Source organism: Thunnus albacares, chromosome 17 (genome assembly GCF_914725855.1).
Source record: "Thunnus albacares chromosome 17, fThuAlb1.1, whole genome shotgun sequence".
Lineage (NCBI taxonomy): Eukaryota > Metazoa > Chordata > Actinopteri > Scombriformes > Scombridae > Thunnus > Thunnus albacares.
In genome coordinates this window covers 27,085,988-27,199,097 of record NC_058122.1, presented here as the reverse complement: position 1 = coordinate 27,199,097, position 113,110 = coordinate 27,085,988, and the positions used below count along the sequence as shown (strand labels likewise).

The 113,110-nt window shown below is 39.8% G+C and overlaps 2 protein-coding genes and 2 long non-coding RNA genes across 4 annotated transcripts; 1 reads left to right on the top strand and 3 right to left on the bottom strand.

Annotated features, from left to right (window-relative positions):
• The first annotated feature begins 38,860 nt into the window (after positions 1-38,860).
• Positions 38,861-85,499, top strand: gsg1l (gsg1-like). The gene is made up of 5 exons (XM_044331112.1): positions 38,861-40,427; positions 55,504-55,551; positions 72,792-72,944; positions 78,494-78,605; positions 84,090-85,499. The coding sequence occupies exons 1-5, from the start codon at positions 40,091-40,093 to the stop codon at positions 84,469-84,471; spliced, it is 1,032 nt and encodes a 343-aa protein (XP_044187047.1). The 5' UTR covers positions 38,861-40,090; the 3' UTR covers positions 84,472-85,499.
• LOC122966790 lies at positions 63,783-66,528 on the bottom strand. Its single transcript, XR_006398465.1, has 2 exons — positions 64,688-66,528; positions 63,783-64,489 (listed from the first exon to the last, which is right to left on the bottom strand). It is a non-coding gene; the product is annotated as an uncharacterized LOC122966790 (long non-coding RNA).
• A 9,979-nt stretch (positions 85,500-95,478) lies between the features above and the next one.
• LOC122966791 lies at positions 95,479-102,731 on the bottom strand. The gene is made up of 2 exons (XR_006398466.1): positions 102,164-102,731; positions 95,479-95,863 (listed from the first exon to the last, which is right to left on the bottom strand). It is a non-coding gene; the product is annotated as an uncharacterized LOC122966791 (long non-coding RNA).
• A 6,348-nt stretch (positions 102,732-109,079) lies between these two features.
• hoatz (HOATZ cilia and flagella associated protein) lies at positions 109,080-110,491 on the bottom strand. Its single transcript, XM_044331110.1, has one exon. It carries the CDS (start codon positions 109,688-109,690, stop codon positions 109,244-109,246), a length of 447 nt encoding a protein of 148 aa, XP_044187045.1. The 5' UTR covers positions 109,691-110,491; the 3' UTR covers positions 109,080-109,243.
• Between the last annotated feature and the right edge of the window lie 2,619 nt (positions 110,492-113,110).

Below are 113,110 nucleotides of genomic sequence, written 5' to 3'. Positions count from 1 at the left end.
GTAGACAAAAAAATGATGTTTTATCTCCCAAAATCCACCGAGATGTTTGACCGACCGACCAACTTTATAGGCTATAACATAAAAATAACTAACTAAGCCACGAGCTGGTGGCGAGTTTACAAAGATTAAAACGTCAAAACATGAAATCACAATCACATCTCATTAATAACAAAAACTGATAAAGATCATTTAAAGAAAGATACCTTTAAGAGGATTTCCGGGTACTTTACGCTGTGCAGTCATTCTTCTTAGTTAGAGTTTCTTCTCTGTAGCTCTCTGGGAAACCACTGCTCATGTTTGGCCGTCTTGATATGATCTTTTATATCCGTATTTCCACTGTGCACGACTGAAACGTACTCTTGCAGTGTGTGCAGAGCTCAGCATTTTCATTGCCGGATACTTTACGAAGGAAGGAAGGAAGGAGTGAGACTGCTGGAGATCTTTAGAAAAGACTGACTTTCTCTTCAGTATGATAGCTAACCGTTAGCATACTGACAGGTTCTGTCAGAAAGAGCCACAAGCGTCATAGCAACAGCCTTGACAACAACACATTGACTGATTGACACACATACAGACAAATCAGTGTTGAAGACACCTGGTGTATTGTTTATGTTTTTATATGGGGTTAGGTATTAATTATTATCTGTAAAAGCACTGAAAACAGGTATAATATTATAATTATTATTTTAATTGTGATGAAAACTGGGACAATTTGGTAGTGAATGTTGAAAACTGGGACGTTTGTTTTACAGATATTTGTCAAGCTTGAAACCGTCACGGTCTCAACTCTGCTAGCTGATGTTTAACACGATGGTCTGTGACCTTATTGTTCATTAAAGGCTGCGAAAAAACAAATGGCGGTTTGCTAAAAAACGACTGTCAGCAGATCGCAGTGAGGTGCCGCTACGCTGAGGCGGGATCAGAGAGATACGCTATCATACATTATAGGTGGGCGTGTCGGAGGCTGACCCCCGTCATGACCCACTGACAGCTGGGAAATCCTGTGGAGAGTTTTCATCAGAGGAAACGTGTTGTTGTCTCGGATATAAAAAGTTTAAAATAACAGCTTAAATATTCTGTCAACAGCAGATGATGAATATACTTTTAGTATATTATTATTATTTGTAATTTTTATTAGTTTTTATTATTTCGTTCTTTGTCAGTCTGTCCGCCTCATTCTCCTGAACACAATTTTCAAATTTCAAATTTGGCTCAAAGGTCAAAGGTCACTGTGGCCTCACAAAACACGTTTTTGGCCATAACTCAAGAATTCATACACTAATCATGACAAAGTTTCACACAAATGTCTAACAGGATAAAAAGATGAAGTGATGACATTTTAGATTCAAAAGGTCAAAGGTCAACTTCACTGTGACATCATAACGTTCTTACTGGCCGTTATTCAACACGATAACTCAGGAACAGAAGGGAGATTGAGACCATATTTCACATTTGGTCGGATACTGAATCAGTGACACTAGTCTCAGTCCCCACCTTGACACTGTGGTGACTGTTTAGATCTTTAACATCAACATCCATATCTGAAGCGTCGTCTACTGTCATGGCTACAACTTTGCGTTATGACAGAATCAGCTTTATTGGCCGAACATGTGAACACATACGAGGAGTTTTTACATGGATGTAAAGCAGGACAAGAACAACATGGCTGAGACCAGGAGGGGAATAAATAACAAGCTGGACAACAACAAGGTGAAACGATGTAATATAGAGTAATTTAATGGTATAAGTGTATTAATATATAATACATAATGGGTATAGTATGATATATAACAGAAGATATCAATGGTGTTGTACAGTGAGCACAAAGAAGAGCCTAAAGCACCCTGTTTTACACCTGGATGAGATGATCTGATGGCTGAATGAGCTGCCACAGCTCGTACAGAGGGTGAGAGGGATTATCCAACATGGCTTTGATCTTGTCCTTCATCCTTCTCTCTCTGCTACGAGCTGCCAATCTGCCACAGCTCTTTGTAGAGAGGGTGAGAGGTGTTATCCAAGATGGCTTTGATCTTGTTCCTCTTCCCTCTTCTCCACCACTGTCTCCACACTGTCCAGGTCCAACCCGATCACCTAGCTGCTGAACTTTGACCCTTGATGCCACCACAAAACAGATCCCTGTCTACTACAGACTGATAGAAGATCTGCAGGAGCCTGTTGGACACACTGAAGGATCTGAGTCTCCTCAGGACGAACAGTCTGCTCTGTCACTTGAAGAAGAGCTCAAGTGTCGGTGAGTCCAGTCCAGTTTTTTTTTATTGATTTGGACCCCATTACATCCTCTCCCTGGATAGACAACCAGGATGGGGGGCTTCCTGCTCCTCTGGTAGACCACCACAAGCTCATTGGTTTTGCTGATATCGAGCTTCAGGTGATTATCGTTGCACCATGAGACGAAGCTCTCTGTCAGTTCTCTGTACTTCTCTGTAAAAATAATAATTCAATAATAATAATAATGAAGACATCATGTTTCTCACTGGAAATCATTCACTGGAATCATGCCAAAAAATACACTCAATACCTTTTATTAAATTCCTTCAAAGCCTTCACTCCAAACATTATGAGTCTGGACAGACATGGATGTAAACTGCAACTTAACTGGTTGGAGCAGGTGTACAACTGCAAGGAGGTATTTCTAGTTTTTTTTTTCTTGAATTATTTTTTTGACTGTTTTACATGCAAAAAATAAGTTTGTGCACATAAACATGGAGGTTTCTGTAGTTCTTTTGCAGCAGTCTGGTGCTTACTGGACTAAATTTAACCAGCGAATCTGGCGTGTCTGACTGCACATGTGAACGGATACCTGCCGCCTTCAGGTGGCTGTAAAGAGAGTCAACAGACTGAAGGAAAGGCCGTCAGTTTAGGATGCTAGCTATAAGGAAAGAACTCATTATTCACTTTATTCAGTCTGGTCAACATTAATGCTAAAATCAGAATAAAACTGATGGTGTAAAACGATGAGCAGATCATGAATAAAGCGGTTTGTGTGGTTTCAACATATAAAGTGACAGTATTATGGAACATAAGTGCGCCGAGCTTTCGACCTGCTCTGAGCAGGTGGGCGGCACCAAGACGCCCTCGTTCTTGGCACCGAGACTGCAAGTGTACTACTGGACTGAGATCGCCACACCCTGTCATCCCGCTGTGTCGCCAAGATACCAAACCGGCGGGACACGTCTGGCACGAACATGAGGCCCGGGGAGTAAACAACACGACATACTGTTGAGAGACTGGATGTTTAGTTATCTACATTACTACAAATGTTTAGAGAGCCAACGCGAAACTGGAACTTCCAGGTTTCGTTGAAAACAATAGTGCTACGCTGACCGTTCACAATATTTTTAACCATCATGTGAACAACTCTTTAATCATACAACTATCTTGAGTTGTGTAATGACATTAATGCTCTCAAGTCACCAGACCAGACAGAGAAAAACCTGGTAGAAGTAAAACTTTCCACACAAACACACAGAAAACATGTCAGCACTCACACTGTCACCCTGGCAGCTTTGGTCATTGTCGTCAGTGATCAATGATGGACAGGTGTGATCTTACAGAGAAAACCCAACAGGTGTTTTAATAAAGAGTCTCCACAGGGCGAGAGCTTTGATGAGATCACACACACACACACACACACACACACACAGATACTTTCAGAGAGCCACTTGCGGCAGGAAGCATCTGGTCTTGGCGATGACACAGGTGGCGGAGTGTGACACTGACCACCTGGCACACTTTAAGTATCCTTTTATAGATGGAATGAATGACATTATACCTGCGTGTGTGTGAGTGTGTGTGTGTGAGAGTGTGTGTGTGTGTGTGCACCCACGACTGCAGGTGAACTCAGAAACCATCTCCCTTTGTTATTGTCCCCACAAGGTCTGAGGTGTGAGCGTGTCCGTCCTTCTCAGACAGTATGAGGTGTTTCATTAACGTGGAGTCTGACAAACATCAAGATACGAGAAGTGAAAATCTCAGCAGATGATTTTGGCTCGTACGTTCTGTCTCTCTGCTGCCGTCTGTTTCCTCTCTCAGTCTACACTCGAGCACGGAGAGCTGAGTTAACGGTGCGCTCAGGTGGTCCCTCCTGTCTCGTAAAGTCAAACGTTCCCCACCTCGTTTGTACTGAGGGAGGTGAGGAACGTTGGGAATGAAATATTCACTGTGCTCAACTCAGTCAAATCTGAACACACAGACATGAAACACATATTGGTATCGTTCAGTGTGACTTAGACTTCCCGAGGATATCATTATCTCCAATAAACCTCCATAAATCCACTTAGAGATACGAGAAAACAACAGGCGTCAGAATTTGCATGAGAATCATCACATTTTTTAAGTTTTCCTCAGTATTAAAGTAACTCAGTGATCGTTGACTGTACGTCTATGGCTACGCTACAAACAGGAGCTGCTAATAGCTAATTCAACAAGGCTGAAAAGAGAACAGCGGTACTTACCTGTAGCTGACGTTACAGCAGCCCATTTGATGAGCTTTTATAGGGTCTGTTACCAAACAGACTGTAACTTTGGAAGATACTGACTCGAGTTAGCTAACTGCTTAAGCCTCATTTTAGCTTCATATGAACTTTGGCACGACTCTTAAAGAGTAGAAACCATTTCCACTTACACCACAGTATTATCACAGACTTGAAAAACACAGAAGCTATCCTTTATCAAAAACAGACATTATTCTTCATGTTGCATATTTGATCTTTGATATGATACACATACAGCGCTGCTTGAAAGTTTGTGAACCCTTCAGAATTTGCTCTATTTCTGCATAAATATGACCTAAAACATGATCAGATTTCCACTCCACTCCTAAAACTAGATAAAGAGACATCAGTTAAACAAATGAGACAAAAACTTTACACTTGTTCATTTATTTATTGAGGAAAATGATCCGATGTTACATATTTGTGCGTGGCAAAAGTCTGTGAACCCCTAAGATTATCAATTCATTTGAAGGGGAAATTAGAGTTGGGTGTTTCAATCAAAACAAAGGAGATTTCTGAGGACTTTAGAAGAAGAGTTGTTGATGCTCACCAGGCTGTTAAGGGTTACAAGACCATTTCTGAAGAGTTTGGACTCCACCAGTCAGCTGTCAGGCAGATCATATACAAACTGAAGACATCCAACACCATTGTTGCCCTCCCCAGGAGTGATCGAACAACAAAAATTACACCAAGAGCAGGCGTGTAATAGTCCAGGAGGCCACAACGGACCCCAGGGTAACATCTAGGAAATTAAAGGTCTCTCTTGCAGTGGCTACAGTCGATATTAATGAGTCCACAATCAGGAGAACATTGAACATCAATGGTGTTCATGGCAGAGTTGCAAGGAAAAAAGCCACTTCTCTCCAAACAGAACATAGCTGCTGTCTACGGTTCGCTCAAGACCGCATGGATAAGCCAGAACATGATTGGAACAATGTTCTGTGGATGGATGAGACCAAAATCGAACTTTTTGGCTTGAATGAGAAGTGTTCTGTTTGGCGATGAACAAACACTGCCTTCCAGCATAAGAACCTTCTCCCATCTGTGAAACAAGGTGGTGGTAGTATCATGGTTCGGGCTGCTTTGCTGCCTCTGAACCAGGACAGCTTGCAATCATTGTTGTACCAGCCAATTCTACAGGAAAATATCAAGGTATCTGTCTGTGAACTGAAGCTCAACAGAAAGTGGGTCATGCAGTAAGACAACGACACTAAATGACAAGTCGTTCTACCAAAGAATGGTTAAAGCAGAAGAAAGATAATGTTATGGAACGGCCGTGTCAAAGTCCTGACCTTAATCCTAAAGAAATACTGTGGAAGGACCTGACGCAGGTAGTTCATGCAAAGAAGCCCACCAACATCCCTGAGTTGAGACTGTTCTGTAAGGAGGAACGGGCTAAAATTCCTCCAAGCTGATGTGCAGGGCTGATGAACAGTTACTGGAAACATTTGGTTGAAGTTATTGCTGCAAAAGGGGGTCACACCACTTACTGAAAGCAAGGGTTCACATACTTTTGCCTCCCACAAATATGTAAGATTTGGATAATTTTCCTCAATAAATAAATGTCTCATTTGTTTAATTGGGTTCACTTTGTCTAGTTTTAGGAATTGTGTAAATATATGATCATGTTTTAGGTCATATTTATGCAGAAATACAGAAAATTCTAAAGGGTTCACAAACTTTCAAGCAGCGCTGTATGTTCCTCTTGCAGTTTATTCCCCTCAGGTGTAACAGCAGCTGAGTGTTGGCTGTGACCTTCTTTGTTCTTATGGAAATCAGACAGCCGGCGGGGTTTGATCAGGTGGTTTCTGTAACACGGCGGTGTCTGTATGTGGTTGTGGTTTTGTGTCGTGCTGTGTGTGGGAATCCCTCGTGGACGTCAGAGAGGCTGTGATTCGCGTCAGACAGGTACGACCTTTCCCTGCTGTGACCCCTCGCTGCGCCCTGCTGTCCTGCTCCCCGACAACACCGGCACCTCATCCTGCTTCCATCCTGCTGCTGCTGCTGCTTTACTCCCCGCAGACAGTTTGAGTGTTTGTTCAGGTGAGTTTGAATCATGTCTGGATGAATTATTTTAAACATCTGAGTCTGTGTGTGAGTAAAATTTGATGCAGATCTCCAGAGGATTAATCCAAATGATGCTGCTCCAGCTCCACCATGAGGTCACAGTTTCCATTTCTACAAAATAAACATGACATTAAATAAAACTGATTAAATTCCTGCCTCCTACATGATTTTAATGACCCTTAGAACAAACTTGAAGCTTTAAACCTGCTTTCAGCAGAAACAAGTAGTGATGACAACGCTTTCATATCATCAGTTTTTAAGTTGATGTGTTGAACTTGTTAGCAAACAGTTGCTTATTTCCACATCCAGCAGTTACGGAGCAACATTATCATTCATCAATAATATCAATAATTACTTGTGGGGTTCCTCAGAGTTCTATTCTGGGTCTGTTTATTGTTTCTGTCTGGTTAAAGCTACTTGACATTATGTTTTTTGTCCACTTATTTTCAGAAGAATAGTCTTTAAACTCAACTTCTGTCATATTATTCCCTTATAAAGTAGTTGTGGCTAACATGTTAGCAAACAGTTGCTAATCTCCACATCCAGCAGTTATGGAGCAACATTATCATTCATTTGGAGTCGTGTTTCTGTCCACTTAGTGAATGTAAGTCCAATATTCACTCTCTTTTAGCTCAGTTTTTGCTCTCTACCAACTCCTGAGGGAAATATCTGGCTCTTTAGCTGCTAAATGCTCCACGATGTTCACCAGCTAGTCTACAGCTAACTGTGTCTGTTTGCTGTTTGGTGCTGAGCAGGTAGTGTACAGTGGCTTTTTACAGCTTTTTCTCAGTTTTTGTATCGCGGGTGTAGTAAATATTGCAGCCTCAAGGGGACGCTAGCACAGCTGTCAGCTTTAATCTTAGCTGTGTCTCAAATCACATACTTCTGTTAGTACACTTTCATGTAGTACACTGTGTGCACTACGTTCTTACTGGCGTAGTGCGCAAATTTTGACAGGATAGTGTTGTCTCAAATCAAATACAGCCATTGTGCACTTACCGGAAATGACGATCGCAAATTAGCGTTAGCTAGCATTAGCATTCGTGCTATCAAATTATTACAGACTGCTAAATTAACCCCAAAAACATACTGATAGTTTATATCCGACAGCAGTATAGTGATGCTTAGTGCTGAAAACACATGTATAACTTACATTTGTATAATGCGGTGATGTTCACCATAGTTACAACATACCCGGCCGCCATTTCCAGTTTGAAAAGCGGTCCCTCCCCTTCTGCTACGTAGCCAAGATGGCGACCATTGAGGGCGAGAAGTGTCCATAGTTCCACACTCAAACTTTTTGATTGTTTTGAGTGCACCATCCGGGTACTCACAGTGCACTGAGTTTGCACTCAAAATGTTAAGTGTAAGTACAGAAGTATGCGATTTGAGACACAGCACTTGTTTCATCTTTTTTTTTTAGTGGTCAAATGATGTGTTCAGGCTCACAGCTCATCAGCTTACAGCACACAAATGGGAGGATACAAGAAAGCAAACATACAAATGATGAGTTCCTCGAATCGCTCTCTCTCTGTCTCTCTTCTCTGCTTGTATTTGAGTTCTGTCAACCAGCACTTTCATTTTTTTTTGAAAGCTCTTTAAGTCAAAAATACTTCTGTGATGCGGCAACTGAAGCTAAGACAGACAGAAAGAAATGCTGTCAGAAACATCACCCACATGCCCTGCTGGCTCAAAAATAATTGGTAATAAACTAAGAAACATTGCTTCATTTCACCAAATCCAAACTGTCCAAAAAGCCAGATCCATCCTTCAAAACCCTTCACACGTCCTCGACTCCTCCTTCCAATGGCTTCCCTCCTTTAATTGGCCATCAGGGACAAATGAAGTTCATTGAATTGAATTGAATCCTAAACTACGCTGTGAAATTAACCTTCTTGCGTTCATTCTCAAGTCACAGTAAGACAGCTTTTATCCACAGTTCTATGAAAGCAAATCCAAAATGTTTCCTCATATTATTTACCAGACAGTTTGGGGTCGTTATTATTCAGTCAGTGGCTTGCTAGCTCTCTTCATGTTGCATTGGGGAAGACAAGAAAGGAACAACAGCCTCATTTACTGATACAACAGGTGCATGCAGGGGGTCAGACGGTGTATTTTCAGAATGCTCTTGCTGGAGACATGACGGCGTTTTGTGCTTGTTTACACTTCAAATTTTGAAATGGAACAGATGGAATAATCAGCAGACATGATTCAGTGTGATTACTATTAATGTGCAAACAATACAAAGATATGGCAGAACCTCCACAGATGGTTATCATGTAATATTAATTAATCTGCACTTCTTGATGGGACTGATTAGAATATTGTAGCAGCCCACGGCATCAATTAACAGACGTTGAGTTCAACTGGTATGATGACTTTTATTCTTCAAGTACCGTGAAACTAAAACACATAGCAAAAAAAAAAAAAAAACCCATCAAAAACTTAGTTTCCATACATCAAAAGCATACATCACAACTACAATAGTATTTAAAAACATTACCTTTACCACGTTTAACACAGCATAACTGTAATTTATTACAATTAAAAACACACGTTATATTTATTACATTTACTTAAAACCACACTACAAACGTTACAAACCCCCCCCCTAATAACGATACCATGAATATAACACACCAAACTACACACCTCTTTCGCCAACCAAGGGTGCAAACATGTAAACCCGGCCTCGGACAACTGCACTCCATAAACAAAAACATACTACATAACATCGTCTCCCCGACCCCACAAACAGCATTACATTTTTAATTTAATTTTACTCGGTTAACTTACTTACCTTACAAATATGATCACATATCTGACACTGTCAAGATATTAAATATCCATTTATATTTATAAGATTTTGATAAATATGTTCTATTCTTTAAAAAAAATGTTACCAGACAGAAACCATTTAAAGTAAAATCCTGTAACGTCTCCTTTATATAAACCTACAGTACGTGCTTCTTGATAATTTTCATATATTTCATCAAACTGGACTTAACATTGTACATTTCATTCAACCTGCACTGTTAGATAATTTATTTATTGCACGTCACATTTAATTTTTACACTTGTCACCTTCATATATTTCATATCTTTGTCCATAGTACAGTCCACAATTCCTTTTCCCATTTCAAAACTATTATTATTCCACTCTGTAAATAGATTTTAAATTTAAAATGTTTCATTTAATTTTAGTACTACTTTGTTGATTTCATTATTACCTTGCTGTTGTTCTATTTTTATTCTTCTATGTTGTGTTTATGGGAGCAAACGCCAATAAGACACGTTGTTTGTATAGTTGCACATTTGGCTAATAAACATATTCTGATTGAATTGCTTTGTATTTCTCCTCTCAGCTCATGAATACGTGTAATACTGTGTGTTTGTTTCAACAAATCATCTGAGCTCGATGGTGCCTTGTAGAGTATTTGTATTTGTGCGAGTGACAGGAGGTTCTTATTAATCAGGAGTGTCACAGTGAGCTCTGATAAACCTCCTCACTCTTCCGGTCTTAACGGGTATTTGAACACTGTGGCAGCTGAATTCATCACTCAAGTAGGTGCTTGACTCCTTGCAAACACTGCAGATGGAGGTATTGGGAACATAGACTGTATACAAAGCCGGATGTAGCGCGGTGTGATTGGGACAGACTCTTGGGTTTTGCTCAGCCAAAACTATGAAAACAAGCCCCAGTTTGTTAAAAATGTTAAAAATCCAAAACAAAATAAAAGTTCACATAAATATCAGCTGCTGCAGCAGTAAATAAACTCTGCTGGAGAGTCAGACAGAGCTCATGAAATACAGCCTGTTGCCATTCACTTGACTCCAGCTTCAGTTGGTTCGGCTAATGATCAGAGTGGAGCTTGATTTAATTTAGAGAGAGAGATGGGGGAGGTGCGTGTGTGTGTACTGTATGCAAGCAGTGTATATATATATATATGTGTGTGTGGAGTGGAGGTCATCGGTCCATCGGACATCTCAGCCCTAATTTGATTAATTTTGTCCCTGTGGCACTGGAGGGTCTAATCTAAACAAGGTGAGATGTGAGGTGGAGGGATGTGTTGAAGGACGCCTCACATGAGCCGCCGCGTTCATGTGTGTTTCCGCTCCGAAACCAATCACTCGTCTGTACTTCGGTGTCTTGCTCGCAGCTAATTTCCTGTCCCTTCGCTGTCTGCGGCGACGTGAAGAGGGAAGGTGACGGACGGCGAAGGATGACAGCCCGCCATTGATTCGTTTTTGTGTTTACACCCACTACGGTTAATGAAACCTCGGGATTTGACAAAGATGACGTTAAATCAGGTGATCCTGATTGAACAAGATCGATGAAAATGTTTGAAACTTCCTGTGAAACCTGTGGAATATGTGTGTGTGTGTGTGTGTAGGAGTTTTAAACTCTGACTGATGACATTAAGTTTGTCAAAGGCCTGTTTAAGCGTTCAGACTTTATTTTAGAGCTCAGGTGACGATGCTGTTGTTTCGCAGACGTGGTAATAAAATCTGACACCAGAGAAACAGACGTTCAAGGGTTTAATCAGGTGAACTGAATTAAAGACTGATTGAATTTTGCAGTAAAGTGACAGGAGGAGTCTGAATTTTATTTTATTTAAAGTGATAATCTGGTTTTTGACAGAAGGTGAAATGTGCCGTTCAGCAGATGGAATCAGATTTTTTCCTCAGAGAACACAGACAAGTGATTTACAGAGCAGCGCTGCTTCAAAAGGACGTTATTCTGTCACGGCGCCCCAATATAACATGCATACACTATGTACACATATACTTATCAGTTTTAACAATATTATATTATATCAACATTAAGTTTAGGTCTGAAAATAATGGTTATTTTCATTATTTTCTCAATTAATCCATTAGTTTGATCTTTAAAATGTCAGAAAATAGTGAAAAATGTTGATCACCATTCCCCAAAGTCCAAGATGGATGTCCACAAATGTTTTCTTTTGTCCCGATAGTCAGTTTACTATCACAGGACTAAAAAAACCCAGAAAACATGAAGCTGGAACAAAACGGTTCTGGCGTTTTTAAACAGAACAAAACAAATAAACCCTCTGTCTGTTCTTGAGAATTTGTACCACGGCTCTTTCTGAGTCACTGTCCTCTAAAACACATCTGAATCACATCGGAAATATGAGAGTGAACAACACATGGAAACACCTTAGCAACCACCTCAGCAACCAAAACTATGGAACAGACAGCCTTTGTGGGCATGTGTGAACGATCAGACATTAGTTCAACGGGGAAGTAGAGGTAACTTTAAATGAACAATATGATTCATCTAGCAGCACCCATTTAATTTCTGTTGGACTTCAAAGACTTTAACTGTAAAAAACAACTGAAATTAAAAGCCACATTAAGACATGTCCTGTTTTAATAGGTGGCATCCAACTTTCTCAAGTGCTCCAAACATCTAGAGGAAGCAGAGAGAAAGAAATTCTAAAAAAAAAACTTGTTTTGGCTCTTTGGGAGGGAGGCCTTAATAGTATTGTGTAATGTCACCCATTGGTTTGCAATGGAGCTGGTTTGAAGCCTAGAGTTACAGCTTACACCCCGCTACCTCGGATCTAAGCTAATACTAGCTTACTGGAACACAGAGCGCTGAACACTCGAGCTAATGTTAGCTACTTTAGCTAAATTGTGCCAAAATTAAAAGCCAAATTAAGACATGTCCTGTTTTGATAGAGGACGTCCAACTTTCTTAAGTGCTCCAAACATCTAGATGAAACAGAAATTCTAAAAAAAAAAACAACTTGTTTTGGCTCTTTGGGAGGGAGGCCTTAAAGAGACAAGAGCTACAACAGTTTGTTTCAGAGATTGACCCATAGCCTGTATATAAAGATGGTCATAGTAATGTGTGATGTCACCCATTGGTTTGAGTTACAGCTTACACCCCGCTACCTCGGATCTAAGCTAATGCTAGCTTAATGGAACACAGAGTGCTGAACACTCTAGCTAACGTTAGCTACTTTAGCTAAATTGTGCTAACATTAAAAGCCAAATTAAGATATGTCCTGTTTTGATAGGGGACGTCCAACTTTCTCAAGTGCTCCAAACATCTAGACGAAACAGAAAGAAATTCTAAAAAAAGTCAAGTTTTGCGTTTACTTATGTGTTCTTGTGCCTTTTAATATCCTGATTTAACTGACTAAAGCTTAATTTACATTTTTCACCTGAAAGTTTTGTCTTTACTGAAGTAATAGTGCCACACAGGACGTTCAAAAAGCCATAACAACACTGTAAGCGATGCCTTTAGTGTGTTAACATTCACTCTGTGGTTCATTTCCTCACATCTTCCACAACACTGCAGCACTGAGTGTCCCTTGAACACTTCCACATAGAGCAACTCCATCTTTGTGTCTGGCTAAAGAAGTCGATCTCTCCCCGGCCGGCTCCCTAATCGATAGCCAGCCTGATATTACTGTGGGCCGCTGGGTGAGTTATTCCTCAGAGCTGCAGATGGGCTGAAGCGGCCAGCTGAGAGGAGGGGGGGGGGGCGGTGAGTCTGGGCACTGGAGCGTTGACTTGGGATTGAATCTGAAGAAAGAGCGACTCAAAGATATTATAGATACATGTGTGTGAGAATGCGAGTCTGTATGTCTGTGAGAGAAACAGCTCAGTATCTTTAAGAATTACGTCCATATTGGACCACACCTCAAGATCCGTGTCAACATTCAGCGCCAAAGAAAGAAATAGTGTGTCCTTGATGTAGCAAGGTGAAGGGGGAAGTTGTGGAGGTCAAATTTTTGAAATTAAATAACAAAATACATCATTTTTAACTACTTTGTGTTTTCTGATTTGTACCTCTCAGATTCCTCCAACTATCAAACATCTGATATAGCTTTAGCCAGCCTATGCTAACGAAGGTAGCTTACACAGTATGTCTATAAACATAGAATAAATAGCACAGCAACCCATTATATGCCTACGCAGTACGAATAAATGGAGGACCACACCTGATCACACACTCGCTTGCATTTATTGAATTCATCAGTCATCATCAATCATCATTGGCACAGCAGCCAAATGTTATCACAGACGCAGATTACAGTAGGTGTGCATTCTCCAACATATGAGACAATTACATTGCTATAGATCTGACTCCATAACAAAGAGAAACCTGTACTCACCCATTAGAAGTTCATCTTATGGGTCTCAGTAAAGTCATTAAAGAGCACCTATTATGCTCATTTCAGCTCTAAATTTTTATTTTTGAGCTCCACTAGAGTAGCTCTGCATGATTCACAGTTCAAAAAACTCCTTATTTATCTCATACTGGCCCTTTATGCAGCCCCTCAATATACACGGTTTCTCTTACACGCCATCTTAGCTCCTGTCTCTTTAAGGCCCGCCTCCCGATGAGCCCACTCTATTCTGATTGGCCAGCTTTACATATCAGAGTTGTCACGAACTGACATCAGCTCAGGCCAAAAGTAGAAAAAAACTTTGAAAACTTAGCGTTCAGAGCAGTCTGAAGCTGCTGCTTTTTGCTCACAGGGATTACTGCTACATATGTTTACCTCGTTATTTGACACATCGGCCACTTTTAACATGAACATCTGACATTGTGACATTATATAAATGTCTGAAAATAAGGAAAAGCATAATACCTCCCCTTTAAAAACACTGCTCAAGTCCAAATTCCTGGCTCTGCTGTTCTATATTGAGAGTACTACCAGTCCACCAGTTTCCTTGCCTTTTGTCTCTGGGGAACAAACCAGTAGACCTGAACCGGTTGCTGTAATATAACTCTTGAATTTGGTGTCCGGGGGGCACAGTACCGTCATAGAGTCCCCTATCTGTGGGGGTCCCCTATCTCAATGCGTCGATGTGCGAGAGGGCCCACCTACAATTGTAAAGAAGCAAAAAATCGACTCCCTACCATAGACTGTATGAAAATATGGACGTAGTTACTGTGACGCCACCCTTTCGTTGGTTTCTGAAGAGTGGTTTTGAAGCTCAAAGCGAGCCGCTCCGGCCGTCGCCATCTTGGCAGTACGTGCCTCTGCCTAACTCCCAGCCAATCAAAAATGGGCAAAGAGGCGGGCCGAATGGCTGAAACAAGCCACCTAGCGGCTGGCAGACCTGTCACTCAAAGCAGCCATGTCCTTCATTATGCAGAACTTTACGGCTTAATAAAATAAAAACGGACGAGTTATAAAAAAATTCACCCCCCGTACAGTTGTCATGAAAGAGGAAATTAGCTACAGAGACCAAAACCGTTTTTTGTACCAGGCTGTAAACATGTTTATTTCTGCTGTAAAATTGGGCATTTTAACATGGAGGTCTATGGGGATTGACTCGCTTTTGGAGCCTCAAGTGGTCATTCAAGGAACTGCAGTTTTTCGCACTTCTGCATTGGCGCCATTTTACAGCCCCGGAGGTTGCTGCTTGCTTCCTACATGGACCCCTGACAGCTTGCCGATGTTGACGCCAGTGATTCTGATGTAAAAACACTAGAAAATGATTTTTTTTTTTACATATAATTTGCATATAAGAAGAGATAACTGAACAATCAACACAAACAGGATTAGAACTGGGAAAATGTATATTTTATTTCATTGTCTCTTTTGTTTTGTGAGATTATTTGTTTAGGTGCTGATGTGTTGTAAGCAGGCAGACAGTGAAGTGCTCTTCTACCTCACAGTGTGACTGTAAAACTTTTTAAAAAACTGCATGTAGTTATCTTGCTCTCTTCAGATCTCTCTCTCTCTCTTGTTTTCCATCTTGTCGGTGTGAGATAAGCCTTCCTCCCGTCGACCTCTCTGTGTGCGGACAACGCTCTGGTGGAGGCATTAGCTCCTAAATCACTGGAGCTTTTTGTCAGACACAAATGATGTTGTTCTCTTCGTACGGAAGCAGCCAGCAGCAGGGAGGGAGGACAGACACGCTGTAAACCCAAGACACCAGATTAAGCTTGGGATCAGCTATTGATCCGTCATGCAAACACACGTTTTTTCCTTTTTCTCTCACTTTACAAACGCTCGTATTTCTCCATATCGCTCATATTTCTCTCCTTCCAGTCTGCTTTTACACTGACATGTCAGAAAATTAAAATAAACACAGACAGGTATAAAGCATGGACTGATTGTGTTTTTCCCCCATTAGCTAATGAAGCCACGTCTCGCCCAATCAGCAGCAGCGATCTTTGCTCTCTGAGGGCTGATAAGGAGGGAAGGCTGTAATTGAAATTGACCAATTGGCTGCCTGCTTGTTAAAAAAAAAAAAAAACACGCCTGGACATCTCAGACAGTCATTATGAGGCAGAGCAGAGATTCACCTGTTTACTGCTGCTCAGGTTTAAGGGCTACAGTATCCCAGCATGCATTTCAGGTAGTAAAAGGCAGGAAAAAACATCTGAATCCATCGGTTTTCATCCTCTCCACTAAAGTTCTCCTTTAAATCCTGTTTGACTGTCATGTTGTTGGTGAGCAAAATGAATAAAAAAATACTCGAGGATATAACTGGCAATATTCTTATTGTTGTAACTGTCACCAAATCTCATGAAAAGACCAAAACCAACAACGTGTTCGTCCATCTTTGTCCCTACTCTGTCTGTTGGTAGGTTTCCATCCACCCTTTTTAATGCGCTTTTTCAATTTACGCTGGAAAGTCTCGAGTTTTTAAGCTTGGATGAAGTGTAAAAGTTGATGTATCGATAAAAGTGAAATGCAATAAAGTGCGCTGGAAACACATTTAGTAAATAAATGATGACGTACGTGAAACGTGACTTTAAATGTCCCTGAAGCTTCTGTTCCGCTGGAGAGATGAACTGTCGGCTCTCTTCTTCGTCTCTGAGCAGCGTTTAATACGCGTCTGTATAACTGACAGAGCCGTGATGTCACTGTTCTCTCCGTTTCCACTGTCCATCACCAGGGTTCAGCTTTGACTGTCGATCTGTTAATTACGTTGTCTTCTTCCTCTTTTTGTGGTTTACTGCACTCGACAAGAGAATCAGCGCCACCGGTTCAATGTGCTCAACTGTTAATGTTTGCAAAACAGTAGCGGATGGAAACGCACATTAATTCATGTTTTCTTTTATCAATTTTATGAAATTTTGGTTAAAATTTGTTCTACATTTGGATGGAAACCAGACTTGAGGCTCTCAGCTCCAAGCACACTGGTTCCTACTGAAGATGTAAATATTTTGAAATAGCTCACAAATAATACAAGTAATAATTTAATTTTTAAAAAGCTAGGAAATCAAACTTGTAGGACTCTATCGCTGTGTCCCAAATCTTTACGACACACTAATTCAAAGCAGGATCCAAAAAACTTCTACAGCTGCTCGATTTAAAAAAACAAAACAAAACAGACTTTTGGACACTGATGTCCCACAATGCAATGCACAGCAGAAATGGACGAGAGGGAAAAACTGTATGTGGAGCTCAGTGGGGGGCAAGCAGTGGCCTGTGGGCCAAATCTGGCCCTCTGACAAGAAGACTGTATATGGCCTCGTAACATTAGCTGAAGTTTTCCATTTATAGATTACATCAAAACTTTAATGATTCTTCATAAATCTACAGTAGATAACAACGTAAACACAACACTTGTAACATCTTATAAACTTACAACATCAAAAACACAAAACATGTAACATAATCTGGCCGATCTGAACAGATTTGTGTCAATAACGCTTTGCTTCAACCATAAATGCAACAGATCACTGATAAGCTATCGATTACATTTCTAGTCACATGTATGTTCATGTTTTGTATCAACATAAGCTGCTGTCAGACACCATCCTGAAACAGTTTTATAAATCAATTTTGATGGCGTATGAATGAAAAGAAATAAACAAATAAAACCAACGTCCGCCACTGAATAACCAGCGCTGAAAAAACGGTTGAACCTGATTGTTGATCGTTGGTGTAGACGCCTCGTAGCTACAACCTGCTGGAGTTACATAAAAACAACAACAACAGATGAAGAAACAGCTGGAGAAGAATTAGCGAGAGACGCAGCAGCAGTTGTCTGAGGTCGCAGATGAAGTCTTTAGAGGCGGGAGGCTGTCGATGTTCCTGTGTATGTATGAGGCGTGTAACAGGTATATTAACTGCAAAAACAGTATATGATCACTCAGTCTGACACAGTGACTCTGAAGGGCTGTTTTTGTCTTTGTTTTTAATAAATACATGGAAAGAGATGCATGAAGCAAACAAGATTAAACAAAATTAAAAAGTTTGAAGAGGTAAATGAGTTGAAGCCATGAATTGTTCAGATGTGTTTTTATCATTTGATGAAGAAGCTGAGGAGAAGTCTCCAGTGAGACATAATCAATGTTTTCATACTGAGCCAAATTAATAGAAGCTCTTTACTTCCAACTCTCGCTCTGAGATTCTTGTTTTTAACTTTTCTTCCTGCTGTTATTTTACACTCTTAATACCCACAAAGACAGAATAACAAAAAATTTGAGCCTTTTCTCCTCTTTATGAAGTCCTGTTCTGGAGGAAATGGAATAATTGAATGAGGAGAGAAGCTTTCAGCTGAAGGCAGAGAGAAAAATAAATCCTGAGCCGTCTGTCTTCCTCTACCTGCCGGCTGAAGGACCGTCCTCAAACGTCAAACCCGGAGACGTGAACGCAGGCAGACAGAACGGCTGCTGTGAATAAAACATCGGCTCACCGAGCAGTCGGACCGGCACAGACACACACACACACACACACACACACACACACACACACAGACACACACACACACACACCACCCTGTTTTCCCAAGGTAGGGATTTATGGTGCATCTCCTCCTTTTCACATCCCCTTGACACTTTCATTACAAAGTAAAATATCACAGAAATTGGACATTTCCTCCTCCTGGAGATCAGGTAGTCAGCTGGTAGGAGAGAGCGAGGTGAGCTTTTCAATAACAAGGTCCACCTCAACGCCTGACTAATCCTGACATATGACAGAGGGGCCCTCAGAAAAGAAGGATGACCCGGCTTCACGCTGGGGTCCCCCGGCGGGGCGCTCGGATTCTGAATTGGACGAGACCCCCGGGGCAGTAATGGTCCCTGTGAATTTCAATCGAAGCTCAAAGGATTAGAAATGAGCTAAGACTCTCTGGAGTGAAGTTTCTCAGGCAAACTGCACAGAAACTTTCAGGGTTCAACTGATGCAGGACCTCCAACACCGAGACCACCGACACCAAACACCAAACCTTTATCATAACACAACCCAGTACAGAGACGCTGCTGGGAAAGAGGAATGAAAAGAAGTTGAAATATTGACAAAAAGTGACCAAAAAGATTAATGTTTAGAGAATAAAGTCATAGTTTTACAAGGAACAGGTTGTATGTTATGATTGGATTGAACTGCATTTACATCAGAACTTGTTCTTGTTTGATTCATAACTGAGTCCAGTCTGAACACACAGACATGATCACATATTTTTAGAGTCAGTGTATTTACACATCATGATGATCATCATCTCTGACGTCCATCGCAAATAAACATCCATAAATCTGCTTACAAATCACAGAAAAAAGATGCTTCCTAGAACATTTTTAAGTTTTCCTCAGTATCAAAGTGACTCAGTGATCGTTGTCTGTATCCATGTTACACTGCAAACAGGAAGTGCTAACAGCAGCAGACTTTTAATGGAGATAATTTGCCAAAATGTAAACAAATATCAGCAGAAAAAAAAATGGGGTTCCAGGTGTAAACTGCGGCTACATGTTTACATCACCCAAAGCATTATGGGAACTGTAGTTTCTAAACTGAGAGCATGACTAACTCTCAAATCGAAGTCAGACAAAGAACAAAGAAGAATAATCAGAGTGACAAAATCCATCAATATGATTTTTTTTTAAAGTGACACTTTCAGCATTTTGCTCAGAATCTTGCGTTTCTGGAACATTGATACTCTCCCCTGTCTGTTCATATACATGAATTTGAGTTGAGTAAATAAACAAAAAACTCAAGTTTCTCAGTTTTAAATTGGCCGAGGGGAGGGGTGACAGTAGATGGAGGGTGTTTGGGGGGGTTTCGTCTTAGGGGGCCACAGAGTTACACTTTGAAAACTTGAGTCCAGCAGATTATATGTGCATGTTTTAGTATTTATAGTTTACAGCTCTGGTGTGTTTCCAGTCTGTCTCACCTTAAGTCTGATTCATACTTGTGGCCACGAAGGTCTGCGTGACGTAAATCTCGTCATCCGTCCATGTGTGCGAGGGCTCGTGTGGACTGGACGCACTACCAGAGCGCCGACTGCACATGTGCTAGAAAGACAAACAGGACGCTTGTATCGTGTATGTATGTATGTACTATATTCCTGTTCTCATCAAGCAGTCACACACACACACCAGCTTCTTTTTAAACTTTCTCTTGTTGTTCTGCAGCATATAGGAACTCTGTGTAAAAAAAAGGGTCTGCTGTTCTTTTTTTTAAAACACATTTTTAGTTATTTTATGCCTTTATTGGACAGTGACAGTTGAGAGATGACAGGAAACAAGGGGAGAGACACAATGAATAACATGTGACAAACATCCACTGTTTGAATCAAACCACAGACTTTGCGGTTATGTGGCATCATCTTAACCAGTAGGCTACTGGGGTGTGCTGGTTGTGTCGTTTAAAGAACTGGAGAGACAATTAGATACAATCTAGTGAGTCTGGTTGGAGTAACAGAAGTAACAGTAACAGATGTGTGTTGTATAAACCTTTCTTTTTATTTTTAGTGTCCTCCCTCACCTTTATTCTCAGAATATTATAAATCTTTTCTTGTAATTTTTTGACTTTAGTTTCAAAATATTAGACTTTTATGACTTTTTTCTCAAAACAGTACAAACTCTCTTTTTTTTCTGAGCCTCTGAAGTCCCAGAGGATATGTGTTTATCTTTTTTTTTTAAAGACAGTTTAAAGACACAAAACTGTTGAGGTGACAGCTGAAGGTGAGGATGTCTGACTCCTGCTTCTACACGCCGTATCTCAGCAGAGCAATGAAGAAGGATTGAAGGGAGAGCAGATGGATGATCTATCTGCCTTCTTGTTTTGTGCTGTCTGTCTCTCGTCTGTCACTTTCCCTCTTTGCCGCTCTGCAGAGCCGCAGCCATCAATCACATCTGGCTCTACTGTAATGGCCGACTTTTCTGTGTGCACAGATTGGAAGCTGCAGCTTTACAGCTTCAGCCTCGCTGTCCGACACACACAGATGTGTGTTACATGAGCTGAGAATCATCACTGGGGTTTTTAAGTTTTTTCAAAACAATGCAGTATAATATAGCGACGGGTAAAGTCTGGAAAACATAAGCCAACAAACACAACTAAAGGTGTTCAGACAGAGAGTAAACTGAATTTTCATTTCGCGTTATTAGTGCAAATTTTTATCTGCCGAACAGTTTGTGTAGTCTGTGTTTATTCACCCCAAACAGTCAATGTACCAACTGTTCAGACATATGAACCGACCATGCGTGGTGTTTGTCAGTGTTTGTGTTACAGCTCAAACTTTGATTTATCTCAGAGCTCAACTGGAACTCCACTTCTTTCTGTTCATGTCTTCCAGTTTCACTCCTTTTTTCCTCTTTGTACGTTAATGAAGTAAATTCATAAAAACCCCAGGTAAAGTCCAAAAAGTTTCTCTCAAGTTGAAACACTTTTAACTGCACAGAGTGAATTAGAGTGTAAATATTCTCAACTTGCAACAACAGTCCAAAGACTCGCTGACGTCCTCTAGAGGCTCCACAATACGAAAGTGTTGGAACCATGGATGTAAACATAGCCCAAAAAGTAAGGAAATTTGTGTGTGGTAGATTATTTCTTTGTTGTAACAATGATTCTTGGCAATAAAGCCTGTTTATTTCCCTTTTAAATGGAGCCACATTTGTGAGGAACATGCATTTGTAGGATGAGCAGCAGAACTGAGTATGTGGGTTGCGCCCATGAAAAATTTGCCAAATCTTCTCTGCCAATGCCAAACAGCTTATTCTGCCATTGACTCTTGTTTGGTGTTTGGTGGATTGGATGATTGAAGCCAAACACAGGAGAACAGGAGCCTCAGTAGCGTGTGGAAGAACCATACACAGCCACAACAGCCTGGCACCTCCTCCTCATGCTGGTCACCAGCCTGGTCACACATTGCTGTGGGATGGCGTCCCATTCTTCAACCAGCATTTGTCGCAAGTCAGCCAACATGGTTGTGTTGGTCACTCTGGTATGAACAGCACACCCAAGCTGATGCCACAAGTGTTCAATGCATTCCTACAAATGCATCTTCCTTACAAATGTGGCACCATTTAAAAGGGACATAAACAGGCTTTCCAACGGTATAAGATTTATTGCCAAGAAGCATTGTTACAACAAAGAAATAATCTACCAAACACAAATTTCCTTATATTTTTTGTGCTATGTTTATTAAGGAGAACTGGATACCGTGTTCAAAGATGGCACCCATTAATCTCTTTGAAAGAAGCTCAATGGTGCATAAAACCAAAAAAAGTCCTCCATGTAAGGCTTCTTTGCGGTTTTAAGTTTTTGGGCCCATAGAGCATGCTCAGTAGAGTCCTTCTCAAGCATGTCCAAGACCTCTACTGGCCGAGTGATGGATCTGGAAGTCGTAATTACGTGGTTTGGCCACTATGTCAAATTGGCTTCATAGCCTGGTGCTGTTCCGGCGGTTTGATTGGAGCTCCACTTAGAGTCTTGCCAGTTGTGGAGCTAAATTGTCAAGATGGCGGCACTGGTGGAAATGTAACAGGGTCAATAAAATCAACAGGGTTCATCCTCTGGGGAGAATGAATGTGCTGATTGTTTTGATAGAGAAAAGGTTCAGCGGTCAAAGAAGAAGAAGTCACTATGAAACCACCATGCACAGAAAGTTTTCCTCACTTTTAGTGTAAGAAAATATAATCTACAAGGATGCTGCAGATATTGTGCATAATTTTACCTTTTTAAGGGAGGATAAAACCATTTTAGTAGACATTTGTGAGATTCTCTCAGAGAAATGCTTTCAGTGCAACAGCTGCTTTTAGTTTTGATGGTAGTTAGACGCTGCTGTCTCTGAGGCAGGTTGTCTTTAGACAAACTATCACCTTTATGGGATTCGAGACGTCACCATAAACAGTGGTTCACATTGTGTTTTGCAGCTTTAATCTGACTCAGCTGTAACTGCTGATGTAATTGGGAAAGTTGATGTTCTTTCAAGTTACTTTCCATCATCTCTGAGGAGTTCACACACTCTGTTTTACTATAATATAGTTTCATGCTTTACACTCCTGCGCCTCCATCCATTTATCCATCCATGCTGCTGACTGATGGATCTATCCTGTCATTCATCTCACTTGTCATTTTCCCCCTCTCCACATGATTTGCTCTATTTGCTTCCCTTAAAATCGTTGGCCTACATGAAATGCAAGTTTTAATCAGATTTTTGCTCATGCTGGAGACACTTCCTGCACCATAACAACCTGCAGATGGATTACAAGAACAAAGTGTAAGTCACTGAAAAACGTAAACACAGCTAGTTTTAGTGATCTTAACTACTGTAGGTGCAGATACTTATGGTTAAAACACACAAGTATGTAAAGTGTCTCCTACTTGAAATAAACTAAACATGTTTTGGTGACTTGTGTTGCAGCTTGCAGCTGGAAAACTGAACCATATTCTGTACGTACAGCAGCTGATCACTGCCCTGCCTGAAACAAAACAAAATCTGGGGTTTGAAATTAAATTGGATTTATGTTGAGCGCTTTGACTTTGTAAAGTACAGTAAGACCTGCTGCATAGATCTCATGCAGATCTCTGCAAACTCACTTAAAAGTTGAAACATTGCAGTTGAAATTTAAATTTAAAGTTATTGCAGCTACTTGTTCTGTGGATCTTAATTTACCACTAATGGAAAAATTAACTGAGTACATTTAGTCAAATACTGCACTTAAGTACAATTTTAAGGTACTTGTACTTTACTTGAGCATTTCCATTTGATGTTACTTTATGCTTCTGCTCCACTACATTTATTTGACAGTTTTAGTTACTTTTCAGATGAAGATTTGACACAATGGATAATATAACAAGCTTTTAAAATACAACACATTGTTAAAGATGAAACCAGTGGTTTCCAACCTTTTTGGCTTTTGATGTCTTACAAAAAGCAGTGTGTAGTCGGGGTCACGGACAAATGATGTTGTCTTGCTGATTACTGCCGATAGAAAACGCTCCTGTGTGTCGTTCTGGAGTCACATGGTCAAACCACATATCTGGTTGTTTAATTTGGATGATTTGTTGGTTCATAAATAAAATAACTTCTCTGATCTGTCTTTCCATCATGTCTTCAATACAGTTTTTCATCTTCTTTTTTTTGATTTATTTTATATATAACAGAAGAAAACAGGGGATGAAAAATGAAAATGTTGAGTTTAGTGCCATAATTTAATTATATGATGGTTATAATTAATTATCTCCCCATCTGTCATTTAAACCTGTATCAACCCAGTGATATATCGGTCCAGCCTGATCCTTCAGGGATCCTCCCTGCTCAAACACAACTTCTCCTCTTGTGCAGCTGAATAGATGAATTGAGTCGGAGCAAGTCGAGACGAGACGGGGCAGCAGGTGCTGAAGAGTCCCATTCCACCTGAGAAGCAACTCATCTGTATCCCATAAAGGCAGAAGCAGGTGTGAAATTAAATCATGACTCCAGTGATTTGAAGTACAAGCATGAGCCTGTTGTGCAGCTCTGGTCTGAAGGTAGACTACGCGGCTGGATTGATTGCCAGAGTTACACCAACACCACAGCATTTGCGTCACTGCACAAGCGTCTTATTATGTGACAGGTTAAGCTGTCAAACTCTCGGCAGTGTGCCCCGAAGCAGGAAGAAATGAATGTGGTGCAGTTGTACAAAAGCAGGTCATGTTTCAAAACAGAGAAAGTGAAACCATTCTGTTCCATTTCTAACATTTATATCCTGCTGGAGGGAACAGCGCTAACTATCGAGCCACCGGAAAAAAACAAAATGATTGAACAAAATGATTGATTGATGCCTTTTTAATTGTAATTAAGTGCAAAGGAACTGCTGATATATTACCCTCTACTGGCCGCCACCAGGTACTGCAACATCTTCATGTCCTTGCTTGTTGCTGACAATATTTATGTAATGTAGTTAAAGGATATGGTTTCCTATATTATTCCTATTGTCAACAAATCTCATGTTTGGAGCCAAACCAACTATGAACTGATCTACTAACAAGTATTGTTATTGATATATCTTATTCCTCCGTTGTTGTTCCAAAAACTATTAAAGACAAGTCAGTGAGTCACATCGCTGCACTGGGTGACATGTTCCTTCATCATGAAGAGTTTGGTCATGTTAGTTTGTTTAGAAACGGCTCCAAAGACGAATAAGTGATCACGTTTTCAGCATGGATGTATTATAAGAGCTGGGTACTGGACTAAAAATGGCGCCCATTCAGTCCTATAGGAATGGCTTGCCTGGCGCATACGCCAAAAAAAGTTTCTAGCTTCCAGGTTTGCTTCCGCGTTGTACGGCCCACTGAATATGCGCAGTAGTGTTTCCCCCGCTGGCCCCGCCCACGAGCTCCCACTCGGCCCATAGACTTTACATTGTGATGACGTCATGGATTTTTAAATCGCTTTTCTCGGCTCGAGGAAACTTTGACAAACATAAAACCTCCATGAATCAAAAGTTCATAATATAAAGAGTCATAATTGACGTTGTTTGCAGTTCGAGGTGTCCTGTCAACAGTTTTACAGGCGTCTCTTTTACAGTGGTGGTCTATGAGGGCCGCATGGGGATTTTTTGCTGCAATACCGCGAGTGGCCACTGGGAAAAATTGGCTGTAAGGCTGAGCGGCGGCGCCCTATCCAGCTCTTATCATACATCCATGGTTTTCAGTCTCAGGAGAGTAGTTCTGTGTAAGGCAGACGCCACTGAGCATGTGCAGGAACGCTGTTCTGTTTACAGCTTCACTAGCTTGTTGTGCTTCATATCACAACCTCTTTATACCACATTGTGAATTAGCAGGAAACGGAAATGGAAACCTCTCAAATCCATCTGTACATGTTTGAGCTGAAATCTGATCTGAAATATGTGAGTGAACAACGTGAACGACACATGGAAACACCTTAGCAACAGAGACTACAGACCAGACGGCCGTTTGTGGGTGTGTGCGACTGATCTGACGTCATCACGAGGAGGAAGTAGAGGTGGCTTTGTAAACGAAGTGTTCAGACCAGGTTGAAGCCCTGAGTTTTGACTTGCAGGAAGCATTTTTACATTTGTTCACTTCAAGTTTTGCAACTTTGACCATTTTTAAAATAGAAATCCAACATTATAACAGTATGTAAATGACAGAAAATCACAGAAAACGTGATATGTCCCCTTTAAAGAGCTTTTTGGGAGTAGTTGCAGTCAGATCATGTCCATGCAAATGTAACTACTGAATCCCATGTGTAGCTCTATGTATGTACGTGTGCGTGAAACTCCCATCAGCTTTAATAACGCTAATAAAAGTTACGGGGACCCAATCGAAACCATCCACGGCGTACTGTTCTGAGTTTTATATCGACAACATTTCAGTTTGCATCATCATTACTTTACATTTGTTTGTGTAACACCGGTTCAGTTTAACTTCCTCCACTCAGCCTGAACATGCCCTTTTCACAAGCCCCCAAGTTACACTGATACATATATTAATATGTTTAAATGCTGTTTCGGAGGCTTTTTCCACTTGGACAAGAATAAAAATTCTGAGAGAGACATAGTTGTAATTTGGGGGAACTTCTGGCATAAGATAATGGTTTAAGATAATGAAAACGCTGGCAACGGTCTTCAGAAACTCATTTTGGTGGAACCCTGATACGGATGGCTGCCGGAGACAGATAGACAGACAGAGAGTCCCATTAGATTAGGAGAGGGAAGCATGAAGAGGAGGTTCAGCAGAGGGTATAATGAGTTGCAGGTCAGCACACAGCCACAGGACTGCTTCTTTACCGAGGGGAAATCAGGAAAAAGTGGGGATGAGCTGGGGTGTTGGCTGCAAACACACACTGATTACAGTTATTGTGTGTCCACAGGCCAACAGACAGACAGATGGACTGATATTCATGCAAACACACACACACACACACACATACACACATCTCCTCTGCAGCTTACAGAAGTCACCGGCTGGTCACAGAGAGGATTAACAAGCCGTCTGACTGCCGTCGCTCTGTTTCTCTTTTTTTTTTAATCTCATTTTCTTTAAAAAACATTCAGGTTCACCATCTGTTTCTGTCAGTAAACACCTTTGACAACCTTCCCTCCCGTCAGCGCTGCATTAACAAACTTTAATGGCCACAAGGGGAGAGAAGAACTCCGCAAGAAGCAAACAAACACAAAGTCCTGACATAACACTGTTTTATAAAGAACTTAAAGTACGGGAGACTTTTGTCTACTTTCACATCCAGCAGTTACAGAGCAACATTATCATTCATTTAGAGTTGTGTTTATGTCCACATGATGAATTTAATTTATTTAATTTAACACAAGAGCAAACACAAATACAGAAACAAACAAACAAAACAAAAACCAGCAGTATTCACAACCTGGTGCATTTATAAAATGCTGTTTGTATGTACTAAAACTGTTATATTTGTTACTCTCATACTTATAACTCATGACCGTTCCTCTTTCAAGTATATTGCTATTGGTGACCAGTCGCTGACAAACTCCTCAAGAGTGCCTCTTAACTATAGACTGTATAAAAATATGGACGTCGTTGCCGTGACGTCACTCGTTGGTTTCTGAAGAGCGGTTTTGAAGCTCAAAGTGAGCCGCTCCGGCTGTCACCAATCTTGGCAGTGCGTGACGCTACCTAACTCCCAGCCAATCAAAAATGGGCAAAGAGGCGGGCCGAATGGCTGAAACAGTATCCTGACTAAACTTTTACATATATCAGTCTGCCATAATCCATCAAAAATAATTCATAATTTATTAGCCAGGATGCTGTTTTGAAACCATTTCAGTCTTTCTGATGACAGCTCATAATGACACTTGTTGTCCTCCTGGGTCAAAATTGACCCGAGAGGACAACAGGAGGGTGAAAGAGAAATTTAAATTATTGCTTTTAAAAAAGCTTCTTCTATATAAATAATAACTAATTTGAAGACACCAGACTTTAGCACAGACATGCTTACTAATGCTAAACCACTGGCTTCACTTTCTCCAGAACAAAGTCAGGAAAAAAAAGGTAGCACTCCATAATTATTAAAAAAAAAAAAAAAAAAAAAAATCTTTTAGATGAATTTATTCACAATCAATGGGCCGACAAATCTGCTGACGATGCAGTTCAGCATAAAGTCTTCCTCTCAGAGCAGCATGTGTGATGGCAGTGAGCTCTCTCTATATAAAGAACAATCAACCGAAAACACTTAACTCCTGAACACCAGAGATAGAGAGTCCTCTACTTCCAACAACCCCCCCCCTCCTCAAAGAAACACTCACAACCTCTAGTTCTGCTTTGATAATAATATCCAGAAACAATAAAGAGCTGAAAGTGTTGAAAACACACAAGATGAAGGTGAAAAGGTGAATGAGTGTTGCATTTCCCTTTCAGACAGAAGTTTTGGGAGGTTTCCACCACCTATCAGTGACACCTGTTCAAGGCCAACACGCCAGAACCAGGACGGCGGGCCAGGACTCGCTTCCATATATTGTTTGGCTGTAGCATAATCTGTATTTTTGGTTCTGATTGCAGTTTTGTGTTCACATTGGCTACGGTCCGTCTCTCTCTCTCTCTCTTTCTGCTTCCCAGTGGGCACCGAGTACGTACTCGCAAAACACATGACACGCATCGACACAGACGATTGGCAGAGAGTCAGAGAGAGAGAGAGAAAGAGAGAGAGAGAGAGAGAGAGAGAGATCATTTTCTTATGAAATTACATTTGAAAACCGACCAGAGTCCGAAGCTTTACAGGAAAAAAACAGGACAGGATGCTGAACGCGGAGAGAAGAGGAGATAATCTGCAGTAATATTCACCAACACACGTCACGCTCCTTCTCAACCAAATCTAATAAACACACAGACTTCACACACACACACACACACACACACACACCTTGCTACAATAAACAGAATTCACTCTTTACAGCAGCGCCGAGATCTGCGATATTCATCCAGGACAGACGTCTGTAAATCTGTTTACAAATCATAAAGAATATAACAGATTTTGGCTCGTTATCATCAGATTCTTGTTCTTTCCTCCAGGTGATTGTTGTCTGCACAGTGAAGACTGAACCTACAACCTCATCAACCTTTTCATTAGTTGTAAAGCTTGACTGACTGTTATTTATTTATTCTTACATTATAATTTGATGTTGAAGTCTGATGGAAACTGTCGAGCTGAAGTTAGGGACCGTCAGCAAAGTGCATTCAGTTGGACCAAAGTTGAGCTTTTCAGATTTTTATCAGTTGTTTTCTCATTTCATTTCATAAACGCTTCAAACCGACTTTATTTTGAACAACCTACTTGCTCACTCAGCTAATATGGCCCATTTTTTTGTCAATAGCCTCCTCGTTTTTTGTTTTTTTTAACAGACACTTCAAAACATGTTTTCATCTTCACACAACATCCAGTTTACAAAGAAAATCTTTCAATATGAATAATAAATCTGAATACAGATACAGGCCGTGTGTCCATTAACATATTTTTATGCTCATTTTGAAGTGTCGGATCAAAAAAAGCTTAATGGAAACACCAAAATATGAAAAAAACTTCCTCAATTTCACAAAAAAGTTTTTACGCTCGCTTGAGGTGGATTTTGGAAATGTCGAAAAAGAGTTTATGTGCAAAATGGGTGATGGAAACGCATCTGTCGAATAAATAATGACGTAGCGAACGTTTAACTCACATGACTGATCAGCTGTTTCTGCTCTCGGCGTCTCCAGATAGCTTGAAGCACGACCGATACCAGCTGACATGAAAGAACAACAACAACTCTCCATTTTTCTCTCGTCACGGTGATATAATTATTTGTGCTGTTCTCGGTTGGCAACCTCTCCTTCTTCTTCTGCTGTTTACTGGCGGATCATTTAAACCTACACCGCCATCTACTGGTGAAACTATGTGTTGTGTAGTTTATTCCCTTCAAACCAGTTAATGGAAACGCTCCTAATTTCGCTTAAGTTTGCTTAAAATTATCTTGCGAATGTAACGGAAACACGACTACAGATAACTTCGTCTCACATTCCTCCACCAGAAAACTGAAAGATATTTAAGATGTGACCTTAAGCGTCAGTGAGAAATGCGAGTTGAGCTTTTTACTCTAAATTTCTGCTGTCGATTGAAAACTTCAGTGATTTCGGAGAATAATAAACGGTTCCTGACGTTTCGTGGAATCTGCAGTCCAGCTGCTCCGTCACGTAATCCCACTCACAACACTATAAAGGTCCGGAGCGGCAACACTCGATTGTTAAAACGTTGGCATAGACGCTCCTCACACCGCTGTCAGCAATCCATCCTGAGGAGGATTTGCATAAATGTCATTTATGGGGCCAAAATAAACAACTTAGCTCTCGTCAGACCGCTCCCCTCCCGCGCACCCATCCACACACTTAATTGGAAAAACACAACCGGGAGGAATCTGCTGAGCGTGGAATTGATTTGCAGGTTATTTTCACTGGAAACTGCTGCTCATTATTTTTTGGAGAAGTGTGTCAGTGATGGAGTGAGAGATGGCGCCGAGCCCGACGAGGTGACCAACGACGGTGGAGAGGGATTTAGATCTTTCTGCAGCCGGTAAAAGAATTCAGAACGGCCAGAAGCAAAAGTAAAGCAGTGAAATAAAGAGAAGAGTTATTGATCGATGGGACATCTGATTGACCGCACTGATCGGAGCTGGTGGAAGTCTGTTGCTGAGTGACAGATCAACAAATTAAAGATATTTGAGGAATAAATGTGTTAACAGAAGCACAGAAACCGGAAAATTACTAATACTGAAGGTGGTTTTCAAAATCTGATCAATTAGACGTCATGTTTGCGTCAATATTCAGGGAGATTTACTGCTACAAGTGTTGTGTTTGTTTCTGTAATAGTCAGTGCTTTTACAGGTGTTTTGCATTGTTTCCAATCACAATGTGTCAAAACTAAGCAGGTGAAAAAATAAAGAAACGCATCAGACGGGACACATACTCTGCACATTTCCAGCCTCTATATTTATATTCTTGGGGCTCTACTGGAATATCTTTGCATGATTTACAGATTAAAAACTCCTTATTTATCTTCTACTGGTCTGGTTCTTGACAGAAGGTGAAATGTGCCGTTCAGCAGATGGAATCAGAGTTTTTCCTCAGAGAACGCAGACAAGTGATTTACAGAGCAGCGCTGCTTCAAAAGGACATTATTCTGTCACGGCCCCCCAATATAACATGCATACACTATGTACACATATACTTTAAAATGTCAGAAAATATTGAAAAATGTTGATCACCATTCCCCAAAGTCCAAGATGGATGTCCTCAAATGTTTTCTTTTGTCTCGATAGTCAGTTTACTATCACAGGACTAAAAAAAAACCCAGAAAACATGAAGCTGGAACAAAACGGTTTTGGCGTTTTTAAACAGAACAAAACAAATAAACCTTCTGTCTGTTCTTGAGAATTTGTACCACGGCTCTTTCTGTGTCACTGTCCTCTAAAACTGCATTGTTTTGCCTCGCTTGTAAGTCGCTTTAGATAAAAGAATCAAAAAATGATTAATCAATTATCAAAATGGTTGGCGATGCAGCTCTAACTAAGTTAAATAATACAGGCCCATTCTCAATCAGACAAAATAAAAACTAACAGGTTCTGTGCAGATTTAAAGACAAATATTTGATTTAAACAATAAAATACAATTAAAGGACACATATTCTGCATGTTTCCAGCTCTATATTTATATTCTGGGGTTTTACTGGAATATCTTTACATGATTTCCAGTTAAAATCTCCTTATTTATCTTCTACTGGCCCTTTATGCAGCCCCTCAGTTCAGCCTCTGTCTGAAACAGGCCGTTTTAGCTCCTGTCTCTTTAAGGCCCGCCTCCTGATGAGCCCACTCTGTTCTGATTGGTCAGCTTCAGGAAGCTTCCTCCAGCTCCGGAGGCTACATAAACAAACTATAGTAGCAGGTTTTCACTTGTTTTTTTCCTTCTTTACTCCAAATGTCAACTTCTCAAATCCATCCGTACATGTTGGAGCTGAATCACATCTGAAATATGCAACAAATCCTCCAAATGAAACGACCAGATACGCTGTTTGATCATGTGACTCCAGAACGACACATAGCAGCGTTTTCTAATCTGTTAAACAATGATGATGTTTTATGTGACGGTGCTGCGGTTCAGGTCTGGTTAGAGTTAGAGAAACATGTGGTGGGTTAAAGTTACTACTTCCTTAAAGTTAGGCCACCTTCGTTGTCATGGCAACAAAACTAGCCTACTGACAGTGTCAGCCGGCCCCGTCGAGAGTCTCTCATGTTACGGTGGAACCAGGAACTGAGATTCTTCTGTTTCATCAGTGACCTCTGGTAACTTTAAGCAGCTGAGTGACGATAACGCAGCATTTAATTAAAAACAAATGTCGTTATCATCGTAGTGTTTTCATTAGTGTTGATTAACTAACAATTATTTTCATTATCGGCTATTTTCTCGATTTATCAATTAGTTGTTTGGTCCATAAAATATCATAAATTGGTGAAAAATGTCGATCAGTGTTTCCTGAAGCTCACAGTGATGTCATCAAATGTCTTGTTTTATCTAAAACCTGAAAATATTCAATTTAAAATTCACATTTGATCAACTAGAATCAGAGAATTTGGACGTTTCTTCTTAAAAACGACTCAAAACAATTAATCACAAAACAGTTAAAGATTAATTCGGCAGCTTATTGATTAATCAACCTATTGTTGCGGCTCTAGTATTGATCAGTTCTATAGTAAACATGTAACATGAATTATATCCGTCAGTATCACAGATAAACCTCAGTTACTCGTACATGGATTTGATATAAAACTACAACATCCTCGTTATGCAGCTGATGTTTTTTTTATATTTGAAGTAGAAACATAACAGATAGAAATGAGATGAAATCCTCACAGTGTCGAGTCATGAAACCTGGAATCAGCCACACGGAGCTGAACCGCTGACTTTGATTAAACACAACATCCACTTTGGTTCAATTTCAGCCAAGGTCGCTCTGAGACGCTGACAGCAGTCGAATGTCAGCGCTGTGGTTAACGGCCGCCGGCGGGTTTCCTTGCCGACACCGTGTGTGTGTGTGTGTGTGTGTGTTTATGACACAGCGGGGTTTTACTCAAAGTGACAGGTAGAAATGTGAAACCGCAGTGAGAACCTCTGACGTGTCCAGCAGGGAGTCCAGATGTTGATGGCTTGCTGTCGGACGTGTTAATCTGCGGTGAAGATGTTTGTGTGATGAGCTGCTTCTTTCCCATCTGTCTGTCTGTCTGTCTCAAACGCAGGATACTACATTTTTCACAGTAATAGTTTTGGATTGAAGAGGAAAACAGCAGTTTGGATCGAGTGTTTATTGTTAGTGTGTTTGCAAGTCGGTCCCTCAAGGAATTCCTAATCTTCACATAAACTCTTTGTGTTTCTGCAACATTTCTGCCAAAAAAAAGTCATTTTTTTCCCCCCAATAAGTTCCATTTTCTGCATCTTCCAGTTCAGAGCTTCTCTTATGTTAATTTCTTCTTCTCTTCTTCTTCTGCTGCTTGTTGCTTAAACTGCAGTTAAAAAACAAGAATGTAAACAATCAATATTTCATGATATAACATGCTGCTCATTTACATACATAAAAAACCTATAAATACACTTTCAGAACGGGATTCTGCACCATTTTTTTTAGTTTTTGTGTGATCATATCTGAGTGTGTTTGATAAAGATGTGAATGTTAATGTGAGAGACCACATTGTGTGTGTGTGTGTGTGTGTGTGTGTGTGTGTGTGTGTGTGTGTGAGCGCTGTTCCACAGTGAGTCCTGTGGGCTGTTATAAGACTCTGCTGATCCTATTAGGACTCCCATTAGAGGGGAAAATGACTCCACTCTCCAGCTGAAAGTGCACACACACACACGCACGCACACACACACACACACACACACACACAGAGTCGTGTTTCCATCACTTAAGAGGACGTCACATTAACTTAAATTCATTTCCTGGAGATTTATCCTTACATTAACCATAACTACCACATGCATAACCCTAACCTTAATATAACCATAAACTAACCTTAACTTTAAACCGACTCTTCACCCTAAAATTAATGATTTACATAAAGGGGACTTGCTTTTTGTCTCCATGAGGGAGGCGAGTCCCTAAAACATGACTGTGAATACCTGAAACACACACACACACACACACACACACACAGACACACACCTTGGCTGAATAAACTCAATGCGACGCAACTTATGAAAATACAAACAAATAAAGAAAACACATCTTCACTACTTTAACAACAGAGAGGCAGAAGGATCTAATATCTTATTCACACAGGAACTAAATATCTTTTGGCTCTTTCTAGAATTTAGTTAAAATAAATAACATATAAACAAATTAAGAAACACGTTTGCCAACAAAACAGAAATTTCCAGATGAATAAAAGCTGTCGAACGAGTCGACGAGTCGTCAAAGATTCATTGTGGAAACAAGTTATTTTAACTTGTAGTGTTTTTATTCCGTCGTGCTTCAGTTTTATGCCGACAGTTTGTTTCATCTGCTGTTTGCTTGATTCTCTTTGTTTCTGCATATTTCATGTTTATGGTTTAAATGTTTTGTGCTTTTTGTTTGTTTTCTTCATGAATATGTGGAAAAAAAAGTGTGTTATGTGCAGGTTGTTTTATGACAGAATAAAACTAATGTTTCTTTATTTGTCGCCAAATTAATAATTGTGAATATATTTCTTAATCTGCTTATGTTTGGCTTCATCAGTGTTTTACCGGCTGAAAACTACCCGTCACAACCACGACACGTCTGTTTTACACTCTGGTTTTTGTGCAGATTAAACAAACAAGATACGAGGTGTTAATCAGTGAACTTCCGAGGTGCTTCTAGCAGGTTATCGTGGTGCAGATCCAGGCTCCAGACGTTTATTTACTTATCTTTTCATCTAACTTACAAATGTTGGCATAATGTTTTTATTTTCTACTGGAGTGTTTCTTTAACTGCTGCAACAAACAGAATCTGTCAGTTATTCATCAACATTATCTGTCTGAAGAGAAATAAACACAAACAACAAACTCAACTCCGTCGAAACAAAGCTTGTAAAGGCTGCTTGAAGTTTGGTCCTCCAGACATTAAAAACCCAGAGTACGTATGTGAAGATAAGTTTGGTGTGTTGTTGTTGTTGTTGTTGTTGTTGTTGTTGTTGTTGTTGTATCGCGTTACCGGCTGCTGCCGCAGTGAGCCGTGTTAACTCAGACGTCGTGATCTACTGGCTGCTGCCAGGATTTAATTCAGACGGCAAACAAAGCTGGGGCGAACCCACAGATGGTCCCATATATCCAATGGGAAATCTTGTCAGGGGCATCTATCCAACTACACAGCAAAATGTGTGAGTGTGTGTGAGTGTGTGCGTGTGTGTGTGTGTGTGTGTGTGTGTGTGTGTGTGTGTGAGAGTGTGTGTGTGTGTGTGTGAGTGTGTGTTATCAAGCCAAGAGGATTCAGTCGACACTCAGACAAAGTGATTCACAGCTTTATTTTAGGAGCTTAAAAACCAACATTATATGTCGACGTAAAAGTAGAAAACGACTCAAATACTTTTTATTCTCACTGGTTTTGTTTGAAAGCGTGAAATATTCCATCTGATCTATTAACATGTTCTAACTCTCAACGTTTACCGCTGAATAGAAGAGAACGGCTGCATTTATAAAACACCTCTCTATTGTTTGGACCAGCAAACATTCACTCATTCACACACAGCTTCATTCACTGATGGCAGAGTCGCCATGCAAAGTGCCAACCTGCTCATCAGGAGATCTAATCTAATACACACTCACACACTCACACACACTCACACACACACTCACACACACTCACACTCACACACACTCACACACACACCGATGGCACAGCTTCTGGGAGCAATCTGGGGTTCGGTATCTTGCCCAAGGACGCTTTGACATTTGGACTGGAGATCGAGCTGCTGATCTTCTGGTTACCTTCCTCCTGAGCCGCCACCGCCGCCTCGGTAAACAAGAGTTTATTTCATAATAAAAGTAGTTTTCAGGATATTTTAGAACATTGCAGGAGGCTCAGGAGTGAGAAACTGTAATATAAGATGATCCTTTTCCAACAGCTGTTTTTGGAAAAATACAAAACATTTTCACACTCGTCCTGTTGAGATGCTGTTAATCTAAGAGACCTCAGAGCATGATGGGAAACACGTGGCTGTCACCTGATCAAAGAGCTGATTGGCTGAGCAACAACATGAGGCAGAAAACATTCAGTAATTAAACATTTATCTGCATAAACTACACTTGAATGTAAAGTAAATAAACATTTGTGCAGGAGATAAACTCACTACAAGATCAACTGAATGAATAAAAATAACTTATTTGAATTTATTTATCTTGGGAATGAGATGTGAATGAGTTTGACAAGTCTGACCAGCAGCTCATTAATGGTCGGCATGGTGACCAGCAGGTAGCAGTTCACCTGGGTTAGGGTTTTAATAATAAATAAACACAGTTTTAATGATCATAAGGTGCCGGGTCATTTTAATAGGTTATAGTGTATCATACAGAACATCATTAAAAAGACAATCAGTTAGTGATTTAGTGGTTTGAATACATTGATCTAACATGTTATTAACTTGGGATCAGATCTAACAGGATGTAAATATCTCCGTGACTTCCTGTATATTCTTGGAAGGCTGCTGGAAACCGTCGCTGCCGTCTGATCCCGTCCACTCTCCAGTCGAGACGCAGTTCATCTAAAACGAGCCTGTGGATGTATAACCAGAACTGGATACAGCGTTGAAGACAAGGCCCCGTTCATTCCTATGAAAGTTGCTCAGTGGTGCATGAAGCAATAAAAAATCGATCACTAGTGACTTTCACCGGCCAAGTCGGCTACTTCCAGTTTAGCCCTCCGGCTAACTTGAATGGGAATAAAACAAGTCAATCATGTGGCTCTTCTAGACTTTTGAAATGTGATCGCACCGAATTATTCTGGTAGTGAGACAAGTCATTTCGCAGGGTTGTGACGCTCAGAAAAATGTATCCGCTGATTTACAGACGTCTCTTTCACAATGTAAGTCTATGAGAAAAAGTCTTTTTGGGCCAGTGTGCATCACATGACGCTGTAGCCGCTATGCACGCTATTTGCTTCAAAGCCTGATGCTCTTCCTGTATCCAGTGCTCTTTATACATTCATGATCTACTCCAAGATGCAAGCAAGGCATTATGGGTAGAGGGAGATGGATGTTGACCGTGGTGTATAAACCCAAAAAAAGTTTTCTAGCTTCCAGGTTTGCTTCTGTGTTGTCTGTGTTTTTTGACTTTGTATTACGCTGATAATTTAGCTACAAGCTTTTGGATACAAACACAATACTTGTAAATAGATCAACAATATGAAAAATATAGAAAATCACAGTCGAATCCTTTTAATCCAGAGGAGTAACATTTGAAACCAAAATGCAAAATCAACTTCTTTCACTGACGAACTCACAGTCAGCTGTTTGTTGTTGTGTTTTCATGTGTTTGACTTGATGTTGGATGTTATAACGAGCTGAAGCAGACCGGAGACGTTATACGTCTTAAACGTTAATATTTTGAAGTGTTTGACTGCAGATAAATCCAACAGCATTATCACACATTCATCAACGCAGCGTTTTCTGCTCTGTTTATTGACTCTCCTCAGGTGCTTTGTCACTCTGAATCAGACTGTGCTGCCATACATCACACACACACACACACACATATATGCAGCTGTATTGATCTGGAGGTGGGGGCCATAAAATCAGAGGTGATGGATCTGTGCGGGGGGGGGGGGGGGGGGGGCGTTTCGGCCTTGTCGCTGCTGATTTTCCTGCCTGGAAATGTGAGCTCTCTGCCGGCCGATCGATAAGAAGGCCGGCCGCTTTCTACATATTCATCGAGCGTGTCACACCTGGAAAAACAAACAACAGAGAGGTCTTGTCATGGAGGACGGACGGGGGGGGGGGGGAGGTTCCCTGAGAGCTGTAAACCTGGAGGACTCATCTTTAAGGAGGCTGGCATTAAAGTGAAGCTGCCTATAAAGCCAGTTTAGATAAAGTGGATATAATGTAGATATGAGGCCGGGCGGTGATGCAGCGTATCTGCTCTTTGCTTGAGTGAGAGCAGAATTTAAAGGGGACTTATTCTTCTCATTTCCAGCCTCTATATTTATATTCTGGGGCTCTACTGGAATATCTTTGCATGATTTAAAGTTTAAAAACTCCTTATCTAGTTTATCTCAGGGCACTTTTCACTACACTGTACTCTTTAATTTACACAGACCCAACGTTCCCCCCCATGAGTGAGAAAAAAAACTCCCCTTTAACGGGAAGAAACCTCAAGCAGAACCGGCTCTAGGTGGGCGACCATCTGCCTTGACCGGTTGAGTTGAGAGATAAAAGAGGGAGGGAGGAGAAGCATAATAACAACAATAATAACAACAACAACAACAACAACAATAATAATAGGAATATGACTAATAATAATGGCGGTAGCAGTGGGCAAAAATGACTAATAATAGCAGCAGCGGTGGGCGTCAAGCTGGATAGTCGGCAGCCGAAGGTCTCCCGTGAGACGAGAAAACTAGTTAGTAACAAGCATTAATGGTGCATGAATGTGTACAGATGGAGAGGAGGAGGAGGAGGAGGAGGAGGAGGAAGAGAGCTCAGTGCATCATGGGAAGTCCCCCCCTGGCAGTCTAAGCCTATAGCAGCATAACTAGAGGCTGGTCCAAGCCAAGCCTGGCTGGACGTAACTATAAGCTTTATCAAAAAGGAAAGTTTTAAGCATCGTTCTAATCAAAATGTGTCAAAACTAACCAGGTAAAAAAAAAGAAAAAAGAAACAGACGACAGACAAAAGCACATTTCCAGCTCTATATTCATATTCTGGGGCTCTACTGGAATATCTTTGCATGATTTCCAGTTAAAAACTCCTTATTTATCTTCTACTGGTCCTTTCTGCAGCCCCTCAGTTCAGCCTCTGTCTGAAACAGGCCGTTTTAGCTCCTGTCTCTTTAAGGCCCGCCTCCTGATGAGCCCACTCTGTTCTGATTGGTCAGCTTCAGGAAGCTTCCTCCTCCGGCTCCAGAGGCGACGTAAACAAACTATAGTAGCAGGATTTCACTTCTTTTAATTGTCCTTTACTCGAAATGTTCTCAAATCCATCCGCACACATTCAAGATGAAATCAGATCTGAAATATGCGAGTGAACAACATGAACAACAACTGGAAACATCTTAGGAACAAAAGCTCAGGAACAGACGGTGTTTATGAGCATGCACGTCGAGACAATGTCGGCTCATGACCATGTTTAACCTCTGACATCAGAACAGGAAATAAATAACAGAAAACCACAAAAAGCATCATATGTCCATTTAAACACAGCTTAACAAGTGTCAGCTGTCAGGTTGTGATTCTTTGTGTTTAGTGAGTTACGTTGATACTTTACCCAGAAACACTTTTGGGTTTCTAACTTTCTAACAAACCGTCTCCAGTCTGCAGCTGCACATGTTGTTAATAAATGGATTTTAGACTCTGCAGCTCTTTTCTAAAAGTTCCAAAACAGACGATTAAGGACTCTGCGTGATGAATTAAAAGGCCACTAACAAAGACAACAGACATTTAATCTGCAACAACTTTTATAATCTGTTAATCCAAAATCACTTTTAAGCAAAATGTTTTAAATTCTTTGGTCTCAACTTATCTTTTGTCTCATTTATCAGGAATCTGAACATCTTTGGACTCTTTGTCCGCCAATCAAGACATCTGAAGGCATCACATTCTGCTCCTGGAATTTAAAAAAAATATTTTCTGACATTTTATAGGGCAAAAAAAAATGAATGAAGGAAAATAATCGATAGTGAAAGTTGCAGCCCTGGTGGAGGTGTGAGCTCTCTGGGTCTTTTTTCCTTTTTTTATAACAGCAGTCCGGTCACTGTAATGACGCAAAAGAGAGAGAGAGAGAGAGAGAGAGAGAGAGAGAGAGAGAGAGAGAGACAGAGAGAGACTCGGGTCTCAGCATCTCGCCTCCTCAGTGAGCGTCCTGCTCTCTGACAGTGAACCGTCTTGTGTCGGTGAGGCTGGAAGGTTCCAGCTGAAGTAGATGGAAGATCATATTTATAATTTACGTCTCTCTCTCTCTTTTCCCGCGGAGGATCCGGACCACCTGTCACTTCTCTGCGCTCTGAGGACAAACCGGCAGAAAGAGGAGGAAAGAGGAGACGCGCGTAATTCCTCTGTGCGTCTTTTCCGCGCCATGCCTCTCCTCCTCTGATCCTGCCTCCGTCTGCCGCCTTTCTTGGATGAACTTTCTCGCCGCATGCGGTGACGCGGCCGCTCGCACTGAGATCATGAAGACGACGCGGAAATGTCGCGCGCTGCTGTCGGTGGGTCTGAACCTGGTGGCCCTGTTCTTCTCCACCACCGCCTTCATCACCACGTACTGGTGCGAGGGCACCCAGCGCGTCCCAAAGCCCAACTGCAGCAAGCAGCGGCGCCACAACTGCATCGACTACGGCGTGAACGAGACGGACCAGAACAAGGTGCACTACAGCTGGGAGACCGGGGACGACCGCTTCCTCTTCCGCCGCTTCCACACCGGCATCTGGTACTCCTGCGAGGAGAACATCCACGGGGCAGGTGGGTGCATCCATCCAGGAGTCGTTACCCTCAAAATCAAGCGAGTTCCGGTCTGATTTTATAGTTAAAGACACTTTAAAATCCTAAAAATAAAGAACAAGTCCAAAAGTGATCAATTATCACCTGATCAGATGTGGCTGTAAAATAACTGATACATGATTTACTTTGATTAATCACCTGCATTAACAAATATAAACATCTTGTTTATCAGCAGAAGTTTAGTTTGTTTGCATCCTGCAGACATCAGATGATTCAGTAAACTGTCGTTTTTACGCACGCAAATATTAAAACCTTCTGTGCGTAAATTGCCGTAATTTCAAGGTGCGTTTCAACCAAAGTGTTGTTTATATTTGTTCAGTTTATGACGTATGTTGTCAACACATTCAGGATGCCGCTTTAGGGTTTGAGAGGTTGACGTGTTGCGTTTATGGCGCACTGAACACCGTGTGTACTGAACTGAGTCCGACTCTCCTCGGAATATAAAACAGCTCCTTGGCAGAGAAACAAAAGGGGGAAATTAAACAATCAGAGATGGAAACTGATGGTTTAAAGATGGAAAGAATAGTTGGTTTGTGACAGAAAATTAATTGGAAATCATTCAATGGTTCATTTTTCAAGCAGAAATGCCTTCTGCTTTCTGCTCTCCATGACTTGTATTTTTAGTAAAGGGATTTATTTATTTATTTATTTATTTTTAGTTTTGGACCGTTGGTCTAATATAACATTTGAAGTTCACCTTGACTTCACCTTGGACTCTGGGATATTGTGAATTGTGATTTTTTGAGGATTTGTTCATCCAGAAAAGCAAATGAATGATAATAATGATAATTGTTGCAGCCCCACGTGTCACTTTTCATTAAGTTCTATTAAAGGAAAAGGCTGGTTTATATTTTTGTTTATTGTCAACAAAACCCAAACCAATAATATAGTTTGTCAATACTTTCTGACTTCTGTTTACTGTCTTTTGTTCTCTGCTCCAAGCTCTTAATGAAGACATAAGATGTAAAAAAAAAAAAAAAAACAGCTTACTAATATGTAGTTTCATTTTTTAAAGGGTTCATAATTTCCTAAAACAGCTGTTTTTTGCAAACAATCAAACAGGAGGAAACTGTGCATTTGTCAGGGACTATTTTCAGCGGCGGATTGATACAGATTTGTTAGTATTAATATTTATTGTAACTGTTTCTGTTATTTTATCTATTTGAGATGTTGAAGCTTAACATTCGTCCACTGGTGGACGGTTAAAAAAACAATCAATGCTTCTCTGAGAGAGAGAGACAGTGATGCTAAATGAGCAAGAATAGTGCATCAGACGTCAGATGTTTGTGTCTAGACGTGTTTTGGCAGCGTGTAAAAGTAAATAAACAGCTTAGTAAGACACAGAGAAATGGGGCCTGAAGGATGTGAGAAGCTGTGTGTGAGATAAATTAAAGCTGTGTGTGTTCTGTTAGGAGTTTAAAGCTGTTATAAACTTGTGCTGACATTCAGTATCCGGTGTTTCTGCTATAGATTATCAGCGCCTCTGCTAAAAATTCACACGATCATTAATATCAATGGGCTACTAGTGATTTTCACTCACATACTGTGTGAGAACGATAACACTCGTTTTGAGTCATTGACTAACGCATCAAACCCCAGAATCCTTCCTCTCCTCATTCTTCATGTGAATACTGTTATAAGAGTAGCGTAGCTGCTTCAGGGCAGTGCGTAATGTGTGTGGTTGAGTGAGTTGAGCGAGCGGCAGAAAAGTGACGGTGATGCGAGCGGAGCAGAGGAAAAGGTTCGCAGTTAGTTGTTTGTCTGGCAGTAAATGTACAGAACAGACTACAGTGTGTCAGTTAATAAATGCTGCAGCTTCTTAAGACAAAGTCTCATCTGTTGTTTCCCCAACTGCTGAAAAAGTGAAGTTAGTGACAGTAGGTTAGCCTAATCTGACCAGGCTCGCTTAAGGTGGACTGACCTTTAAGGTGGACCAGCTATTCTCATTTTAGTGTGAATCTCAGTTAACCTGATGCACCAGATGGTTTGAATGGTTTGAATCATCTGAGAAGTCGTCCATGGAAACTGGAAAAGGGCGGGCACTTTCAAAAAAATACTCGGCAGGTGATTGGATGGTCCATCTCTAGATCACCATCTATCACCGTCTTACATTGCGAGGCAGCTGGATTCGTGACGCTGATGGGACTGAACCACTGGTGGTTTGGACACAAGCGCATAACTTGAAGCCTGATAAGATGGATTCTCGTATGATCTCATGAATCCAGCTGCCTTGCAACATAAAATCTAAGCCGCTGTAAACAGAGACCAGAGAAATGTCTGGCTGCTGAGTCTCTGGTGAGTTTGGAGCTTCTATATAAAGATGGACGTAGCGAGGTGTGACGTCCCCTGTTGGTTTCTTTGGGTTAGGGTTTGAAGCCCAAAGTTGCAGCTGATGGTCGGCGCCATCTTGTCCGTTTGGAGCCAGGACCTTCCAAATAAGGACAGCGGGATGTTGCCTTTCATGCTTTAGAAACACAACCTACTAACTTGGACTCAAGCTAACGCTAGCTTACTGGGAACACTGAGAGCTGCACACTTAGGCTAACATTAGCTACTTTAGCTAAACTGTGCTAACAGGGCAGGCATCATAATAAAGTAACATTAAAGTGAGTGAAATATTGTGACAGTAGTCCGACTCAGTGTGAGTCCCGGACCAACCAACTGTCATTCACAGCTGTCACTAAGCACCCACACAGCAGACATCAAAGCTACTATAAGTCTTCAAATCTTATTAACGGAACAATAATTTCAAAAATGACCACCAGCACATTTATTAGAGGGTCTGAATTTAGAGATTGAGACCAGAATGACTCATTGAAAACAGTGATTGACTCAGTATTCCTAGAGAGAAGTTGAGGCTTTTTGAATGGGAGTCAGTTGGAGCATCTGTAGGTACTTCAGCCTCAAGTAGCGGTAGTTGCCGTTTAAGTCTAACTCACAACCAATCGCTTTTGGTGTAGACACGCTGTAACACTCTGTCTACACCTGCCGCAGAGCAGAAGCAGCTCGTCAGCAGCACAGCAGCTTCAAACCTGCATCAGAAGCATTGAGCCAGATAACTGCTGTGTTTAGATGTATTTTGGCAGAGCTCACGGGGCAATAAACAATCACTGCAGTTATGTACATAACATGGAAGACAATAAACTTATTCCTCTATTACATGGGTTTTCAAAATCTGACACTGTGGGGCCTGAGTTATGACCCTCAGAAAGAGTATGAATAGTGACGCAAATCATGACAAGTGCATGAAAGAAATATTAAACTGATATTTCTGTGAAGAGGATCATGAAAAAAAGTTGACATCCAGTGACCTCACACAGGTGTTTTCACTTGTTTCACCTGATTGGACTCTGATACCTTCTGTTCCTGATTGACTCCTTAGTTGCACCTGTTAAAAAGTAAATCACTTTACACCTTCATCATTCTTCATCATTCAAGTTCAACATCTCTGGAAATACACTTAATCACTTTCTTGCAGTGTTGTTTGATGAGAACTGATCTGACACCACTCTCATGTCTGTAAGCTACATATGAAACTAACACCAGCAGCCGGCTAACGTAGCTTAGCAACAGAGTTGTGATATCTGACTGATCATATATATTGATATTGTTGTTTATCTGTTTATCTCCCTGCTGGTGTGTGTTTATGCTGCTGCCCCCCTCAGGAGAAAATATGGTGGATTTCCTGCTTAGCTCGATGTTTTATTCATGAATCTGTTTGCCAAATGATTTGAACAAATTCAAAATTCACGACGGTGAATGTTAGAAATCCAGACATGTATTTCGAATCAATGAAGCCAATATACATACTTTAGTTGTTTATATGCTTATTTATGTAGGTTGTATATATTTCAGCTCTGTTTCGTGGGATTAAAGTTTTGATAAACAAGACTGTGAAACTGTGTCCTAAATCCCAAACTAAATACTAATTCTAAGCAGGTATGTTGTGTTGTTCACACTGGAAAAGGGACAAAAGTATGCAAATGCACAAAGGAAATGGAGGAGCTACTCACAGCTGGACAAAAATAAAAGGTAGTAGTGGGCGGTGGTGAAACAGCTCCAGGAACACCTCAGAAAACAACTAGTGAATATTTGGAAAAAAAAAAAACTTTAGCTTTAACCATTTAACTGCATTCTGAAGTCATAGTTTGATTTCCTTTGCACAGCACACGTATTGCATCATTTCCTGCAAATATTATATATATATATTATAGTATAGTACATTGATTTCTAGTATACTGACTGCAAAAAACAGTATGGGGGAGAACGGGGTAACATGAGCCACTTTTTACATATGACTGGAAATTAAGACAAGTTATCTAATTATTATGGTTTAAGAACAATGAGCCATCAAAAAAAAAATAGTTCAATGGCACAACTTACCTCAAGGTAGGGGTAAGGTTTAAACTAGTCAAAAATTAGGTATTTATTCATCAACATTGTAACACTTGTAACAGGGATCAAACATTAACAGGAACAGTGTCTCTAGTCTCTAGAATATCAGGAAATAATTTGGGGGGTAAATTGAGCCATTGACTCAACTTGCCCCAACATCACTGGCACGTTTTACCCATAGACTGTATAAAAATATGGACGTAGTTACCGTGACGTCACCCTTTCGTTGGTTTCTGAAGAGCGGTTTTGAAGCTCCAAGCGAGCCGCTTCAGCCGTCGCCATCTTGGCAGCACGTGACTCTGCCTAACTACCAGCCAATCAAAAATGGGCAAAGAGGCGGGCCGAATGGCTGAAACAAGCCACCTAGCGGCTGGCGGACCTGTCACTCAAAGCAGCCATGTCCTTCATTATGCAGAACTTTACAGCTTAATAAAATTTAAACGGGTGAGTTATAAAAAAATTCACCCCCGTACAGTTGTCATGAAAGAGGAAATTAGCTACAGAGACCAGAACCGTTGTTTGTACCAGGCTGTAAACATGTTTATTTCTGCTGTAAAGTTGGGCATTTTAACATGGGGGTCTATGGGGATTGACTCGCTTTTGGAGCCTCAAGTGGTCGTTCAAGGAACTGCAGTTTTTGGTACTTCTGCATTGGCTTCATTTTACAGCCCCGGAGGTTGCTGCTTGGTTTTACCCCACAACCTCCATTTTGACAAAACTGTTTCATACAGTGGCTCAGATCCACAATTATGCTAACTTTATGACCTTGTTTTGTAGCTTACACTGACTTAAATTAACATGTAATAATGTCCAAAACTTATCTTTTTTAATTAAGATACAAGACTGATAACTTTAGTAACATGATGAATTCACTTGGCATGTTTTACTGACCACTCTCTCCATGTGCTTGAGTCCAAGATGGATCAAGTAATGTGAACTATTCTTTCTTAATTTGTGGTCACATGATTACTCTTGCTTATGGTTACCCAGATACAGGAGGTGGCTCTATTTACCCCGTTCTCCCCTACTATGAAAAGTAGTATGTAGTATACAATTAGGATGTAGTATGTAATTGGGACACAGCCTAAAGATGACATATTCTGCACATTTCAAGCTCTATACTTATATTCTGGGGCTCTACTGGAATATCTTGCATGATGTCTAGTTATACTGGTCCTTTATGCAGCCCCTCACAGCCCACTTAAGTTATTACAAGTTATCCTGAGGGGGACACAGCAATCCTTCCAATAGTTGGTGAGAATTTACTATGAATGGAAATGTTCAACTTCATCGTGGGGCTAGAGGGACGGTGAGAGAATCACCAAAGTCAGAGGGATCATCCTCAGAGGAAGGTCAAACCAATCCATCAAGTAGTTGTTGAGATATTTCACTGGAGGATAAGTGAGAAGTTTGACCTGCTGGTGGCGCTACAGGAAATGTCAATGAATCACCAAAGTCATGACAATTCATCTTCTGGGCTCCTTGAACTTTGTGCATTGAATTTACATCCAATAGATATTTCACTCTCTATCACTAAAGTCAGTAGGATTCATCCTCTGAGGAACATGAATGTCTGAACATTTCATGGCGATCCATCCAATAGTTGCAGGTTGTCTCATATAAACTAAAATTTCCTCTCAATCTGATTGGTCCCAACCATCTTCATCTTTATGGCCCTGCAGGATAAAGAGGGTTTTGATGTCACTGAGCAGAGAGTTACATTAATTAACATTTTACAGCGTGACATTTTACCCTCCCTCTTTCATTCATCCATCCACGTTCTTCTTCTTCTTCTGTGACGCCACTCTCTCTGTTACTGTTTGCCTTTAATAGAACAAAAAAACTCCTTCAAACCACCTCTCATGTTTGCTCTAAGGACATGTGAGAGGAGCAGAGAGCGGCGGCAGCACATCCTGAGGAGATGATAGAGACACAGAGCCACCAACCATCACTAATTAACATTCATTAACTTCCAAAAATGTTCCCGGCTGATCAGAACACAACTGGATTTCAATCAGCTTTCAGGCTCAGTAAGTCTTAAACATTAGTCTTTATGTATTTAAGTCACATCTAGAGAGTTTATAAAGTGCTTTTACGCAAAGTCAAAGTCTGAAGTAATAAAATAGAGAATATATTGATGTTTTGAGCTTGAATAAACAGTTTTTTCTAGTTGCTACCTGGAAGAGCAAAACAACATTGCATGTTAAAACCAAGTGATTATTGTTGTAATGTCATTTTAACCCAAACCACAATGTTTCCCTAAACCTAACAAGGTGATTTTTGTGTTTTGGAAGTCACGACAAATGTTGTCCTACAGAAAAGGGCTAAACATTTCCATGTGTCATTCTGGACCACCAGCATATTTTGTCGTTTTAATTTAGAGGATGTTTTGGAAATCTAAACCCTTTAAAAGGAAAATTGTGGTTTATTACAATCAAACCTGGATCTTATTTTCGTTGTTGTGGCAACTGTTGGTTGAGTGCATAAAGCACAACAAACTGGACAATGGGATTCAACTCCTGCCTCATGCTTCAATTACAAGTTGAATTGAGGGCAGATACAACAAAGAAACCAAATGCCACACACCGTATACTGTATAAGACAGCATGTTGACAATGAACAGTGTTCACTGCCGACATTTTCTCCATCTGTCCACTCCTGTTTTTTATGGTTTAGACGACTGACGCTTTAGAGAAAGTGGCATCTGTTGAATTTTGAAAAAGTAACAACTGACTTGAATCATGAGACAGGATATGTCTCCCCTGTGCTTTCTGCACCTACCCAAACATCCACCACAACAACAGACGGCTGACATTTAACTGAACAACAACACACATTCAGTACATTTACTTTTTATATCCGGCATCTCTCAGGAAAGTCTGCACTAGTGTAGATCAGCTGGTCTGACTGGTGTAGGGGGGCAGATGTTTGGATTGTAGTGAGAAAGTTGCTGGTTTGATTCCCACAATTGACACTTTGATACTGTAAGTTATTAAAATGTTTGTTTTTGATAATTTGGCCTCAAATTTAAAGGATGTTCCTCCACTCTGTTTGATTCTGAGATACTTTTAAAGCTGCATTGATGATTTTATTGGAGATATTCTGAAGATTGTCACCTGTCATCATGGACAGAGGGTCGACTAACTGGCTTTAATCATCTCTGGTGTTAAATTGCCCGATGATAGGAAGCTTTTCTGCTTGCTATCCAGCAATAATTTATCAGTTTGCTTATTATGCATCCTACTAAAATATCTCTGCTGTAGTTTAAACATCACGTTCCTCCTGAGAGGGAGACAACGGGTCATAATTATTATGCAAAAGCTCTCCTAAGTCAGATTCACCAAACTCTCTTAATCGCTGGTTTCAACTTGATGAACACCACCTGTTCACGAGTAGGTGATGGAGAGTTCGTCATTAGCGAGATCGACACCCCCTAATTGTGGACGACTTTCACTCACAAAACTGTCACCTTTATTATATATTAGAGGACCTGAAGAAAATTACAGCTGTCAATGCTGTGTCATCATCATCAGAGCTGTGACAGAAATTAAGAAGGTTAGATGCCAGAAAATGTCTCGCTAGTGCTGCGTTCACATCGTAGAGGATGGATGGTAAACTGTAATACGTTTTAAGCTAGTTTGACTTAAAACTTAAGTTCCGCTGCTGCCTTAAAAATGTGAGTAAACTGAACTTAAGTTGAATAATTAGTTCAAAGTCGTCTCATGAGCTGTGAAAGTAAAACTGTAAAACTGAGATAAGTTGACTCAAGTAGTAGTCACGACAAAGGGTTACAATCAGATTTATTTCCCATTTACTGTTTGAAGGATCCATTTTTCATTTAACATAAAGAAAAGTAGTTTTTGCAGAGTTAACACAAAGTCATTATGCAAGACTGCTCTCAGTGACTTTGTTAAATTAGAAGTGTACAGGGAAAGGGACCAAATTTGGTATTAATTTCCATCATGGTTTGCATTGTTTCCATTACTATGAAAAGAAAACTACAAAAATAAGAGTCTTAAGAGAGTTTTAAGTCTCAAACAATGCATGCTGGGAAGTCAGTTTGATTGCTGATGCAGGGTAGAAATGTGAATAACTTGATTACTGAGTTGGTTGTGTGAAGGTTAACAATACTTTGCATTGACACAATTACAATATATTTGATTAAATTTGTGTTTAATTACATTGAACAATGGCTAACAAAGGCTTTTCCTTTCCTCCCATTTTCTTCAAATGCATCTTGGCTTATTCAGGAAATCATACAGCCACTTGGTCATTATTATTATTATTATTATTATTATTATTATTATTATTATTATTATTATTATGTCCTATAATATTATTCTGAGCCTGAAAAGGATGTCAGAGTCATTGTACTTGTTGTCTTTCACAAACTAGTTAGACTATAGATTTTATTTAGATCGTTTATATCTAATTATATTGCTCCCTCACATCTGTTTTGTTGTTTCAGTAATAAACATATTTTAATCTACTTGTGTTATTTCATTTTATTTATATCAGTCATCCATCCTTGAGGAGCCACCTTGTAGAAGTCTGATTGTCTGTCCAGGTCCTGACTTCACTGAACTTTTAAACCTTTGTTAATCATGAATGTACTGATAGTATATCTGTAAATCTTTTGTGTTATCTTTTGCCCCGCTGCTGTCTCCTCTGTATCGAGATAGAGAGGGCCACTTGGGCAATTAAAGGTTAAATTAAAAACAGTCATGCTGTCAGTGAGGCTTACTCGCTTCATTACATCAGTACAATCTGGCACGACTGATGAAGATGCTCGTAAGCAGCTAAGCTTGATACTGTGAGGACGTTTGAACAGCAGTAATGAGAGCAGAAGAGGCTTTAGTTTGCAGAAAGTTCACTTTTCTCCTTATAGTAACGACACTGTTTTCACCTTTCAGCAGCAAATATTTAGTCCTTATAAAAAAACCCATACAGTTTCATCCACTAGGTGTGTGTCTGCAGTAGTTGCTGCTGGTGTTTTTCCCTTTACAAAGTTTTACAAAATTCACTCAGTTAAAATCCAACTGAAATCACATTTAATCATCAAGTACATTTAATCAAGCTCTCCTTTTTATCTCAGCCGGCTGGTGGTGGGGGGGGTTGTTGTTGTCTGTGTTTGACAGCTGCTGGGGTGGCGTGTCAGTGTCTGTGTTTGATTGACAGTTGCTGGAGAGTGTGTCGGTGTCTGTGTTTGACAGCAGGTGGAGGGGCGTGTCGGTGTTTGTTTGATTGACAGCAGCTGGTGGTGTGTGTTGGTGTCTGTGTTTGATTGACAGCAGCTGGGTGTGTGTGCCGGTGTCTGTGTTTGATTGACAGCAGCTGGGGATGTGTGTCGGTGTCTGTGTTTGATTGACAGCAGCTAAGGGTGTGTGTCGGTGTCTGTGTTTGACAGCAGATGAAGGGGCGTGTTGGTGTCTGTGTTTGATTGACATTAGCTGGCAGGCTACCGGTGTTACACCGTATAAAGGCAGACAAAGTAAACAAACTGCTGTAGCTAAAAGTCATGGACAGACAGCGTGTCGCTAACAGGGACTTTGAAGATCAACAACCAAACCAGCATCTAACGGGTCCAAAGTGACATTAATAGGTATGTTTACATGCTGTTTAATGTGCTGCAGCTGAGCAGCTAATTAGCTATCTAGCCTGCTAACTGATGTGAGCGATGAATGTTTATTTAGTAGCTCGTTCAAGAAGCTAAGGTGCAGGTCAAGACATGCTCATATTTGTAAGTTAGATAAGAAAGAGACTTTAGCAGGAAAGCTAGTGTGGGTTGTTGTTCGGAGTCTGTGGCTCTTGTGTTGTGTAGCAGGATGCAATCAGGCTCAGTGTGACCGTCTGCTCTGCCAATGATAGAGCGACACGTCATCGCTTCATGCAAAGATTTGATTTGCTGTATGAAAATACAATAAATCTCCAGCTTTGTAAGTGGATAATGGTCCATTATTTCGATGAAATAATGTAAAACTAGGGGGACTGCTGCCCCCAAATTAATGCCCAATAATGGCCCAACCTTTGGGTGTTGGGAACAAAAGGAGCACCGGGTGTGACAGTTTGTTTTATTCTGTGTTGTGTGTCATGATGTTGCCACAAAAAGACCCAACGTGACAGGATTTTTTATGCCTCTGTGTTTGTCATTGAACAAAAGGAGCTTAGATTTGTCTTCAACTGTGTAAAGAGATGTTACCCTCTGTGCACGCACACACACACACGCACACACACACACTTTCTTTCTGCTGACTGAGTCCACCTTCACCGCTCAGTGACCATGAAAGGATCCAGCTTCACTTTCATTCAGACAACACAGATTACATACGGAAACAAGTTGTCGGTGCCGTCAGGTGGAACAGTGAAGTTGGTCTCTTACCCGTCACCTCTGTCCTGATGGGTAAGTTGGTTGGGACTCTTGGCCAAGTCAGGGCAAGAATTTATGACTCTGCAGGTCAGATAATTAAGTGTGGACAAAGACTCAGAGTCAGTTCTTGGGTTAGTATATTTGTTTGTATGTGATTAAATTGAGGTCAATTCCATCAATCTATCTGGGTTCCTTTTAAAGTAAAGAAGTTGTATCAAACTTTTTCCTCAAAGTTGGCTTCCTCTCACCTGTCCAGTCTGCACCTGGTAGATACAGCTGACTAATGCAGACAGAGTCACAACTGCAGAAGTAATGGTACGTTAGCCGCTGTTTCACGAAACCATTCATACTCATTACAGTTGCAATTAGCCCCGAATGACATGGGATCACTGATTAAACAGACTGCAGAGCTGCTGGCTGCACAGAGGGGGGGATAATGAAAGACTGCTGAGACAGTGAGAGTGGGGACTACGAACTGAAAATACAAGAAAAGGAATTTGGAACCACCTGAAGCCTCTTTAAAATGAATCTCTTCCATTACAATCTAATAGACTGGAAGCGTGGCGATAGGGATTTTCTGGTTAATTGACATTTTGGTGTGTGTGCAGTAGGAAGGTGTAGGAATACTGATTGTGCTGTTAGTTAGTCCTTTCGTCAGGTCACAGACAAGTCCGCTCACTCTTTAATTACATTTTAGATTCATGTCCTAATCAGACGCTGCGCTGCTCACCTTTCAGCTGTAGCAAATTTTCACTGCAGCATGAACACGTTCATGTTTCCTCATCTCTCTCTCTCTCTCTTCACTTCCCTAGAGTTTTAACCTTGGAAAAAGATGAATTATAATCAGTTTTTCTCTGAAGTGTTTAACAAAAAGCATGCTGCATTGTAATATGTTTTTGTCCTTTTATTTTTACACAGATTCACATTATTTATTTCAGTTTCAGCTGGCACCTAGCTAACAAGATGGAGGATTTGGTTGACATCCAGGGTGGAATCAGGTGAACAAGCAGGATTATCAGCTCACATGCAGTGCACAGTTCACTGTTACTGACAGGTTTGACCCCAAAAGCATGAGTTCAGTTTACTTTGTCAACAGGCAAGGTCAAAACCAAACCAAAACAAATCCAACAAGGGACAGTCAAGGAATCCAAGGTCCAGAAAGAAGGCAAGCAGGGTCAAAACAGGCAGGTCAGAAAAAAAAAAACAGGACTGAAGAATACTTTTTAAGTTGGTGAAACACACAAAACAATCTGGCAGATGTGGGACTAAGACAGACTGTCCGCACTGTTATTTGCAAGTGATCAGATCGGATTTGTGTGTCCAGACATCATCAACCTATCTGCATGGAGTTGCTGTGGTAATGACGTAGGCGTCAGTAACTACGTACACTGGTGACGCAGCTTCCCGACACAGAAGCACGAGAAACAAAGATCCATCATTCCCCCCCCCCCCCCAAAAAGTGCCAGCAGACAATTTATTCCACAGACTGTTTTGTCCTTGTGAGAGGAAACTGAACAGCAGGTTATTATTTGATTGTATTTCCTCTATGTTTCATACATGTTACAAATAATGTTCTTAAGTTCAGTTCAGTGTCATTTCACGCGTTCAAATGCCTTCATGCTGCATCTATTCTAAACTTAGTGTAAAATGAGACAGTTGAGTGTTTAACAGTTAGTTTATTCTGTTGTACTTTTGTCTGAGCCGGTGAGACAAATCGTAGTTATACAGATTTCTATGTGTCAGTCTGATAAACCTTTAGAGGACAGTGTTGCTTATTCTTAATTTATTATGGTAGCATTGTTATTTTGTTTTATCAGATGTTTGGTCCGTGCTTGTGTATTGTCATATATGGTCGTGAAGAAAAACTGTTCGTAGGTTAGTTTAACTCTTGACTTTTGTTTCTATCTGAGGGTTGTTTGCTAACCTGTAAGATTAACTATAGATGTTTTAAACTCTGTACAATAGTATTTAAAGGACTGGCTGAGTGTCAACTTTTCAGACAAAGAGAAGATAGCGAGGTGGTATCTTTGTCTCCAGAAATATAATGCATTGTACTTCTGATTGTATTATTTGATAACATTATTTCATAACCTGATGATGCTCTCTTTGTGTATTTATTGAGTGATCAAGCGATTTTCCACCACATCCTCCACACCGCTCTGATGCACTTCTGTCACTCTGGATCTGATGTCGTTGTTGTGTGTTGTGTTGCGAGTGACACAAAAGACGCTTTGAAATCCGATTTAAGCATCTGGATGGAGACGCATCTATAGAAATCTGATTGGAATCGCATTTCAAACCAACTCCAAATGTGGCTTGGATACGATTTGCAAAAATTTCATGTGGTTTTTTTGCTCTCCAGACTTTCTAAAATCAATCTGGATACAATCTGGATATGCCAAAAACAGATTTGGGCTGGCAGTCTGAACAAGGCCTTAGTGACATGGCATGAGAACAAAAACCCACATGAACATAACTGAGAGTTAGTGAGATACGTGACAAGCAGGACATAAACAACAGCTGAACGAGTGATGTTTAAATCACACGCTTCATGTACGTCATCATTTAGTCTGTTTACATAACACTTTGTCGCATTTTGCTTTCATTGATACACCAACTTTTCCACCTCAATCAAGCATAAAAACTTTGATCACCAGGATACTTATTCTGTCAGTTTTCCAGTGTAAAGCGCACTATATACTCAAAATCTCCTAATTTGTATGTAGAGTATGTGTGCGACTGATTATGTGGCTGAAGAAGGGCATAAGACAGAGCACCCAATAACAATGGACCATACATATTTTCTACTTATCATATAGAACAATATACAGGTTCATTTCAGCGTCTGACTCTTAAATTAGCCTCAGTATCCGGAGAGAGCCTCTTCATCAGTTGTTTGGGCGGGGGGTTGGTTGGGGGTGCAGTGTGAGGGCGTTTGGTGTTCAGGCTAGTTATGGATGGACCTGCTCGCTGTCTGTGACACTACCGAGGCTGAGTTATGGCTCGCGTTGTGGCTGCTGATCTGTGACCTGCAAGGTCCCACTGAGCGCTGATCAACTCTCTGCAGCCTGAAAAACTGTAATGGGAAAAAAAAAGAGGATACGGCTCTATGTAAAGCACTACATAAACATGAACTCATCGTGTATGAGGTAAATAATATGAACTCACTATGAAGCATTGTTATAGATGTTAATACAACATTCGATAATTCCACTAAACACCACTTTAGTTTTCACTGAGCCGACATAAACATCACGTAGCCGGTTAATTAAGTGATGTTGCAAAGTGATGAACTTGCTCCATTTTTGTCCAAAAACTATTAAAAACAGATCAGTGAGTCACACCGCTGTACTGGGTGACACGTTCCTTCATTATGAAGAGTCTGGTCATGTTAGTTTGTTTAGAAACGCCTCCAAAGACTAATAACAGTGATCATGTTTTCAGTCTCCAGAGAGTAGTTCTGTGTAAGGCAGAAACTACTGAGCACGTGCAGGAACACGGTATTGTTTACTCCGTTAGCTTGTTGTGCCACATATCACAAACTCTTGACTTTGTCCTGAAGTCCTTTGAGCAGTTTATGTATTATAAAGTCAAACCTGCACGTGCTCAGTAGTGTCTGCCTTACACAGAACTACTCCCCTAAGAGTAGTTCTTTCACACCTAACACACAACAAGAAAGGACATTTAGCTTTATGTGACAATAATGTAAAAAAAAAAGTGCTAGCTTGGCTACCCTCGTCAGTCACGTGATCCTCTCCTTGCAGGTCATAGTCGTCTGTCGAGAGTCTCTAACTGAAGATGGTGCTACAGTATATAATGTCAGTAAAGGTGACAATGACAAACTCGTCCTGGCAGTAGAAATTGATCTGCTACAAACAAAGTGTTGTCGGATAAGATGAGCAGCAGGATGACATTCAGGAGTCACTGTGTCTGTTTGTACTGCAGTATTATTAGCTTGTATTCTTTGTAAATCGATTTGAAGCTAACGCTCAATTTATGCTTTTCCCTCCTGGTGTCTCTCCACCTCATGCATTCATTTCCATCCTTACATCCTTTTCTCCTTCTCACTAATCACCTCATCCTCTGCACCTTTCTATCTTATTTTTTCCTCTCCCTCTCTCCTTCTTTTTCTCATTCCCTCTCTCCGCTTCATTCCCAGCTCATTTCACCTTGTATTCCTCACCTTTCCCCACCTCTTTTCCTCTTCACATCCCTCTCTTCCTCCTCCCCTTCACCTCCCCTTTCTCTCTCTCTGTCTCTCTCTCTCTCTCTCAGGTGAGAAGTGTCGGAGCTTCATTGATCTGGCCCCGGCGTCGGAGAGAGGTGAGTAATGACGGTCATTAGGCATCGCCACCACTCCCTGCCGCTCCCCACCTGTTCGTCAGGCCGAGGGGGAACCAGGGAAAAAAAGGACAATATATATATTACAGTACTTTTCAGGACTCTTTTAGTGCTTGTTTGGAGTTCTCAGAAGGTTTAGCCACATTTACCTGCAGAGAAGAGGAATGTTATTTCTAATGTTTTTGCTTCACATCCAAAATTTATTTTTAAATGCAGCCCTCAAAGGTCTCTTAACAAATGATATAGGTGGATCTGGAAGCTCTGTGATGTAGTGACTACTCGGTTAATGAACTGCTGAAGCTCATACATTATCCAGTCTGGCTGGACTGGAACTGGTCAGTCATGAAAGCTCCTAGAACTTCTCTCTATTTTGTTTCTACTATTCTGTTTACTCCTCCTGGCAATATGTTCAACATTATACAACATTTAATTCAGTAAAAAGTTTTTGAAGAGGGAAAAAGAAGCTCTCAGAGCTAACAAGCATGCTTGTAAACTGGTTAACTGGTCACTGACAGAACAAAAACTTCACACAGTTTTAGGGGTGCAAATTGTAAAATTACTTTAATTGATAGTTGGCCACTTGAAGAATCAATAATCGATTAATAACTGCTAATTGAATAAATATGGTGGAGGTTTTTCTATAATAAAACTGTTTTTTAACTACTGACGTCACCTATGTTTGCCGTAAAATCTGAGTAGGGGAGGATGTTGCACAACTCTACACATTTGGGTTTTGGCTTAATAATTTTTTAAAATATTTGGAGATTAATCATGTTTTATACAAGCAACATACACACCTCTGCTACAAATAAACACTTGAAGTTTGTTTCTAGGACCTGATGTTCTTGTACAATCGCACCGAAAGTGGCAGAAATGAAACTGTGAGAGACAGACGGTTAGTTGTAACACTCGCTAGAAGAGTCTGTTTGAACCAAGCGGCAACAACCACGGCTTGAAACTGAAGCCAATGTGGAAGTCCCTGAAGATGCAATACCACTGATGGTCACTGGATGCTGGCTCCAACAAACTTTTCAACAGGTCATTATGGTCCATCTTTATATACAGTCTATGGTTTGAACACAATTAATTCAATACAATTCTATCTATATAGTGGATACTGTTTGTGGATCCATCTAAGATAGATGATATCCACACATCTATCCATCGCTCATCTAACCATCCATGTATCATGGATGGAAAGACTGATACATAGATGGATAGATATGTGTGGATATCATCTATCTATCTATCTATCTATCTATCTATCTATCTATCTATCTCCATCCATGATAAATGGATGGATAGATAGGTATGTGTGGATATCCATCTTGTCTTTCCATCTGTATCATGGATGGATGGATTGGTATCCACACCAGTCTATTTATCTATCATCCATCTATTTTTCTACCATCGATGAATATTCAAATGGATGGACCGATGGATGGAGTATAAAATATATACTGACAAGAAACTGTGCGTCAAACATTGACACAAACAGCATAGGTCAGCAACAACATATACATTGTTAATCTGAAAACTTTGAACTGTTTCAAAGTTCATGTCAATATACAGTATGTAATAAAAAAAAAGGCTTTAATCTGCCGATCATATTGGCTGACAAACCCTGAAAGAAACACGTCGACACAGTAGCACAAGACAAAAATGAACAAATTAATGATTGTGAAGGCTCAGAATAGTTTGAACTCCCTGAAATGAGCCGAGCTGCTCATTCTCATTCCTTCCCTTTCCTCTCAGTCAAATACTGGCTGCTACACCAGCGAGACAAACCAAAACCAAGGCTTCATTAGATTACCAAAGTAGTCTACGGACTAAAGACACACGTGAAAAGCATGAATTAAAAACACATTCACAAGTCTGACAGCATTTTTTGGGAACCAAAGGAGAAAAAAACCGTCAAACCTGAAAAACTAAAAAGGCCGAAATGACCAAACATGACAAACACTAAGAATGTGTTTATAAGGGTTATAAGGATTGGAACTACATGCATAAAAGTCTCGGGAGCACCCTGGATTAATTTAATGTCACTTATGGAACAAAAAAAAGGCATTAATCAGCTGACCAATATATTTATCTAGCAATATAACAACACAGTTCCATCAGTCTTCTTTTAAACACTTTTAATAAACTCCTTTAAGGAGCAGGAAGTGCTTATTTGGTTTTAGCTGGAGTAAAAAGCTCCCAGAGATTAATTTTACTCTCTGTGTAAACTGATTTGTTCATTCATTTAGTATCGTATCAGTCTTTTTTGAGATGCAAAGCACTCTTAGTCATTCACTGACACTTAACCACTCTGCCCCCAGTCACGACTCACAGGCACGGCACTTTGGGTAAGACCGATTTAATCTATACGAGAACGCTTTGCATCTATGACACAGTGTGTCCTTGTTTTTATCAAAGCGGTTTTTGTCACAGTTGTGACAAATATAATGTTCATACCCTCAGTGCACAATTCATATGCCCACCCCTCATAGAAGACACAATTCACCCACTTCCCCCCTGGGACGGAGGAGGCAAAATCTTCACTGCACAAGGCAATCCTCAGAGGACTGATTTGTTTCATTTTCCTTTTCCTTTGAACTCAAGATCTTTCTTTTGGCCTTCAGCGCTGGTTTTCTGCCTTTCCTCTCTTCTTCCTCTTTTTCTATATTGCCTGTTTGACTGGAGTGTCTGTGAGGATGGCGCTTACACCCCTCTTCTTTACCATGGCAACACTCTTCTGTTGTCCAGCCTTTGGAAAGGCCCGACGTCAACAGGGCTGAATACAGGAGTGGGCTCAGAGGGGCCTGGAGTGGGCTCAGAGGGGCCTGGAGTGGGCTCAGAGGGGCCTGGAGTAGACACTGAGGTGGTTCCAGCCTGTAAGGGTGCAGCAAAGTCATTTTCACTGAAGATTTCAGAGCTCTAGGGCCAGACGCCTGTGTATCTAACTCATGATGTGATATATTTTCAAGGGTTCCCACATGAGGCAAGGCTTTGCCAACAGTGCCAGGTAGGTCTTCATCTTGTGGTCAAGGTGCGTGTTAACTCTACCCTTGAAAGACTGGAACACTCGTGGGTACATTGAGGCGGGAAGGTCAGCAGCACGATACCAACAGACACGTGAGAAGCATCGTTATTCAACAAAAGGAGGACTTTGGACCCCTGCGATGGCTTCATTTGTTGGGCAAAATGGCGTAGGACAACTAAAACTCTTCCTCCTGCATCCATCCTTAACCACTGGCTGCACCAACAGATCCGGTGGGTCCATCACAGATAAAGTGTGCATGGAAAGGGGGAATAGAAGTCTCCTGTGCATTGACCGCGACAGCAGCAGTCACCAGGCTACCTCCCTCGACGGATGTCGTGGCCCCAATCTGCCGCAGCCCTTTGGGAGCAATTATCTTTTCTGGAACTTGCATGGTTGTAACCCCCATTTCATCCATGTCCCAGACATCTTGAGCCTGAAAAACCATGCTTGTCATATGCACTGCCCAGATTATTAAAAAAGTGCCTGTTGAAGCTTGAGGCCTTGACCAAACTGGTTGTTTGTGGCTTCCTGATGGACAATGTGTGGTTAAACTTAAGGAAAGACGTCATTCGGTCCTTTCCTGCCGTCTCAGATGTCTTCCAGGAGGGTTAGGGTTAGGGTTAGATAGGAATTGTATATTTATGTGTTTCAGAAATCGACAAACATTGTCGGATGCAATTCTTTAGCCGATGAGGATGTTTCATATGCTGTTAGACAATAAAAGCACTTAATCTGAAGCATCCCGGGGCCTTCATTGTGATTATATTGACAGAGGAGGGAGAACAAGGAAAGTGACACGTATTAATTGATTTGTACAAGCTCAGTCTTTATGTGGGTCTTGATTTATGGGACACCTGTACGCTGTCAAACATGAGGATGAGGCTTTACGTTCATGTCCGAATGTTGCAGCAGATTTTAAACCAAACGTGGAAATAAAATCACATTTTTGTTTCCATCAACCACATCCTGAAGAGGAGATAAAAAAGATTCACCTTATCAGAGGAACACAGGTTTCCTTTGCTGCTACCACCTGATATATTTATGTTACTGTACCTTCATGAATTAATTGATTTACTATTTTTCATTTTCTGCGGCCGCTATTTGTCTTTTTTTTGTTGCTGTCATCTCTGTTTTTGTTCTTATTTTTCTCTTTAGCACTTTTTCCACCTCAGTCAAGCACAGAAACAGAAACTCTTGTATATTTAGGCTTTTTTCTTTTTTTTGGTATGATGTGCAAAATAGAACAGAAGAATATATTTCTGTGTATCTGGATCCTGGATAATGAGAGAATATCTGGGGTAACGCATAAATATTCCTCTTAACGGAGGATAAGAGCAGGTTATTTCTAACAGCACGTGGTGTTTATATCCTGCCGCTAATGAAAGGAATATCTGAGCGTCCAGAAGAAAGGGAATATTTTGGTGCATGTGGGCGTAGCCTCTAATTCGCCGTTTCATGCCGAGCAGGTAGTTAATAATGAAAGTTCTCTGACGGTTTCATCTGTTAATGCCATCTGGAAGAAGAACAGGAGTGTTGCACGGAGCAGTGGTGGATGATATGATGTATTGAGCGGGGCGACCTTGCTCCTCACACAAGGATACAATATGTTAATCTGTCGTCCTTTGAGCCCTACATGCTCGCTGCTGGGTTTTATAACACAGCTGCTCCACAGTCAGCTCCAAGTTTGTTGTTAATGAAAACTGAAACAAACAAACAAGAAAAAAATCTTTATTGTTTACAAGAAAACATTCAGAGCAGCTTGGATTTAGAATTACAGAGCAACCAACAATTCATTCTAATGTTTTTTTTTTAGGAATTATTAACTGTAAGCCTCAATGTAAGTACAGATTAAAGGTATTTTGTTGTTTTTTTTACCCAGAAAAACATAAGTTCTCACATTTTTCAGCCCTGAGTACATCAAGCTCCCACAACATCCGAGTCTGTATGTAGCCTGCCAGGTGAAACTCAGGGAAAAATACAAGGAAAGTTTATTTGTATTCAAAGTGCTTTACCTAGAGAATAAAAGGCATCAAGACAGAATATAAAAGCAACACAAGGCAAAGTAAAAAGACATTTAAATACAATTAAAAGTGCTAAATTTGGAAATAAAAAGAAGCTAAAATAGTATAAGACACATAAAACAGAAGTGCTGTTTAAGATATTAATCCTACAGGGGACATATTCTCCTTTTTGTGATTTTCTGTTCTGTTATGATGTTGGATATCTATACTTAACACGGTCAAAGTTCCAAAAGTTGAGGTGAACTTGTGTAGAAATGCTCTCTGGGCTTCAACCTGCTCTGAACGCTTTGTTTGTGAAGGTTTTTGTCGATCTCGCCAACTGTTGTGGAGAAATTCAGAGCGATGGTCAACACCTCGGAGAAGAAAGCGTACAGGAGCCTTGATGTCTTATGCTGAGAATATTTATTGAAACACTCGGCCAAGTGGAGAACAGAAACAGTAAACATCAAGGTGTCTCTTCCTGTTCTCCCTCCCTGAAGGTCTGACTTTTAGTCTTTAACCTCAACAAGTCATCCAATGATATGTAAAATGAGTCTAATTGGTTCACTGGTTTCTAAACAAGGAACTGCACTTTACCTGTGTTAATTCAGGTCACGTTGCATGAAGCTTCAACATCATCAGCACATTCTGGTTTGAATGTCTGATTATGCCAATGAATCTACACATTCACCTATCTGTGCTGTCTAGGGCAGTGATTCCCTACCAGGGGTACTTGTACTAGTACTGGGGGCACTTCTGCTGTAGCCAGGGGGCCATTCGGCCCGCCTCTTTGCCCATTTTTGATTAGCTGGGAGTTAGGCAGCGTCACGTACTGCCAAGATGGCGACAGCTGGAGCGTCTCACTTTGAGCTTCAGAACCGCTCTTCAGAAACCAACGGGTGACGTCACAGTGACTACGTCCATATTTTTATACAGTCTATGCAAGCAGAGGAGATGAAATAGCTAAAACTGATGGATAAATGGTTGGAACGTTCAGCCTTCGCTGCTCCATGTGGTTGTAGTTCGAATGCAAATTTGACCAAACCAAACTAAACATCAACAGTTCTCTTGTATGGAAATATTGTGAATGAATTCAAATGAACACATTTGGAACATAAATGGTGGTGTTGATGAAGGTTCATCGGACTGGGCTGTTGGGGTCTTACAAAGAAGATTGGGAACCAGTGGTCTAGGGAGTCTCGGGCCATCTCCCTGACCTTGGTTACCGGGACAACGCAGGTTCGCTCTTTATCAGAGTGGCTCCAGTTTTCCGCAAACATCACAGAAAAGTAGTCTCAAGGAAAAGAGAACTTGAAAAACTTGCCATTTTTGACATTTTCTTAAAGTGAATGATTAATTGATTAATCTCAATCTTAATTGATAGGCTCATTGGTAATGAAACCAAAATCATTAGTTGTAGCCGTAATTTAATTCAATAAAGTCACTTAAGTGGGTGAAAATAATTCAGTGTTTCATCCTCGTTTCAGAGCTCAATCATTAAAACAATAATCTCGTTAATGAGAATCCCTGTGGGTCTAAATTCTTATTAAATCTGGATTCTTGATACGGAAACCCTGAAAAATGGTGTCAAAAATGTATCACAGGCAGAAACTCTTGACATTACGCACCATTGACACACTTATGAACACACACACACACAGTAATTAAAGATATAATTATCTCTATTTCAGATGAGGCTCGGTCTGATGAGCTGCTTCCTGTTATCAGTCCTGCAGGCTGAGTTTTATTTACTGTCTTCAGTTTAATGAAGTCTCAGAAAGCTCTGATACATATTCAATAAGACAGAAACGGGGGAAAATTGTTTTGGTCAATATGTCAATATTTTTATATTTTCCCTTACAGACATTTTATCCCCCTTGGAATTTGTTTCCGTCGACTGGTTGGAAATTAAAGCTGCAGCTAACGAGAAACTAGAGAGTGAAGTCAGACTGATGCTGCACCTCCATTAAAAATCTGATCTGTCAGTCAAAGATTCAATATTAACCATCAAGACAAGGGTGTCGTTTGCACCGAGGATGTCCCTCTCGCTTTTAAAACTTCAAGTTGACTTTCTTACTGAACTCTCTCTGGACATCGTCCTCTTAATCCAGATGACAGAAGAGAGGAGTTGATAACAATGTAAATATGTTAATCTGAGTCTTCTTCAATTATTAGTTAGTAAAGCTCAAGCAGCAACCTCCGGGGCTGTAAAATGAAGCCAATGTGGAAGTGCCAAAAACTGCAGTTCCTTGAATGGCCACTTGAGGCTCCAAAAGCGAGTCAATCCCCATAGACCCCCATGTTAAAATGCCCGACTTTACAGCAGAAATAAACATGTTTACAGCCTGGTACAAACAACGGTTTTGGTCTCTGTAGCTAATTTCTCCTTTCATGACAACTGTACGGAGGGTTTTTTATAACTCGCCCGTTTAAGTTTTATTAAGCCGTAAAGTTATGCATAATGAAGGACATGGCTGCTTTGAGTGACAGGTCCACCAGCCGCTAGGTGGCTTGTTTCAGCCATTCGGCCCGCCTCTTTGCCCATTTTTGATTGGCTGGGAGTTAGGCAGAGTCACGTGCTGCCAAGATGGCGACGGCCGGAGCGGCTCGCTTTGAGCTTCAAAACCGCTCTTCAGAAACCAACGAAAGGGTGACGTCACGGTAACTACGTCCATATTTTTATACAGTCTATGGTAAAGCTTTATTTATTCAGGAAGTCTCATTGAGATCAAGAACTCTTTTGCAAGAGAGACCTGAGAAAAGGTTACATAAAGATCACACTCACTGACATTAAATAATCAAAATCATAAATATGAAATTATGAAAACAGCTGATAAAACTTTAAAGTTCCTCAGAGGTGTACGAGATGAACCCAGGAATATAAAGAAGTTGAATTATTTCAGAAACATTATATTTTAGTCTAACAGTCTATCTGTGTGGACACAAGAGCACACAGACACAGTGACCTCTGACCTCAAGGCATGAAAGACGTCAGGAAAAGACATGGAACAGAACTGAAAACCCCAGCGTCCTCCCGCCGTCCACGAAGGGAAAATGGACAGTTTTTGGAATTAAAGACCTTGTTTTTCTTTTCAGACACAGACTGACCCAAACTGGTCTTCTACTAGCTCACCCTCTCTAGAGTCATAAACTGTGGGGGATACGTCACATTCCTTTGAGTTGATTGATTTAAAACTCACAATAAGTGTCTGATGCCACTAAAATGTATCTTCTTGTTTCAGAACATGTAATTATTTTGGTATTATGGAAATTCAAACCTATTTAGTGACCTTTTCAGTAACAACTTTTACAACAATGATATAAGAACGCGCCAGTACCACATGAGTGTATTTGATATTAACCAGTATAAGGCTAATATTTAGTCATGGTTTGCTAGTATCGTGCAGACCTTAGATGGGTTCCACTGTCACATAGTTTTAGCTACAGATTAGAAAATGCAGTTATGTTTTTTATTATTCTTTATTTAGTTATATTATGTAATATCTAAGTGTTTTCACACTGGTTTCATGATTTTTCAGCACTGACAGCTGAAATGAGCATGTAACGTCCGTCCTTCCATCCATTTTCCGCCGCTTATCCAGGACCGGGTCGCAGTAGCTTCAGACTGAGTAAGGACACCCAGACATACTTCCTGGAGGATCCCAGGGTGGTCCCAGGCCAGGAGAGATATGTATTCCCTCCAGCATGTTCTGGGTCTGCGCCGGGGGTCTCCTACCAGTTGGTCGTGACTGGAACACCTCCAGAGCGTCCAGGACGATCCTAACCAGGTGCCCAAACCACCTCAGCTGGCTCCTTTTGATCTGTCTCAGCCTTGCCAGTCATCATGTCCCGTTCGTTGCATTTCAGACGTTGGCCTCAGAAAAGAAACTCTCACCTTAGGAGAAAGACCGAGCACCATCAGCCATTGCACGCTGTTTGCCGCATGAATAATCCAGTATTTTTGTAATCTCCTATTTCTTTTTTACATGTAGTTAAATTTTTTTTGACTCTTGAAGATTGTTTGGTAAGTTAGAGCTCCAGCATCCAAACTCTGTCAGTCTGCCACTGAACACAACAAGACAGGAACACACACTGTGTTGCCTCAGCCGAGTCTCAGACTGGATTCACCCTCCTGGGAAGCAGTGAACCAAAGCGCTTCACTGAACCTGCTGCAGCGCTTCTCATCTGGCGATCACCCCGGCGACCCGAGGATCACAGAGTCCCGGCTTCGCCTCGCTCTGCGCTCCCCGGGAAGTTCGCCTCATCATCAGCCTTTCATCACCACGGAAACCGTAGGAAAACCATCTGCCTCGCTGCTGTCTCAGAGTTGATGCAAAGAGTGATCCAGAATTAAATTCTTATTGGCTTTACTGCACTTTTGACTTGTTTTTGATAACATTCACTCATTAATTCATTCATTCTGTTGGCAATAACTTACATTAATTAACCCATTCGTTCATCCATTCATTCGTTCATCCATTCTAGTTGTTTATATGTATATATGCTTAGTGGCTCTTCATCTCTGTCCCTTGGTAGTTCAGTAAACATCTTTATTTATCACCAAATCATTGTATTTGTATATTCCTTTGAAACAGAGATGGAGATCCCTGAGCTCAGAGTTTCAGACATTCATTTGATCTCATTAATTTTCCTCCTGATTAATTAATTAATTAATTACTGGAGGCGGTGCCCCTTTTAATTACGAGTGCCTGATATTAATTTCCAAGTGTAGTAATTCCCCTACAGAGGACACACACACAGCAACAAGCTTGATGAGCAGCTTCGAGTGACTTGATATTCTGTGTTTGCCCTGAGTTTCGTCTCTCAGGCGACATCCAGTCTGTCCGTCCTGCCGTGTTAGGAGAGTTTATTGGGGAACTTGGGGCGATATGTAGCCTGAGAGCGAGACTGCAGGCAACACTCAAGGCTGAACAAATTACAAATTACCTTCACTGCATGTTTTTGGTGTAACCTAAAATATATTTTTATTTACAAATAATATTTTCCTAAAACACACTAGAATTAAACATCTATGAAATAAAGGCAGTAAAGGACAGCACTTTATGTGGTAAAGATGCAATTATAACATCATGTCTTGTTATATGCTATATTTAGTTGTTTTTTTCTTGGTTGTGTCCAAATTCAAACAGCACAGACTGTTGCACATCATCCTCTCTCTCAAGTTTTTCAAATTTCCTTTATTGGCATTGTAATAATTCATTTCCAAAGTAGGTTAAACAAGGTTAAAAATATAATAACTGATATTATAAAACAGATTGTAAGAAAATACCTGGAGAAGCCCCTTGACCTTTTAGCACTTTGTTGATTTTTACACTTCTTTCTTGTTGTTTATGACATTTCTTATGAACTTGTTTACTTCCAGTTGTTACAAAAAAAGACCTTCTGTCTAGCGTTCTTTCTCATTGCACTTGTACTTGGTCAGCTACCTGAGAATTTGCACGACGGCTCTTTTGAGTCACTGTCCTCTAACTCTTGATAGCCTTGCCTCTCTTGTAAGTCACTTCGGATAAAAGCGTCTGACGCTAGACGACCTGAGACGGTTCTATGATGACAGAGTTGGTGAAGTGATGGTTAAAAATACTAATAATAACATATCCAATTAAATTTGGGTTTAATCACCATGAACGACAGACTTTAGCTGATGTGAGGCGTCCTTATTTGGTACCATTTCAAGTACTTCCGTATTATGAAGCGCTAAGTCGGATACATCGGCGCCATCAGAAAAGTTTCCCAGTCGTAAAGTCAAAATTGGCGTGACTGCTATTTACAAGTTCGAATCGCGTAATTACGACAATATGACATGAATGTGGCATTAGATTCAGTGGTGCTTTTAGCCAAATGATAACTTTAGCAATCTAATGCTAACATGACAATGCTAACATGAAGATGCTAAGCAGATATAATGTTTTACTATGTTCATTACCTTAGTTTTCGTGTGTTAGCATGCTAACATTTGCTAATTGGCACTAAACACAAAGTATAACTGAGGCTGATGGGAATGTAGTTAAATTTTGACCTGATGGTGGCGCTACATGAAAAGTTGAGGGATCACCACGGTCAGTAGGATTCATCCTTTGGGAAACACGAATGTCAGAACCAAATTTCATGACAATCCATCCGATAGTTGTTGAGATATTTCAGTGTGGAGCAAAGCAGTGGACCGACACGCTGCTCGTGTGGCTTTAAAGAAAACATCACGTCGAGGAAACGCTGTTCAGTTTACGTCCTGTTTGTTATCCTGAAGGTTTCAGCTGCTGAGACTCTGCAGGTTTGCAGTTTCTCCTTCAGACGGCCTGATAGGAGCAGCTGTCACATTAATTTTGCACCTTATCGTAAAGTGGTTAGTGATGCTTTTATCGCTGATGCCTCCAGAGGTTTCTGCTCATCCTCTCACTCCTCTCGTCTCAGCTTCATTTCTCTTTACTGGCTTTCCTCTGCCCTCTAACTCATTTTCTTTTATCATAAAAACAGGTTTTTATTTCAGATTTTTCTCTCGGACTCAGAGTTGGTGCATTATACTCAATCTGCCTGTTTCAGATTCATCACTGCTCCTCTGACTATCTATCTGTGTCTGATTTCCTAAAGCGGTCTGCTCTGACGCTGCATTCACTGTCCCATGGGAAACACTGTAGATACGAGCTTCTGTGTCATTTCATGTCGTTTTCTGATTGGTTTGTTTTATTGACGTTGATGTTGACGTGCAGCAGCAGTCACGCTCTGAGAATTTGGTCTTAAATTTCTCTCTCTGTCAGCAGTTTGCCTCGGACGAGTCTCACAGTGAGATCTAGGATTGACAACTAAAGATTTCACCACGTTTCTCTCACGACTGCCAAACTTTCATCTCAAACAGCCCAAAACTGCAGAGTGTAAAGGGCCTTTAGCTGCAGAAGAAGAGTTATATCTCTGCCATTGCTTTTAATTAAACTTTAGGATGCACCGTAATTCTTTCTTTCTCCTTTTTAAAATTCTGCCTTTTAACTCTGTTATTACTCTCAATGGGCCTCATAGAGGAAGCACTTGTACGAACAGATTCATTCTTAAGATGCATTTGTGGCTTTCATCAATCTTGTAATACTCAGTTTTTTCTTAGGAACGAAAAAGAATTACAATCAGTCCAGAGCTGTCGTACGTATCATGAATAGATCATTTCTGCCTTTCTTCAATGGGAGAAACACTTGTTTGACTAACAGTTATAACGTCCTAATCTGAGTTAATTTAGAGTTTAAATATGATGCTGGAATTAACAAAAATGGTGATACTGTTTACTACAGTATCACCATCATGGCTGCCAATTTAAGGAAAGTTTTTTTTAGATTTTATGACTTTTATTGGCATATTTTGGTAGTAGTTGCTGCCTCCGTTTCTCCCTGCAGGTCTCTGTCCTGTATCATCGTCTGTTGCAGCTGACAGTTTAATATCACCTGTAGACTATAATAATAATAATATTCTCTCATCTGATATAATCTAATGTCACGTTCCTTGACCGCCTCGCTTTAGAAAGATGTTTTTTTTTTTAGCATCTAACTTCATGTCAAAGCGTTCCCTCTTTATTTCTGTCACAGTAGAGCTGCTCTCGTGGCACGTCGTTGGCAGCTGGATTCATATTTTCTAATTGTTTCGTATCTTCTGCTTCTGACACTCCTGAATTTGTTGTTTTTTTCCCTGCTGATTTATGAAAGCAGGACTTGAAGCTGCATGGTGCTTTTTAGTCTTTGGGAAACTTTTTTTTGTGAATGAAACTCGCCCCACAAGTGGAGCTGAACGTGCTAATAATCATAATCTCATGGATCTCATCATCCTCATGAACAGGTGGGATTCATCAGGCTGAAACGAGCGAGTTCAGGCTGTTAAGAGAGTTTGTCGAATCCGACTTGGAACACTCGTAAGAGCAAACCTCACAGAGAAAAGTAAAAAAAAGTAGAGTTTTAGGATAAAGATATGCCCAGTGTCCCCTGTGAAACACTTTGAATATAGAAATAAGGTTGTCTTGCCTAGAGAGAAGTGTCACACAAAATTATGGATCAATTTTGGCTGTTCAGGGATCCTGTAGCTCCCCTTTCGACTAAGTGATGTTGAAATTGAAAACTCAGCCTGGAGGTCGCGCTTGTACCTCATCTACATCCCTGACAGAGCAGAGTAAGCAGAGCAGAGCAGATAATCCTGTTTAATTCTGTGTCATGAGCCTCATCCATTCAAGAGGAGCTTCTGCCTTTTAGAAATTATAAATGTGGAGAGCTGTGGAGGGAAGGGGGAAAAAAAAAAAAAAAAAAGCAAGTTCTGGTAGTGAGAGTGGATCCCCGAGGGCGGCTACAGGATGACAACTCCTCTCTGCTTTAAAAATGTTCACATTTCCAGAGAACGAAGCAGTACAGTAACGTGTTCATCATCCCTGCATCATGTCTTATTTTTCCTTCCTCTCGCAGTATGACCAGAGGGCGTCTGTAAAGAGACAATCAATGTGTGCCAAACAAGCAGGTGGAGAAATCAAACACATCCTCCCTCCCCTTGTCCCGTGGGCCGATCCCAAAACAAATATCTCTCCTCTTGTTTTTGAGCTGCGAGTGTCATGTCCCGCTTGTCGTGGCGAGATGCATCATCATTCTGCAAAGATTCATTAGCAGTTTCCGGGTTATCGAACAACTAAGGGATGAATGAAGACAAAACGAACGGAAGGACAATGTCTCCGCCCTCAGTTTGTGCCTGGAGGACAAAAAAAAAAAGGGCAGACATCTAATATTTGCATCCTTCTCTGCACATGACAGGACCCAGAATGAATGTCGACACTGATGCTTTATGAGGGAAGAAATGTTTTTTTCAAGGAGAAAAATAAAAATCGTGTGTCAAAAAAAAGTTTAATTTTATTATGTTGATGCTCTGGGTGTTATTATCTGCAGAGACTAACTCAAAGCTGTGTAACGGTGGAATTATTCACCAAAGACACATGTAAACGTCTCATAGGAGGGTGTTACGGGTGATTGTAGGTCACAGAAGCTTGTAGAGGAACCAAAGCACACACCTCTCATTCGATAACAAGCAGGTTGATTGATTCATTTCTTGTCCAGATGGGAGTCAGAACTTAAGATGAAAACGAATGTAAACATACTACATACAAGTATGAAAGAAACAGCCAAGAGACTGCAAACATCTCAGAGCGTCTCCCGAGCACAACGACCTTGATACATGATATTTACAGTCCTGGACGCACCGGGATTAAAAACAGCAACATTTCACAGATAATTCCTTCATCATGATCAGTGGATCGGCTCACGTGGGAGTAAATCTGTGCAGATTTTTCACCTTGAGTTCAATTTTGGTTACCTTTGACTCCATTGACCAGTAGAAAGCCATCTTGACGGTGCTGACCTTTGAAGGGACGGAGAGCCGGAGAGTCCAAAATTGAGAAAACGATCATTCACTTTGATTTAACTTATCGAGTAAAAACTGTCCTAGAATGATACAAATTTTCAAATGGATAGTACGAATACAGTTCATCTTTTGAATAAACTCTGTAAATGTATTGTCCCGTTAGTGACTGAGCTAAGCTAACAAGTTTGCTAACTGACCGTTGACAAGCTTGTTACCTTGGAGAGCTTCAATTTCTATCTTCAATAACTTTATTAGAAATGCCAGAGGGAAGTAAACAGAACAGTAGAGAGAAAATAGAGAGAAGCACCGGCAGCCATTGTGAGTGACTAGTGCTAGCCCGGCTAGAGAGTTAGCAGTTAGCTCACCAGCTAAAGCAACTAGCCTAGCAAGTCACTATGTCACCGAGCTTCCAGATGCACATATTTTGTGTGGATGTAACTTTGTGGTTTGACCGCTGCTTTGGGAAGGAGGTTGAGGTTGGATGGTTTGAATGTACTGTAGCATCTTAGTTTAACACTCACGTCTCATCTCCATCCAACAATCAAATACGACCAAGTAGTTTTAGCCAGTTCTGTATGAACATCCATGTAAATTTATGAGGAGCATATGTACAAGTAGTTTTTTTTAGTAATGAAAACAGCAAATTTCCTTCAAAAATGGCAATTTGATGTAAAATATATGGGTATAAGATAGAAGCTTTTGATGTAGTTGACCTGTGTCCACAAATATATTTTTATTTAAATTTTGTAACCACATCTCTGGTTCTCAGAGGACAAATCCCACTGACTTTGGGTGAAATTGCCTTTCAGCTATTTGATAGATTGCCATGAAATTTGGTTCAGACGTTTATGTTCCCTATAGATGTAAAGGTAAAACTCTTTTCTAATTTTACTCAGTTTTCTTTGGTTCTTGTACAGCTGCTGGTGATAAGACAACATTAGACACTGATGTGAGTTGTATTTAGTTAAATGACAAAAGGACTATAAAAGTATTCATCACAATTTATATTAAACTAAGATACTTGATATTATTTTAGTGCAGAAACTCAGGTGTCGTATCAACACACTAAAGACTGACTCCATATTCACTTTGTATTACCTGTAAGTGTTTCCTCTGACGCACGTGCAATAATTTGACAAAAATATGAGTGTTTGGTGCAAACTCTCATCCCTCAGCGTGAACCTGCTCGCCACAGACAGATTTCACCTTGTAGTTCTTCAGCAGGTCTCAGTGGTGTTTCTCCCTGAGCGCCGCGTGGAAAACCTTCAGATGTCTGACAAGTTGAAACCCTGACCTCCGGAGTCCAGGAGCTATCTCAACACAATTTTGTGTTTCTTTTTTGTGGGTTTTTATATCGGTGTGCAAGTGTGAGAAAGCGACATGGTGTTGAAGGGGAAAATATAGTCAGAATAAGAAGAGAGCTATATCCCATAAGTCACTGCTGCATTCAGTTTGATGTATTTTCTTTTCTGGCATGATTCCCAGACTCTGTGTGTCGTCTGAATGACAACACCTGCTCCAAACTCTTACTTAAGATTTTCATTTGAGAACATGGTTATTTTAAAGGTGCTATATGTAAGAATTGGCCGCCTGTCAAATTCATACTCCACACTCCCAAGCAAATTAGGGGCAGCATATCACCAGAGAGCTGGGTTGTCCACTCCCATATCGTAAGAAATGAGGAAATACACATTCCCTCCCTTAGATTTTTGGTCCCTCCCCCTCCTCCTTCACTGTCTCCCCAGACACATCACCACCACCACCATCACTCACTGAACATAGCGTAAAGTCTGCTGTTTACAGTCGTCAAGATATCAAAATGCTACAGAGACATTAGAACCAGCAGTAAATTCACGGTTTAAACCCTTTTGCCAAGAAACCTTTCCGAGAGGTCCTGTAAAAGCAGTTAATGTTCAATCAATTAACCAAACTTTATTTGTATAGCAGCTTTCATAAAGGTAAATTAGCACAAATCAAAGTGATTCACAGATGACTGACAAGCCAATAATATGACAGAAGAAATGTAGAAAGTAAACAGTCAAACAATTTAAGACTCATGCATGAGAAATAAAAATAATAATGATCGGATCTCAGCAGGTGTGAATGCAATCTGTACAGTGTGACCACATTCATAAGAAAAACATCATCCCTGTAAGTTGAAAGGTCACTTAGCTCCGCCTCTTCCTGCCAGCTAAAGCGAACTCTGTAAAAACTACAAGTCGTATAAGCAGCTAGAAGTCTTCCCTCGCAAAATGTGATTTAATAAATGAATGACGTTGGTTCGTGGCAGCAGTTTAATTGACCTGGGATGCAACATGTTTGTTGACAAGTCCAGCTCCACATATTGAGATCTGATCATAATGCGGGCACTGCTAAGAAAACAAAAATGCATTTTAATATCAGGTGTAAATGCGAAGACCCAGAGATGTCATTATCCAGATAATATATCCAGATACAGATCACATGTTAATACCAGGTGTAAAAATTGGACATAAAGCTAAAAAATGAATAAAATAAATCAGGACAGAGCTGTTAACGTTAGCTTAAACTCTATTAGCGTTAGCTTAAACTCTGTTAGCATCCAGGACTGGTCTTGTGTCTGTTATTGTACTGAACTGTGTGATTGCAGTTAGGTCTTTTTATTCTCCACATATTAATGTAGTTAGCTAATGATTGCTTCACAGCAGCCTCAAGCAAGTTTCATTATTTAAGATTTGAGACTCTAGTTATGTATATTTATTATATCAGTGTCTCTGTGTGTGTGTGCTGCTGGTGTATGTTTGTGTATAACTAAGTTGTGTGTCCTGTAGGTGTGCTGTGGTTGTCGGTGGTGTCGGAGGTGCTTTACATCCTGCTGCTGGTGGTCGGCTTCAGTCTGATGTGTTTGGAGCTTTTTCACTCCAGCAACGTCATCGACGGACTCAAACTGAACGCCTTCGCCGCCGTCTTCACTGTTCTGTCCGGTAAGATGGACGCCAGATAACACACACACACACAAATCCACACACGCAACGTTTGTACAGCAGAGTAATTACTATTTTAAATATGACTTTTCTTCTAGCAACACCAGTAGGTCAATATTTCTACTTGTCCAAACTTTCAGTTATGCAGTTATGCAACTTAATGATCACATTCCTATATTGGCCTGAGCTGTATTTTGAGCTTAATGGAATATTTGGACATTTTCAGATATTTCCTTGTTTGCCAAGAGTGAGATGAGATCAATATCAATCTCATGTCTGTCCATTAAAAACAGAACTAGAGCCAGAGCCCAATAGTTTAGCAAATACCTGCCCGTAAAACCACGTTTCCTTTCATTTTTACAACGTGTTTTTGCACGAATGAAACAAACCAGATACATCTTGTTAATGAGCTTTCGAGGCTGGCTGTTTTCCCTTGTTTCCAGTCTTATCACCTCCTGGTAGTGACATATGTAATGCACAGACTCGAGGAAGACTCGTCAATGTTATTCCTGTTAGGCCTGTTAATATACTAACAGACGTTTAGATCATAACTGTCTGTACCAGATTTCATGGCAAATACATCTAATAGTTGTCAAGATATTTTACTTTGGACCAAAGTGTTGCATCGACAGATCAGTGCAACTAACACACTCAACGTTGGCGGTGAAACGGTTAGCATGGGTGGTCTGCTACCACGCTATACTATGTCTGACAACGCAGAACTGTGATAGGACGTCCTAAAGAGGAAAATAACATTCTGATTTAGGTAAAAACATGATTTTACATTTTTTTATCTGGGATCACCTGCAGGACAGATTATTTAGATTCTGGTCAGTTTCTCACATTTTTAACTACGATCGCGAGTATAGTCAGACAGATGGATCATACTTTTAGATAACACTGGGCTAATTTGAAGATTTGAGATGTAGCTACTTGATGCGTCTATTCTTTTTTTACTTTATTTTATTTGATTCATTTATGTGTCCTGTCCTGTCAGTAACACTTTACTTATAATCCCCCGATTGTATTTAGCATTTATAAGCAGTACATAAACATTATGGCTGCAACTGATTATTATTTTCATTATCTATTATTCTGTTGAGCATTTTCTCAGTTAATCAATCTGTTGTTTGGTTCATAAAATGCCATAAAATGATGGAAAATATCGATCACTGTTTCTCAAAGCCTGAGGTGACATCTTTAAATGTCTTGTTTTGTTCACAACCCAAAGATATTCAGTTTATTCACAGCAGAAAACCATAAAATATCCACATTTAAGAAGCTGGAATCAGAGAATTTGGACATTTTTTCTTAAAAAAAAAGACAAAACAATTAATTGATTATCAAAATAGGGTGGTGATTAATTTAATAGTTGGCAACTAATCGATTAATCGACCAATTGTTGCGGCTCTAAACAAGGTCTCCTCCTGGATGCTGGTATATAAACTGATAATGAATGCCAACATAGTAAAACACAGTTGGAATAATATAAAGTATGTCGTCATAGGAGACATTATACTCGCTGACAAAACTTAAAAATGTCTTTTTATCTGCTTATAACTGAATTATAATGTGTTATAAATAAGGGAGGTTAAAGTAAAGTTTCACCAAGGGTTAACAAGGGTTAATAATAACAATAATAACAATAATAACGATTTGAAGCATTAACTCTGCAGCAGGATCCGCTCTACAACAACACTGACAGACATCATATTCCTCTAACACACTTTCACAGTGAGAAACGTTCTGAGAATTACGAGGGGAGCGGAGAGAGCGAGACTGATGCAGATTTGCGAGAGGTCGTCCGGGGTCGGAGGTTATCCTCTGGCAGCCGCCGCTCTGTTAGGCGCCAGGGATTTTTCTCCCAACTCATGTTAAACCTCTTACACAAGAAGTTGGCTCTGCGTCCACCACGCTTGCACACTGCTCGCTGCCTCCTCAAGCTTCTCTGAGGAAACCAGACATTCTTTCTACAGCACATTTTATATTCTTTTAAAGGCTTTTTTTTACCACAAACCTTCTTTTTTTTTTTTTTTTTTACCCATCACGCCACGAGTGATAGATGTGATCTGAATTACATTTCTGAATGACATGAGAAGCTGATGGATATCCTTCAGCCGATCGACGTTTTGAAAATCGATACCAGTCCAGCCTTTATTAGTGAGACGAGATCCTAGAAGACAACAGAGCAACTTCCAACTGTTTATGTGTGTTTCTGCTTGTTCCAGCACTTCCTTACAATATTAAACACTGATCAACTGATAACAACCACCAAAAATTTGTTTTTGGTGTTCACTAGCAGTCAGCATTAACCTCACTAACAATGCCGAGGTCCTGACATCACTTCCTGTCTATCCTCTGTTTCACTAGTAGGCTCTTTTATACAGAAACGCCACATTATAGCCATAAAGGATCCGTTATTAAGTCGCCTTTGCTTTTTTACACTGAACCAAACAATGTTAAGCATATCAGTGTATCAGCGTATCAGAGGCGTGACGTGTAACATCAGCTCGCTGATCCGGCTCTGTGACGACCTCCGTAACCTGCTTATTGGCGGAGCAACTCTGCCCCCCCAACTCCATGTCCGTACCTTTTATACAGAGCAGCGAGGCGGGATAAAGGCGTAGCTTTCCCACCTTGAACAAGCTTGTGTTTCTTTCATCTTTCTCTCTGAAAAAATTACGTGTTTTCCTGACGTTTACTTTGCATATTCTAAGATAAGTCAGCTCCTCTACAGCAGCCGCTATCAGAAATCTAAACCTTTGTTAAAGCAAAGTTAAGCAACAGAAAAAAACTACAGCTCCCATTAAAAGAACTACAAGTGCAGCAGCAGCGCGGGTACTTACAGTTCGTCACCGTAACTAAGTTTCATCCACACTCATAAAACTCCCCGATGCTTTCTTCTATTTCTTATATAAAAGCATTTTCGTTGACTTTTTTATGATGTTTGTTTGTATAAGTGCTCCGAGTCGGATTCAACATCATTCCTCCTGTTCATACTGACCATTAGAAGATCCCTTGATAATGCACTTACAATGGAGGTGATGGGAGACAAAATCCACAGTCCTCCTTGTGTGCAAAAATGTATTTAAAAGTTTATCTGACGCTAATATGACACCGTCCGAGGAAACACAAAGAGGGAATCTGATGCTAAAAAGACTGTAAATGTGTCAGATATCCACTTGATATGACTAACTCAGACTGCTGAAGCTGAATATAAGCTTCACACAGACTTTTAAATGCATTTTTCCCCCAGCCAGTATGCAGAGGAAGCAAGAAAAACATGTTTCACTGATTTGGGCTCCTGAATGTTGTTTTAAGACACTTGAAAATCTGTAAACCTGTCCTTTAATATCATTACCATAAAATTTACTTATAATGCCAGAAGTGATTATATCAAACTGTGTGATGGTTTAGATATAAACACTCCCAGCAGGTAACCTCAGAACCATACAGTAAAGCAGATCAATGACGTGCTGCGCCTACTGGCATGTGGACATGTGCACGTGCACACACACACACACACACACACACACATTTCCTAGAAATCTGTGTCGTCATGGACTCAAGGTCGAGGAGAAGTGATGCTCTCTTTATGGTGAACTGTAAATCTGCAGCAGCCAAGTTTTATTTACTGATGCTGCGCACACACACACACACACACACACACACACACACACACACACACACACAAAGAAACACGTGGCTCTAACCCATCACACACTTCCACGTGACACACACACACACACACACACACACACACACACACACAAAGAGAAAACAAACAGCCGTGTCTGCTGCTGGCCGTGTGGTTATGATGTATAACCTCTGCATTAATGTCACTGACTCATTTGCATTGTGGTTGTTTGATTTACTGTATATTTGTGAGTGATTATATCCCTATCTGTAATTGATTGGATGTCTCATAACTGGCACTTTAAATCAATTGATACTGTATAATGACTGATGATGATGATGATGTGTTCTGATTAAATCACTGATAAGCTGTAATGCAGATGTGAAGTGATTTACAACAGTTGTGTTAATGATAATTACCATGGCAGATTATCTGGTGCTGAGGGTTAGTGTTGTTATGTAATAAGTATAAAGTATACTGAGAGCTTTACTGTTACTGTTGTTAAATCTGTTACGTTTGCTCCGACGGTGACGCTTCAGGAACACGATCCTCCGGTGAACAGCTGCGTGATCTGCAAGTTTCATGGCAATCAGAACAATTAGATTTTGATATTTCTTGTGTAAAAGGAGAAATTTTAGCCTGATGGTTTTGCTAAAAGAAAGGCCAGAGTGCAGACTCATAGAGAGGGATAGTCAATATAACTTTATTTGTATTTAAATATCACACACATCTCAATAGTTTTTAACCAGCTGAGGCTCTAATAATGAGACAAGACTCAGATAAGTTGAGTTGCATCACATACTTAGCAACATCCTTACAAGCATTCATGTATAGAAATACATTTAAAGAGGACGTATTCTGCTTATTTTGATTTTTCTGTCATTTATATATTGTTATAATGTCAAATGTTAAACATAGTCAAAGGTTCAAAACTGGAGGTGAACGTATGTAAAAATGCTTCCTGTAAGTGAAAAGCCAGAGCTTCAACCTGCTCTGAAGGCTTCGTTTGATGCCCACAAACAGCCGTCACTTCTGTATCTTTTGTTGCTAAGGTGGTTGCTAAGGTGTTTCCGTGTGTTGCTCACTCTCATATTTCGGACCTGATTCAGCTCCAACATGTACGGATGGATTTGAGAAGTTGACATTTGGAGTAAAGAAGTGAAATCCTGCCACTATAGTTACTTCCTGAAGCTTCCTGAAGCCGACCAATCAGAACAGAGTGGGCTCATCAGGAGGCGGGCCTTAAAGAGACAGGAGCTAAAACGGCCTGTTTCAGACAGAGGCTGAACTGAGGGGCTGCATAAAGGTCCAGTAGAAGATAAATAAGGAGTTTTTAACTGGAAATCATGCAAAGATATTCCAGTAGAGCCCCAGAATATAAATATAGAGGCTGGAAATGTGCAGAATATGTGTCCTTTAAGGTTTGTTTAGGCACAAAAATCAATTGGTTCGGTTTAGGGAAACATCATCATCATCATCACACACACACACGCACACACACAATGACACCAATAAAACAGGTAAGAAAAATCAGTAATGTTGCACAGTATTTCACATTATAAGCCATGCTAACAGCTCTGTGAGGCTGTACGTTTACACAGTGGTGCTTTGAGCTACATGCTAATGCAAATATGGTTGATAACATGCAGATTTAGCTGCTTAACATGTTCAACAATTAAATTTAGCATCTTAGCATGCTAACATTAGATAATTAGCATTAAACACAAAGTACAGTCCACAACTTACTCAGTTTACTGTCATAGAGGAAACCAAAAAATATTCACATATGAGAAGCTGGAACCAGAGAATATAAGTATTTTTTCTTAAAAACACCACTTGTTGTTTGTAATGACGCTGTGTTGTGTGTGTGTATGTGTGTGTGTGTGTGTGTGTGTGTGTGTGTGTGTCGCAGGTCTTCTGGGGATGGTGGCCCACATGATGTACACTCAGGTGTTCCAGATCACGGTCAGTCTGGGTCCTGAAGACTGGAGGCCTCACAGCTGGGACTACGGCTGGTCCTTCTGGTCAGTCAACACACACACAAACACACACAAACACACACACACACATATATCCACAAATATGCCTCTAATTTTCATCAAACATGTATGTTAAAACGCTTATTTTTAAATGACAAACTGCATCATTATGACGAATGGTGTCTGACACATGAATGACATGCGGACAAACAGACAGTTGAACAAACAGACGGACTGAGACCGATACACAAACCACAAACCTTCTCTCCAGGCTGAAGCTGGAGGCGTTCAGGTATGCAGGGAGCTTCGGGGCTCTTGTTTCCGGGATAATTAGCCAGACACGACTCGCCTTGACCTTCCCTGCTGTCTGCTCGGAGGTAAAGCCGCTCTGCAGCTGTTGTCTCAGTTCACGCCGCTCATTTGTGGATCAGCGGAAGGGAACGGCAAGGACGTGAAGAGAGCAGCGTCCAAACAGACGTTTCTGTGCATGTGTGAACTTAATTTATAATTCATACAAACACACACACTGCACTCCCGCCTGACGCCTGTAACAGGGATTAGAAAACCTCTAAAAAAATAGCAACAACGGAGAAAACAATCTCATCACACGGTCCATGTAGTAGATGTTCTGGAGCTTTTGATCATATCACATGACCTTCATCAGCAGATGGAGTTTGCCCTGCTGTCATGGAAGATGATAGATGTCAAGATTTCCATATTTTTCTGAGAACTTTAAGGATTTCTCTAAGGTCTAGAAGGAACTGTGAACTACAATAATAATATTGTTTATTTATTTATTAAATCCAGCATCACCAAGTGATTTATAAAAAGTACAAAACAAGAAAACTGAAAGATCACCTTAATATTAGATCTTAAATAAGATCATAAGAAAACTAAAATAAAACATGACAAAGGAAAAAGTGAAATAACAACACCTGGTCCTGCTAATAGGAGATTTTGTTAGACATTCAAGTGAAAGCCTCTCATTTTCTACCACGAGGGAGTCGTTCAGGATCATTAAAGTGAAATAAACTCAGCAGGAATGATTAACCTCTGTTGGAGCCAAAGGCCAAAAAGCTCCTTCAGGATGAATAACAAGTGTGAGCGTGCTCTATTCTGAGGATGATGGTGGTGGTGGTGGTTGTTGCACTCTTACAGTTCAAATCTCTCCTGAAACCAATAACCTCAGCTTCAATTGCCTGACACGTAAAAACACGGTCACTGAAAATATTTCTTAAAATATTCATCACACACAGCTGGGATTTCTTTCCTCACATAGTTAATCCGTGATTAATTTGCTGCCTTGATATATTTTCCATATAATGTGGTCCATATATGGCCTTTAGAAGAGGAGCTGCCAGTATATTTGATTCAAAGAACAAACTTTTCATTGTCAGTTGTCATTTCTAGGCAAAAAAAAAGTTTTAAAAAAAAGTCACTTAAATGTTTCCATTGTGTCTGGATGGACCTAGCTAAGCCCCGCCTCCCCTAGTTACTGTTGCTAAAGAGTTATGAAGTGGGAGGAGCTATTTCGATCGCCACTGGTTCCAAAAATAAAAATCCTGTTCATTTTTCCCATAAATAACGTTACTTTACTCACAGTTTGAGCTCTTCCAACCTTGTTAGAAAATCTCCAGTTATTTAGGAAAAAGTCAAAGATACAAGACAGTGGACATAAAAATTTAGGGGTAGAAGTTAACTCCAATTCCCAGTGTGCATTTCAGCAAAGAACAGCCAATAATCAAGCTTAAAATTCAGTCACTTGCACAGCTAACGGCGTGTCGAAGCAAAATATACTAAAGTGTTTAAAGAATCATTTCAGTTGTAATTTCTGGGTCATTTTTGAGTGAATTCAGCAACTATGGCGACATGTTTTGTTTACAACTTCAGCGACGAAGCATTTTGAATTCATTGCGCTCTGATTCGTGCCCATGGCTTCTTCTCCATAGCAACAGCTGCAGAGGCTCATGGGTAGTATTCTTAGTCATTCGCCAAAATCACGGACAAAACGTGATTTCACAGAAACAAAGTTGAAATAATTGAAACTGGAAGTCAGAATGTAAACCTACAGAATCGTTATATTATCCAGAAGAGTCCTGAGTTTCTATGTTCAGTCACATTGAGGATATTGTTTAAAGAAATATTTGAAATGTGAATACAGAATGAGGAAAAAGCCCCAAGGAAGAGCGCCGGGCTGTGAAGCCAACTTGACATAGTGGCCAAACTGTGTAATTACAATTTACCCAAAAAGCATTTTTCCCGCTTACAATCATTGAAAAAGGAGCAGCTGTAACACAATGAATAAATCTTCCTGAGCAAAGTGACTCCTTTTATTATCAAAATTTAATCCATTTGGTCCAATAATGTTTGGAAAGTCTAAAAGAGCCACATGAGCAACCTTCATAGGAATGAACGGGCACCATCTTTGAACACTTTGAACAATCCAGTAAAAATCAGGACAGAGCTGCTAACGTTACACTAATGCAGTAGCATCTTGGCTCAGACACAGTACATGTTCCAGTCCTGGATTGGGCTTCTTTCCAAAGTAATCCCACAACATTTAGTTAGCTAATGATATGCTAAATCTTGGCTTTGGCAGTAATGCTATAGTACTCTTGTAGGTAGTAAGCTAGTTAGCCAGCCATGCTAACGTCAGCAGCTTGCAAAATAGCAGATAAAGACTGAAAACATAATAGTAACACTAACATGCTGTGTAAGTTTTCTGATATTCTGTCTTTTCATGCAAAACAGATAAAAAATGTTAATAGTGCAGAAAAGACAGTTTGAGACAACCACTGACAAATGAGTCCGTTTAATAATGAAAAGGTTATCAATCAAACTGCATCATATTCATTATATGTGAAAATAAAGTATTTGGTGAGAGTGTCACTGACTGATATTTGTCTGTTTAATATATGTTAGTGATTTGTTTTGTGTTGGTTTCTGAACTTCCTCTGTAAAACAAAAACTGTTAAATTATGAACAGAAAAAAGAAAACGTAACTGATTGCTGCGACTGACATTAATCCAAACAATGTCAAACTGTTCCATTCTGATTCCTGGTTTTTGAGATATAGAGTGATGGATTGCATCGGTCAGTTTTTTTCTATCTCTCTTCATTGTTTTCTTGCTCAGCATATTTAAAAGCATCTTCTTGGTGTACAGTGTTTGGCTCAGCATAGAGCGACTGTTAGCTTCATTATTAATAACCTGGTATCAGATCAATTCCCCCCAGAGCTCGGCCACTCCCTCAATTAGCAGCACATCAGTTATTTGGCCACTAACATTAACTGGAGCCTTGAGCTCATCAGAGTATTCACTGAATCACTGCAGATGTTTCTCTGAGTGGTTTTAATCCCCAAGGAAACTTCTCCATCTGGCTAATCACACCTCCATCTTGATAACCGCCCCGTGTTTCTGCCCCACTAAGCAGCACGTTACTATCATGGCCATGAAAATCTGTCCCAAGATCGATCACCCCCTGACCTTTCAACCATCAGGCCAAAACATCCCCTTCATTAACACTTTGATAGCCCGATAGTCAGAATTTCCATTTTGTTTCATTTCACGTTAGCCATTTTCTGGTTGGGAGGGGAGTTAAACCAATCAGTAGGGATGTGTTTGTATTGCCACTGTCATATCTAGTGGACATGGTAACTGTAGGAGTAGTTAACTTGTTTTTCACAACAATTGAAGGAATATACTGATTAAAAAAAGTTGATACTGTACATAGACTTTACCTAAATCCTGCCAACAAAGATCTGATTGGTTGACTGTTTGTCCATCCAGGGGGGAAAAGCTGTCAATGACAGAAAAAGGGAAGAATGGAAATTTACATTTTCTAAATAAAAAGCACCACTAAGACTGATGGAATGTCACTAGTTTTGTAGGTATTATGATGGCACCAGAGGTAAAGATAAGAGTCCACCAAAGTTATTACAATGGACTATTTTCATGACAGACATTTTGACTTGTACAAACAGAAAAAGTGCAGGTGTAAATAATAATAATAGTAACATTAATGATGCCTCCATTCCATGAATTGTCCTAGTAAGCCATGTCAGTGAGTGAGGATGCATAATACCAGAGCATAGCAACTGGCTCACCTAAATGGGATGCAGCCATCATTAATGTCATCAAATCCAACTATGCTCCATCCATTCATCCATCCAATGCCAACATGGCAACATACTCCCAATAACAATGCTAAGATGCTAATGCTAAGCAAGTATAGTGTTCACCATCTTCATTTAGCGTGCGTGAACATTAGCAAAGCAGAGGCTGAATATGAAATATCGATAGTTTTGCAGGTATTTGGTCATGAACCAGAGTATTTGACAAATCAAAATGACCTCATGAAGATTATTATAATTCATCCTGAGGGGAGCATAAATGTATGTACCAAATTTCAGAGCAATCCATTTAGTTATCGAGACATTTTACTCAAAGCCACAAATGTGAACATCATGGTGGCACTAGAAGAAAAGTCGAGGGTCCTACTACTAAAGTCAGTAGGATACATCTGCTGGGGAACATGAATGTCTGCACAAAATTTCATCACCATCCATCAAACAGTTGTTGAAATATCCCTCGAGTCACACGGCTAATATATGAGTAGAGAAATTAATTTCTTCTCAACAACATATCTGTGCAGTGGTGGAAGAAATACTCAAATCCTCTACTTAAGTAAAAGTATTAATACCACAATTTAAAAATACTCCATCACAAATAAAAGTCCTGCTTTTAAAATCCTACTTAAGTAAAAGTACATAAGTATTACAAGCTAAATTTACTTACAGTAAAAGTACTCATTATGTAGAAAACCAGGCAGTGTCTAACATATTAAATACATTTAACAAAGTTAAGACTGATGAGTCAATACATCAGCAGCATTTTATAGTTGTTGCTCCTCGAGGTGGAGCGAGTTTGGGCTGCTTTGTGAGGGTCACTAGATGAATCTGGGAGGTTTTAAGATGACAGATTATAAATTTGGATTAATTATTCAGAATCTATGCATATATTATTTACACATTATTTATTATTACTTGCACATTGCATATACTGTTTCCACAATGAACATTTGCACATTCCTGGTCAATATTTTGTACGTTTCATTCCATTCTTTTCCATTTTTTAGAGTATATTTTACATATTTTATTGTACATTTCTTTTTTATATTATACTGTTATGCACCACAACACCAAGGCAAATTCCTTGTATGTACAAATCTACTTGGCAATGGAAATCACAGAATTACAAACAGCTCATCTGAAACATGACAAAGAGACAAATACACATTGATTGTAAGTTTGGGAACCACTGGTTTAATTTTTAATAATGCAGTGTAATTTATAAGCTTATGATTATGTTACTTTATGTAAAATTTTAATCTGAAACTAAATCTGTCAAATAAATGAAGTGGAGTAAAAAGTACAATATATCCTTATGAAATGTATTGGAGTAGTAGCATCAAATGAAAATAAAGTACCTTAAAATTGTACTTAGTTAAATTCTGTCTGTCTCCAACCAGCATGGCGTGGGGTTCCTTCACCTGTTGCATGGCCGCCTCCGTCACCACCCTCAACTCCTACACCAAGACGGTGATCGAGTTCCGCCACAAGCGGAAGCTGTTCGAGCAGGGTCTGCGCGAGGAGCAGAACTACCTGGACCAGGAAGCTTTCCACTACTTCCGGGACCGCTCCCTGCAGTCCATCTCCAGCACCGTGGAGGTCTACCCCGGCCACGGCGGCATGAGTGGAACCAGAGCTGGGCTTGTTGTTGGGGGGCCAGGTCCCGGTCCTGGACCGGGTCCAGGTCCGGGTCCCGGTGCAGGACGAGGCCAAATGAGAGCCACGTCAGCCTCCATAGACCTTGGAGAGAACACAGACTCGCTGGGGGAGGAGCAGTGTTGAGAAGGGTTATGAGGGATAAGATAATGAGGCGGACTGCTCCTTTAAGTCTGGACCTGGCAACAGGTTTTGCCGTCAAACACGAAAGCACAGCAGCCCTTATTTTCTGTTAGAAGATTATTAACAGAACTGAGACTTGAGGACGACATGTAGAGGAAGCATCAGTGAAATGAATAAAAGTAGACTGATATGTTCTCTATATATACGAAATGAAAATCTATACAAAGTGTGAAAAAAGGTGTTTGACTTTGAGATCTGTGAGTTAAGATTCTTTGAGGATGGAAAGCCGGAGTTCTCCGGCATATTTCAAGGTGCTATGTGTAGTATTTTAATATCACTAAAGGCGTTTTCTCATCTGCGCTTTGTAGTTCGGTTGAATTGGTTCGTTTTCCCCCTCATGCGATTCATTTAGGCAGATCTGAACACAGTAATCGCACACGGGACCAAACCAACCGCACAGAGACCCTTTGGGAGGCGGTCTTGGTCCGGTCCCAGATGAATTCTGAAGCGGTTCGTTTCTGGTGGGAACATGATCCGACCCAACTGCTAGGTGTACTCTGCGAGTTTGAACGTACTCAGCTGGCTTGCTTGATGCGTTTTGGTTCGCTTGGACTTTTCTCTTCGTGAAAGGAAAGAGGAAAACGCACCAAGTTCACCAACTCATCCACTGATTCAGACCAGAGCATACAAAGTATAGGTTTAAAAATGCCCTAAATCAAGTCTGAAACATTAAATACTGTTACATTTGCTGAACAGCAGCCACTGTGTCCAGAAGTGAGAATTACAGTATCTGCTAAAAAGTAGCGTAAGAGTAGCACAAGTAGAGGACACTAATAAAGTCAGTGATGTGACTCAGTTATGTCAATAACGCAGCAATATCTATCTAATGTTTGCTAACATTAGCCACCAGAAGCTACTGGTGAAGCTACCCTAACCCAGACCAAGTCAAGCTGCAGGGTTACCCTAACCATAACCCTTAACCCTAACCTCTAACCCTAATCCTTAACCCTTAACCCTAACTCCTAACCCTAACCCTAACCCTTAACCCTAATCCTAACCCCTAACCCTAATCCTTAACCCTTAACCCTAACCCTAACCTCTAACCCTAATCCTTAACCCTTAACCCTAATCCTAACCCTAACCCTAACCCTTAACCCTAATCCTAACCCCTAACCCTAATCCTTAACCCTAATCCTAACCCCTAACCCTAATCCTAACCCTTAACCCTAATCCTAACCCTTAACCCTAATCCTAACCCTAGCAGCAAAATGCCTGAATATGTTTTAATGCTTTAAATTCAGCTTTTCATTTGTGAGAGAAAGAATGTGTGACTTGTTCTGTCAAAAGTTCCACAGACTTGCTTTAATAATTACTACTGTAATGAAATTTGTTGGCAAATCTTCTGAAAGCATGTAGCCTAATCTACAACATGTTCTGCATTTCTTATCGCAGAGGTTTAACCGTGAAAAGCACATCACCTCTGGGTTTCTGAAGTTTCAAAGCTAAACAGCTAATAAGGTCAAGCTGAGGTGAGACAGTATTGTAAGCAGACATGCCCCAAAAATACGTCTTTTTGAGCCTTAATTAATATATCACTAAATAAAACCAACTTTTTTCTATTGATTTATGGAGGGGTTTTTTGTAATTATCATCAGAGGTAATAATGTAGGCGGAAGGCGTAATCACATTGGAACATACAATGTGTTTTAAGTCTGTTTGACTGAGATTCGACTCCGAGAAGGATTTTTGACTCAAACGTATCTAACGCAGTGCCTCCACTTCATCTTTTTGGCTTTGTCCTGCTGACTGTACATGCTTATTACAGAACATATCTTGTAATTTCTTGGTGGTTAGAATCCTGTCCAAAACAAAACGATGAGTTAAATTACCAGCGAGTATTTCTTTCCCCACCTCCGCCTGTGATTTTAATCCCATCTGTTTGAGGCTTTAGGCACATAGACTAAGGTACATAAAACATGAAAGAACACATACATCAAGTGAAAACATAAAACCTAGAGTATGTTTAGCCATCACATGGATCCATATTGGCTGTAATTGTCCCTCATTCTTCCTCTGGTTAGACTGACAGATTTCATGGCAGGGAGGAGGAGGCAACAAGGAAGGAGGATGATCTGCTAATCCTGAGAACCACAAAATACTACACATAGCATTTTTAAACGGGTCGTGTCCCGTCCATGTCCTGTTTATGACACTGAATGTGAAAATTAGTGGTAAGAGCTGTATTAAAATGACTTGTCTGTTCGTCTTTCAGTTGTGTCGATCCTCTCCAGAGTGGTGAAACTGGTTTCTTCTGTTCTCTGCAGCTTTGTGATGGTTTATATACTTACAGCCAGCTTTGGAACATGTTTGGAACAACAGTGAAAGCCTACTGTCATTTTTATTCTTCTCATCAATAATGCTAACAAGCCTTAGTGGTAGTAGATAGCTAATTAGCATTGTGTCACTTCCATCCATGAAAATATAATGTTGAATATACAGTGTCACACCATTCAAAGACAGAAAATCATTATGGGACTATTTCTATCACACTGTCATTACATCGGGCCTCCTGTAAGAGCCATACGAACAGATTCATACTTGAGTGGCAGGTAGAAATGATTTAAGGAAACTTATTGCCTCCACCAACTTTCTTGTATTTAGAATTTTTTTCACTTGTTTGACCTTAAAGTAAACATCATGCTTTTTGTGGTTTTCTGTCATTTATATACTGTTATGATCTTAAATATAATCAAAGTTTCAAAACTTGAGGTGAATGAATGTAAAAATGCTCCCTGCAAGTCAAAAGTCAGGGCTTCAACCTGCTCTGAACACTTTGTTTGCAAAGTTACCTCTACTTCCTCCTCGTGATGACATCAGATCGTTCGCACATGCCCACAAACAGCCGTCCGTTCCATAGCCTTTGTTGCTAAGGTGGTTGCTAAGGTGTTTCCATGTGTTTGTCCACTCATATTTCAGATCTGATTCAGCTCGAAGTAAAGAAGGAGAAAAAGAAGTGAAATCCTGCTACTATAGTTTGTTTACGTAGCCTCCGGAGCCGGAGGAAGCTTCCTGAAGCTGACCAATCAGAACAGAGTGGGCTCATCAGGAGGCGGGGCCTTAAAGAGACAGGAGCTAAAACGGCCTGTTTCAGACAGAGGCTGAACTGAGGGGCTGCATAAAGGACCAGTAGAAGATAAATAAGGAGTTTTTAACTGGAAATCATGCAAAGATATTCCAGTAGAGCCCCAGAATATAAATATAGAGCTGGAAATGTGCCCATTGTTGCTGTATGACTCCTTTAAGAATTATGATGCCTATCAGTCCCAGCAGAATGATGTCCCATCCACTTTTTAAGGCGCACACACGGACCAGTAGGTCAATCAACATATCAATAACCATGTTCCTTATTAGTGAAATTAGCCATCATTATTAGTTTTAAGCCTCCCTTTTCAATCTAAGCGACATGTGTGCATCAAACATTTGCTTTTTCTCATCCTTCTTCATGACTTTAGCAAACAGTTTACATTCCAAATGTTCACTCTTGATCTCTATAAAGTCAAACAGGTCGGTGTCAAGGTTTGAAAGTAAGAGTAAATGTTGGTTTTTGTACTTTGTCAGTCCTGTTATTTATTGATTATGAGGCTGTTAAAGCCCGCTGTTGCTATAAGTTTCATCACACACTTCACAGTTTTCACTCATCAATTGTGTTTCTGTTCCAAAATGAGTTTTCATAGCTTGAAAACACCTTCTGAATTCTAATAAAAATGTATTTTGTAATATTTTTTTTTCTAGGTGAGCCTAAAGTCTGTGTATCCCATCATAAATCTCAAATGAGATTATTCACGTCAAATATTTCTTTCAGCTTGTAATAGTCCTATATATAATATTCTGAAATAGAAACAGACGTCTGAAGCTATTAAGAGACTTTAAGAGGAACATAAATACAGTAGAAGTGGGGCTGAAAGGGTTTTTTAATCTGAATGAATTTGGAGTTTGAATATATCTTATATATAATGTAACAATAACAACATTTACAGTTCAGTAGCTGTTCTCACACCCCAACAGCTGCATCAGGGTCTTAATGCAGGTCACTGAACATCCTCTGCAATAGCATGTATTCTCAGATTTATCTCCATGACTTCACATCAACTTGACTGCATCCCATGTTAGTTATGGACTGCTTTGTTTTAGCAAGATGTCTTCTCTGTAACGTCTCTACAATGACACCATGTTGACAGCTGTATTTCTTGGTTTTTGAGGTCAGCTAATACTGAATTTGAAGTTCTTCTTTTTACTCTTCGGTACTCATGACATTCATCAAGTTAAAACAAACAAAACGAGTCTGCTGAATCTGACTTGTAACACTTGTACTGTACAAGCAAATCTTGCAGAGAAAGTAAGAGGAGTTTAGGATAAGAAAGTGAAAATGTTCTTGCATGAGGCCCATCATTTTTAATAATTTGTTCTCTATTAGGAAGCACAGGAGAAACAATCATTTCACATACAGTAGTTTGACAGTTGTTAAAGGGCTTCTGGCAAATATTGACAGCATGCAGCTGTAAAATAAATTACTAGAGCACAAAGCAAATGGTAAAGGCTTTCACTCTTGAACTAAATTTCATAATCCATAAAACATACTTAATGGAAAGTGTCAACATTCTGACTTTTCTGTTTGTCGGGACAGTCACCGTGAATGTATAAACATCTCTGAACAACCACGAACGGAGCTCTGGGATAGAAAAAACATTCACTGAAAGGCCACAATGGCGTGAAAACAATATGACAGACAGCCCCATCACCCAAAGGTCACAGGGTCAATCCTCTCAGAGAGGTAATACGCTCCGTCGTCACAGTGTCCTTGGGGAAGTCGCTGAACCTCCAGGCTGCTGCAGGGTACTGTTCACCTTTGACCTCTGTGAAAATGAACTGCATAAATGTACTGTATGCGAGTCTCACGGGGACACACCAGGGAAATAAATCCTAATGGCACCTCAATATTTCAAAAGGAAAAAGGTGAAATGGAGTAGCAGTGTTAGCAGATGACTCCCATAGATCACCGCTGAAAGGATCCTGTGGCGTTAATTCCTTTACACTATGAGGTGAATTTTGAAAAGATAATCTATGGATATATGTCTGATTGGTCCCAAATGCATATTGTAGTGAATCACTGGCCTTGATTTGATTTGGTTGTACTCAAGTTAAAAGATTTCAACATATAAACTGGGAAACCTGATTTCAAACATCTGAGTGATGATCCACATCTCCGAGTAGTTGATTTTTAAGGTCAGTAGCCTGGTTTCTATCCACATGTAGCACAAATTTTAACTGAATTTCTTTCTCTGTGATGTCTAAATGTCTTTTGAACATAAACCTGCTTTAACTGATTTTTGTCTACTTGGTAACATCTTGTGAACACAACGCTGACATATCATCAGCTTTTAAGTTGATATGTTGAACTTGTTAGCAAACAGTTGCTTATTTCCACATCCAGCAGTTACAGAGCAACATTATCATTAATTTGGAGTCGTGTTTCTGTCCACCTGGTGAATGTAAGTCCAATATTCACTCTCTTTTAGCTCTGTTTTTGGTCTGCACCAACTTCTGAGGGAAATATCTGGCTCTTTAGCTGCTAAATGTGTCTGTTTGCCGTTTGGTGCTGAGCAGGTAGTGTACAGTGGCTTTTTACAGCTTTTTTTCTGAAAACAGCTGCCTGCTGCGGCTGAAAACGACACTATGAGAGCGCTGAGAGTGAACCAAAACAGTAAAGTTGCAGCCAGACAGATAAACAAAGAGCTGAAACTCACTACAAAGCCGGGAGGAGCTGCAGAGTAGATGATTCTCTGTAGGTTCATCACTATGAGCCACAACCAACACATTACATACTCACAGATCAGACATTATTATTATGAAAAATATGGATTATAATCACTTTAAAATCACCAAACCAGTGTTTAGTGGGCTGAGGTTAGTGCACAAAATCCAACTGTGAAACCTGCCTTAGTAAATCACTACAGTAAAGCTGTAATGAGCTGAAAGACGCTAAAAAGCTTTTTGGAAGTGAGAGAACCTGCAGAGTCAGTATGAGAAACTTCTTTCACATTACATGTTAGTCATTTGATTAATTGTTAATATAAAACAACTGATTAATTAATTGATTGACAGTTTAGTTGTGTTTCAAATGAGCAAACAAGATTTACAGCTGTCAAAAAAAAGTATATTTTTCATGACTTCATTGAGACTTACCCAGTCTTGTTCTTATGTTTAAGTTAATGTTACAGTATTTTATTTGATGCATTTACAAACACAAAGAAAAGCCCTCAGATATAATCTAGTCAACGCAGATGAGACGTCTGGGACTTTTGTCCCAGGATCAGGTATTGAAATTTGCCACAAATCAAACTCACAACATGAGCAGTAACCCAGCGGCTCCTGTGGGCATTAGAGTTTTAGTGTACCACCCTGCCTGAGGATGCTGTGTGTGTGTGTGTGTTATGTAAGGCGTGGTGGATTGTAAACAGCAGGGATTAAATTGTCTGGGAGTCGCAGCGGTAACGGGAGGTCTGCGGTAATCCAGACACAAGTTTTAAAGCCTCGTGCTGCCTGGCTGTAAACGGCTGGTTTGTGGCAGATCATGAGTTTTCTCTATGCTGTAACAGAGATTAAACATGCTGGTAACAAGTGAAAGAATCTATTCTGTTTGAATGTATTTATTTATATATATTTATCTATGTATTACACACCCTGCTTCCTGTCTTTTTTTCCTGACTGGATTCAATTCAATTACTACAACACATTAAACATTACGATACAGCTGCAAATCACTCTTTTCATATGCATGTCCTCCAGGTCATAAATAACTTGGGACACAGGTTAAAAATCTTGTTTTTATCATCGAGTGGACAGAATATTGTTTCATCCAGATGGTTAGAGGAGTGTCTGTGGGTCAACAGTAACTGTTCTTATAAAACCTTTTGGGTTTTTCGCACTTTGCTGGTTATTTATCTTTTAGTGAAACTGATGGTTACCCAAAGGTGTGTTAATCAGTGTTCAGCAAGTTACTTGGAAAATGTAATTCGTTACCCAGCCATCAGATACGTCAAAGGTGCCATTAAACAACTTCAAAGCCTCCAGATGTTCCATCTTCTTCTTCTTTCATTGTGGTTTAACAAGCAGGTAGCCCACAGTTTGGAGGTTTTTACTGACTATCAAACAGGTAGTTTAATGTTAGCCCCAGTGACTGCATGAATTACCGGTTCCCTCTGCATTGTTCCCTCATTCTCAACACCAGTCACTAAGAAGACACAGCAACACTTATATCAACCCTCCATCAAACTACTTGTAAGATGGCAAACAAGTCAACCCTCTTTTTAAGTGTAGCAAATAGGAAATATAATGTTTGATGATATTGGAACTGGGTATAATTTAGATTTTGGCTGTTAAACACAAAGTTATCTTTGACGTCCCATCAGTGGTGACGCCATGTTATCCAGAGAAGAAAGGCTATTAAAACATGTTAAACATAAATTAATTATACTACACAATTACAATGAAAAAACGTATTTTGGTGTTAATAGATGGACTTCCTGTGTTAGGGGCTCCGGCCAAATGAATGCTTATGTAGGTCCTGCACCCCAGACACACCAATTTTTATTGGTTGCGTATAATACATCCATGGTATCCAGGTTCAAAGCAAAGTCATGAGATGCGCACACAGGCGGATTTTCAGTTTTTCAGAGAGCTGATGTTATGAATGTTATGAATGTCTGTCCTGTACAGCAAACAGCAGGACTTATATGCTACCATTACTTTATTGTTTTCATGCTAACATTACTTTATTGTTTTCATGCTAACATTACTTATTGTTTTCATGCTAACATTACTTCATTGTTTTTATGCTAACATTACTTTACTGTTATGCTAACATTAGCTTCTGTGCTGCTGGTTGATGATTTGGGACACATTCAGCTACTTTTTCACTACCTATAAAGCTAACTTTGCATAGTCTGCTTTGACGTTATCACTGCTACTAGCTGCCATTTCATATGTTAGCTTTTTGTTTAAATATTGCTTTGTGTGGGTTTGATGGTGTTCACATTTTAATAATGTTGATAATAAACCTTCATAAAATTAAAAGTCACTGATTGGTGGTACCATATTGCTGCCTTAACAGTATTGAATTGTCCATTTTTGCTGGTGACATGGTTATAGGAAACCTGTCAAATGGCTTTTTATACAATTACTGACATTACTTGTTTGTTAACCCCTCTCCACCAAAAAAAAGTATTTTATGGAATAATAAATTTTTCTCTTCTAGTCATTTGTGCACACAAATTATTAATCAAAGGGAACAAATAAAGTAATGTGAGGGCAGAAATTACAATAGCATGAATTATTAACAAATTACTTGTAGAGACCCCTGAAGATGTATCATTGTGTTTCCGTAGAGCTCCAGTCTGACCCGCAGTTATGGATTCCTTTCCCTTCCCATCCTTTACAGACGTGTCAACAAGACTCCCTTTGATCCATAACATCTCCACAGACAGGCGTGATGAATGGACTCTCTGAGCTGTAATGGCTGGCAGAGATGCAGAGCGGGAAGATTAGCTGAGCAGTTAAAGCTTCTGTTTTGCTGCATCGCTGGACGTTGTAAATGGAGATTGACGATTTATAACAGAGACACCCAGAGGAACCCCGTCCTTCCACATTACAACATACAGACAGAGGGTGATACTAAAAGCCGCGGGTGAGGACACGTGAGGGCAAGATAATATAAATATAGTCACCTCTTGTTAAAGCTGGCAACCACAATATTATGTAATTTGTAATTTCAGAAGTTTTACCTTAAAATTACTAGATAAGTTTCTCATAATTCAGAGATCCGGAAGTGTTTATTATGAGACACAGATGTCAATGTTATGAGATGCTATGAAGATAAAGCCATCATTATAAAACATGTAATAATTAGCTGAAAACTATTTATTTTATCATGGAGAATGCAATATTGTTCCACAGTCTGACACTCGTCACCCCACCTGTTAACATTACCCAACATGTCAGAGTACTACTGCTCCAACAGCATTATTCCAAAAACAAAAGCCCACCACTCTGATGGCCTGTTGCTGCTGGCCTTACTACTTTCCAGACTCCATTAACATATTGCTCAGTTTGACAGATAATGTATAAATCATAACATATGACTTGGCTGATATTTAACTTTAATAACAGTTAAATCTTCTGCTTTGTGAAACATAACGCCGAATTTATCAGAAGAACTGAGTGAATTGTGAAAAGTCTGTTTGATAAGTTAATTTACATTTAAAATAACTGACGACGAGGCGAATAAAGTCTTCAACTGTTTCCTGCTGTTGGAGGAAAACCTCCATTAACATATTGTTAAATTTAATGGAGCAGTGGGCTTTACACTTCGCTTGCTGTGCATTACCAGCTGATCGTAAATCCATCAACAACTTTGTGTGTAAAGTCATTCCCAAGTTCTTAGTAACTACTAACTAGTTTCATACTAGTGATTTGATTTATTAGCGACTAGTGAAACGCTTTGGTAACGTGTAAATCGTTTGCTAAGAAACTGTTAACATCACACGCTGCATCATAACTTCCAAAAAATAACAGTTTTAGGGAGCAAAAGATAAAATAAATTAACCGTCAATTCTTTGTGAATGTAAGAAAGACTTTGTTTTATTTCTATCTATATCGATGGAGAAATATGTGCGTTTTAGAATTAGTAGCATTCATGCAGTTTACAGTGAGAGGGAAATATCTGATTATGCTACGCTAACAGATTTGGTCATCAAACGTGGTTGACATAAAGTAATTTTGCAGTACAGTATATTGTGTTTTTTCTGTGAAATGTAAACTGTCAGGTCATATATCTCAACTATATTCCATATTAGCTCTTTACAATCGAAACAGCTCACATATTAGCATGCTAACCTTAGCTTTGTCAGTTCACTCAGCTAGCTAACGCGACAGTTCCTCCTGCAGTTAGTAGCTGTAAATGTTTAGTAAGAACTCATCTCTATGTAAAAACTAGTTGGTGTGGTGCAACTGGTTTTAATTTTATGACATGTTAATCTCCACTTCGTAAAGTCTTACACTACCATTTCAAAGTGTGTCCAAACTTTTGTACTGTACATCAAAAATTCAACCCATTTGGACTGAATTTAGGAGAGTTGTGGTGATTTTAATATTACCTGCCTGGGTCAGTGATTTTAATCTAGGCCAGAGCACATATGTGGGTTATTTTTCCTCCCATCCTGAGTAATAATTACAGCTGCAATGACTGTTTTTCAGTGAACTCGCTGTTCCTCGTCTCATTTAAATCCCATTCGGAGCGACGTCCTTGTATTTTAAAGTGGATCCCTGAGTGTTTTCAGCAGGAAGAGCTGCTTGTCCTTCATCATGCATCTGATAAATAAAAACATGCAAACAACAACATATCCACCCATTTGGGAACCAATATGATGACAGAAAAAAGTAAAACCATCAGGACAGCAAGACCTCATAAAAGCTGTTGTAATGTCAGCTAGAGGAAGTTACTACTGTTTTCTTTTCAGACCTGTTTTTAGCTGTTTTGTTTTTTCACATTTTTGCAAACTGGCACCATTAAAAGTATGCAGAATTAGCTATTAGCGCTTCCTGTTTGCAGTGTAGCAATGGATGTACAGGCAACTATCACTGAATCACTTTGATACTGAAGAAAAATTAAAAATGTGATGATTCTCAGGCATTCTGAAGCATTATTTTCCTATGATTTCTTAGCAGAATTATGGAGGTTTACACAAGATGCACATCAGAGATAATGATATCCTTGGGAAGTATAAGACATGCTGAACGATACTAATATATGTGATGTATGTGTGTTAAAATTTGACCGAGTTATGACTCTTTTAACTCAGACTCACCTCAGAACCGAGACTTGTGACCTGTATTTATAACCAGTAATAACAACCAAAAGTCAAGACAGAAAAACAGGAAATGAAACAAACTGCATAAGATCAATATTATGTAAAAAAAAAAAAAGAAAAGAAAAGAAAAAAAAGACATTTTTAATGAGATGCGGGTCAAAATTTAATTGCACCTCCACAGTTGATACATGATGTACTTGTACAGCCTTCAAATGATGACATGAACTTCTTGTTTGGCAGTAAATGAGCTACAGCACAGTCTCAGTCCTTGGAGAACACATTAGATGCGTATTTCTGCTCCTGCAAGGCTTAATGGGGCTTGATGATAGTAATGCCTCATCTCAAGGTAGACCCGCATTTTTCAGTCAGTGTAAACAAGCTCACTGTATGACCTTCTGTATAATGACACCACAAGAGCTCGGAGAGGTTGGATATCCATCACCGGTCATTATTTGCAGAGAATCTGGTGTCTGTAATACAAATAAATTGGTCGTGTAGAAGAAGAAGAAGTTTGCATCAAAAACAAGCAGGCGTTTATAATCATACAATTCATTTCCAATGGGGCATCGCAGCAATCAATACCTGTTATTCTCATGAACTCAACTACCCATCATTCACCCCGGACTCACCTCTTCTCCACGCTTTGAGATGGTGATCGATACGTAACAGTATGTATTCTCATTAATAGTGATGTTTTATATATCTGGCATGTTTTAAACTGAATGAACATGGTTATAGTCACAGGGAGATGTTGTTGTTGTTGTTGTTGTTGTTGTTGTGTGATCTCAGCTTTCACAGAAACTCCCAAACTAAAAACATAGATGACGACTTCAAGCTCGGCTCAGTTCAGTCCAGCATAAAACTCAATTTAACAACATTTTAATTGAAGAAAAATCAGTTATGAGTTCAGTAACAGTTGAACAAAACAACACACAGCAATGAGTATTAAGTGTATTATTAACAGCGTTGGGCAGTCATGTGATTACTTTTTCAGTGATGGGAATTACATTGTCTCTTACGGTTCTTATTGATTTGATGTGTTTCAGCAACAAGGAAGTTGTTCTACTTACTGTCTACGCTGGATGTTTGGATGTCTTGTTGTGTACATTGACATCTGCTGTTTGTGATCACTTTGCACTTACATTTTATCAAATATCTGACCAGTTTTATAAAATAATGTCCAGTGCAGAGGAGAGACTTTATTCTACAGCAGTCTGACAAACATCAAGCTCTATATATATCGTTTCTCCTTCACACCACCGAGATCAGCTGCTCATTTCACTGTTATAATAGTCATGGTGGCTGCTCACAATGTGTTGGCATTTGTGTTTCATTATGTGTTTATAACAAAGTGTAAGTTTAAGTTTTCTAACATGCTCCAAAACACATGACAGCAAACGTAACTTTGTGCTGAAGATTGTCTTTTTAATTTTTATATTTGTGGTGGATGTAGTTATATAGACCACATGACCTCCTCAAACATGAGGACATGTGTTCCCAACGTGAAATGTATCGTTGGCTGTGTGAACTAGAGATGTGCAGTATTTGTATTTGTATTTGTATTTGTTGAGGCAGCAAAATTATTTGTATTTGTATTTGAATAAAATTGGAAAGAGGCTTAAAAATCCTGTTTTTGTATTTATTGCGCTTTTAATTTTAGAAAATTAAAGTCTTACAATAAGTGTTCATAAATAAACTACCTTATGAAGGAGGTCCCTCTAACTAACAAACATTTTTTAAAATATTTGTATGAAACAAATATTCATAAAAAAACCCATTATTTGTGCTTTGCTGAATAATGTATTTGTATTCGGGCACACCCCTAGTGTGAACCGATCAGGACTGAGACCTTTTCTTGTATTTTACTGTAGCAAGTAACAGCAACAGGAAGTTAAGAGAAAAGACAAAAACAAGAAATAGAACAAGTGAACAAAGGGGTCACATAAGGTCAGTTGGTCGCTGACGGGTTCACACAGACTGCTGGAAACACACATCCACGTGTTTGAGGAGGTCATGTTGCAGGTTACTTCATATATATAATAAGTTGTTACCATTGTTTAAACAAACGATCAGTTAACCAGATGGTTTTATCACTTTATTACATTTGTTTTTATTTCTATAACACTTTTACATGTGTGTTTACATAGTTTTAATATTCAGTGTCACATGTTTTTTACTTTATTTTAATTTGACATGTTGTAATAGTTGTTTTTTTTACCCTTACATTGGTGTTTTTATGTAATAATTTTGAAGTGTTATTGCTATAATATTCTTTTATTTTCTGTAAAGCACTTTGAAGCCTTGAGTATGAAATGTGCTTTATATAAATAAAGTAGCTTTGCCTACTTTATTGGTCATTTATCTGATTTATCAACATAAATTAAAACATCTTTTCACCCAACTATAAGTTGGAATAATTAGCTTGTGATACAATAAAAAAAACTCATGAGGTTTGGATGAAAAAATATTATATTAACACGCATTTTGTTTTGATATATTGTTATAAACACATTCTGACCGTCCAGCATCACTATTATAACAGTAACTAACTGTCATAGTAGAAAGTCTTGTGTTCGTTCAGCTCTGTCGGTCCTTCACACTGGACATTATTTTATAAAACTGGTCAGATATTTGCTAAAATGTAGATACAAGCTGATCACAAGCAGAAAATGTGGATGTGCTCAACGAGACGTATCCACACCTCCGGCGCAGGAGTGTGAGTACTTCCTCTCTGCTGAAACACACAAGGTCAATAAATATGTTGAAGCTAAGTGAATGCCTTGTTAAACATTTAGATCTCGTGTTAACGATCATTTGTTCAGACGGTTTCTTGTAGCTGCAGCCAAGAAAAAAAAATATCAGAGATGTATCTTTAACTGGCAGTAAAACGTTTTAGTGGGCCGAACGTCTCCGTGCTGCAGGTACAGGCTCCGATCAAACATCCCGGAGAGAGAAAAGAGAGCAGCGAGGCGGTTTAGCAGAGCTTTGAGACGTTTGCGAGGAATCAAGGATGTCTCAAAGTCAGAGTGCAGCCACGACGCTTGTTCATTAAAAGTGGGGAACTTTTTACAAGACCGCCTCTGGTACTTATCAACTGTAAAACATCCCGCTGGGTACATAGCTTTTATTGGAGAGGAGACAGTCGTATATCACCTCCCTTTAAACTCAGGCTCAGGGACGTGCCTCTGGGAAAAGCTTCCGTGTCACTGTGATTTGTGTCTCGCCACGGTTTATTTGCAGTAAGTGTGTGTTAGTTTTTTTTTTTTTTTTCCATGTGTCTTTGCTCTTGTATTACACAACAGGTTGTCACAGATGCTGGAGACAGATCCATAAATATCCTCTCTCTCTCTGTGCGTCTTCCACCTGAGCAAATAATTCATTGTGGAGCGGTGCATGCAGGTGATACTGGATAGATAACACACACACACACAGCTCATCTAGCGGATAAGTGTGTATTTTAGTTTTTTTATATTAAAATACATCAAACAAACATCTGTCTCATGACCCGAAGGATGACTCACAGTGGCTCCTTTACAACCAGCCTGGACCCTACAGAGCTCTGAGGGTTACTGGCTTCTTATTACTGGGAGGTTGCATCAGGGAACGGCCCTTTGATGCTTTAAGTGCTGTATTATTTACCCAGAGATGAGCATGAATGGTCAAGAAAAGAGCGAGAGAATTGTTTTATATTTAGATGAAAAGAAAACATAAAGTCTGTATTCAAATAGGCTGCGACTGATGGATTATAATGAAACTATTGTTTGGTCTGTTTTGCTTCCTCATCGAGTGATATTTTCTTTCTTTTCTTGATTTATCAAGTTGTTGTTGTTTGGTCCATAAAATTCAATCAGCAGCTCTCACGTCTCGAGGTTGAAGTGCTTTAAAGTGCCGCCGACGGCCGCCAGCTCACACTCAAAACTTCCCTCTAGGAATACAAGTCAGTCATTTTTTTCAGCGTGTCATTATGATCTCAATCTCTAAATTCAGGCCCTCTAATAAGTGCGCTCGTGGTCATTTTGGAAATTATTGCTCCATTAATAAGATTTTTTAGACTTATAATAGATTCTGTTCCCAGAGGCAGCGTTCAGTTTTTATGCTGCACTGAAGACTTTTCTGTTTTTGCTGCTGCCTATTTTTAAATCAAATAATTATTCATTTCTTACACTGCACTCTTAACTCTTATTCTTTTATTTTATACCTGTCTTATTCTGTTTTTAGTTTGTTCTTGTTCTCTATCCTCTTGGCTCTTTCATGACTTGTTAATTGTATTTAAATGTCTTTTTATAGTGTGTTTCTCAATGCTTTTAACCTGTTATGTAAAGCTCTCTGAATTGCCTTGTTGCTATAAAATAAACTTGCCTTTGATGTTTGCCATCATCATCATACTGACCATTAGAAGATCCCTTCATAATGCACTTACAGTGCAAGTGATGGAGGACAAAGTCCACAGTCCTCCTTCTGTACAAAAGTCTGCTTAGAAGTAGATGTGAAGCTTCTATTCAGCTTCAGCAGTCTGAGTTAGTCATATCAAGTGGATATCTGACACATTTACAGTCTTTTTAGCATCAAATTCCCTCTTTGTGTTTCCTCGGACAGTGTTTCCCTGTTGAGCTGCAGGTGGAAGTATAGTAACAAAAAGAGGGACTTTGGCACTAAAAAGACTGTAACGTTGAAAGATATCTACTTGATTTGACTCATTTGGACGCTGAAGCTTCATATTAGCTTCAGATAAACTTTTAAATACATTTTTGTCCTCCATCACTTCCATTGTAAGAGCATTGTGAAGGTTGTTCTAAGACAGACTTGGAAAAATTGTGAACTCGTCCTTTAAGATTTGAACTAATTGAAAGGGTAAGAAAATACATCATGTGAATAAAAGTCCTCACAAATATAAAACTACAAATGTGTGTGTTGTGCGTTTGTTCTGAATGCCTGATGGTCTTTAATAAAACAAACCCAGCTGATTGTGAGGGCCATCTGAGTAACTGATCAGTGTGTGTGTGTGTTGGATACACATGACTATACGCCAAACTTTCCTTAAAAGAGGCAAAATAAATAACATTATCTTTGCTGTTTTTGCTGTAGACGCTGGCAGAGCTGCTGCCCCGCCATGATATAATGAGTAATACCTGGCACTGTTAGACCAGCACACACACACACACACACACACACACACAGAGCACAAGCCATCCATTTTAATTACAGCTCCATTGTTGTGGTGACGGTTTGGGAATGAAGTGTTGTGATCAACAGGTTGTTGTTGTTTTCCTGACTGGTCTTTAAGATTCTCCGCACGTCTTCGGAGAGTCGATGTGTCAGAAACAGATGGTATAACTGCATTGATGAACTCACTCCTCAGTTTTAAATAATGCAGGTCAAGAATACTTTGACAAACCTCTTGATCCATCATCACCTCTGTCCACTATAGCGAGGTTTCCGTCTGAATTTAGCACAAATTTTAACAGAATTTCCAGAAAATCTGCAAAAGAATCTTTGAATTAATTCATGTTTCCATCCATTGTTGTTTTTGTTTCACCAGGATGAATTTGGTGCTGTTTTTTTTCCAGTCGGTGCCATTAAATCATTAGAGAAGATGATGTCATTAAAAGAGTGACAATCAAAGCTCAAACAATGGAAAACATGATGGAAATATGACATTTCTGTTTGTTTCATATATTAATTTGAGGAGCGTTACAGTTGCCACGTTCCCATTGCACTTTGTTACATTTTGCTTGTATTGATATGCCACCTATTAGACCTCAGCCAGACATAAATACTTTTTTGTGATATTTTTTTGGGGGATTTTCTACATTCCCACTCAGGTTTTTTGCAAATGCAAATAAAAACAGGTGGATGGAAACACACCTAGTCATTCTAGTTTGCACTGGTGAGTATTAATTGTGATAAATGTGTTATAGAAAGTGATGATATTTGTGAAATCAAGTTAGAATTTAATAGCAAATGTATCCACATCTCATACTGAACATATCAGTGTGTATGTGTCGTCACAAGAACAGATGACATCACTGATCCATCAGACACTTTTTACTAAAAAACATGGAGTTCAACATTTGTAAAAATGTATGTTTTCAAACTGAATGCTCCTTTTCAAGAGCAAGGTCAACACAGAAGAAGAGATACTGCTGGACTTCCTGCAAGCAGATGGCCGCCTACCAAGAGCCGGGTTCTGCTTGAGGTTTCTACCCGTTAAAGGGGAGTTTTTCCTTACCGCTGTCGCCAAGTGCTGCTCATGGGGGAATTGTTGGGTCTCTGTAAATTACGGTACGGTCTAGACCTGCTCTATGTGAAAAGTGCCCTGAGATGACTTTTGTTGTGATTTGGCGCTATATAAATAAAAATTGATTGATTGATTGATTGAACTTTCAGCAAGAGTTGTCTGATGAATTACCACTGAAAATTAGGTTCTGGTCACAGTTTGGGCCCAAAATCACACAATGTAAAGAGGCTTTTACACAGTGAGAATTCTGATTAACCATTGTTGTGAAGATCAGTCCAAAAGAACATCACAATACAGAAATGGATTAATCAATAGATATATTAAGTTTACAAGAAACATGATCTAATCTGGTGTTGAGCCCATAAGGTGTTGAGGTGGTGGATCCAGAATGATTCCTGTCAAAGTGACTTTCAACGTCTATGTAACGGATGAAATGGGGTAAGAATACGTATTTCTACATCTGATGTTACTATGATTAAGCCAGACAACATGCAGCAAACACCTGCACAAAATAGAGACGCCATGTTCAGACCTGGTAAAGAGCAGCAGATGTTGGTGGACCTCAGAAGGACAGTTGGTCTTCTGGAGAGAGAGAGAGAGATCGTAACAACCACACCGCAGCCAGACATCTTAACGTGGTCTGCAGTGGAGAAAAAGGGTCCTCATGATTAGAGCTTACTATCCCCCCTGGGAAGTACGCAGAGCTGGCAGCGGAGTGCCAAGACGCGGCTGGAAGGCCAGGATCTACCCTGTAGAGGTTGGATGCCGGGGCTTCGTCAGCAAAGCAGAAGTTCAGCTGCTCCAAAGTGCTGACGTGATTAAACTTATGGAAGGAGCTCGGAGAGGAGGCAGAGAAAGCTACCGGCTGGGGCTTCGGAGGGTCTTTGGGGATCAACACACCTGTAAAGGCAGCTGCAGGAGATGACCTGAGGGCACCGGCGGAGGTGCAACCGGCTGAAATATTGAAGCAGGAAGTAACATCTCACCTGTACAATGACCTGATGCTCTACTATATGTGTTTTCAGTTCCCTGATAGTTTTACCCACATATAGAGCTCCACTGATTAGTTTCTCTATTCATCATTTTACTGTAAAATGTCAGAAAATTGTGAAAAATGCCTGTTATCAGTCCAAAATCCAAAGATATTCAGTTTACTATCACATTTAACAAAGAAAAGCATAAAATCACCACATTTTAGAAGCTGAAACCAACTAATGTTTGGAATTTCTGCATTAAAATTGACAATAATTCGATTATCTAAATAGTTTTGAGCCAGTTAATCATCTATCAATCGACTAATCGACTAACTGTTGCAGCTTTACCCACATATTGATTGTGTTGAACTCAGGTGTACCTTTGTAACTTGCTGATTATGGATTAGTAGCAGGTGTGTGATGTGTGGAACTATGAAGCTGTATCTGACTGAAACACTGGTTTCTATCATAAAATCACTGGAGCTCAGTGTGCGGTCGTCTTCCCTTTGATACATGCTGCAACTTTAAGCAACACGTTGCTAACGTCGTGCGGGCTGAACTTTAATTCCATCAGCTCCGTATCAGACTGTAAAGTCTCCCGAGGCTCTGGATGAAATGTCAATTAAATATCAGGGAGACATCAGTTTCCCGCTGACCGTAATACTCCCTGTGAGCCTCATCTATCATACAGACGCAGCAAACTGAGAGAGCAACAGCTGGCGGACAGATATTACAGCGATCTGTTTCCACTCCTGAGAGAAGAGACTGGAGGGATGAAGTAACACACACCGTCGTTATGGTGAATTATTCGGGTGAAGACAGTCAGTCGCAGATAACCAGCGACCGGAGTGGAGGGATAACCTCCTTAAATTCAATTTTACTCACTTCATGTTTTATATGTGGATACAGTCTTTACCTTCTAGTGATACTGTAGCACCTGCACACACACACACACACACACACATACACACACACACACACACACACACACACACACACACACACACACACACACACACACAGAGTATATTCTGAATACACAAACAGAAACTCTATAAATGAGCTTTTACTGACATCCTGTGGAAAATTCTCACCATTACACCAACTAAAACACAAGAAGAAGAATTATATTTTCTTTTCCTTTTATTCTAAGAATTAAACAAATGTTATACACACATATATATTCTGTATATATAAACATTTTAAAATGTTAAGACTTGGTCTCAACATATTATTTAACAGGGCCAGAGAATATCTCCTGACCCAGCAGAGGTGTATGAATCCACATTTCGGTGCTCTAATGAGTATTTACAGCAGCAGGACGATGTATAAAATCTAAATTAACAGAATAGACAGTGTGTGTGTTCCTGATAATAAAGGAACGTGTCAGCCGGTGCAAAGGTCCTCTGACTTTGTTTCTAGCGTCAACATGAGGCTGATATTTGAGGTTTTGAATATCTATATTGAATATCCAAATGACAGATATTGGCTGGATGATTAGATTCTGTACAGACATTCATGTTCACCTCCAGATGAATTGTAATAACTCATAGATCCTCTCCAGACATAAATAAATATTTGCTCGGAATATTTTTTTTTTTTAATTAACGGTTTTTCCACCAAAAAAAAAAATTTAAAAAATCAATGACCTTGTTATAAAATCTTGAAATTACTTCTCTCTCATTAAAAAAAATCCAGAATATATGAATGTGAATATTTTTCTTTTTTACCATTTTATTTATTCTGTTTTGAAAATATGTCAAAAACAGATTTAAAAAAGAGACAAACAACAACCAAAATAAAAAAAAAAACAAACCAAAAAAAATAAATAAAACTTTGGACAAACTTACTTACTTTATACTTTATGATGGATCAGATTCTCATATGGAAGAATGCAGCCATGGGGCTCTTTTTCAGGAAGTTAATAGATGGTGTCGACATCTTTTTAAAGACTTTGAATTTTCCATTTAATGTTAATTTTTCTGTAGATAGCGAGCTTGACAGAGTTTTTAGCCATTGGCTAAAGACAGAAATGGCTGTAGTGGATTTTTCCAGCACACAGTATATTTAGTGTGCAGATAACAAAAATATACATATATATATATATATATATATATCTTCTCATGACTTACAGGAGGAAATAAACCAAGTAAACATAGCTGGAGGCACTTTTATAACAGGATGTTCCCATGAACAGTGATATGACGTCCCTTTATCTTCTTGACGTTTAATGATCTGGGATGTTTGTACTGGTTATACAGGTTCTCAGTTTAAGTTTGAACCTGGTGTTGATAGTTAAAACAAATGTTTCCACTCTGCCTTTATTATTTCTTCTCCCAACATCATCACTCCAAGTTATTATGCTGGACACAAGATGTCTCTTACTTCACTGTGAAGTCTATTCTCAGTGTTTGTGCACTGGAGGCTTCAAGTTTCCACGTGAGCTGAGCCGATGGGGAACACAGACGAGGCAGGAGGTCTGGAGACAGAGACAGAAATAAGTATTAGGCAAAGACTGAAGACTGACGGACCAGTAACAAGAATCAAAAAAGGCTGGAAACGTGACTGAGTGCATGAACAGAGCTCTATCTGGTGACCTGGTGGAGTCTGAACCGGGTATTTATGGTTAATAGTTAATCATGATGAGTGTCAGCTGGTTGCCACACACACATACACACACACACACACACACACACATTCAAACAGACACACAAGGAGAGAGAGTGGCTGCAGGCTAGGTGGAGGACAACATCCAAGTGAAGGGACAAGAAGAGACACATAATAATGATAACAACAACAATAACTAGAAATGCATTTCCTGCAGAAAATACGTGTGAATGCTGACAGCTGAAATAACTTGCAAAGCATTGCTGCAAATACAACACGTTTGTTCAGCATCCCCACCTGCACAGCTTTGCAGAATTTGGTTACCATAGTATATCACATTTAAGAGATATGGCAGTTAATCAGTAGTATGGTGGTGTTTTACTCATGACCACAGGGTGGAGCTGTTGATGCCATGATTCAGTATGTTTTATTACAGATAACAGAATAGCAGAAATATCATGTTATAATGTTACTTCACTGTGTGCAGTGGGGCGTTATGTACGACATTCCCAAATTTGGTTGCAATCCAATTTATCACTGAAGAGTTCAGGCCCGTTAAGGGCGTCATCCACACCTTCAAAAGTTTGGCAACCAATTACAGACAAACAGTAAGTGACACCCAGAAATGGACTCATAAGTTTTGCGCGGGTTCATCTAAATATAGTATTTACCAAGTTTGGTGAAGTTTAGATTAAACGTGCCAACAGAAGCAAAAAATCCTAAATGGCGGAGAATATTTCCAAGTGCAAATGGACGTTGTCTATATCAGTTGAATCAGCAATGTCCAAGAAACACACTGTGCAAATATAGTTTTGATACGCCTCACAGTTCATGAGTTATGTAAAACATGTAATAACTGACCACATGGTGGCGCTATTGGTCCCATGTTTTAATATGTCAAGTATTTCCACATGGGATACCTGTCCATGTCATATAAATACTTTAGCACTTTTAGTTTTTGAGATACCACCTTGCAAACATTCCTCCCACAGACTTCCTGTCATGGACTCTGTGTTTTTGTACTTTGTGTTTTGGGATGTTTTGGTTTTGTTTGTTGCAGATGAGAGATTGTAGTCTTGCTTGAGTATTTGAGTTGTATTCATGTTTATTCTGTGGTGAAGTTTGTTTTTTGTGTTTTTTGCTGTGTTTTGCCCATCTACACCCCTGCCCTGTATCATAAATAAACCTTTGAAGAACATCTGGGCCGTATATATTTGAGAAGCACGCACTTCTCAGGGTTGACCTACAGTATCACATACACACACATGCTGACACTCACACAGTTTAGACATGGGGATGAAAGGACTGTTTAGTACAACCCCAAAAGTTAAGAGATATTACAGCACCGTAATGTAAAACTGCCTGTTCCCTTTTACTCAGCATCTACTGATCACTGTCTGTCTCTCACCTCTCCTCTCCCTCATTTGGTGACCCACTAATGTTCTGTTCACTTTCTCATATGAATAGATAACGGGCAAAAAGCAAATCTCATTATTTGCATGTAATACAATTAAAAAAGTAATAAATTAAATTGAATTAAATCCGAAAGGATTTTGGGTCAAAAAGACAATTGATGATATAGGAAACAAGAAAAATGAAACATTTCTGCAACCCTTTCTGGCTTTGTACAATTATTTGCTGTTTTACTGTGAAATAGAGTTTTACCTTTGAGGAAGCTTTGCCAGAGTGTCAAGGAAGGTGATAAGAGACAAAGACTACCAAGTGAAAACAAGCAAAATCAAACTTACCTTCACACATCAACACTGATGTCCTCTTTCGTTTCTGCTCTTTCTCAAACCATCAACTCTCCCGTTAAATAGACCCTCCGATCTATCAAGGCAGAACCATATTTCTATCAGGGATGTCCTTTCCCTGATACCAACAACTGGTGTATGACAATGTCACTTGTATCAGTTAACATTGTTTACACACACATCAACTAGACCATATAGTCCTTACCATAAACCAAAATAAGTACAAAAAACATAAATACAAAACCAAACATTTAACTAAATAAAATAAATCCCCCTACACTTGGTATGACCCATGACATCACTGGCAAGATCTTAAAATCAGGAAGTGGTTCAGTGCCTCCCCCTCATGTATCCTGGACAGCATGGTGGGTGTACGGTAAGTTACAACATCAGCGTGTTAGCATGCTGTTGTTAGCATTTAGCTAATAGCCGCTAGCAACTGGCAGTAGCTTGTAAGCAGCACAGAGGAATAAGATATATCAGGCAAAGAATCCTTGTTAGTAGGTCAGGGTTTGTTATTTGTTAACATTAGACAATAACAAACTTATCATTTGATAAAATAAAAACAATTTAAAATGTCATAACAGGTGTTAGCAAAGATGTTAGCAAAATCCTGAGCATGCAGATGAAAACAAGTGTTTAATGCTACAGGAGTGATTCCATAAGTTTCAGGTGATGTTTTAATACTTTTTCTCCACCATGAAAACAGCTTTTATAGCTGACAACAGCTTCTTTCTCACACTGATGATGAACTTCGCTCGAACATGGCTGAATACTCTGCTTCTTCTTCCATGTACAGTAAACTTGACATCAATCATTGTAGCTGAAATAAAGGTGACCACCTGCTGTTCCACCCCCAAACCTTCAGATGGAGAGTGTTTCAAGATAGATTTTGGGTGGAGGATCACTTTAAAGCTACTTAAGGGTGAATTATGAGGATCATCAGGGTTTGAGAGGTTAAAGAGCATTAATAGATGACAGGCCTCCGTGTGCTCCTTCTGCTTTGAACACTTTAACCAATTAAGCTAGTCAACAGCCAGCGGGCCTCTTCTTATCCTATTATGGTTGGGCCTTTGGACATTTGGAATTTGAATATCCACAGAGGCTTCACTTCACGTTATGTAATGCTGCTTGAAGCAAACTGCTGTAAACCGGCTCTGTTCAGGAGCTACAGTACTGTATGTACATCACATCAAGGTCTTATAGCTGCCAACAGTAAGAGTGACATAACATTTAGATCATTTAATCTTACATAAATAATGAATAACTGCGTTTTTTATGCTTGTGAAGGCACTGCAGTTGTTAAAGTGGCTATAATAGATATTTTAATAACAATGTATGAGCTGACTGTGTGTAATGTAAATGCTACTTTATACTTCCACTTCACTACATTTCAGAGGGAAATATTGTACTTTCTACTCCACTACATTTATTTGACAGCTTTAGTTACTTTTCAGATGAAGATTTGACACAATGGATAATATAACAAGCTTTTAAAATACAACACATTGTTAAAGATGAAACCAGTGGTTTCCAACCTTTTTCGGCTTTTGACGTCTTACAAAAAGCAGTGTGTAGTCGGGGTCACATTTCACATGTCTATGAGTTGTTAACAGCTCCATCAAATAGTGATTTTTCCCTCTAAACTTCTCACATGCTTTCATTTCAATAAATGTTCAAATGATCCAATATTTCAGCAAAAATCAAAGATTAGAGAAAAAGTCCAAAAACTGAAAACAGATTTGTGTATCAGAACTTTGTTTTTTCTTCTTTCCTCTCCCATTAATCATCTCACCACCCCTCAGATTTATCTGCTGACCATTTGGAGGGGCCCAACCCCTAGGTTGGGAACCACTGGACTAAACTAGCTAACTGTATATAAAGTAGTGTAAACTAGCTCCACCTCCAGCAGCTACAACAGTAACATGCTGCTCTAACACTGATGCTTCACTATTAATAATCTAATGATGTCATATATAATAATATAACTAGAATGTGCATTTCCTGATTAGACTGCTGCTATAAGGAAGTTTTAATTGTATTAAATGCTACAGACCTGTTCAGCATCCTCACCTGTTCTGCAAGACCTGAACAACATACACAGAGACACTGATGGAAATAACTGATGGACTTTATTGTTCTGCTTGACAAAGTCTGATGTGTTGTACTTTATAAATATATTATAATTTTCTGAGTAAAGTGAACCAATCTCCATGACATGCTCAACATGAACTTGGTTCTACATATGTACCATAAACCTGTGAAAGGTTTATTAGTCTAGTTAAGCTGTCTGACCAGCTCTCTGTCCGTCTCAAAGTCTGATGTTTTTTGTGTTTTCAGTCCTCTGCTGATCTTCATCTTCGGTTTAAAGGCCACCGACAGCAGCTCCTTCTGGATCCGCTGCTCCCTCTGCCTCCTCAGCAGAGCCAGGATCTCCCTCCTCTGGTCGGCCATGGACAGGTACCGCCTCCTCTCCTCCTGTCTCTGCCGGGCAGCGGGGACGCTCGGCGGCTGCGGGGCGGAGGGATTGGGGCCGTTGCTGCTCGGCTGCGGTCGGGACACCGGGAGCCGCTGGTGGATATCCGCCGACACCAGCCGGGACTCCTGCGGCGGCAGCAGGGACAAGGAGCTCCACAGCTGCCGGGCGTGGGACACGTCCTCCGGAGAGGAGCCGTCAAACACGGTGAAGAACTGATCCAACTCCTCCTCTGGCTGGGCAGACATAACTGGAAATAATTATACGGGATATTAACTACAAATAAACAGCGAAAGAAATGAGCGGTGAGCGCTTTTGTTTGGTTTGGTCACCATGGAAACCAGACTACGGCGAGCCAGCAGGACCAAACAGCTAAACTCAAATGCATATATCTCATCTAACAAATGCTAATTAATAGGGCTGCTATTAAATTACACCTGGAGTGTGATGTACTTGAAATATCCTATAACATGGTGAAAACATGTTTCATATTTTTTTACTCTAGTCAACTTTCAGTTAACATAGAGGTCATACAGGTCAAATAGCAGTAAAACTCCTGACGTCAGAGGGGTGTTTTATTATGAATTCAACTTTTTAAACGTTTTTTTTAAAGAGGAAAATCAACAAAACATGGAAGGTATCATCAACATGACACCTCATATTACACACCAGTACTTTATGTGTACTGTTGTTTGTCTTATTATGACGTCATCACAATTTCCAAATATGTTGATTGACACTGAGGGTGATGTCAGGTATTTGAAATATGATATAATATGATGTGCATATATATATATATTTATTTTAGTCAAGTTTCAGTTGTTATGTTAAATCAGGTTTCAGTCAATTTTTCGTCGTCCCATTTTGGAAAGTTGTGGTTTGAAACGTGGGACAGTCATATAAGGCTTTAATTGGTGAAATATGCATTTAAGCACATTAAATGTGCAAAACTAATAATCTCCTCGGAAATGTAGCAGAGTGAGTTGAAACAGGCTGCTGGCAATACTCAAGAAAAATACAAGTACCTTAAAATCATACCTAACTTGAGAAAAACGGCAACAATTAGTCAGTTAATTGATTAGTCGATCAACAGAAAATTAAACCATTTTAATTGTTTTAGTCATATTTCAATGAAAAAATATAAAAAATAGCTTGCTGCAACTTTTCTGTGATGTTGTTGCTTTGAGAACAGAATAAATATCTTTGGATTTTGGACTGTTTATCAGACAAAACAAACAAAATATAACTTACATTTCATAAATAAAATGATTAATTGATCATTAAAATAATGTTAGTTGCAGCTCTAATACAAATACAAACACACACTCATTCCATAATAGTTCACCTCTCTTCCTACAAGGTTATGATATGAAGGCAGAGTAATTACACCTCCTCTCCCTCATGGACATCACTCCTGCACTGCTGCCGACTTTGGAGAGGAGGCGGGTCGGACGCACTGCTCCACCCCCAGGTGTCGCGGGCCTGTTTAAATAGTGTGGAGGAGGAAGGACTGCATCATCATCATCATCATTTAATCTACCTGTCATGATATTCTCATTTCCCTGGAGTTCAGCCTGCATCCTGCACTGAGGACTGAAACACTGCAGAGTGAGTATGAAGACTGTTTTTATTTTTATTATTTTTAATTCAAACAGACAAATTTAAACTGCGCAGCTTTAATTCAGACTTTTACTAGTAACATGCAGGGACTTCTGCTGATATATCCTCATAATATTAATACAAAATCTCTTAAAATTGTAGAAAAGTGCAAAATATCTTTATAGAAAAACTAAAAAGTAGCCTGTTAGGAGCTAAAAGTCATATTTCTGTTACTCTTAAAACCAAAACACACTGAGATGTGTCATTATTTGGCACTGAAGAGTAATAAATTGATATTGTAAAGAGTTTAATTCAATATCAGTGGTCTGCTGCATCATTCAGATGCTATTAAAGTGTGTAAGGATTGATATTTTAATCAAATATATGGTCTGTTGACTCATTTTACATCACCTGAAGCATTAAATGTCCCTGTAAACAGGGCTGAAGTGTAAGTTAGATGCTGGATATTGATATTTCTGCTACCTGCTCTGCTCTGTGCGCCGACGGCCACACATGGACGCACCTTGTGACATGTCACCATTTTGGTGTAAACGGTAAGCTTGGCTGGACACATGAGCTGCACCTTATAAGGTATCATGACTGCTAAGTCCCTAGCATCCCTCTTTGGGCTACCAAGCTACCAGGAGCAAAGGGGTTAGCCAAACATGGGCATTCCAGCATGGCAGCTGAGTTGTTTGATTATAGGGGTTATCTGTGTGCTGCTTTTCATGTTTTATTGCCTGCTCTTCAATGGGAGGTCAAAGCAGACAGCGCTGCCTTGTGACCCGCACGCAGAGGCAGAGACAGGAATAAGTGAGTAAGTAGCTGAATGCAAACTTAGGGAAATGTAGCGTTATCAGCAGTAATCTGTCAGGCACTTCTGTGAAAATGTAAATGTTCTGTGTGGATGCGAAGGCAGCAGTTTGAGCCTCAGAAGGAGAAGAAAACCGTGAGTGAATGCACCTGTTTGACTGAGTCTTCTGTGTGATGAGGGATCTGCACGGAAAGGTTAACAAATCTTTTTGATTGTGAACTGATGTTTTGTCCTCCTCTGCTTGATGCTGTGTTTTACTTTGTGTTCTTTACATTCAGAACTGTTTTTGGTGTTAAAATGTGATGACAGGTGTGGAGATGTTTGCTTGAAGGAGACGGGTTCACAATTTTTCATGTCAGTCTTAAAACAAGTGAAAGCTGTTTTTCTTGCTGTAATCATTCCTGCTGTTCATACTGACCATTAGAAGATCCCTTCATAATGACCTTACAATGGAAGTGATGGAGGACAAAATCCACAGTCCTCCTTCTGTGCAAAAAATGTATTTAAATGTTTATCTGAAGCTAATATGAATGTTAAAGTCCCTCTTTTTGTTACTATACATCCACCTGCAGCTCAACACCTGCAGCTCAACAGGGAAACACTGTCCGAGGAAACACAAAGAGGGAATTTGATGCTAAAAAGACTGTAAATGTGTCAGATATCCACTTGATATGACTAACTCAGACTGATGAAGCTGAATATAAGCTTCAAAGAGACTTTTAAATGACTGTATAGACACACTGTGGATTTTGGCCTCCATCACTTCCATTGAAAGCACATTTGAAGGATCTTTTAATATCCAGTATGAACAGGAGGAATGATTACAGCGAGGAAAACCTCTTTCACTGTTACTATGGACACCTGACTGCTGGTTTAAGACACTTGAAAAACTGTGAACTTGTCCTTTAAGTCGCTGTCAATCAAATCTGATAAAAACCACTCAGAGTTTTGACTGTTAAACTCTTTTATCAGATGTTTTTATTTCCCAAACTTTAACACTGATTGTTGCTTATTTAGGCACTTAAAGTTACAAAGATACTTAAGATTTGTAATTATGGCTGCAACTAATGATTATTTTCATTATCAATTGATCTGTTGATTATTTTCTTGATTTGTCGATTAGTTGTTTGGTCTATAAAAAGTCAGAAAAGGGTGACAGATGTCGATCACTGTTTCTTAAAACCCAAGATGCAACATGAAATGTTTTATCCACAACCCAAAAATATTCGGTTTACTGTCATAAAGGACTAAAGAA

Coding starts and splice junctions, on each gene's coding strand:
- gsg1l (XM_044331112.1), top strand. CDS start 40,091: ATGAACTTTCTCGCCGCATGCGGTGACGCGGCCGCTCGCACTGAGATC. Junction 55,552..72,791: donor GGCCCCGGCGTCGGAGAGAG/GTGAGTAATGAC, acceptor TGTGTCCTGTAG/GTGTGCTGTGGTTGTCGGTG. Junction 72,945..78,493: donor CGTCTTCACTGTTCTGTCCG/GTAAGATGGACG, acceptor TGTGTGTCGCAG/GTCTTCTGGGGATGGTGGCC.
- hoatz (XM_044331110.1), bottom strand. CDS start 109,690: ATGTCTGCCCAGCCAGAGGAGGAGTTGGATCAGTTCTTCACCGTGTTT.